The sequence below is a fragment of the Ranitomeya variabilis genome, chromosome 4 (genome assembly GCF_051348905.1).
Source record: "Ranitomeya variabilis isolate aRanVar5 chromosome 4, aRanVar5.hap1, whole genome shotgun sequence".
In the NCBI taxonomy this organism is placed as follows: domain Eukaryota; kingdom Metazoa; phylum Chordata; class Amphibia; order Anura; family Dendrobatidae; genus Ranitomeya; species Ranitomeya variabilis.
This window is the reverse complement of record NC_135235.1, coordinates 667,392,397-667,536,575: the sequence shown is the minus strand read 5'-3', so window position 1 is coordinate 667,536,575 and position 144,179 is coordinate 667,392,397. Positions and strand designations below refer to the sequence as shown.

At 42.9% G+C, this 144,179-nt stretch overlaps 3 protein-coding genes across 6 annotated transcripts; all 3 read left to right on the top strand.

Moving 5' to 3' along the window:
• The first annotated feature begins 24,165 nt into the window (after positions 1-24,165).
• LOC143766251 (uncharacterized) lies at positions 24,166-43,147 on the top strand. The gene is made up of 7 exons (XM_077253778.1): positions 24,166-24,273; positions 33,529-33,678; positions 33,808-33,987; positions 34,071-34,194; positions 34,269-34,357; positions 34,556-34,646; positions 38,462-43,147. Exons 1-7 carry the CDS (start codon positions 24,247-24,249, stop codon positions 39,982-39,984), a joined length of 2,184 nt encoding a protein of 727 aa, XP_077109893.1. The 5' UTR covers positions 24,166-24,246; the 3' UTR covers positions 39,985-43,147.
• Positions 43,148-48,893: 5,746 nt separating this feature from the next.
• On the top strand, positions 48,894-141,161 carry LOC143766253 (uncharacterized). Of its 3 annotated transcripts, XM_077253781.1 has the most exons (8): positions 87,386-87,416; positions 90,590-90,739; positions 90,869-91,048; positions 91,123-91,246; positions 91,330-91,424; positions 91,623-91,713; positions 93,404-94,654; positions 139,757-141,161. In XM_077253781.1, the coding sequence occupies exons 1-8, from the start codon at positions 87,390-87,392 to the stop codon at positions 140,770-140,772; spliced, it is 2,934 nt and encodes a 977-aa protein (XP_077109896.1). In that variant the 5' UTR covers positions 87,386-87,389; the 3' UTR covers positions 140,773-141,161. The 3 variants fall into 3 exon arrangements, with proteins under 3 accessions (XP_077109894.1, XP_077109896.1, XP_077109895.1); XM_077253779.1 differs by lacking the exons at positions 87,386-87,416; positions 139,757-141,161 and adding an exon at positions 48,894-48,963 and having other exon boundaries at positions 93,404-97,477; XM_077253780.1 differs by lacking the exons at positions 87,386-87,416; positions 90,590-90,739; positions 90,869-91,048; ... (2 more) ...; positions 91,623-91,713; positions 139,757-141,161 and adding an exon at positions 91,734-92,491 and having other exon boundaries at positions 93,404-97,476.
• Positions 48,924-57,326, top strand: LOC143766257 (gastrula zinc finger protein XlCGF66.1-like). 2 transcript variants are annotated; one of them, XM_077253785.1, is made up of 7 exons: positions 48,924-49,026; positions 49,475-49,624; positions 49,754-49,933; positions 50,016-50,139; positions 50,223-50,320; positions 50,519-50,609; positions 54,017-57,326. In XM_077253785.1, exons 2-7 carry the CDS (start codon positions 49,547-49,549, stop codon positions 54,652-54,654), a joined length of 1,209 nt encoding a protein of 402 aa, XP_077109900.1. In that variant the 5' UTR covers positions 48,924-49,026; positions 49,475-49,546; the 3' UTR covers positions 54,655-57,326. The 2 variants fall into 2 exon arrangements, with proteins under 2 accessions (XP_077109900.1, XP_077109901.1); XM_077253786.1 differs by having other exon boundaries at positions 48,953-49,033.
• Positions 141,162-144,179: the final 3,018 nt, after the last annotated feature.

Below are 144,179 nucleotides of genomic sequence, written 5' to 3'. Positions count from 1 at the left end.
CCGGTACCAATTATGGTATGGCAGAAGGACCTGCCATGACATCACGGTCATGTGACCGCGACATCATCACACCCTGGGACCGGAAGCTGCCGTCTGTACCGCGCACAGGCGACAGAACTACAAGTATGGTGAGTATGTTAGAACTACAAGGGGCCCTCGGATCGGAAGGTGAGTATGTTTATTTTTTAACCTGTGACATACGTGGCTGGGCAATCTACTACGTAGCTAGGCAATATACTATGTGGCTGGCCAATATACTATGTGGCTCTGTGCTGTATTCTACATCGCTGTGCAATATACTACATCACTGGGCAATATACTATGTGGCTGGGCAATATAGTACGTGGCTGGGCAATATACTACGTGGCTCTGTGCTGTATACTACATCGCTGTGCAATATACTACGCCACTGGGCAATATACTACGTGGCTCTGTGCTGTATACTACGTCACTGGGCAATATACTACGTCACTGGGCAATATACTACGTCACTGGGCATTATACTACATAGCTGGGCAATATACTACGTGGCTGGGCAATATACTAAGTGACTGGGCAATATACTACGTCATTGGGCAATATACTACGTCGCTGGGCAATATACTACTAGTCTGACCAATATACTACGTGGGCTGGGCAATATACTACGTGGCTGGGCTATATACTACGTGGCCGGGCTATATACTACGTGGCTGGGCAATATACTACGTTGCTGGGCAATATACTACGTGTCTGACCAATATATTACGTGGGCTGGGCAATATACTTCGTGGACATGCATATTCTAGAATACCCGATGCGTTAGAATCGGGCCACCATCTAGTCTTCTATAAGTATTTTTCTTACGACTCCAGAACATTAAAACATTAAAAGTTAATGTTCTGGAGTCATAAGAAAAACAGTTATAGAAGAATTGTATTGTCATTTTAACATAGTCCTATGAGTAACACTATAATACCATATTTTTATAAAATGCATCGTATTACAAGATGCACAGTAAATTTGGAGGAGGAAAAAAGAAAAAAAAATGTAATAAAAGGGTGGAGCGTCTTATAATCCACTTTTGGGTAGTTTACCTTGGGGGCGGTGTTATGATCCTGGTGGCAAGGATCGCAAACTGACCTGCTAAGTAACAGAAAGCCTTAGGACAAGCTCTGGGGATGTGGGAGCTACACTGACCGCAACCCTGATCCTATCAATACACACTATAGGCAGCCGTGGAGCGTTTCCTAAAATCCTAGACGCCTCGTCACAGCCTGAGAAACTAGCTACCCCTAGAGAGAAAGCAAAGCCTCACTTGCCTCAGAGAAATCACCCCAAAGTTTAGACAGCCCCCCACAAATAATAACGGTGAGTTAAGGGGAAAACACAAACGTAGAAATGAAAACAGGTTTTAAGCAAATGAGGCCCGCTAACACTAAATAGTCAGAAGATAGCAAGGGATCTGTGCGGTCAGTATAAAATGCTATCAAAAATAATCCACGCAGAGATTACAAGAACCCCCACACCGACTCACGATGTGAGGGGCGCAACTCTGCACCCCAGAACTTCCAGCAAGCGAGAAAATTACATATAAGCAATCTGGACAGAACTCATCATATACTGAGAAACATTTTCAAGGAAATAATGAGCAAACATGAACTAGCAAGACTTAGCTTCTCCAGAAGGAGACAGGTCACAAGGAAAGTCCAGAGAGATCAGAACCAGTACTGAATACAACGACAGCAGGCAAAAAGTGAAGGTGCAGGTGGAGTTAAATAGAGGCCAAACGAGGCAGCTGGATTCCAGCTACAGACCCGCAGTAAGCGCTAAAGGCCACCAGAGGGAGCCCAAGAACAGAACTCACACGGTACCACTCATGACCACAGGAGGGAGCCCGAGAACGGAATTCACAACAGTACCCCCCCCTTGAGGAGGGATCACCGAACCCTCACCAGAGCCCCCAGGCCGATCCAGACGAGCCAGATGAAAGGCACGAACCAAATCGGCTGCATGGACATCAGAGGCAACAACCCAGGAATTATCCTGACCGTAGCCCTTCCACTTAACCAAGTACTGAAGCTTCCGTCTCGAAATACGAGAATCCAAGATCTTCTCCACCACACACTCCAATTCTCCCTCGACCAACACCGGAGCAGGAGGATCAACAGAAGGAACCACAGGCACCACATACCTCCGCAATAATGACCTATGGAACACATTATGAATGGCAAACGATGCTGGGAGGTCCAAACGAAATGACACAGGGTAAAGGATTTCCAAAATCTTATAAGGACCGATGAAACGAGGCTTGAACTTAGGAGAGGAAACCTTCATATGAACGAAACGAGAAGACAGCCATACCAAATCCCCCACACGAAGTCGGGGACCCACACAGCGACGGCGGTTAGCAAAGCGCTGAGCCTTCTCCTGTGACAACGTCAAATTGTCCACTACGTGGTTCCAAATCTGTTGCAACCTATCCACCACAGAATCCACCCCAGGACAGTCCGAAGGCTCAACCTGACCTGAGGAAAAACGAGGATGAAAACCAGAATTGCAAAAAAAAGGTGAAACCAAAGTAGCAGAACTAGCCCGATTATTGAGGGCGAACTCAGCCAATGGCAAAAAGGTCACCCAATCATCCTGATCAGCCGAAACAAAACATCTCAGATAAGTTTCCAAGGTCTGATTAGTTCGTTCAGTTTGGCCATTCGTCTGAGGATGGAAGGCCGACGAAAACGACAAATCAATGCCCATCTTAGCACAAAAGGACCGCCAAAATCTGGACACAAACTGGGATCCTCTGTCAGACACAATGTTCTCCAGAATCTCATGCAAACGAACCACATTCTGAAAAAACAGCGGCACCAAATCGGAGGAGGAAGGCAGCTTAGGCAAGGGCACCAAATGGACCATTTTAGAAAAACGATCACAAACCACCCAGATGACAGACATCCTCTGAGAGACTGGAAGATCCGAAATAAAATCCATGGAAATATGCGTCCAAGGCCTCTTTGGGACAGGCAAAGGCAAAAGCAAACCACTGGCACGAGAACAGCAAGGCTTGGCCCGAGCACAAATCCCACAGGACTGCACAAAGGAACGCACATCCCGCGACAAGGACGGCCACCAAAAGGACCTAGCCACCAAATCCCTGGTACCAAAAATCCCAGGGTGACCCGCCAACACCGAAGAATGAACCTCGGAAATAACTCTATTGGTCCATCTATCCGGGACAACGGTCAGGTTTATTGGCCTGAAATTCCTGCAGCACCCGCTGCAAATCAGGGGAGATGGCAGACAAAATCACCCCCTCTCTGAGGATACCAGCTGGTTCAGAAACTCCCGGAGAGTCAGGCACAAAACTCCTAGAAAGGGCATCAGCCTTCACGTTCTTCGAACCCGGAAGGTATGAAACCACGAAATTGAAACGGGAGAAAAACAGCAACCATCGAGCCTGTCTAGGATTTAACCATTTGGCAGACTCGAGATAAGTCAAATTCTTGTGGTCCATCAAGACCACCACACGATGTTTGGCCCCCTCAAGCCAATGTCGCCACTCCTCAAATGCCCACTTCATTGCCAACAACTCCCGATTACCAACATCATAATTCCGCTCGGCAGGCGAAAACTTTCTTGAAAAGAAAGCACATAGCCTCATCATAGAGCCATCAGAGTTTTTCTGCGACAAGACAGCCCCTGCTCCTATCTCAGAGGCATCAACCTCGACCTGGAAAGGGAGAGAGACATCCGGCTGACGCAAGACAGGAGCCGAAGAAAACCGACGTTTCAGCTCCTGAAAGGCCTCCACGGCCGCAGGAGACCAATTTGTCACATCAGAACCCTTCTTGGTCAAATCCGTCAAAGGCTTAACCACACTAGAGAAATTAGTGATGACGCGACGGTAAAAATTAGCAAAGCCCAAGAACTTCTGAAGACTCTTTACTGATGTAGGTTGAGTCCAGTCATAAATAGCCTAAACCTTGACTGGATCCATCTCAATAGTGGAAGGAGAAAAAATAAAGCTCAAAAAGGAAACCTTCTGGACTCCGAAGAGACATTTAGAGCCCTTCACAAATAAGGCATTGGCACGCAGGACCTGAAATACCATCCTGACCTGCTTCACATGGGATTCCCAATCGTCAGAAAATACCAAAATATCATCCAGGTACACAATCATAAATCTAACCAGATACTCTCGGAAGATGTCGTGCATGAAGGACTGAAACACGGAAGGGGCATTAGAGAGCCCAAAAGGCATCACCAAGTACTCAAAATGGCCTTCGGGCGTATTAAATGCCGTTTTCCATTCATTGCCCTGTTTTATACGCACAAGATTATAAGCTCCTCGAAGATCTATCTTGGTGAACCAACTAGCCCCCTTAATCCGAGCAAACAGATCGGACAGCAGAGGCAAAGGGTACTGAAATTTGACCGTGATGTTATTTAGAAGGCGATAATCTATACAAGGTCTCAGAGAACCATCCTTCTTGGCCACAAAAAAGAACCCCGCACCCAAAGGGGACGAGGACGGGCGAATATGCCCCTTCTCCAGAGACTCCTTTATGTAACTCCGCATAGCGGTATGTTCTGGTACAGATAAATTGAAACGTCGTCCCTTAGGGAACTTACTACCAGGAATCAAATTTATAGCACAATCACAATCCCTATGAGGAGGTAGGGCACTGGATTTGGGCTCATCAAATACATCCTGGTAGTCCGACAGAAACTCAGGGACTTCAGAAGGAGTAGAAGCAGCAATTGACACCAAAGGAGCATCGCCATGAATTCCCTGGCAACCCCAACTTGACACAGACATTGCTTTCCAATCCAGGACTGGATTATGAGCCTGCAACCATGGCAGACCCAACACGACAACGTCATGCAAATTATGTAGCACAAGAAAGCGAATCACCTCCTGATGTGCAGGAGTCATGCACATGGTCACTTGAGTCCAGTACTGAGGTTTATTCTTGGCCAATGGTGTAGCATCAATTCCCTTTAGTGGAATAGGGAACTGCAAAGGCTCCAAGACAAAACCACAGCGCCTGGCAAATGACAAATCCATTAAATTCAGGGCAGCACCTGAATCCACAAAAGCCATAACCGAATAGGATGACACAGAGCAAATCAAAGTAACAGACAAAATGAATTTAGGCTGTACAGTACCAATGGTGACAGACTTAGTGAACCTGTTTGTGCGCTTAGAGCATGCTGAGATAACATGAGCAGAATCACCACAGTAGAAGCACAACCCATTCTGACGTCTGTGATTTTGCCGTTCAATTCTGGTCAGAATCCTGTCACATTGCATAGACTCAGGCTTCTGCTCAGGAAATATCGCCAGATGGTGCACAGGTTTGCGTTCCCGCAAACGCCGATCAATCTGAATAGCCAAAGACATTGACTCATTCAGACCCGCAGGCGTGGGGAACCCCACCATAACATCCTTAAGGGTCTCAGAAAGACCCTTTCTGAAAATCGCTGCCAGGGCACACTCATTCCATTGAGTGAGCACAGACCACTTCCTGAATTTCTGACAGTAAATCTCTGCTTCATCCTGACCCTGAGAGAGAGCCAGCAAAACCTTTTCAGCCTGGTCTACTAAATTAGGTTCCTCATAAAGCAATCCAAGCGCCAGGAAAAACGCATCCACATTTAGCAATGCAGGATCTCCTGGCGCCAGGGAGAATGCCCAATCTTGAGGGTCACCACGTAACAAAGAAATAATAATTTTAACTTGCTGAACTGGGTCACCAGAGGAACGAGGTCTCAGAGAAAGGAATAACTTGCAATTATTTTTGAAATTCAAAAACCTAGATCAATCTCCGGAGAACAACTCAGGAATCGGTATTTTAGGCTCTGACATAGGACTGTGAACAACATAATCCTGGATACTTTGTACCCTTGCAGCGAGATGATCCACACTAGAGGACAGACTCTGAATGTCCATGTCTGCAGCTGAATTCTGAACCACCAGAGATTAAGGGAGGAGAGAGGCTAGACACAGTGCAGAGGAAAAAAAAAATGAACTCAAGGCTTCTCTTATCCCTCTTTTGCAATGCATTAACACTTTACGGCCTGCTGTACTGTTATGATCCTGGTGGCAAGGATCGCAAACGGACCTGCTAAGTAACAGAAAGCCTTAGGACAAGCTCTGGGGATGTGGGAGCTATACTGACCGCAACCCTGATCCTATCAATACACACTATAGGCAGCCATGGAGCGTTACCTAAAATCCTAGACGCCTCGTCACAGCCTGAGAAACTAGCTACCCCTAGAGAGAAAGCAAAGCCTCACTTGCCTCAGAGAAATCACCCCAAAGTTTAGACAGCCCCCCACAAATAATAACGGTGAGTTAAGGGGAAAACACAAACGTAGAAATGAAAACAGGTTTTAAGCAAATGAGGCCCGCTAACACTAAATAGTCAGAAGATAGCAAGGGATCTGTGCGGTCAGTATAAAATGCTATTAAAAATAGAGAGATTACAAGAACCCCCACACCGACTCACGATGTGAGGGGCGCAACTCTGCACCCCAGAACTTCCAGCAAGCGAGAAAATTACATATAAGCAAGCTGGACAGAACTCATCATATACTGAGAAACATTTTCAAGGAAATAATGAGCAAACATGAACTAGCAAGACTTAGCTTCTCCAGAAGGAGACAGGTCACAAGGAAAGTCCAGAGAGATCAGAACCAGTACTGAATACAACGACAGCAGGCAAAAAGTGAAGGTCCAGGTGGAGTTAAATAGAGGCCAAACAAGGCAGCTGGATTCCAGCTACAGACCCGCAGTAAGCGCTAAAGGCCACCAGAGGGAGCCCAAGAACAGAACTCACACAGTACCACTCATGACCACAGGAGGGAGCCCGAGAACGGAATTCACAACAGGGCGGCAGTGGAGTGGGATACCAAGTGGCAGGGTCGCTGCTGGAGAAAGCTGGCAGAGGCAGGAGATGCTGCGGTCCCCAGGCTGGTACAAGGCTGTGTGAGGTAGCAATGGGGTGCAGTTGGACCCAGATGGCTTTGTAGACTGGCCTCTGTTCACACAGGAAGCACTGGGCAGCCCCCCACAGGGCGTTACTAATAGGCTATGATCCAGATGCTGTGCATACTCTGTGAACACTGCTGCAGATTATTTGTTGCACTGGTGTGCCAAGCGGCCAATCCCTGATTATAAATAAAGAAAAAACCTAGCACTCAACTGATGCTTATGTGCAAATTTTATTGTAGTACCCAAAAACGTTTCGGTCCCTCAGGCGGACCTTCATCAGTTACGTACTAAACTGAAGCTCGGGCATAAGAGACAATATTGTCTCAGGGCACTTGTACCTGTCAGACGCGGTGTCCACCAGACCAGCGGTGGACACCGCGTCTGACAGCAGCACATCACGCCTGATCCTCCACAGCATTCTATCCAGTACAGCATTCTGCCAAGACGCTGCAGGTACAAGTGCCCTGAGACAATATTGTCTCTTATGCCCGAGCTTCAGTTTAGTACGTAACTGATGAAGGTCCGCCTGAGGGACCGAAACATTTTTGGGTACTACAATAAAATTTGCACATAAGCATCAGTTGAGTGCTAGGTTTTTTCTTTATTTGGATTAAGGTGTGGGAGCCTACCTTAGCACCATTTGACCAGTAGTGCACACGCTATTTTCTACTAACAATCCCTGATTATAGGCTGGCTACATAAATTGGTATTATCACACCTGTGTAGTTGCCATCTTTACTTGGGCCCACTGCACCATGATATTGCATTTGATTCAAGGCCTAGACAGGTAAGCACCTTTGCCTTTTTTTGGTGTTTTTTCTGTAATAGTGGAGGTTTTTTCCTCCTTTTGTGGTTTTTGCTGGTAGGAGGAGGTGTGCGGGGGCTCCACAGACATTTTGTGATAGCCCAGAGCCCCGACACTTTTCATTCTTTTTCATTATGGTGGACTACAGCCGGACTACGTCTGTCACTGATTGTTTGTGGCCGGCCGGGAGCGACTAATCAGTGAAACCAGGGCCAGCTCCAGGTTTTTGAGGGCCCCAGGCGAAAGAGTCTCACAGCCCACGTAGCATACAGTATATCACCGCCCAGGTAGTATATAGCACAGCCACGTAGTATATAGCACAGCCACGTGGTATATTGCACAGCCACGTGGTATATTGCACAGCCACGCAGTGTATAGCACAGCCCATGCAGTATATAACACAGCTCATGCAGTATATAGCACAGCCAATATATATAGCACAGCCCACCATTATATAACACAGCCCACGTAGTATATAGCACAGCCACGTAGTATATAACACAGCTACGTAGTATATAGCACAGCCACGTAGTATATAGCACAGCCTGCGTAGTATATAGCACAGTGACGTAGTATATAACAGCCCATGCAGTATATAACAGCCCATGCAGTATATAACAGCCCATGCAGTATATAACACAGCCCACGTAGTATATAACACAGCCATGTAGTATATAGCACAGCCACATAGTATATTGCACAGCTACGTAGTATATAGCACAACCTACGTAGTATATAGCACAGCGATGTAGTATATAACACAGCCCACGCAGTATATAACACAGCCCACGCAGTATATAACACAGCCCACGTAGTATATAACACAGCCCACATAGTATATTGCACATCCACGTAGTATATAACACACCCCACGTAGTATATAGCACCTCGACCTAGTATATAACACAGCCCATGCAGTATACATCACTGCACATGCTGTATATTACACAGCCACGCAGTATATTACACAGCCCACGTAGTATATAGCACAGCGACATAGTATATAACACAGCGCATGCAGTATATAGCAGTGTGGGCACCATATCCCTGTTAAAAAAACAATTAAAATAAAAAATTGTTATATACTCACCTTCCGGCAGGCTCTGGATCGAGCCCAGGCCTTTAGCGATGCTCCTCGCGACGCTCTATTCCCTGTAATGCCTTGCGGCAATAACCCGTGATCATGTAGTGGTCTCGCAAGACCGCTACGCGATCTCGAGTCATTGCCGCAATGCATTCGTGGGACCGGAGCGTCGCGAGGAGCGGGAAACGCTGCCGCGGACGCCGGAAGGTTAGAATATAATGTTTTGGGTTTTTTTTAATTATTTTTAACATTATATGTTTTTACTATTGATGCTGCATAGGCATCATCAATAGTATAAAGTGAAGAGGTGTTTAAATCCCGCCCCAATATCGCTGATTAGTCGCGGCCGGCTGGCCATGACTAATCAGCAACCCGGGATTTCCGCGACAGACAGACAGACGGAAGTTACAGACAAACAAACGGAAGTACCCCTTAGATAATTATATATATATAGATTCTGCACTGAGCACTTATCTATAAAAGTCTGACAGGCACACTGAAACACGGATCTAGGAAGATTTGGCTTCATAAAATTAAAAAAGCAATAGAATAGCATGAGGCTTAGCATTATCTTCTGGTGTTTGTGCTAAAGTCTATTGCTAGATTGAGATTTATTTTGCATCACTGGCTTAGTTAAAAATATAATTTTTCTGCATACCTTATATTTTATATGGATATTTTTTAAATATAAAATCTCAATATAAATTTTAGTTGATATTATTTAGAAATAGTAAAGTCCAATTTATTCTTGGCAGACGCCTGTCCCAAGAGCTCAAGGGGAGGACATCGGATATCTTTGGACTGTAAAGCAGATGATCGTGGTGTCACACAAGATATATGTGAAGAACATGCCATACTTCCAAATATAGGCCTTCACAGCAAAGTTCTATCATCTGATACTTTGAAACAGATCTTATCTTTTGATTTATCACAGAATGTTAAAAAAAATAAACGTGGCAGAAAAGGTGTACTAAATCAAAGAGGTCACATAGGGGAGAAGCCATATTCATGTTCAAAATGTGGAAAATGTTTTAGAGAAAAATCATATCTTATTAGACATCAGCGGATTCACACAGGAGAAAAGCCGTTTTCATGTTCAGAATGTGGAAAATGTTTTAGAGAGAAATCTGATCTTGTTAGACATCAGCAGATTCACACAGGAGCAAAGCCGTTTTCATGTTCAGATTGCGGGGCACTTTTTACTGCTAAATCATCCCTTGTTAAACATCAGAATATTCACACCGGAGTGGACCCATTTTCATGTTTAGAATGTGGAAAATGTTTTAACCAGAAATCAAAACTTATTAAACATAAGAAAATTCACACAGGGGAGAAGCCATTTTCTTGTAAAGAATGTGGGAAATGCTTTAGCCAGAAATCAAATCTTTTTACCCATCAGAGAATCCACATAGGTACAAAACCGTTTTCATGTTCAGATTGTGGGAAATGTTTCAGAGAAAAATCATATCTTGTTAAACATCAGAGTATTCACAAGGGAGCAAAACCGTTTTCATGTTCAGAATGTGGGACATTTTTTACCGCTAAATCATCTCTTATTACACATCAAATAATTCACACCGGAGTTAAGCCATTTTCATGTTCCGAATGTGAAAAATGTTTTAACCGAAAAGAAAATCTTATTAAACATGAGAAAAGTCACAGAGGGATAAAACCATTTTATTGTGAAGAATGTGGGAAATATTTTAGACAGAAATCAAATCTTTTTATACATCAGAGAATTCACACAGGTGCAAAGCCATTTTCATGTTCAGAATGTGGGAAAAGTTTTAATCAGAAATCATGTCTTGTTTCACATCAGAGAGTTCATACAGGGGAGAAACCATATTCGTGTTCAGAATGTGAAAAATGTTTTAAGCAAAAATCGTGTCTTCTTACTCATCAGCGAATTCACACAGGGGTAAAACCATTTTCATGTTCAGAATGTGGAAAATGTTTTAAGAATAAATGGAATCTTATCACACATCAGAGAATTCACACAGGGGAGAAGCCTTTTTTGTGTTCAGAATGTGGAAAATGTTTTAATCAGAAATGGGGCCTTGTTACGCATCAGAGAATTCACACAGGAGCAAAGCTGTTTTCATGTTCAGAATAAGGAAAATATTTTAAGCAAAAAACATATGTTATTAACCTTAAGAAAAGTCACACATGGGAGAAGCCGTTATCTTGTAAAGAATGTGCAAAATGTTTTTTCAACAAATCTGTTCCTTTTAGACATCAGATAATTCACAAGCGGTAAAAACATTTGTCCAGAATGTTTGATCTGTTTTAGTCACATCTTCTGAAATCTCAAAGTACGCACAAAGTGAGTTTGCCTTTTTTAATTCTTATAAATAGTACAGTAGGGGAGTCAACAAAAGCTTTGAACATCTCCAAGCGAACTTTGGCTTGCCACAGATGGAATTCTATGAATACTTCTAATTCTGATATGTTTACACCATACAAACAAAAATGACATTTTTGACAGTGGATATGTTTATACATTTGTTGCTGTAATTGGCAGATCCAGAGGTTTGATATTGTCAATATAACACTCCTTACATCACTCATATCTAATACAATTTTCAATACAAGCGTAAAACAAATGGGGAGAGGATGTAGGCCGTATTACAAATGGTGAATGGTGCATTATCTTAGCATTGACGACTAAATTATATTTATGCGAAGTGCAGAGACTATTTTCAAAAAATGTATAGAAAATGTAAGATGTCCAACTTCCTCCGTAATGTAGCCTAACATAAAGTTTCTTTCTTGAACCTCTTGTATATTTTTTTCATCTCTATCTGCCCCTCTATGCATCCAGCTTCACATAGCTGAATAGGCTGTCCTTTTCTTAGGCTGCTTTCACATATCAGTTTTTTGCCATCAGTCGCAATCTGTCGAATTTTTTTTTTAAAAAACTGATCTATAGCAGATTGTGAAAAACTGATGCGACGGATCCGTTTTTTCACCGGATGCGACTAGCTGATCCGGCTATTGGATCCTAAAAAACAATCAGAGCATGCTTAGTTTAAAAAATGGAATCTGTCATTTGACGGATCTGGTGCCATCGGCTTCCATTCTAGCAAATGCCGAACGGGGCCGGATTTGTCGCTGTCCGTTTTTTGACAGATCCAGTGAACGATGGATGAAACGTGAGGCCATCCGTCACAATCCATCGCTAATACAAGTCTGTGAGAAAAAAATGGATCCGGCGGCATCAATCGCTGGATCCGTTTTTTTCAGAATTTGACAGATTGCGACTGATGAAAAACAACTGATGTGTGAAAGGGGCCTTGCACTGCTAAAACTACAGTGCCCTTCAGCATCCTGCTTCCCAGTGCTTCAGACACCACCCTCGTTTTCCTGACAAGCATCCTAACATCAACATTATCTCAGTGTAGAACTCCCCTTATGCTCCTCTATAGCACTCTGCTTGGCCAAGTCCCTGTATATAACGGAGTATGAGAAGAGAGGAAAAAAGAACTATAAATTTACTCAAACCAAGTCTGCGTCAAAGCTGTCAGGTTACGTCGGGGGGCTTATCTACAGCATTACAGAATGCTGTAGATAAGCCCCTGATGGCGGTGGCCGCAGCTTATATACGAAAAAGTAGGTGACCGATTCCCTTTAACAGAGCAATTTCATAGATAAAAGTGATGAGTCTACCTGTTTCAGTGAAAAGAAAAATGGATGAAAAAAAAGGGGATACAAGTAGGCTGACACCTGAAGAAAAAAAATGGTAGTTTTTCTCAAATGGTAAAACTTACATGGATGTAACTTTGACACAGTCAAATTTTTGATTCTACACTAAACTCAAGAAGGGATCCCATTCAAATGACAAGTCATTATTAAGTTACATATGAACAGATAACTATTTAATTAACAGTGACATGGTTTTTTTTAGAGGGCTTAAACCATGGTCAGGTCAGAAACCTTACCTTTTATTGGAGGTCTCTCCATTTACACTGTGTGCAGAATTATTAGGCAAGTTGTATTTTGATCACGATACTTTTTATGCATGTTGTCCTACTCCAAGCTGTTCAGGCTTGAGAGCCAACTACCAATTAAGTAAATCAGGTGATGTGCATCTCTGATATGAGGAAGGGTGTTGTCTAATGACATCAAAAGCCTATATAAGGTGTGCTTAATTATTACGCAACTTCCTTTCCTTTGGCAAAATGGGTCAGAAGAGAGATTTGACGGGCTCTGAAAAGTTCAAAATTGTGAGATGTCTTACAGAGGGATGCAGCAGTCTTGAAATTGCCAAACTATTGAAGCGTGATCACCGAACAATTAAGTGTTTCATGGCAAACAGCCAACAGGGTCGCAAGAAGCATGTTGGGTAAAAAAGGCGCAAAATAACTGCCCATGAATTGAGGAAAATCAAGCATGAGGCTGCCAAGATGCCATTTGCCACCAGTTTTGCCATATTTCAGAGCTGCAACGTTACTGGAGTAACAAAAAGCACAAGGTGTGTGATACTCAGGGACATGGCCAAGGTAAGGAAGGCTGAAAAACGACCACCTTTGAACAAGAAACATAAGATAAAACGTCAAGACTGGGCCAAGAAATATCTTAAGAAAGACTTTTCAAAGGTTTTATGGACAGATGAAATGAGAGTGACTCTTGATGGGCTAGATGTATGGGCCAGAGGCTGCATCAGTAAAGGGCAGAGATCTCCACTCCGACTCAGACGCCAGCAAGGTGGGATGGTGTACTGATATGGGCTGGTATCATCAAAGATGAACTTGTGGGACCGTTTCGGGTTGAGGATGGAGTGAAGCTCAACTTCCAGACCTACTGCCAGTTTCATGAAGACAACTTCTTCAAGCAGTGGTACAGGAAGAAGTCGGAATCGTTCAAGAAAAACATGATTTTCATGCAGGACCACAGTGTGGTGCTCACAGCAATCCGGCATTAACAACCATAAAGGTCTCAAGTAGACCTCTGGATGTCATGCTGATGTATCGCTGACCCCCAATCACGTGACGATAGTTAGCGATGCGCGCATTTTCGGCCCGATGGCCGTAAGCTCTAGTTAAATGCCGCTGTCAGCGTTTGACAGGTGCATTTAACTATTTAATAGCGGCGGGTGAATTGCGATTCCACCCGCCGATATTGCGGGCACATGTCAGCTGTTCAAAACAGATGACATGTCCCAGCTTTGATGCGAGCTCACCGCCGGAGCCCACATCAAAGCAGGGAATCTGACCTCGGACATACTATACCGTCTGAGGTCAGAAAGGGGTTAACATCTGTTTGCACCTTATGGGATACTTGAGGCTGCCAAGCCTCTATACTTACTGGGATCTTGGTTTGCCTTGGCTGCGAGAGTTCATCACTTTACGACAGGGGATGGGGTCCTGAGGCTAACACTTGTACTTACAGTTGATACACAATTGAAGAAAAATCTGAATTAAACTTACCCTTTTTTATTAGCCACTCACTTGATTCGCTTTTATATATATTTATATATATACATTGTAGGGGATCACTCTCTCTGGTAGCCACTTGGAACACGAAGCCACAGGCTTTTATATCACATCCAGAATAGTGTTTATTTCTACAGGTTGCAAAGCAAAACTGTAAACATAAAATCTGTAGACTTGTCCTTGCACTAACTAAACAAAATAGAACCTGGCTACTCAGACACATCTGAGCTACTCTCAGTTCAGTCACCCAAAACAGCTACCGTCCAAACAAACCAATGATACTTGCAGTTTGGTGCACACGGCCTGTGCAGTCTATTCTTAGAGAGATATTCTGTCTTGTCTCTCTCCAGCTCCAACACAACCCACGCTGCTCAGCTTCCCCCAGCTGACTGACGACAGTGCACACATGGCGTGGTTCTAGTGATAGCTGTCCAGGTGTACCTAATCAGGACCTGTAGTGCAAAGATTTAACTCTAGCCTACCTGGCTTTCCTACAATAATTAAAACTAAATATTTGAATTTGTACTTTAGATTTTAGTCCACTTAATTTTGAACCATATACCATATACTCGAAGGTGGGGAAACCGGGTGTATGTGTCCAAATCTGCGCTGCTGATAAAGATGGATGGCAGATGATATTCTTAAAAGCTTTGTTTCAAAACCGGGTAATAGTCAATGCATTTCGTGGTTATGCTGGACTACTTCCTCAGGACTGAACTTTACCTTACCTTACGTAAGGTTTTGTCCAGAGGAAGAGGTCCTGCATGACAGTGTTAGCTAACCTTTTATAGGTAATATGTTATCTCACAGACATCAAAGGGCCACTGCATGATCACAATATCATACAATATGGATCTTCTCTATTAAGGGCATAAGTGACCATCAAACTATTTAATATGCAAATTTCCTCCTTAGAGAGGAAAAGGACTTGAACTCTATAGCGCCACCTGTTGGAAGCAGCGATCCTACAAGTCACTGTCGACCCTTTAACGAGTCTTGCAATATGACTTAAGATAAAAGCCAAATCAGAATCTCAATTTGCAGTCACGGTGTTTCATGGTGTTGCCTCTTGTCAGTGCAAAGTATGAGAACTGATTTGCCTTGGTGAGAGGCCCTAGACTGAGGTTTAAGGGGTAACGTTCCAGCTTGTGGAGAGTGACATATCGCCCCCTGATTTCAAATGAGTATTTTTTCCATTGATTTCAAATATCTATTAAAAATAATTATTAAAAGTTATATTTTATACTTGGGAATCTTTAGTTAGGATTTATTTGCCTTTGGCAATTCGTAAACAGCCTTCATGTTTGACTCCTCTTGCGCGTCCTAGTAGTTGTCACATGATCACAATTATGTGATTTGCTTCCTTGGAGTCACGTGTTGACTAAAATAAAACAGTGAGTGAAGCACCAGAGACTCTGGTCGTCTTGTGACCACAAGCATGAAAATCACATGGTTGTGATCACGTGACAACTTCTTGAACTGGCAAGCAGAGTCGACTCCTAATACTGTATATAGTACACACTGATATGATTTGTCAGGCTGCACTGCTACATTATGAAAGTTTACTCAGGTGTACAACCCCTTTTATGAGAAGTATGATTTTGTTATTCTGTTATTCTGTGATGGTATTCATTGCGTGGAATTATTTAATCTTATATAGCCGTATTATAGTAAATATGGGTCTTGTAGTCCTGGGTTCAAATCCCACCAAGGACAATATCTGCAAAGAGTTTGTATGTTCTCCCCATGTGTGCATGGGTTTCCTCCGGGTTCTCCGGTTTCCTCCCACATTCCAAAAAAAAGAAGAAAAAAAAGAAAAAACATTGCTCAATGTTTTTCTTTTTTTCTTCACATTTTGGGTGAGGGGGAGTTTTTGTGTATGATGTCATTTCAGGGGAGGGGTTGCATTTGTATAAATTGTTAACTCATTTCTCGTTCTGGCATCGGGATCTGTGGAAGCGCTGTGTGCGCGAAACAGCTGTCATCCTGTGGTCAACATGATCTCCTTGTCCATTTTGCATATGTCCTAATAAAGTCTTATCTGTTTTATCGGGCTTGGTGAGTGCAAACCATTTTTTTCTTTTTCTCTGGATTATTAGTATTATTATTGTAGTAAATCTTTATTTCCTCCATGCAGGGTAATATTTGTAATAGATATCCCCATGTTGGGAGGGTGGGGAGCAGCGCAGGCCTGTGTACTTTTAAATGCCAGGGCATAAAGTCAGTACCAATCAGTCCCTGCAAATATACCAGTCCCAGTTACAAGGAAAATAAGTAATTAAAAAAATATAGTGTGTTAAAAACCCCCATAATACTCTTTTAAGACCTTGTATGGTGTAGTGTGTGAAATAAATTAAACAAAACTGTTCAATATATAAAAAGAATTTCTATGAAAAGAGGAATGCAATTTAAAATATTTGTTAGCAGTCCTATGTGACCATAAACAAAATAAACAATTGTGACAATATACTTCAGAAAGCTGAATTTCCAACGGCTAAGGCTAGGTTCACATTAGCGTTTGGCTGGTCTGCGTATGGCTGCGTACTTCTTCCCTTAAGCTCCGCTTACGTTCCGCCTACTTCCGCATGCGTCCTGCGCACCTATCTTTAACATTGGATACGCAGGGACACGTGTTGTATGCGGATGCGTCCGCATGCGTTGTTTTTTTATGTGCCCGTCGACCGCAGGGGAGCGCAACATGTTCCTGTCAGACTAATCTGATCAGTTTTTATGAGAAGGTAAGTTCCAGACTGGATCAATGAATTGCAGTGGACGTTGTCTATATAGACTTTTGAAAGGTGTTTGATATATTGCCATACAAAAGGTCGGTATATAAAATAAGAATAATAAAACTAGGGTAAAATACGTATAACTGGGTTAACAACTGGCTCAGTGATATGAAACAAAGGGTGGTTATTAATGGAACACACTTGGATTGGGTCACAGTTAACAGTGGGGTACCACAGGGGTCTGCATTGGGCCCTATTCTTTTTAACATATTTATTAGTAACCTCGTAGGGGCCTACAGAGTAGAATTACAATATTTGCAGATGATACAACACTTGCAGGGTAATCAACACAGAATAATTTAATATTACAGAAGGATTTATGTAAATTGGAGGCTTGGGCTGAGGAATGGCAATTCACGTTTTATGTAGATACAAGTAAGGTTATGCACTTGGGCAGAAGAAATAAAATGTATAGTAATGTACTAAATTATAAAACATTGGGTTAAACTGTCACTGGAAATTACTTGGGTGTATGGGTGAGCGGCAAACTCCACTTTAGTGATCGGTGTCAGGTAGCAGCTGCCAAAGCAAATAAAATAATTGGATGCAATAAAAGAGGCATAGATGCTCATGAGAACATAATTTTGCCTCTATACAGATCACTAGTGTGGCCACACTTAGAATACTGTAATACTGTGCACAGTTTAGGCCTCCGATGTATAAGAAGGTTATCTAAACTAGGGCAGGTGCAGAAAAGGGCAACCAAGGCTATTAAAGGAATCGGTGGACTTCAATACCAAGAAATGTTATTAAACTTAAAGTGAACCTGTCAGCAGGATTTTGCTAAATAAAGTACAGGCATTGTCATGTTGGCACTATTATACTGATTAAAATATCAGGAGTGAAGAAAATGGTAATTAGACCTACCGGTAATTGTTTCCAGGAATCCATCCTGACAGCACCATGGAGGACGTCCTTATCCACAGTGGGACAGGAAACCATGAAAGCTTAAAAGGTCCCTCCCCCTACCACCCTTCAGTGATTTTCCAAAGTAACACATCTGGATGGATGCAAGAAAATAATTTTATTCAAGCAAGAAATTGTCATACAAATGTTACATCACATTAGTATGTAGTGCTTTGCAATAGGGAGGGAACTAATAGTGCTGTCAGGATGGATTCCTGGAAACACAGTTACCGGTAGGTCTTATTACCATTTTCCAGGTCACCACCTGACAGCACCCTGGAGAATACCAAAGAATATTGGTCCTAGGGCGGGACTACTGCATGAAGCACCTTTCTGCCAAACGCTAATTGTGTCGACATCACATCTAATTTATAATGTTTGGAAAAGGTACTAAGACTGGACCAGAATGCGGCCCTGCAGATCTGTTCTGCTGAAGCCCCCCCTTTTTCTGCCCAAGAAGTGGCCATAGCCCTAGTTGAATGGGACCCCTGGGGGCTCCTCCCTTGTGCATTATAAGCTAAGGTTATTGTGGTTCTGAACCATCTAGCAATAGTGAACTTTGATGCCGCCTTCCCCCAATTTGGACCCCCGTACTGAATAAATAGGTTATTATCCTTCCTCCAGGCTGTGGTCGTTTCTAGGTACCTGAGTACTGTCTCCCTGACATCTAGATTATGGTAGGATCTTTCCTTCTGGTGTTTAGGGAGCTGGCAAAATGAAGGAAGCACCACCTCTTGATTCATATTTGAATCCGAGATGACCAGATTGTATGGGTGCCTGCATAACATGTTAAGCACTAAATTAAGGTCCCAAGGAGGGATGGTCTTTCGTATTAAGGGTCTTAGCATCTGAATAGCTTTTGAAAAATGGCCTATCCAAGGGTGTGATGATAAGGAGTCATAATATACACTGAGGGCTGCAATCTGCACCCTTAGGATACTAGTCCTAAGCCCTTTTTTTTTTAGAAGGAAGTCAAGGATCCTGGGGAAATCTGGGTGGTCAACTGTCGCCTCTCCACAGAAATTGCAGAATTTATTCCAAATTTTCCTATAAATTGCTGAAGTCACCGGCTTTCTACTTGCTTGTAGAGTAGAGATAACCTCATCTGATAGGCCCCTAGATTTTAAGACTTGGCGCTCAGGATCCACGCTGAAAGCTGGAGGGTTTCCGGGTTGGGGTGTCGAACCGGACCCTGGTGGAGAAGGTCCTTCCTTTTTGGTAACAACAGGGGATCTTCTTCTGATATCTTCCTTAGTAAGGGGAACCAGCTCCTCTTCGGCTAGAAAGGTACCACCAGTGTGACTGTGGTCCTGTCGTATATTTCACTGAGCGTCCTTGAAATCAGTGAGAGGCGTGGGAATGCATACAACAGACCCCTGCTCCATGATTGGGAAAAAGTGTCGACCCCCACCAGACCTCCCAGAGGGTTCAGGGAGTAGAAGGTTCTGACCTTTGCATTCTCTCTGACCGCAAAAAGGTCTATATCTGGTTTTCCCCAGCGTTGGCATAATCTGAACACTTCATTGTTCAATTCCCACTCTGCTGCGGTTACTTTCTTTCTGCTTAAAAAATCTGCGATCTGGTTCCTGGTACCTTCCAGATGTACCGCCGAGATTGATTGAACCGATCTCTCTGCCCATCCAAAGATCCGTCCTGCTAGTCGTTGCAATGCTGGATGTTTCGGGCCGCCCTGATGATGGAGGAAGGCTACTGTCGTTGTATTGTCTTACAGTATCTTCACGTGTTTGTTTCTCACCAGGGACTGGGAGTGGTACAGAACTTTCCAAACCACGTGCAATTCTCTGAAGTTGGATGATTCCCTGCTCTCTTCTAGACTCCAATGCCCTTGGAAGTATCTTCCTTGCACGTGTCTGCCGCATCCTTGCTGACTCGCATCTGTGGTGACTATGACACATGGGGACTTAACCCACGAGACACCTGTCTGGAGATTCCTGGGAATGGTCCACCAATATAGGAATCTTCTGACTTGAGGAGACAGCTCTATCTCTTTACCAGTGAGTTCTGCTTTCTTTCCCAGGATGCTGGCACCGCCTGTTGTAGATCTCGAGAATGAAACTGGCTCCAGCTCACACAGGGAATGCAGGATGTCATTAATCCTAGGATCTTCATCGCATCTCTGATGGAGACCCGGCTTGCTGTAAACTGACGAATCCTCTGTTTTATGCTGGCTTGCTTCTCTTCTGGTAGGAAGGACATTCTTGCCACTGAGTCTAGCATGACTCACAAAAATCTTATTCTTGGTTTGGGAACTAGATCTGATTTTCCCCAGTTTATGATCCAACCCAACTTTTGCAGTGTGGAGATCAATGATTGACAGTCGATTCTGAGTTGTTCCACAGAATCTGCTAATACTAAGAAATCGTCTAGGTAAAGGATTACAGTGATGTTCTGTCTTCTCAGGTAGGTTACTACCTCTTCCATTAGCTTCGTAAAAACTCTGGGGGCTGAAGCTAGGCCGAAGGGGAGACAGCGAAACTGATAGTGGTAGACCTTGCCTTCCCTTTCTACGGAAAACCTCAGATATTTTTGGTGGTCTGGGTGGATCGGTACATGGTAATATGCACTCTTTAGATCCATAGTGCACATAACCACATCCTTGCCCAAGAGGAGTACTGTGGATTGTATGGACTCCATCTTGAACCTCTTGTACTTTATCCATCTGTTTAGGGGTCTGAGGTTTGTTATTCTGGATTCCCCTGATGTTTTTTTTTTTATCGAGAAGAGACTCGAGTAATGACCTCTGCCTTCTTCTTGAACAGGTACTGGAACATCTGCTATTTTCAAGAGGTCCTGAATATCTAGCCACATAGCAGAGGTTAAAACAAGTCTGGGACTTGTTACGAGAAATCTTTCTGGCGGAAGATCCTCAAATTCCTTTTTTTCATTTGTGGCTTTTTCCAAGATGTCGTCTAGGACGGGCCCAAATACCTTTTCCCCTGAAAAAGAAATAGAGCAAAGCTTGTTTTTTGATTGCGTGTCCCCCGATCAGCTCTTTAGCCAGATGGCTCTTCGAGTTGCGTTGAACAGTGATTGTTTTCTGGCCGCAAAAATAACAGACTCGGCGGAAGCGTCTGCCAGGAAACCAGTTGCCAGCTTCAATAGGGGAAGGGACGTTAGGATAGATTCTCTAGGAGCTTTAGATGCCAGGTGCTCCTCTAAATCATCTACCCATAAATGCATAGAACGTGCCACAGATGTTGCTGCTATGTTAGCACATATTGCTGCTGAACTCTCCCAGGCTCTTTTCTGGAGCCCATCAGTCTTTCAGTCCTTCGGCTTCTTTAGACTAAAGGAGTCCTCAAAAGAAATAGCAGTTCTTTTGGCCACCTTTGCTATCAGGATGTCTATTTTAGGGATGTCTTCCCAGACATTTTAAGAATGTCTCCTCAGGATCAAACGGTAGTCGTAGCCTAAGTCCCTGGGAATTGCCAGTCTCTTTTCTGCCTCTTCTCATTCCTCTAGGATCATAGAACGTATATGAATGTTAACTGGAAAGACCTTTGAAGTCTGCGAACATATTCCCCTAAACATTTCATCCTGTACTGAGAGAGTTGCCGGGGGCTCCTCTATCTGCATAGTGTGTCTAACAGCACCAAGGAGCTTGTCTGTGTCCGCAGAGGAAAATAAATATCTCTTTCCCTTCGCTGGAGGATCCATGTCTGATCCTTCTTCTATATCAGACTCGGTAAAACCCTCTTCTGAAGAAAAGTCAGATTCTCTTGGTCTCTTACGGGACCCCTGGGGATCCGATTGTGCGGTCTGAGGGCATACCAGACCAGATACTGAAACCTGCACCTCCTGCCTTATAATAGACCTCATGTTTGACATAAGTGCAGCCTGTTCTTCCCCCACGACTCTCATGGTGCATGCATCACAGAGGGGTTTTTGCCAGGTATCTGGTAGCTTTGAGCTGCAAATAGGGCACTTCCTATTTTTCCCCGACTGCTTGCCATCTTTTTTAGCCGCCGCAGAGGCAGAAGATCCCTGGAATACACAAATATGCGTGCTCTATGATAACTGGGCTATGCTGGACTTCTACTGTACTCTCACACTGGGTACTCACATGCCCCTGCCTCTTAGAGCAAACCTCTGTGTTAGTATGGAAACTGCAAACTCCTGGAGTAGGAAGGACTGCTTAGAGAAGCTGATCACCCCCTGCCCGTTACCTTAATATATCCGGACTCCGTCATGCTGGCTGACCTTGCCCCCGAAAGTATTCCTCCTGGAGGAGGAAACACTGCCTCCCCGTCTGCCGCCGGCCCCGACCCGGAAGTGATGCGATGCGGCCAGAAGCTGCAGCGCTCTGTACGCTGGGATGTCTGTGTGGTGGTGATACTCTCCTGGGACCCGGTTGATGGAACCTCCCGACAACGGTATCCACAGAGGCGGCCCCGGGACCCTGAGACATCGGAGGAATGGTCGTCAGGAGCAGCGCTGCACTGAGGTAATCTGAGGGACCCTGGCATCGGGTGTCAGCCGCAGAAGTCTTGAGGTGGGAAGGGAAAGGCTGTGCCCCACGATCCTCACCATCTGCACGGAGCGGTCGGATGGGCTTTCGTCATTCCTATCCACAGTGGGACAGGAAAAACACTGAAGGGTGGTAGGGGGAGGGTCCTTTTAAGCTCTCATGTTTCCTGTACCACTGTGGATAAGAAGGACACCCTTCATAGTGCTGTCAGGTGGTGACCTGGAAATCCATTTTGTGGATTAATCAGTGTTAGACGTTTTCAGGTAAAGAGATGCCCGTGCTCCAGGCAGGACTGTAGGCAGAGTCTTATCTTCCTGCTCTAAGCCAGAGAAACCAGAAAAAGACCTGCCCACAGGCCGCGCGAAGCACAAACACGTTCCTCATTATAGAGAGATACACGGAGAGACAAAGAGAGATGCCTTGGCGGGGTCGCTGACATACTCCGTGCTGCTGTGGTCTAGGTTGCTGACATACTCTTTTCTACTATTGCATGGGTCGCTGACATACTCTATGGTGCTGTGGCAGGGTCTCTGGAGGGGGCTGTGTATGTGTGAGGTTGATGTATAAGAGAGACAGAGACAGTCTGCCTCTCTATGATGAGGAACATACACAGGCCTGACCAGAAGCATATGACAAAAAACTGACTGGCACATCCAGACTAGTGTGTATAGGTGCATACCAGGAGGAGCTACTTCCATATATAATATGCAAAAAAAAGTTTGCACTCTATCATGCTAAAGCATGTCAATGTGAAATTTGCGTAGCAATACGGCTTTTGAGTATTAGGAAAAATATGAGATGCTTAGCAAAATTTGGCCAAATAATATCTGCCATCAACCGTCATCCCGACATCAAGGTGGTCTCAAAGACTGATGGGTCCCTGCGTGTGTGAATACCTCTCTGAAGCACAATCATGTTCCTCATCATAGAGAGACTGTATCTTATACATAATCCACTCACACATACACAGCCCCCTTCAGAAACCATGCCACAGCAGCACAGAGTAGGTCAGCGACACCGCCACTGCATCTTTTTGTCTGTCTCTTTTTGTCTCTCTCTGTATCTGTCTCCCTCTCTGTCAATGTCGCCAATAAAAAAAAAGGAATATAAAAATGACAAAATGTAAACCACATGTAATGCAATCAAAAGGTAACAAATTTTAAATATCTAAACAATTAAAAACAATGTTGGAGCCATGAAAACGCATGTACGACAAAGCCCGAAAATGTGCCTGATCAGCAATGGGGGAAAGTGGCCCAGTTTTGAGCTGGTTACGTTGTATTAGGAGATTTGTTTTCCTCAGAAAAAAAGTGAAAAGTTCTGTCAATTTCCTCTGAGAAAATGTAAGATTCTCTGTCAGACTGAGGTAAGATGAACAATTCTCCATCTCCATATGACTCAGATAAATGGAGGATGTTCTTTTTCCTCCCACAGAGGATATTTGCGAGATTTTTCTGTCAGGTAAATGGCGAATGTTCAGTCAGACAATAATGGCGTCTCTCATCTTTCCTGACAGGACTGACACCTATTTTGCCTCCTCTTTTCCTCACATCTCTTCTACTCTCACTCCCGGGGGATGATGGGAGATGTAGTTCTGTCCCCGGCAGGTTTATATAAAGCAGAGAAATAACAAGTAACATCCTTTCCAGGAATCCGGTCTGCGGGTATAACATGCTCCTGATGTTATATATATATATATGCTCCTCCCCGATCACATGACTGTGACCTCATCACAGGTCCTGTGCCCACAGAGCAGACATATATGTGGCGTGCTGCTCTGCAGCTGGAGGTAAGTGCTGGAGAGTCCCTGTTATTGGACGCAGGGGACATTAACCCTTTCCGTAATGAGCAGCCTCTTCCTTCTCTGATGTATTTGTATGTGGTGCTTGACTGGTGTTGGACAAGTTGTAGTTTTTAATAGCGACTCTTTAATATATTAATTAACTATCCTTTTTTGCATTTTTTTTCAAGCAAATGAGAAATAAGCTGCAGTATTTGGCAGTGGCCACTAAACAATAGAGGGGGCGCCTGTTATCCTCTCCATATATTGCATGCATCCAGTGTCGGACTGAGGTGCCAAGGGCCCACCAGTAACATTGACTTTGGGGTGCCCACTTTTCATCTGCATACAAATATTATAATACCCTCAATCACAAATTTACTTCTATTTCTATTTCAAAATAAACTGGGTAGCTTGGTTAATGAATGATGAGATGTTGCTTTTTTTTGTACAGAGTGATTCAAGTGAATTATGCCAAGCACTGCCCATATAGTGAGATTGGGGGCCCAGGTGTGCACAGGGGCCCACTGAGGGATTCCCCTTTTACCCTGTGGGCCAGTCCGAGCCTGCATACATCAGACCACTGTGGTAGCAGATATCAGCTGATCAGTCAGACTGAAACTGAGTTCATGTTGATTGCGGAGACACGGGGGTCAGTGGGTGCTTTCGTCCGCTGGCCCGGCTGTCTCTCTCCCCGTGGACAGAACACTACTCAGACAACACTGAGTGAGGGTAAAACAGTTTGGCAATTATTTATTGAACCACCAACAGACAATAGCATACAGAACAGTCCCACCTAATACCCAAGATGGTGCAAATAACAGTCTCTCACCCTTCCGCTGACTCGCTGGGATTAGGCTACGTTCACATTTGCGGTGTGCGCCGCAGCGTCGCCGCCGCAACGCACAGCGCAAATGTGAACACATGCACAACGCAGCTTTTTGCGCCGCATGCGTCCTTTTTTTCATTGATTTTGGACGCAGCAAAAATGCAACTTGCTGCGTCCTCCGCGACCCGACGCGGGCGCCGCAGGGACGCATGCGGCGCAAAAAGCAAGTGCACCGCATGTCCATGCGCCCCCATGTTAAATATAGGGGCGCATGATGCATGCGGCGCCGCTGCGGCGCCCGCCGCTGCGGCGGGCGCCGCTAATGTGAACGTAGCCTTAGAGCTGTTTCCAGGGCCGAGTACCCCCACTAGTGGCTCACCGCTTTTGGCGGGCCCCCCACAGTGAGGAGGTAACAACAAGCTTAGGAAGCTGACAGTCCATTGATGTATGAGGCCAGGTTACTTTATTGTCCCAACCTGGATCCTCTAAACGTCTTTGAGGGTTCAGTGATGCTCAATTAGGTAGCTATGTATTTCTTCAGTTGGAGTCATGATGCCATGGCTACTGTAATGTAGACTCTCTGAATACAGGCCACAACTTCTCATTCAGTCATTCCACCACAGGCTTGGGGGAAGGTGGAAGGAGGCCATCCCTCACTGATGGAGAGTTCAAACAACATGCATAGATTGTCCTCCATATTGCAGAGCACCAATGGGTCATCAACATATTAATAAACATTCAAACATTGTGCCTTTGTTTCCCAAAGATAGTAGAACAATACTAGGACTGCAATACTAGGACAGATGAAAGAGCAAATCAGCAGCCATTCAACAAATGCAGCCAGTGAATAATAATTCAATGACAATAAGGGTCAACAGTCATTCTCACATGAACCTTCATGTCCCTGGGCCTACTGAAATAATATACGAGTAAAAGAGAAAACGAGGCTGCACTCACCAATCTTCTTATGCAGGAAATTTATTAGGAGAATCTTCACGGCATCGGGGGTGAGTACATGCAGGGGAATGTGCAAGCGGAACGACGGCCGTTTCGCATCTGTCCGGCGCTTCAACGGGTTCAATGTGAAGACAGGACGTGACGCCTTAAGAAGTGCACGAAAAGGTGTTACTCCCCGCGGCTTCACTCCTCCCCCAAATGGTACAAAATATAAAAACAATTAAAAACAAAGTTTACTATGAACACCCTAAAGCACTCGACCGAATAAAGGTACAGTGATTCATCAACAATATTCTGACTAACAATGTGTAAATACTGTATATCGCAGAAAACAAGAACAGAGATAGAAGAATGATATTTTCTTAGTTCTATTGCGTTACCCTTTGCCAAGGCTAACTAAAACCAAAAAGGGGGAAAGAGAAACATTATATCAAAAAGGGGAAAGAGAAACATTATATCAAAACCTGGGACCTAATGTTAATCTCCATTTAATAACTATGATCCAATATTATGTAGACTATATAAAACCGCAATGTCTGAACAGGTAACACGGAGGTACAACTTATATGTCTACAAAAAGATGGACATATCTACCTTGTCATTAAGACCTGCGGGGCCCATTGCCCCTGTTCTCATGATCCAAGTCGCTTCTCGTCGTAGTAGCATGTTGTGATGGTCCCCTCCGCGTCTAGGGAATTTAACCTGTTTTATCCCTGCAAAAGTCATCATATCAGGGTCACCATTGTGTACTTCTCGTATATGGCTAATTAGCCGTGGTACCCCCTTCCCTGTTTTAATGGACCTGTAGTGTTCACTGAAACGAATATAAAGGCATCTGATGGTTTTGCCAATATAAAATTTGCCGCATGGGCATAAAACAATGTAGACAACATGTTTGGTCTGACATGTAATAAGTTGTCCCACTTTATCTAAGATCGGACCACATTGTAGGGTCTTCCCCGTGATGTGATGTCTACAGTGAGTGCAGTGTCCACAACGATAATTACCTGTAGGGGTATTACATCCCAACCAGTGCCCGCGTTTATTGTCTGTGATCCGATTATGTACTAAAATGTCCCTAATTCTAGTACTTCTCCTATTGGAGATCAAAGGACCTTTTTCAACCATCTCAGATAGCTCCCTATCACTGTCCAACAGATGCCAGTTGTTTCTAATAGCGGATCTAATCTGTTGGTCCATGGGACCATATTGGAAACAAAATGTAAATCTCCTATCTTTGGGGCCTGGCTTGTTATTACCTTTATTCATTGGCCCCATCATTTTGTTACGAGTACCCTGCCACATCTGTTTGGGATACCCTCTGTATTGCAGTCTCTGTTCCAGTTCGCCTAATTGTCGGGCTAGCCCTTCTTGTGTATTATTAGCCCTCCTGGTTCTTACCATCTGTCCATACGGCAGCGCACGTTTTGTGTGGTTGGGGTGGTAGCTGTCAAAGTGCATAAGTGCATTGGTGGCTATGGTTTTCCGGTACAGTGAAGTGCGGATCTCTCCCTCTACTATATCTAAAGACACATCTAAAAAATCTAGATGTAATCCACCAAATACGGAGGTAAAAGCCATACCCATTGCATTGTCATTCAATTGGGTTACGAATTCCTCAAATTCTTGTTGAGACCCATCCCATACTACAAACATGTCATCGACATAGCGTAAATATAGCCTAATATGTTTCATGAAGCTATTCCTAGTCGAATAAAAGTAAACCTCTTCGAAATGACCCAAATATAAATTTGCGAATGTGCATGCTGCCGGAGTCCCCATCGCGGTGCCAACTATTTGGAGGTACCAGAGGTCCATGAACGTAAAGGCGTTGTGTGTAAGAATAAACTTAAGGCTGTCACAAATAAAATCAATTACTTTACTCTCTGTATTAGTAGTAGTCAGAATATGTCGAACGGATGCCACTCCCTGCTCTTGCGGTATACGAGTATATAAGTTTACCACGTCTATAGACGCTAATGTAAACGTAGGTTGCCATGTAAATTGCTGTATCTGCTGAAGGAACTCGCCGGTATCTTTAATGTATGCCGGAATGTGTACCAGCAGGGGGCGCAATAACCAGTCGACATATCTGGAGAGTGGTTCGGTAAGAGAACCCACCCCCGACACAATCGGTCGACCGGGTGGGTTAAGTACTGCCTTATGAATTTTCGGGACGTGGTACCAATGTGGCTTGATGGGGAACTCCGGCAGCAGCTTTTCCGCTTTATTTCGGGAGAGGACCTCATTTTCTACTGCATGCCTGAGTAGGGTTCTCAACTCACACTTATACCTGTTAGTGGGATCACTCGACCACGCTTTTGTTAAGCCTCACGGATGAAGCAATACAGGCTCCGGTAGACCATTTAACAACCATAACACCATTTACAGGGGGGGTAGCGTCTCGATACATGCCCCCTATATCTCCCGGTAATGCTATTGATTTATTTGAGACACAGGTCATCAGAGGCGTTGAGGCTTTGATTTATCCTATAGCACCCTCTAACCTCACACCCGAGGAATTCAGGGCTCTGAGAGATATATCAGGGTGGGAGGATACAATAGTTCGACCTGCCGATAAGGGGGGAAAAACTGTCCTAATCCCTAGAGAGAACTATATTAAGGAAGCTTTGAGACAGTTGGGGGAGGATAGCACCTACATAAGATTGTCGAGTGATCCCACTAACAGGTATAAGTGTGAGTTGAGAACCCTACTCAGGCATGCAGTAGAAAATGAGGTCCTCTCCCGAAATAAAGCGGAAAAGCTGCTGCCGGAGTTCCCCATCAAGCCACATTGGTACCACGTCCCGAAAATTCATAAGGCAGTACTTAACCCACCCGGTCAACTGATTGTGTCGGGGGTGGGTTCTCTTACCGAACCACTCTCCAGATATGTCGACTGGTTATTGCACCCCCTGCTGGTACACATTCCGGCATACATTAAAGATACCGGCGAGTTCCTTCAGCAGATACAGCAATTTACATGGCAACCTACGTTTACATTAGCGTCTATAGACGTGGTAAACTTATATACTCGTATACCGCAAGAGCAGGGAGTGGCATCCGTTCGACATATTCTGACTACTACTAATACAGAGAGTAAAGTAATTGATTTTATTTGTGACAGCCTTAAGTTTATTCTTACACACAACGCCCTTACGTTCATGGACCTCTGGTACCTCCGAATAGTTGGCACCGCGATGGGGACTCCGGCAGCATGCACATTCGCAAATTTATATTTGGGTCATTTCGAAGAGGTTTACTTTTATTCGACTAGGAATAGCTTCATGAAACATATTAGGCTATATTTACGCTATGTCGATGACATGTTTGTAGTATGGGATGGGTCTCAACAAGAATTTGAGGAATTCGTAACCCAATTGAATGACAATGCAATGGGTATGGCTTTTACCTCCGTATTTGGTGGATTACATCTAGATTTTTTAGATGTGTCTTTAGATATAGTAGAGGGAGAGATCCGCACTTCACTGTACCGGAAAACCATAGCCACCAATGCACTTATGCACTTTGACAGCTACCACCCCAACCACACAAAACGTGCGCTGCCGTATGGACAGATGGTAAGAACCAGGAGGGCTAATAATACACAAGAAGGGCTAGCCCGACAATTAGGCGAACTGGAACAGAGACTGCAATACAGAGGGTATCCCAAACAGATGTGGCAGGGTACTCGTAACAAAATGATGGGGCCAATGAATAAAGGTAATAACAAGCCAGGCCCCAAAGATAGGAGATTTACATTTTGTTTCCAATATGGTCCCATGGACCAACAGATTAGATCCGCTATTAGAAACAACTGGCATCTGTTGGACAGTGATAGGGAGCTATCTGAGATGGTTGAAAAAGGTCCTTTGATCTCCAATAGGAGAAGTACTAGAATTAGGGACATTTTAGTACATAATCGGATCACAGACAATAAACGCGGGCACTGGTTGGGATGTAATACCCCTACAGGTAATTATCGTTGTGGACACTGCACTCACTGTAGACATCACATCACGGGGAAGACCCTACAATGTGGTCCGATCTTAGATAAAGTGGGACAACTTATTACATGTCAGACCAAACATGTTGTCTACATTGTTTTATGCCCATGCGGCAAATTTTATATTGGCAAAACCATCAGATGCCTTTATATTCGTTTCAGTGAACACTACAGGTCCATTAAAACAGGGAAGGGGGTACCACGGCTAATTAGCCATATACGAGAAGTACACAATGGTGACCCTGATATGATGACTTTTGCGGGGATAGAACAGGTTAAATTCCCTAGACGCGGAGGGGACCATCACAACATGCTACTACGACGAGAAGCGACTTGGATCATGAGAACAGGGGCAATGGGCCCCGCAGGTCTTAATGACAAGGTAGATATGTCCATCTTTTTGTAGACATATAAGTTGTACCTCCGTGTTACCTGTTCAGACATTGCGGTTTTATATAGTCTACATAATATTGGATCATAGTTATTAAATGGAGATTAACATTAGGTCCCAGGTTTTGATATAATGTTTCTCTTTCCCCTTTTTGATATAATGTTTCTCTTTCCCCCTTTTTGGTTTTAGTTAGCCTTGGCAAAGGGTAACGCAATAGAACTAAGAAAATATCATTCTTCTATCTCTGTTCTTGTTTTCTGCGATATACAGTATTTACACATTGTTAGTCAGAATATTGTTGATGAATCACTGTACCTTTATTCGGTCGAGTGCTTTAGGGTGTTCATAGTAAACTTTGTTTTTAATTGTTTTTATATTTTGTACCATGTGGGGGAGGAGTGAAGCCGCGGGGAGTAACACCTTTTCGTGCACTTCTTAAGGCGTCACGTCCTGTCTTCACATTGAACCCGTTGAAGCGCCGGACAGGTGCGAAACGGCCGTCGTTCCGCTTGCACATTCCCCTGCATGTACTCACCCCCGATGCCGTGAAGATTCTCCTAATAAATTTCCTGCATAAGAAGATTGGTGAGTGCAGCCTCGTTTTCTCTTTTACTCGTATGCTACATTGGAAGTCTCTGAGGCTTTTTGCACCCGACATCTGAGGACCAGCTGTGACCAATAAGGTCTTATGTTCTGCGGTGGTGCGGGTGATTGTTTTTCTCTTTTTTCTCCTGAGCTACTGAAATAATATGTCTGGATAATTCAGATTAAATGTGATGTCGCCACATTGACCGATCTAGAGGCAGACCTCCCAACTTTTGAAGAACAGAAAGAGGGGCAAAGTCTGCGGTATGCGTGCTTACCCTTGGCCCCACAATCCACACCCATGTACCATTTCTTTATACCTTGGCAGGAGGAGCTGTCAGAGAGGCAGTGACAGTGAGGGAAATTCAACAGATGCCCGAGACTGCAGAGCGTAAACACAAATCCGAGTCTGTCCGCTGTATCTGGGAAGGTTAGGACTAGAGATTAACGGGTGGATTCACGGGACTCCGGTCCAGAATCGAGACCAGTGGTACCTGGTGGCTGAACTGGAGGCTGCGAATCTCTTTCCTTCCAGTGTCACCAACCAGCTTTTGATCACCCATCTATGAGTCCTGCTCATCCCTAGTTGACACCTGTGGATTAATTCTTTGTTCATTCACAGTGGGAACCGGCAGAAGGTTCACATCTTTCTGTAACTTCACTATATGACATCTGCATATCTCCCAACAGTTAAGGAAGGTAAAGGGATATAAAGTTTGCGTCACGCAGAGCACGCCATGGCACTTTTTAGGCCACGCCCGTAATAGTTAGCAACTACCTGCCAGTAAATTCTTAGCCCCTAATAAAAAAAAATACAAAAGTCCTGGATAACCACTTTAATTGCCCCATTTAACCAACAGCACATTATTATTATTTGTGCGATTTTGGCCTTAGAGAGTGCACTGTCAAAGTTAAGGCTATGTCCATATTGTGTTTTTGTCATACGTCAGTTGCTCCATCAGACCTGAAAAATTGGATAATAGCGCAATCCATGATAGGCTGTTGACCTTAACGAGGCAGATGGAGTCACTTTGTGTTTTGTCTGACCTCCATTTTTGGGGTGCAGAAAGATGGCTATACTTCTCATGGGGGATCCGTCGACACTCCTGACCTGACAGCTGCATAAAAATACATCACACTGTCACGCTCAGATCAGGAGAGGTGCCTGGCCAGTCCATACACTGCAATGCAATCCTCGCACAAGAAATACGTCCATCTGTCTGCACCCTTAGTAGTGTCCACCTTTCAGAGGCATGCGCAAAAGCATGGTCGATTGCACTTTTAAGTTCACCTCACAAATTTGGATACTACTAAAGCTGAGGCCAGACAGCACAAAGTGTCTAAGCCACCAAAAAAACACACAAGCCTTTTAATAATTCTAATGTTGAGGTTCACTCTGCCATCTGATAAGATATTACAGGGATCATTCAACAAGGCAAAAATCTTAATTCATAACCTGATATAACTAGTTTAACACAAAAAAGAAGTACATCTACATCTGAGCAATCTAAACATTTTAAGACGCCTCAGAGGAGGTCTCATTTACATGCAAAAATATATGTGTGGCCAGTACAAAACACTGGCGCATGACTTATTCCTTCCAAAGACCATACTGAGGACTAGGGGACACTCGTTACTGGTGGAAGAAAGGAGAATCCTGCAGCTAAATAGGAAAGAGTTCTTCACAGTTAGAGCAGTCAGACTTTGGAATGCCCGACCGCAAGAGGTAGTAATGCAGACACTTTAACAGCTTCGAAAAAAAGGGCTGGATGATTTCCTTGATACAAATAACATTACTGGTTATAGTTAAACTAGATGGTGGCCCGATTCTAATGTAAGCGTGGTTGAAATCCCGCACCAATTCATCGCCGGACTGCCTTTTGCTGATTGGTCGCGGTTGGCCGGGCACGACCTATATGATTTGTCGTGTTTCGTCCACCTTGCTGAGTCCCTGTATCTGCTTCTTCATGGCTGTGTCTACTGCAGGAACACAGGGACCTTGAGGAGCAGACGAAGGTTTATCACCACTTGTCTCCTCTGGTGCAGTCACACAGCACTCTGGCTGCTGATTTTAATTACCTCACTCACCAAGGACACAAGCTTTGGATGCAGCGCGCGCTCTGCAGGATGACTGCTCACATGTGAGGTTCATAGGTAGGAAAAGGAAACAGAGGGGATGTAGTGGTGGCTATTTCTCACTGCAGTGCGGGACAAGTAGATACCGGCCGGGGGAGAGTCTCATAATCGGGACTGTCCCGCTGTATCCTGGACGGTTGGGAGCTATGCTAGAGGTACTTCATCAGTATGTGAGTTCCGGATAATCTTTTATTATATTTCTTTATGAATATGTTACAGGTATGTTATATACTCCATACTTTTATATCTGTGCTAAAAAGCATAAAGCCATAACCCTGATCCCTACTGTGTACTCCAATATCTCCAATAGCTGTATTATCACATGGGATCTTTATGATGTTACATCTTCTTCCCATTCAGGTCTCTACAATTTCGGATCTGCTCAGTGGAAATCTTCTATCAAAGAAAATTTTTCTAATTAACCAGTCAGCTATGGAAAAGAACAGTGACAAGATGGCAGAGAGGATATTACACCTCACCTTAGAGATTCTCTTCCAACTTACTGGAAAGGTGAGAGATTCTGATGACGTCACATTACATCATTCTTATCTATGGGAATAACAGATGGACAGAACTGGAGAGGTGAGGACTCTGGAAATGTCTGTAGTGAGATTTATTAATGTATCTCTCCATAACCAGGATTACACATTAGTGAAGAAGACCTCTAGTGAGCGCTGTCAGGACCCTGTGTCTGAGGGATGGGGAAGACCCCTGAGCCCAATCATGGGGTCTCCACCTCACACCCTGAAACATGAGGATATCAATGACCAGAAGATCCTAGAACTTGCCTACAAGATGACTGAGCTGCTGACTGGAGAGGTGACACTGCTGGGAATGCTGGGACATTATACAGTAATGCTATGAAGGTATTGGGGGGATGATGGTATCATTGTATGTGTCAGGTGCCTATAAGGTGTCAGGATGTCACCGTCTATTTCTCCATGGAGGAGTGGGAGTATTTAGAAGTACACAAAGATCTGTACAAGGACGTCATGATTGAGGTTCCCCAGCCCCTCACATCACCAGGTAATAGACAGAACTAAATACATATGTGCATATGTGTAAATAATTAATTCAGTCCCTGTATGTGTTTTCTCCAGTTCTATCCAGTAAGAGGACAACACCAGAGAGATGCCCCCATCCTCTTATTCAACAGGATTGTAAGCAAGAAGAACCACAGGATCATCAGGTAGATGGAGAGAAGGTGTCATGAAATCTCCTCTGTGATGTGTAGATGTCTGTGAAGGATTTTTGCTCTGTCCTGTTTTATCCAACTGTATCATATGTTTTATACTTGCGTAATGAAAATGGAGGAGATGGCAGGATTAGAGGTGATTGTAGATACGACTTCTCCATCTGTCTGTGACTTTTGCAATATTTGATTCAGGGTGAAGATTTGACCCATATTAATACTACCGAGACATACGTGTGGGGTGATGAGTCGTGTAAAGATGAGATTCCTACATATGACTACCCAGGTGAGTAGTAACCACCAAATTATAGAGAAGTCACAGATTCATTCCATGAACATATATATATATATATATATATATATATATATATATATATATATATATATGTATATAATATATATATATATATATATATATATATATATATATAGATATATATATATATATATACATATATATATATATATATATATATATATATATATATATATATATATATATATATATACAGATGTTTCTCACAAAATTAGAATATCATCAAAAAGTTAATTTATTTCAGTTCTTAAATACAAAAAGTGAAACTAATATATTATATAAAGTCATTACAGACAGAGAGATCTCTTTCAAGTGTTTATTTTTGTTAATGTTGATGATTATGGCTTTCAGTCAATGAAAACTCAAAAGTCATTATCTCAGTAAATTAGAATACTTTATAACACCAGCTTGAAAAATAATTTTAGCATCCGAAATGTTGGCCTACTTTAATGTATGTTCAGTAAATGCACTCAATACTTGGTCAGGGCTCCTTTTGCATCAGTTACTGCATCAATGCGGCATGGCATGGATGCAATCAGCCTGTGGCACTGCTGAGGGGTTACGGAAGCCCAGGTTGCTTTGATAGCAGCCTTCAGCTAGTCTGCTTTATTTGGTCTGTTATCTCTCATCTTCATCTTGACAATATCCCATAGATTCTCTATGGGGTTAAGGTCAGGCAAGTTTGCTGGCCAATCAAGCACAGTGATACTGTTATTTTTAAACCAGGTAGTGGTACCTTTGACAGTGTGGACAGGTGCCAAGTCCTGCTGGAGAATAAAATTTCCATCTCCAAAAAGCTTGTCGGCAGAGGGAAGCATGAAGTGCTCTAAAATTTCTGGGTAGACGGCTGCGCTGACTTTGGTCTTGGTAAAATACAGTGAACCTACACCAGCAGATGACATGGCTCCCCAAACCATCACTGATTGTGGAAACTTCACACTAGACCTCAAGCAGCTTGGATTGTGTGCCTCTCCACTCTTCCTCCAGACTCTGGGACCTTGATTTCCAAATTAAATGCAAAATTTACTTTCATCTGAAAACACCTTGGACCACTGAGCAACAGTCTAGTTCTTTTCCTCCTTGGCCCAGGTTAGACCCTTCTGGCATTGTCTATTGGTAATGAGTGACTTCACACAAGGAATGCGACACTATAGCCCATGTCCTGGATATGTCTGTGTGTGGTGGCTCTTGAAGCAATGTCTCCAGCAGCAGTCCACTCCTTGTGAATCTTCCCCAAATTTTTGAATATCCTTTTCATGACAGTCCTTTCAAGGCTGCGGTTATCCCAGTTGCTTATACACTTTTTTCTACCACACTTGTTCCTTCCACTCAACTTTCCATTAATATGCTTGGATACAGCACTCTGTGAACAGCCAGCTTCTTTAGCAATGACCTTTTGTGGCTTACCCTCCTTGTGGAGTGTGTCAATGACTGTCTTCTGGACATCTGTCAAGTCAGCAGTCTTTCCATGATTGTGGAGTCTACTGAAACAGACTAAGGGGCCTTTTTAAACACTTAGGAAGCCTTTGCAGTGTTTTTTTGTTAATTATTCTAATTTACTGAGATAATGACTTTTGGGTTTTCATAATCCTCAACATTAACAGAAATAAACACTTTAAATAGATCATTCTGTTTGTATTGACTCTATATAATATGAGTTTCACCTTTTGCATTGAAGAACTGAAATAAATTTAGCTTTTTGATGATATTGTAATTTTGGGAGAAGCGCTTATGTGTGTGAATGTATATATATAATACTACTTTACTACTTGTTTATTTTACACACTTACTGTATATAGCTCAGCTCTGCCCCCATTGGGGCTCACAATCTAAATTCCCTATCAGTATGTTTTTGGGTGTGGGAGGAAACTGGAGTATCCGAGGAAACCCACGCAAACATGGAGAGAACATACAAACTTCTGTAGAGAGTAAACTCTTATGGTGCAAGGTCCTTGCTCTGTCACTTGTAAAGTAAATGCTCTTATGATTAGTGGGTTTGTAATTGCAAGCTTTCCAGGATTGAGATTCAAGCAAATTTATTTCCAGGGAATCAAATTTTGGGGGAAAATTTGTCAAATTTGAACTTCAAAAGATTCTCTCACCTCTCCTTGTCATAATAAATAGCAGCAATAAATAACCCAACTGCTCAGCCGTTATTTTTTCAAACTGATAACCAACAATTAATTAAAATCTGATAATATTTATATCCATCCAACCTCTAAAGTTGGATGACAAATTCCTCTAAAAAAAAAAAATGAAACAAAATGATAAGACAAATTTTTTTTGGGTGGGACGCAGTGGGGTTTCTTCTTTATATTGAAGAGGACAATCTCACCAGACTGCAGAAGTTTGTATAAGAAGGTTTACAGCTTATCCTTCCTTGAACATCAATTGGATTTCATCTTCATCAGCATCTGATACTAGTGCAGCAGCCACGGACAGTGCTAGCAAGAAAATGACTGTTACTGCGGTCAGGGACCCGAGTGTATCGATAAATGCAAAAGGCCTTATGTAATAAGATTATAAATCGTTGCTTTCAGTTTGGCAGTAATTTCAATCTAAATGGTCACTACTCCCTGTAGATTCTTCTGTTGATCACCAGCTCCTCCTCACTATGCTACACTCTCTTGGTTCTCCTACCTTTCTGACCCCTCCTTCTCTATATAATTTGTCAGCTCTTCTTCATCTCTTCTTTCCCTTACTGTTGGGGTTTCTCAGGGTCCAGTCTTGGCTCCCCTTCTCTTCTCTGTAAACGCTACCCTTATTGGACAAACTACCAGTAGATTTGGTTTACAGCACTATATATATATATATATATATATATATATATATATATATACTATATACTGATGATCCCCATTTATACATATCTTCTGTTATCACCCCACCTTAATACAAAATACTAGGGATTGTCCTCTGTCTCTAACATCATGCCCTCCCTCAATACTGACTCCCTCCAAAACTGAACTTTTAGTATTTCCTCCCTTTACTAACCTACCTGTACCAGATATTTTAATTGCCTTGGGTAGTTCAACCATAACTTCACAGCAGTGCAACTTTCCTTTACTTCCTGTATCTAATCGCACATTTGCTCATGGCACACCTGCATCTTATAAACATCTCCAGTATCCAACCTTTTTCACCTTTGAAACTGCAAAAACTATTCCTGTCACCCCATTCATTCTTGTCTTGAAAAGAGCAACTCTCTACTAATCGACCTCCCTCTTGCCATATGTTCTCCTCTATTATCCATCCTGAATGCCACAGCCAGGGTCCTATTTCCATCCAGCTGAAACACCTATGCCTCCACCTTGTGCCAGTCATTGCACTGGTTACCCTCAGTCAACAGAGTACAATACGTAGTGCAGCCCTTCACAGTTTATTAAATATTTGCTTCAGAAAAGGAAATCTACAGCTCAAACAGAACGTTGTAAATGAATTTTTCTACGAATAGCCAAGAGTAGATTATAAAGGAAGGACATTTCATAAAAGACTTATTCTTTTATCCAATCCGAATATTGTTCACTTTCTTTATGATTCCACACCGAGTAATGAACAACTGAAAGATGAACCTGTTGGCTTCATTAACAAAATAAAAACTGCAATAGAATAGCAGAAGCCATACTATTATCGTCGCATTTTAAGGGTCTACTGTTAAAAAACAAAAAAGAAAACTGCTGCACACATTGTATTTTGCATAGACATTTTTAGATATAAATTTTATAAAATATCAGTATAAATTTTGGTAAAGGAAAAATAATAAAAATCCATTATATTCTTTGCAGATGACTGTCCCAGGAGCTCAGAAGTACATTGGATATCTTTAGATTGTAAAGCAGATGATTGTGGTATCCCTCAAGTTACATGTGAACAGCATGACATAATTCCAAATATAGCCCATCACAGCAAAGATCTATCATCTGATCATTTTGAACAGGTCCTATCTTTTGATTCATCACGGAATGTTAAGAAAAATAAATGTCACAGAAGAAATGTTCTAAATCAAAGAGGTCACACAGGGAAGAAGACATTTTCTTGTGCAGAATGTGGAAAATGTTTTAAAGAGAAATCCTTTCTTGTCAGACATCAGCGCACTCACACAGAAGTAAAGCCGTTTTCATGTTCAGAATGTGAAAAATGTTTTAGAGAGAAATCAGATCTTGTTCGACATCAAAGAATTCACACAGGAACAAAGCCATTTTCATGTTCAGAATGTGGAAAATGTTTTAGAGAGAAATCAGATCTTGTTAGACATCAAAGAATTCACACAGGGGAGAAGCCGTTTTCATGTTCAGATTGTGGGGCACTTTTTACCGCTAAATCATCACTTCTTAAACATCAAAATATTCACACTGGAGTAAATCCATTTTTGTGTTTAGAATGTGGAAAATGTTTTAATCAGAAATCAATACTTCTTAAGCATCAGAGAATTCATACAGGGGAGAAGCCATTTTCATGTAAAGAATGTGGGAAATGTTTTAGAGAAAAATCAAATCTTTTTTCACATCACAGAATCCACTCCGGTGAAAAACCATTTACATGTTCAGAATGTGGGAAATGTTTTAGGGAGAAATCATATCTTGTTAAACATCAACAGATTCACACAGGGTCAAAGCCCTTTTCTTGCTCAGAATGTGGAACACTTTTTACGGCTAAATCATTTCTTGTAAAACATCAAATAATTCACACAGGAGTTAAGCCATTTTCATGTTCTGAATGTGGGAAGTGTTTTAACCGAAAAGAAAATCTTACTAAACATGAGAAAAGTCACAAAGGGATAAAGCCATTTTCATGTTCAGAATGTGGGAAATATTTTAGACAGAAATCAAATCTCTTTATACATCAAAGAATTCACACAGGTGCAAAGCCGTTTTCATGTTCAGAATGTGGCAAAAATTTCAATCAGAAATCGTGTCTTGTTTCGCATCAGAGAGTTCATACAGGAGAGAAGCCATATTTGTGTTCAGAATGTGGAAAATGTTTTAAGCAGAAATCGTGTCTTCTTACTCATCAGAAAACTCACACAGAGGTGAAGCCATTTTCATGTTCAGAATGTGGGAAATGTTTTAAGAAGAAATGGAATCTTATTACACATCAGAGAATTCACACAGGGGAGAAGCCGTTTTTTTGTTCAGAATGTGGGAAATGTTTTATTCAGAAATGGGGCCTTGTTACACATCAGAGAATTCACACAGGAACAAAGCAATATTCATGTGCAGAATGTGGGAAACAATATCATGGTAAATCTAGTCTTGTTAAACATCAGAGAATTCACACAGGAGCAATGTCATTTTCATATTCAAAATGAAAAATTTTTAACCATAAGAAAAGTTACACAGGGGGCTTATCTTGTGACTAATGTGGTAAATGGTTTATTGATAAATTGATTCTTTTTAGACACTGTAGAATTCATCTTTGAAGACATTGGAGAATTCACAAGCGGTGAAAACTTTTTTATGCACAGAATGTTTGACCTGCTTTGCCCACAAATCACATCTTCTGAAACCTCAAAGGAGGCATCCAGGTGTTTCAATATCATCTATATGAAGTGCCTTACATCACTCGTATCTAATACAATTTTTAATATGAGCTAAAAACAAATGGCAGAAGGACGTAGGCCCTTATAATTAAATGGGTTATCCAGGAATTTGGGTTTTTTGGCCTTGAGGTCAAGGACTTACCAGCAGGTAGTTGCTAGCTACCTGCCTGTTCTAGCCGGTAATTATCTGTTCCAGCTAAGAGTAATCAAGGACCGCTCCTGCCGATGATGCTTCTGATGACGTTACTCTGACAGAGCAGCTTCTCTTCCTTTCTGTTGACAGTGATTCACTGCCTAACTGCGGGGAGCTGGCTGTTAATCAGCATGACATCGGCACTGAAACACTTTCGACAGAGCAAATCGAAAGAGAATGAGCTACTTTATTGACTTGAGGTCAAATGAATCTGGAGAATCGCCCCCTGAGCTGTAACAGATATTTGCAGGGCCTAACAGGCAGGTAAGTAGAAACTACCTGCTGGTACGTACTTAGTCTCATAGCCAAAAAAAATCTAATTCCAGGATCACCCCTTCACCGCCAAAATTACCTGTATGTGAAGTGCAGAGAAAATCATAACTTTACATGGGAAATATAACATGCTGAGATTTCTTGAGATTTCTTCTTCATGTAGTGATTCGTTGTGATGTTAACTACCAAAAATTTTGTATAAAATTGCACATGGTATAAAAGTGCCCATTTCCAGGCATTTTTGGAAAAGAATTGTCATTATAAATAGGATATATATTATTAATTGACAAGCAGAAACTAAACCTTGCATCTGGAGTCTGTTAGAAGATGAAATGCAGTACAACCCAATTCAGGGAGATACGCTATTTCACTCCAGAAAGCATATTGCATCCCACTGGATACAGACACTACCAGTCACAGAGGCAAGAAAAAGGCTAAATAAAATATTCAGATTAGAAAAGGATATTTCTAAAATAAATTACATAAATTTGAAAAGATATCAGGTTCCAGAATAAATTCTCCTGGTATGCGATCAAATATATGTGAAAGGATGTTTGAACTGGAATAATGTCGTTCTTTAGTCATATAATGTATTTGCCCTATTACTTTCAAGGTATATATGTTGCCTTAAAATCTGGTATATCCTATGACTTCTGTGTAATAGAATTTGTCAAGGGTTGTGGGTCACGACTAAAAATTACTGACCCCTGATTGCTAATGTTCAGTGAAGCTGGACTATAAATATTCATCAAGAACATTCTGGACTCCTTTACTGTGAAGGGAGAAAGGGATGGGGGGTGTTTGCCTTTTTCTGTATGTTTATGAAAATGTTGCAAATGGGTAATAAAAATGATCTGATTAAAATAATGCAACAGTTATACTCAAAATACAGTCACATGTCATTGAGGAGAAAGCAATTTAGAACAGTAAATGTTGGTTAAAGGATTTTCCCTAAATTGCAATTTGCATATCTAAACTAAGCCCAACATAACGCTTCTTCCTTCTTATTATTATTTATTATTATGGCACCATTTATTCCATGGCGCTTTACATGTGAGGAGGGGTATACATAATAAAAACAAGTACAGTAATCTTTAACAATACAAGTCACAATGGTACAGGAGGAGAGAGGACCCTGCCCGCGAGGGCTCACAATCTACAAGGGATGGGTAAGGATACAGTAGGCGATGGTAGAGTTGGTCGTACAGTGGCTTAGTCAACCGGTGGTTACTGTAGGTATTCCCTTTTGTCTATTTTTCCATCTATCCACCCTTCTGTGCATCTAGCTTTACATAGCTAAATAGGCTGTCCAGTTCTTACACTAATAAAATTAGACTTTAGAGCAGCACCCTGCTTCTCAGTGCTTCAGACCCCTCCCTCTTCTGTGTACTGATGCAAGCTCTGCCTTATCTGAGTGTAGAATTCCCTTACGATTCTGTACCGTACTCAGCTATTTCTATTTCAGCTATTACTATTTACATTAGTATAGCTATCTGTGTACTTCTGTATCATTTGTAGCTGTTTTTAGCAGAGCTCAACTCTCCTGCCTTGTTCTGCAACAGAGCTTTTAGTAACTAATGCGGATCATCGAAATGTTTGAGTTTATTTTTTTAACTCAGAATATAAGAAAAGCTTTTATGTTCTTTTTTGTCAGTCATGGTTTACAATTTATGTCCAACATATTTCTTCATATGCAATTGTGTACATTGATTAATAAAGAAAAAGAAAAAGCCAGCTCACCGATACTTGGAAGGTGCACGGAACTCCTTCCTGATGAGACTTAACAATATGAAGCTTTGGTATAGATCAATACAGTGATCGAAACGCGTCGCTCTTTGTCCTCATGTGTGCCATAGTGTGGTCCAGGAGGAAGACGCCCTAGCAGCGTTGATACGCGTGGGGCCTTCTCACTCCCTCACGGACTGCATTTGGTATTGTGCTATTGCTCTGGCAAATCTGACCACCACTATGGAATTGGTATGCCGGCCGTTCAAACAGCCCTTGTGCTATTATTTGGGATAATTTTGTCTAGGTTGGGCGTTATATCTATGTGACATTTGGGGTCAGTATGATTCTTCATTTCTTATATGCCAGGGGGTGCTTTGTTGGGAGTGCACGTTAATTGTACATAATATAGGGTTGGCAGGACGTATAGGTGTTTTACTCTGTGGGGACAGGATACCCACCACTATATCTCCTATGTCCTACATAAAAAGCCTTTTTTGATGGGTCAGCTGGCAGCTTATTGTATTGTAGTTTTTTGATTTATATGAGAGTTTCTATATTTGGAGATTTGTACTTAACCTATTTATATCATGTATTAGCACTGCCATCATTGCACTGTTGGGTCTGTTTGGGGTGATTATGGTTGGGCTATCTAGCCTTTTTTTGGTTTTTAAATGTTTTTAAATGTGTTACCTTCTTTGCCTTGCTTGTATAAGTCATTTAAATAAAGTATAATATTCAGGTTGATCCCTTGTGTGTGCATATCCTTTTTCTTGCTTTTCCTTCCGTGGTCCAGGAGCATGTTACATTTTTAATATCATGGTATAAATTTTGTAATTTTACCACAAGGAGCTGGAACATCAAGTTTGTTTTTCCTCTTCATATTGAATAATATAGCCTTTCAAACTTAAATTCTTCTGTTTGGAATTTATTTTATTTGAATTTTTCTATTTTATTTTAGACATTATTTAGTTTTTAGATATGACTAGTGATGACCAAGTATGCTTGTTACTTGAGATTTCCGAGCATGCTCGGGTGATCTCTGAGTATTTTGGCGTGCTCGGAGATTTCGTTTGTTTCGCCGCAGCTGCTAGACAGCCTGAATACATGTGGGAATTGCCTGATAGGGAATCCCCACATGTGTTCTGGCTGTCTAGCAGCCGCAAATCATGCAGCTGTGGCAACACAAACTAAATCTCCGAGCAAGCCCAAAATACTCGGAGATAACCCGAGCAAGCTCGAAAATCTCAGTAGTGAGCACACTACAGGAATCTGTCACCGGGTTTTTGCTATCCCATTTGAAAGCATCATGATACAGGGACAGAAACAATGATTCCAGCAATGTAAGTAGGTTATACAGTTTTGATTAAAAGATATTTCATTTTCAGCAAATTTCTCAAGCAAATTGCTTGGAAAAGATTCTTAAGCTACGATAAGCTCTTGGTGAGTTTTTGCCATTGCGTATTTTCGCTGTATCAAAAATGCAGCACATTACAGTTTCAGTAAAGTGGATGGCATTTATACAAATCTCATACCCAGTGTTTTTTTCTTACTCGGTGTAGACTGACCTGCGGTCCATGTTTTAAATCTATGTACATTTCTCATTCGGGTGTGCTGAGTTTTTTATGCAGATTTTCCCCATAGACTTGCATCATGTGTGGAAAATTTGCAGGTACAAAAATGGACATGCGTTTTTACTGCATTTCCACTGCAGAATCACCTAACACACTGCTCAAAAAATACATTGTGTTGCTTAACTCAAAGTCAATCACACTTCTTTGAAATCAACCTGTTCAGTTATTGCGTCCTGTCCACTGATTGTGAATCAATTTCTTCTGCTGTTGTGTAAATGGAACAGATAGCAGGTAGAAATGATAGGCAATTAGCAAAACAACCCCTATGAATAAATTGTTCTGTAAGTGGGGACCACAGACAATCTTTCTGTTCTGATCCTTTTTTGTCTCTTGTTTTGGTCACTTTTGCATTCTGTCATTGCTCTTATCCTTGAGGTACAGTAGCAACCCACAAAAGTTGCTCAGGTAGTGCATCTCATCCAGGTTGGCACATCAATGCGAGCAGTGGCATGAAGGGTAGCTGTGTCTATCAGCGCAGTGGCCAGAGCATTGAGTAGATACCAGGAGACAGGCCAGTATACCAGGAGACGTGGAGAGGCCTGTAGAAGGGCAACAAGCCAGTAGCAGGACCGCTACCTTCTTTGTGCAAGGAGAAACAGGATGAGCAGTTCCAAAACGGCTTCCAGCAGGCCACTAACGTCTATGTGTCTGTCCAAACTGCCAGAAACAGACTCCATGAGGGTGGAATGAGGGCCGACTTCCACAAGTAGGTGTCGTACTTACAGCCCAACACTGTGCAGGGCAAATGGCATTTGCCAGAGAACACCAAGATTGGCAGGTTAGACATTGGTGTGGTGTGTGCTTCACGGATGAAAGCAGGATCACATTGAGCACGTAACAGACATGACAGAGTCTAGAGACACCACGGGAAATGTTCTGCTCCCTGCAACATCCTCTAGAATGACTGGTTTGGCAGTGGGTCAGTGCTGGTGTGGTGATGCATTTCTTTGGAGGACCGCACAGCCCTCCATGTGCTAGCCAGAGTTACCCTGACTGCCATTAGGTACTGGGATGAGATCCTCAGACCCACTGTCAGACCATATGTAGGTGTAATGGGCTCTGCGTTCTTTCTGATGCCTGATAATGCTAGGCCTCAAGTGGCTGAAGTGTGTCAGCAGTTTCTGCATGATGAAGGCATCAATGCTATGGACTAGCCTGCCCATTCCCCAGACCTGAATCAAATCGAGCACATCTGGGACATGTCTCATTCCATCCACCAACTGTGCACCACATATTGTCCAGGAGTTGACTGATGCTTTAATTCAGGTCTAGGAGGAGATTTTTCAGGCAAACATGTGCTGTCTCATCAGGAGCATGCTCAGGTGTTGTAGGGAAGTCACACAGGCACATGGAGGCCACACACACTACTGAGCATCATTTCCATGTCTTGAGTAGAGATAAGCGAACATTGTCGGCTCCCTCCTTATTCGGCAAGCTATAGTGCTTACCGAAGAAGCTGCATCGGGAACCCAGATACCTGGAGCACTCCCGATAATCAGCTCTTCTGAGCAGCAGCTGGCTCAGAACAGCTGATTATTGGGAACACTTCAAGTATCTGGGTTCCCGATGCAGCTTCCTCAGTAAGCGCTCTAACTTGCTGAATATGGAGGGAGCTGATGATGTTAGATAATCTCTATTCCATCTCTCTAGTCCATTGCGCGCTATTCCTTCTACGGCTGGGTAAGTTCTCACACAGGGCACCTCATATCACATACATGCGATACATGCACTGTTGCTTATAGCCGCTGTATCTCCTTACAGACTGCCACATCGTTTAGTGTTCTCCTCAAACATTCTCCTGTTGGTATGTACAAGTTCTGGCCCTCTCAACCTATTGTGTATCGTTCACATATTTATTGCATCACTCCCTGTTTCTTCTTTAGATGCAAGCTAACTTTATTGGTGCCCACTATATGGTTCACATCACCTCAGCTATATCTAGGTATGTGGTCCTTCATTGACCTGTTATACCCCAGTATCTACATATCTCTCTGCACATTTCCATTAAACGTACATGGCACTCCTGTCCATATGAGCTTCGTAGCCTTACAAGGTCCTGTAATATTTATTAAGCTCTATAAATTTAGCTCTATATGTTGCAGATATTCCTAGACGATTGTTTTTCAGTAATAATTATGACCTTTTTTGTCTCTGATGTATACATTTTTTTGGCTTCTATATTTTGTTCCTTATGTTTTGTTCCCTTTGGATTTATGTTTATGCACACTGTATATTGATTTTTGTCCCTGTAGCACACTGATGAAGGTCCACGCGGACCGAAACGTTTGTGACTACTGTATGTACATTAAATATTCCCCTTTGCATCACATTTCTGGAGTGTGCCAATTATAAATTATTTCACGTATTAAGGTTTGGGAACCTATAGTTGTGCACCTCCCCAGTAGGTTGTGCTGAAATATTTTCTATACTACTACTACTACTGTTAGCTAATCTCTAGTCTTGAGGTATTTCCACTGAAGTTGGATCAGTGTGTAATTTGATTTTCCACTTTGATTTTGAGCATCATTGCAAATCCAGAACTCCATGGGATGCAAATTTAGATTTACATTGATTATTTTTAGGTTTTATTGTTCTCAGTGCTTTCCACTATGTAATGAATAAAGATTTGCAACTTGGAATATTTCACACAGTGATATCTAGCATATGGGATTTTAGTGTTTCCTTTATATTTTTGATACAGGAAAGATAAATATCTTGGTACCGTGTTAGCCAGTAGATAGAAAAATATTTAGAATTGAGAGTCCTCAGTGGTTGATACCTTTTAATTGCTAACTGAAAAGATGGTAACAAATTGCAATTCGAGACTACTCAGGTCTCTTCATCAGGCACAGACTAAAGCAAATTCTGAAGAATCACATATTTAAGCACAACACAGCACAGAGCTGTCATATGGGAGAGTGATAAGTGATAAACAGTTGTGTCCATAAGTATTGGAAAGTTCCTAGACTAAGAGTGAATGTTTTGTTGCCCTCTGATTGGGGTCTGGTTCTGTTATGATGACCCCACATGGTCTGAAGTGCAAATTCCTTAATTGATGTAAAAAGACATAAATCCATGCAACACATTCATTCCTGCACTAAGTGTGTCAAAGGTCGTCATAAGTTTATACTTCCAGATTCTCCTGTCTCTCTGAGATTTGAAGCTACCGTTCAATACAAGTAATTTTAGGTCCATGGTGCTATGATCAGGCATACAAAAATGTTTGGCCACAGGTAGATCCATTGTTTTTTCTTTTATTGTATGGCGGTGAGAATTTATCCTTGTTCTCAGTTTTGCCGTCTCCCCAACATACAGACCCCCCAGTTGGACATTTAGTACAAATAATTAAGTACACCACATTAGATGTGATGCAGCTGAAGGTACCTGGGATCTTGTAGTCCAGATGTGAATTTGGGATCTTTATCTTGTCCATGGTCATTATAAATGGACAGGTTTTACATTTTTCTGGTTGCAAGGAAAGGTTCCAGCAGCTGTTGGAGAGGACAGGGAGCTCTTGACAATGATGCTTCTTAGATTTGGGGGCTGCCTAAAACACAGTAGAGGGGGGGTCTGAAAAAATGGATTGTAAGCGGGCATCTTTTTGTGGTAAAGGTTGTAATTTCCATGCAGCTCCCCTTAGCACCTCCAGATTTGGATTGTAGGTAACTACTAGAGGTACCCGGTTATTTTCTTCTTTAGCTTTGTAATGTAGCAGGTGATTCCTTGATATTCTGATGGCTCTTGTGATCTGGTTTTCAATTGTTCTTGGATGGTAGCCCTGATTCAAAAAGGTCTTTTTGAGGCGCCAAGGTGTTCATCCCTATCCATGGGGTTGGAACATATACGACTGTATCTGATGGCTTGGCTGTAGACGATAGAGTTTTTTATGTGTTTTGGATGGAAACTGTCCCATTTAAGGTATGTTGAACAGCCGATTGGCTTCTGATACAGGGATGTCTCTATTTTATTGTTCTGCAGCTTACTGATGGTGTCCAAAAAGTTAATTTCAGTGCAGGAGTAGTTGAGTGTCAAGTTGATGGTGGGAAGAAATTGATTAAACTGTTCATGGAACGTCTTTAGCTGTGGCTCAGACTCCGTCCAGATCATTAAAATGTTCTATTTTTGAGCAGTGTATTTTCTATAGCAGTAATGCAGTTCCAATTTCATATATTCAATGTTTGCCTATTATAACATTTCAGAGTGCTGCTGTATTTAATTGGTTATAATTAGTGATGAGCGAGTGTACTCGTTGCTCGCTCGGGTGATCTCCGAGTATTGTGATTGCTCGGAGATTTTGTTTTTGTTGACGTAGCCTCGTGATTTACGGCTGCTAGACAGCCTGAGTACATGTGGGGGTTGCTGGATGCTAGGGAATCCTCACATGCAATGAAGCTGTCCAACAGCCGTAAATCATGCAGCTGCGGCAAGGAAAACTAAATCTCCGAGCAGTCACAAATACTCGGAGATCACCCGAGCGTGCTCGGGAAAACCCGAGCAACGAGTATATTCGCTTATCACTAGTTATAATGAATAGTGGTCATGACTTGCACCTGTTCTCACTTGTTTTACTCTATTTGGACGTGCTGGTCAGTCGTTTTGATATTTGTAATACACTCCTTCTGACTGAGCATCTTCCCATCAGCCCAAGGCAGTTTTAATTAGAGCTGGATCCTACCTGCTCTTAAAATTGTAGGTTTTCAGCCCAGGAGAAAGATATAAGGCTAGAGTCCCAACAATTGAAATTGGTTGGTTTTCCCCAGAAAAGAAAAATGGAAAAATTCTGTCAGTCTTTCTCCCAGAAAATGCTTATGTACTCCTCCTCACCACGTGACCCCTGACTCCTCCCCTCCTGTGACCTCATCACAGGTCCTGTGCGCACAGAGCAGCCATATATGTGGAGTTGGGCTCTGCGGGTGGAGATAGGTGTTGGAGAGGGACCCTTAACACCTCCAGTACCGAGCAGTGACTTCATCCTCTGATATATTTGTATGCGGTGATTATTTTTTCCTTTACGATTTGTAGTTTTCAATAGCGACTCTTAAATGTCATTTATTAAGTAAGAAAGGCCACAAAACAATATACGGGGCTGCTGTGCTCCTCTCCATATATTGCTTACATCTGACCACTGCCGGAGCAGAAATCAGCTGAACAGTGGTGGTGCCGGAAGTCAGACATCAACCCATCTCATGATAATAACCTATCTAGGAATATGTCATCTGTGTGGGAGTCCTGAATAATTCCTTCCACATTTCATAACATTTATACATGAAAATGCTACAAGGTGATTTCATGATGTCATCTGCGGCATAATTAGTATACTATATCTGTCCTAATAAGCATAAAGACATTGCTTCCTACCACCATGTTCCCCAATATCTGTAGCAATTGTTTTATTACACTGCATTCTTTATCATGTTATATCGGCTCATCTTAGGTCCCTACAATATCGGATCCTCTCAGTGGAGATCTTCTATGTAAGAGAATTTTCCTTATTGACCCATCAAGGATGGATAGGGACAAGGTCAAGATGGCGGAGAGGATATTACACCTCACCCTAGAGATTCTCTTCCGGCTTACTGGAGAGGTGAGAGATTCTGATGACGTCAAATTACATCATTCTTATCTATGGGAATAACAGATGGACAGAACTGGAGAGGTGAGGACTCTGGAAATGTCTGTAGTGAGATTTATTAATGTGTCTCTCCATAACTAGGATTACACAGTAGTGAAGAAGACCTCTAGTGAGCGCTGTCAGGACCCTGAGTCTGAGGGATGGGGAAGACCCCTGAGTCCAATCATGAGGCCTCCACCTCACCCCCTGATACATGAGGACATCAATGACCAGAAGATCCTAGAACTCACCTACAAGATGCTTGAGCTGCTGACTGGAGAGGTGACACTGCTGGGAATGCTGGGACATTATACAGTAATGCTAAGAAGGGATCAGGGGATGATGGTATCATTGTATGTGTCAGGTTCCTATAAGGAGTCAGGATGTCACCATCTATTTCTCCATGGAGGAGTGGGAGTATTTAGAAGGACACAAAGATCTGTACGAGGACATCATGATGGAGGTTCCCCAGCCCCTTACATCACCAGGTAGTAGACAGGACTAAATACACACGGCCTATAATTATCTGTATGTAAAGAATGAATTCAGTCCCCGTATATGTTTCCTCCAGATCTATCCAGTAAGAGGACAACACCAGAGAGATGTCCCAGTCCTCTTCTTCCCGAGGACTGTAAACAAGAAGATCTCGATGTTCCTCAGGATCATCAGGTAGATGGAGAGAAGGTGTCATGAAATCTCCCCTATGATGTGTAGATGGCTGTGAAGGTTTTGTTCTCAGTCTTGTTTTATCCACCGGTATTATATGTTTTATACTTGTGTAATGAGAACGGTGAAGTTGGCAGGATTAGAGCTGATCATAGATGTGACTTCTCCATCTGTCTGTGACTTTTACAATATTTGTTTCAGGATGAAGATCTGACCCATATTAATGCTATAGAGACATATGTGAGGGGTGATGAATGGTGTAAAGAGGAGATTCCTACATATGACTACCCAGGTGAGTAGTAACCAGAAGTGCAGAAAATACATATTCTCGACAGCAGCCACCATACAGTGTACAGAGCTGTTCGGTTCCAGCCACATATACTGTGTACGTGCAGTCAGAGACGATAATATTTGATCATAAAACGTGCTGGATTTCAGACCTCCTCCAATCTGATATTGATTACCTATCCTAAGAACAAATTATCAGCTTTGTGAGGTGAGAAACTCCCTTCAAAGAGGACCTTTCACCAATTTGTTTCATGTTGAACTGGACACAATATAAAATGGCTATACAGCAGAATAAAAAAACTTTTTTTTTTTTTTTTAATATTAAATTGGAGTTCACAGAATTATTCTGTGCTGAGTTCACACACTTCTGTGCTGTGTAATATATCTGCAGTTGGTAGGACCTGTGGACTCAGGTCATCTGTCCCTGATGACATGATCACATTTTCTTCTGCACTTCTATGTTGCAGCCTGCTTACAATTGGTCAACATCATACAGGAAGCAGAAGCACACAGCCCCAGGGAAAACTGTCTAATAACTCTCACTTTCACTTAAAGTAAACTAATTAGGTGACAAATATTTGGCTGCTTTATATCTTCATAACGGAGAGGAGGGGAAAAAAAACAATGCTTTATTCCACCGGATGTGTCCAGTTCAACATTAAAAATTTGGTGAAGCGTCATCTTTAACCCCTTTCTGATGTTGGGCGTAATAGTACTCCCACATCAGACTCCTTCCCTTTGATGTGGGCTGCGGTGGTAAGCCCATGTCTTTCCCAGCACATTTCAACTCATAGCAAGTGAGGTATTCTGCTACATACAGGTGTTCTGATCATCGCCCATCGCTCCTATGTAGCAGAGCCGATCAGGCTATACCAGCGTCTAGCCTCCCATGGACACTATTGATGCATGGCAAAAGTGAAAAAAATTGTTTTTAAAAGTATAAAAAAATATATAAAAGTGCAAATCACCCCCCTTCGCCCCATTCAAAATAAAAAAAATCAAATATGCACATATTTGGTATCGTCAAGTTCAGAATCGCCTGATCAATTAAAAAAATAATAATAATTTACCTGATCGCGAAACGGCGTAACGAGAAAAAAGTAAAAACGCCACAATTACGTTTTTTTGGTCGCCGTGACATTGCATTAAAATGCAATAACGAGCGATCAAAAGATCATATCTGCACCAACTTGGAGCTCAAAAAATATACCCTCATCCAACTCGAGATCACAAAGAATGGAGATGCTACGGGTATCGGAAAATGGCGCAAATTTTTTTTTTTTTTTACAAAGTTTGGAATTTTTTTCACCACTTAGATAAAAAAGAACCTTGACATGTTAGGTGTCTATCAACACGTAAAGACCTTGGAGAATCATAATTGCAGGCCCAATTTCACTGCACTTGGCAGTACACGACATGGTAAAACCAATGGTGTCCTTCAAAAGTACAACTAGTCCCACAAAAAACAAGCCCTCACACGGCCATATTGATGGAAAATAAAAAAGTTATGGCTCTGGGAAGAAGGGGAGCAATAAATGAAAACGCAAAAACGAAAAAAGCTCCAATCATGAAGGCGTTAAGAGTCCTCCACGAGGGCCAGAACATATGTCTTACATGATTTAAACACATTACGGTTTTGCTGTGATTTTCAGCCTATTATCTGCAAAATCACTGCAGTTCTGCTATGGTGATCAGTGGTTTTGCAAGAATTTCCAGCATTTTTCATGGAATTTTGCCAAAACATTGTAAGAAAAAGTGGCACCAAGACCTTTTGAAATTTTACAGTCACATGATTGAGGTTTTGCACTCAAGCACCATAAAGTAGGAGGGAGAATGTGAAACTGGTAAGTCTGCAATGTACACTGTAGCGTGGCTAAAGGTTGGATAGTCGACGGGAGGTATGTATCACAGAGAAGGCTTGTCGCTGTGATGTAACCCGGAGTGTTTTCTGTAATGCACATAAAGCAATAAGGAATTGTTTAGTATGTTTGGGTCGGGGTTACGGGTAGCTATGAGAGATGGGAGGGTCTGGCTACCCATATACCTCACCCCTGGGTAAGGGGCATAACCATGCCTATCTATGTTTGTTTCAGGACCTGTGGTTATGTCAGAACCACATGTCTAATCATGTGACAGGTACCTGGGTGTGGTTTCAGGCTACATAATGGAGGTGTGTTTGGCACATGGGAGTCTGTGAGTGTTTGGGAGACTGTCAGTGTGGACAGATTTCCATGTGTCCAGGGTGGACACTATAGACAGGAGTCTGTGTGTGTGGAGGAGAGAGCCTCCACAGTGTGTTAAGGCTCCAGGACTGAGCCTGAAGGACTGGACATTTGCATTTTCCTTTCCTTAGCTAAAGACTATTTGTTGTCTCTGCTTACTATGTGGCTTATGGAGCAATAAACCCGGTGAACTTTTAATGAAACGTGCCTCCAGAGTGTCATCTGCCGCACCTGAGTGAGTGAGTGAATCCCTACAACACCTATAGTGTATACTGTAAACAGTGTGTGTAATGTACCCGAATAGTATATGCTGGATGTGTAATGACCGTGTGTATGCAATGAGCAGTGCATTATATTTGTATGTAGGGTGTGTAGTGTCAATGTTCATGTAGTGTATATGAAATTAAGAGCCAAATATCTGTATAGTGAAAGTAGAGTATATAGTGTGGATGTGTTTAATTTATGCAAGGTGTGTAGAGTCTGTTTGTATCTGCTGTATATATGGTTAAGTGCCTAGCATGTGTATATTGTATGTGGGTGTGTATATTATATAGTGTGCGCATGTATGGTGTGTAGTATCAGTGTGTATGCAAGGTACTGTATATATTGTATGTAGTCTATGCAGGGTGTATAGTGCATGTTAGGTGTGTAGTGTTTCTTGTGTGTATAATTTATATACAGAGTTTATTGTGTATGTAGCATATGGTTTAAGTATGATGTATAGTGACTGTGTGTATGTGGTGTATAGTGTGTGTATGTAGGGTGTGCAGTGTATGTAATGTGAAGGTGTGCGTACATATTTTATGTAACCATGCCTGATGAAAACCTAAGTAATCTCGTACGCTTGCTATTTTCCTTAACTTTTTTAGCTAACCACTAAAATGTATCAATTACGCAGGACTATTATTTTTAGAAGGTATTAAGACACAATGAAACATGAACTTATGAAGCTGATGGCTTCAACTGAGAAGTGAAAAAATTAAAGAGAGCAGTCTGGTGGCCTAAAAAATAATCATCTACTGGTCCTTACCTGAAGTCTACTGTTAGATTGGGGGGGGTGTTACCAACAATGCTATATGATTTTAAATTTCTATAGAAATGTTCATATAGAAAAATTCTAAAATAGTAGTATAATTTTTTAGGTTATTTGATATAAAAAAATATTAAAAATCAGCTTTTTTCTTGACAGATGACTATACTAGAAGATCCAATGGGCATCTAATATCTTCATATTTTACAGCAGATGATCTTGGTATCACACAAGCTACGTATGAAGAGCACACCATTATCACAGATATACCTTCAACCATTTACAGCAAAAATGTATCATCCATTCCCTTTAAACAGAGTCTATCTCCTGATTCATTACAGACTGTTAGGCAAAGTAAACGTGACAAGTGGAGTAGTAATAACACACTGGTGAAGTCAATTTCATGTCTAACATGTGGGAAATGTTTTACAGCTAAATCAAGTCTTGTTAGACATCAAATATGTCACACAGGGGAGAAACCATTTTCATGTTCAGAATGTGGGAAATGTTTTACACAAAAATCAAGTCTAGTTACACACAAGAGAACACACACAGGGGAGAAGCCATATTCATGCAATGAATGTGAGAAATGTTATACCAAGAAATCATATCTTGTTAGACATCAGAGAGTTCACAGAGGATGGACAACAAATTCATGTTCACTATGTGGCAAAAGTTATAACAGTAAATCACATCTTGTTGCTCATCAGAGAACTCACACAGGAGAGCTGCCATACTCCAGTTCAGAATGTGGGAAATGTTTTAATGAGAAATTACATCTTGTTAGACATCAGTGAACTTATACAGGGAAGAAGCCATTTTCATGTTCTGAATGTGGAAAATGTTTCACTCAGAAATCAAATCTTATTACACATCAGAGAAGTCACACCGATGAGAAGCCATATGCATATTGTGAATGTTGGAAATGTTTTCAACCGAAATTACATCACATCTTACACATCAGAGGATTCACACAGGATAAAAGCCATTTTCATGCTCAGAATGATGGAATTGTTTTACCATTAAATCTCACCTCAGCAACCATGAGAGGACGCACACAGGTGTGAACCTATTTTCATGTTTAGAATGTAGGAAATATTTTAACAGGAGTTTGGGTATTGTCAGACATCAAAAAACTCACACAGAATACAATATGTTTTACCAAGATATCAGATAGTTAGATAATTAATGAGATTGAAAAAGGACAGGTCCAACTTACTAGACTTTCTTGTGCTCCTCATCAGGCTTTGCAGGTAGCCCGGCGCGCTCCCAGATGTTTAACTTCCAAGTCCTATATAAGGCCTCCCAAGACACCCATGTGTGTGTTGAAATTAAGACTTTTTAGTATGACTTTTAGATTGTCTGTGCACAGTTCCTGTTAGTGGTCTCCACAACTTCACCTGTCTGTCTGTGGCTTCCAGGCCTTTAGTAAGACTTCGGTGTTGCTAGACTCTAACTTGCTCAGCCGCCGTCTGCAGTCTCCTGGACTTTGCCTGCCTGCCTGAGGTCTCCTGGATGTCTCCCACATACCTATCTGCTGTCTTTTGGACATCTTCCACTTGCAAGCATGCGGGTTGTTTGAATGTCTCCCGCTTGCTTGCCTCTGGTCCCCTGGACATCTCTCGCCTGCCAGCGGTTTCCAGCATTCCATCTGTCTACCTGCAGTCTCCAGTCCCTGAATTGTTCGTGCTCTGCGTGCGCCACAGAGCTGCTGCACTGATGTCAGTGCCCCATGTGCACACCTGGACATGGGGCTTAGAAGATCCACCTCACCTAGTGAGTCCAACACACAGACTGCATGAACCAGACATTGGCATCCAGAAATGCTGTGGACTTTCAGAGTAAACATTTTCAAGAGACCGCCTGGGGACTGTGTATCTCAGCTGGCTAGTCTAATGCGGTCCTTGGCATGATTCTCCCTGACCCCTGTGACTGACATGTGATTCCCTATGTGTGTACATAGGGAAATACTTGTCAATCAAATGAAGAGGGGTGGGAAGAAGCTGGTCGGGGACCGCATTGGACCAGTCACTTGTGACATTTCATCCACAGCCGGCTTTTCAAAATATGTTTATTCTGAAATGCTAAAATATTTTCAGAGTAAAGCTTGCCTGCAGTAGCAAAGCCAGTGTCTTAATTCATGCAGCTCGTGATTTGGTCTGGATGAATCTGGGGACAGGTTTCCTTTACTTGTTCTCATCTGTTTAACTTAAAGTAGAAGACTAGTGTGGGATTGCTGAACTAAGTCACGTGTGAATAAATGAGTTAAAAAAAACAGGAATTCAGACCAAGAGTTACAAACCTTTAAGCACTCAATATTTATCTGCTTTTTATTAGCCTTCACTGTAATCTATTATAATAACTTATAATAAAGACTGGAGATTTCTTTAAGTACAAAGCTTACTACATTAGTCTATATGAGCAGGAGCTTCATGGTGAATACCGTTGTGGCAGATGTGAAAAAGTTGTCCATCTGATAGCTCATATTAGAGTACAAAATGAAACTTTTAGGGTATGTACACCCAACATCTTTTTCAGGCGAATTCTGCATGAAAAAGCTCTCAGAAAGGTGATTGACAATCTTGTTAATATCAAGCAAGCAATTACTGGGGTATTTAAGGAGGGTGGATAAGTAGGTCCGGAGTAGCAGGCAAGGAGCTGGGTTAACATAATAAGGGAGAGACTACAAGGGGTTATAAGAAAGGGAAGGCCATACCTGTTTCTTTGCATCCAAGCAAAATTGTCAAATTGGGTGATGATGATGGAAGGATGTAAGACTCCGAAATAACAACCCTAGTGTATTCGTCTCACCCTAACAGCAGGGAGAACAGCTGAGATAGTTGCTTGGGTATGGTAATGGAGATAGGACTGGACAGTGGTGGTTATAAGGTACTCTATAACCAGATACAGAATTATATGGTGCCTCAAGAGAATGGTTTCCTGTCTCTTGTTGAGGTATATGTGGCAACCAATGCCAGACTAGGTGTAAGTGGAAGATCTTTTAAGACTAATTTTTTTTTTAAATCAAGCTGTGCGCGAAAGGGAAGGACCTCCAAAGCAGTGTTCTTTGGTCTTCTGCTTGTGCAATGTAGAACACATGAAAGGCATGTTCTATAAGACAACAGGGAAGAAAAATGTGCCCATAAAATTTCAAGAAATTGCATTCCTGAAAGTAGTCATCCACATTCAAAGTGTGCGAAATGGGAGAGCTTGAAGCATTGGTACTGGTGGTGGCAAACATTGATGTAGTTGGTATTGCTGAGACATGGTTGGACTCTTCACATGAATGTGCTGTAAATGTTTGTAATTTTGTCTCTTCTGAAAAGACATGGCAAAGCAAAGCTTGCACAATATCAGAGAAGACACACAGGTGAGAAGACGTATTCCTGTTCAGAATGTGAAAAATGTGGTAACCAAAAATTAAGTTTTGTTAAACACCAAAAAACTCGCACAGAATAAAAAGTTTCTTACCCAGCATGTGTTTATTGTTTTGCTTCAAAATCATAATCAGCACTCATGTACTGTATGTGGGAAAGGTTTTTCTCAAAGATGAGATTTTGTCAAACAAGCCACACAGGGAAAAAGCCATTTTCATATCCAGAAAGATGGAATTCTTTTACCTAGAAATCTCATCTTAAACATTAGAGAAATCTCACTGATAAGTAGACTTTTTCTTCTCTCTAATTTGTTTTATTGACAAAATGTACATGGAAGAAAAATAAGAACCGTTAAAGTCACATGTTGTACAGCAGTATTAAGTACTAATTGATAATTAAAGGGGTTGTCCGAAGCCTAACTGAATTTAATATTAATCTCTATTAATTATAAGAAACTAAGTACTATTCTAATATACTCCAGTTAAATATTCACTACTGTCATGGATGTGGACAGGGTTACTTCCCTGTCCTTTCGGGGTTAATTTGTATAGCCTCCTTTTGGTTTGGGGAGGGCTATATTTACCCACCTTCATCTGGAGATCCTTGTCAGTTATACATCTGTCTTGGCTGTGTGTCTAACCCCTTGGTGTGCTTGCATACTGTTTAGTCCGTTTGATTTCTTGTGTATGACTCGGCCTGTTTTCTCATTCTGTGCTTTGCCTTGTGACTCTGTGCTTATTGTCTTTCTGACTCTGACCTTCGGCTTGGTACTCTAACTTCCCTTCTGTCTGCCCCGTTTGTACTGCACCGCTATCTTCGGCTCCTCGACCTAAATGCTACGTCTCGACCACACTTGCGTCTCACCCTTCTGGCACTTCAACTACCTCCCGGCTTGACCTCGGCACGTTCAAACTACTCTCCAGCTTCGCTGGTCACCGCCGCTACTCGGTGTCTGGCCCTGCCTCCGTCCACTCCCCCGGAGGTCACGTGCTTCAGCTCCTGCGCTCCGGCAGGTAAGCTCACCGCAGCGCTCCTTACTCTCTGTCCTTCTGTAACACATGCACAGACTCCTGCTGTAAGTCTGCAGCAGGGCTCTTGATACCTACTTTTCCCTCTCATCTAATTTCCTATTTGTTTTTTTTCTTACATCTGATGATATTTCCATTGAGTCCCCTAGCATGCACTTGGGATTCTCAAATGCAACATTATCAGGGAGCCAGCACTGCTGTCGCCCTCCCTCAAAACAGATCATCATTAGGGATGACCCTTTCATGGGCTAGGCTATTCTCTGCTATACTGAACATGTGCAAGTTGTCAATTCCAGTCCATGCTCAGTATGCTGTTTCTGATTGATGGTGACGATGCACTCCTTTGCAAGCACACCCCATGAATTAGGCACATTTTATCACTGGGCATCAGGGACTGGAGTAACATTTCTGGTGTAAGTTACTCTGAATATTTTCATTAATTTATCAGCATGCTTCGCCATGCCTTATTCCAGCACAACTCTGTTCACTTTAGCAGATCCGGCTAAAACTGGCATGAAAATTCCAAAAGTCGCATTTTGTTTTGTGCAACTGTCACGACCCCGTGAAGACCTGGAGTTAGACAGTCAAATTGGGTAATGAATCGCAGGTCTTCTATAGAGATGGTGATTTGTATTCCATAGTAAATGGATTTAGTTTCTTTTGGTACTGAAGAGTTTAACAACCCGCTGTATGCTGGTCAGAAACATGCAGCTCCATTTCAGCTGCTTCTGATCTGGCCATTTCCTCTTCCTATATAAACTGGTAAGACCTTCTTGACCCTGCCAGTGAAAGATTCATCTTCCTGTACTGTGTTTAGAGCAGAGATGTTGTAGAAATGTTCTGTGGTTTTCTGCAGAACGTGTGTCTATCTCTTGGTCCCTGGTCCTGTTTAGTTTATTCCTCCCTGCCTCTATCATCCTCCCTATTGTTGGTTAGTGCTTTTGTATGCTAGACGTTTTCCCTGTTTGGTATTTTGTATCTTGCTTACACATTACATTTCTGTCCCATGCCTCATGTGGTGAGGGAGGGGACAGATCAGGGTTTAACAGAAGCAAAGTAAGATCGGAGACTTGGGCCTCTCTACCTTCAATAGTACCCCCGAGACAGGGAGAGTTAAGGTCCCAGCTCCATGGACAGTTTGAGGCCCCCTTTCCTTACCGCAGACCATCACAACGTGACAGCAACTTCATGTTGCACAAAAATTTTGCAACATTTGAAGGTATTTTACCCTAGAATTCTAGTAAATCCACCTTCATGAACAGGGCAGATAGAACTGTCATATTTGGAGAGAGCTCTACCCATCTACATTCCTTTAAGCCTGGCTGGCCAATTACCACAAGGTCAGATAGAGAATCACAAATTGCCTTTATGAAAATGATTAAGGACGTAAAGCCGAGGTAGTTTTGCAGCCTCAATATATTTATGTGCACTTAGTTTTTATTATTGTGTCCTCTGTATTTTACGTATAGGATTTACTCTGTGTGCACATATAGACACTCTAGGTGTAAGTGTGAGACAAACTATACATGGACATACTCAGGTATCAGTGTCTTTAGTCCTTTTTCTGTATATGTGAAGGTTTTCATGCACTTCCAGCCAACCTTTTACACATGGATTGGTGATCTGCATGTGTTTTATAGATGTGTAGAATATACCGCATTTGTGGATTATAAGACGCATTATAAGATGCACCCCAAATTAAGAGGAGAAAAATAGGAAAAAAAACTTTTTTAATAAAATGGTGGTGCGTCTTATAATCCATGTGTCTTATTGCTTATCGGGGTTGGGGCTGCAGTGAAGCGGAGTCTCAGAGTCGCTGCTGGAGGAGGCAAGAGTGGAGTGTTGCTGCAGGCCGCAGGCTAGGAAGAGGGGGTGTTCCGATGTGTGCCGCTGCAGGTGTTCGGCGGTGCGGGGGCTCTGCTGACATTTTGTGAAAGCCCAGAGCCCCTGCACTTACAGTACATGGTTAACTGCGGTGGACTCCGGGAAAATGGCTGCGGGGGGCAGCACATGCGCAGATGGAGATCTCGGCACCAAGATCTCGGGAGATGAGATCTCAGCATTGTCAGCAGGTTTTCTTATGTAAACTGAGAGCAGCATGATGTAGGGGCTGGGAGCATGATTCCAGCGTTGTGTCATCCACTAGGCAGTGTGTTTCAATAAAATCAATTTTATCACTAGAAGATCATCACTACATCACTAGGTGCCTCATTGTTAACTTGTTCTGTGCAACGCTGCCCCCACCACTGATTAGCTAATTTCTGTCAACATGCAGTACTCATAGAAAGGCAGCGGTGTTTCTGCCAGTGAATTTAGTGAGCAAGTAACCCAGGCAAGGGCAAATTGCTCACCTCCATATTGCAGCCAGGAAGACGTAAATAAAGTCCAGTGCCACTGGCACTTGCACCTCTGTAAGGTTCTCGGGTGCTATCGTGTTCGACCACATCACTGGGTCTGGTCTGCATTAGCTTCACATAGCCAAGAATGTGTCCACAGCACCTTCAGCTCTGCAATATATAAAATCCAAACACAATCCGACACACCCAAACCTTAACTGCAGGTTTAAATGAAAACTCTGGCCATGGGTCACTTATAAGACCTGGTCTGGAGGGAGAGATGTGTCCCACTACCATCCTACAGATCTCTCCAAAAATAAAAGCCCAAGACAGGTCTTCCGAAACTGACTTGTTCAAAAAACTTGACCCAGTCCACACTTACTTTTATTTTGCATGCTAACCACAGCAGGGTTCAGTATGCTTCTAAGCACATTCTGAGGAATACATAATGGCCCTTGCTTGATTCCCCTCACTCACATATCCCCCCGTGTTCAAACTTATGGGGTTGAACAGCTGTCATCATACAGAGTGCCCACGAAAGGACATCCGCATTCCATTGTGACTTCCCAGCTTAATGTTCCACCAAAAAACTAAAAATATGCAAGGACAGAAACCATCTGGTGACCAAAGCATTCCTCTCCTTGCCATTTTTCACCCAGACCAGGGGTGAATGGTCTATCACCAGCTGGAACTGTTGCCCAGTAAATAACGGTGTAGGGACTCCAAGGCCCACTTAGTGGCCAAGCACTCCTTCTCTATTCACTGCTCAAGTAGGTGACCGAATGTCCTATCTCAGAGGCATCCGTTTGTACGAAAAATCCATTCCTAAAGTTGGGATTGATAAGGATGGGCTGTATGCACAGCGCCAACTTCATGGACAGGAAGGAGTCCTCCACCTGAGGATTCCACTTGACCATGACCGATTTCTGTCCTGTTAAGAGATGAGTCAACAATGCCGATCTCCCAGCAAAATTAGGTATAAACCATCTATAATTGTTACCATCCACCTTTCGTGTCTCCCCTTTTTCCTCATAGATTGTAAGCTTGCGAGCAGGGCCCTAATTATTCTTGGTATCTGTTTTGATCTATGTGATTATTTTTATTCTGTAATGACTTGTATTGTCTACACAAGTCCCCTCTAAAATGTAAAGTGCTGCGAAATATGTTGGCGCTATAAAAATAATAGTTATTATTATCTATGATACTGAGGAGCGCTCTGACCTGTTTCATAGTAAGAGGCTGGGGTCAGTTTTGAATGGCTTTGATTTTGTTTATTTCGGGTTTGATAATCATAATGCCACGGCCAATCAAGTACCTCAAATACCAGGCTTCCTCAAAACCCATCAGATATTTTTTGGGGTTCGCTGTCAAGCAAATCCACTACCGCTTGCACCTGTAACAAGTAGGTATGCCAGGGGCTACTATAGATGATTATTAGTGATGAGCGAGTATACTCGTGGCTCGGGTTTTCCCGAGAACGCTCGGATGGCCTCCAAGTATTTGTTAGTGTTCGGAGATTTAGTTTTCATTGCCGCAGCTGAATGATTTACAGCTATTTGCCAGCTTGAGTAAATGTGGGGGTTGACTGGTTGCTAGGGAATCCCCACATGTATTCAAGCTGGCTAGTAGCTGTAAATCATTCAGTTGAGGTGATGAAAACGAAATCTCTGAACACTTACAAATACTCAGAGACCACCCGAGCAATGAATATACTCGCTCATCACTAATGATTATATCATCTAAGTACTCAGATGCATACTTCTGATGTATCTCAGAATGATTTTCAAAGAATCATTCTGACAAATAGGCGACGCACAAACAAACTGCAGCTAAACACAGCAATGGAGTCCAATTAACGTGCTTAAAAACATAACTCGTAATTCCTTATCATGGATGTATAACAGCAGACAAAAAGTCCCAGTGGCATTGTTGACTAAGAAAAACACAAACGAATCTGCAGTTGTCAAAAAAAGCAGATAATACATAGCAGACAAATAGAAACACAATGTCTGGTCATATGTATTCATGTTTCTGTTGCACCATACTGACAGAGGGTTATGAATTGGCACAAGTGGCATGAATCATTTAACCCTTTCTGTCAGACCAGTGGAAGTGAAGTAATGATGTGGGGAGAGTTTTCTTGGCACTTACTCTGATACCTGTGGACAGACATCTGGACACTAGACATCTAGTCACTGTCCGTTTCTGCCATCATGGCTGCTATTTACTAGTAGATGGATTGGTTTCAGGAACTTGACAGCAAGTTTTCATTGGTTCCTCAACCTTCACAGTTCACAGACTTTAATCTTGTAAAGTCTCTCTGAGTTAAAGTAGAATAGGTTGTTCTCAATAGGTCAGTGACCAAATGAGCAAATATCCCGAGAGCAATTTTAATACCACGTGAACTAGAGGCCACCATAAATTTGTGAGATTCTGGAGGCCAAATATGTTACTAAATGGGGTCTACAATAAGGTGGATATTATGTGTGTATTACCATGTTCTGTATACTTTTAATACACAGCAACTTGATTAGCATAATCAATTAGGAGCTAATGCATCTTAAGTTTCAAAACTGGAACAGAAGATGATGAAGAAATAAGCCTCATTCATATTGGATCATATCCATATGGAAAATGCACAAAATGGTATCACAAGGTCATCCACATATAAGTTGTATTTTGGCTAAAGGAAGAAATACGTTCTACAAAAAAACACTAACAGCCCAGAGAGTTTAAGAAAATCAGCACAAAATTGTATTAGCCAGCGAATGAGAAGAATCGGTGACTCCTAGTGGTTACCACTCACCTGTGTGGTCATATGTAGGAAACTCCTCTTTACACCACTCATCACCTCTCATATACAGTATGTCTCTGTAGTATTAATATAGTTCGGATTTTTACCCTGAAACAAATATTTAAGAGTCACAAACAGATGGAGAAGTCACATCTATGATCAGCTCTAATGCTGCCATCTCCACCGTTCTCATTACACAAGTATAAAACATATAATACTGGTGGATAAATCAAGACTGAACACAAGACCTTCACAGCTGTCTACACATCATAGGGGAGATCTCATGACGTCTTCTCTCCTTCTACCTGACGATCCTGAGGAACATTGGGATCTTCTTGTTCACAGTCCTGTGGAAGAAGAGGACGGGGACATCTCTCTGGTGTTGTCCTCTTACTGGATAGAACTGGAGGGAACACATACAGGGACTGAATTCATTCTTTACATACAGACAATTATAGGCTGTGTGTATTTAGTCCTGTCTATTACCTGGTGATTTGACGGAAAAGAGCTGAGGATTACGTGCTCGCTCCTGGATATGCAGCGCCCCAGAGTCCTGGTCGTTGCAGTACTATGGCTCAGCCACTAAGGGGAGCTATGGTACGTTCGATGGCACTGAAGGAGTTCATCTGACCAGGTATCACAGACACCAATACATTTCACAGTCGGGCCTCCAGGGGGAGCTAAGGGTTCTATTCATTAGGCCACTCCTCACATACTGGTAAAACTGGGGGTCAGGCAGGAAGTTAGGGAGAAAGCTGACTGGATATGAACCAGGCAACACCTTGTGGCAGAGGGTGTTGCAGGAGAGGATTCGGTAGACCTGGCTACAGGAAAGAAAGTAACGGGACCGTGCCTGCACAGAGAAGCGGCGGTGCCCTAAGGAAGGACTAGAAGAGAGATATATTGTGCTGAGTGAGAAACGAGATCGAAGCAATAGGAGAATACCAGTAGGGGTGATGCTGTGAGAAGAGGGCAACATCCTACTGAGGCGCATTACCGGTGGCCGGAACGCCGAGGGAGTATTTCAATAGACAGCTTCAAGCAATACTCTAGACAGCGGCAGGACAGTCAGTCACAGGCGGGCTGTCTCACCTTAATCACCTATGAAGTCTTGGGGGGCAACTTGAGGAGAGGGGCGTCTCTAGGGTCCCGGAAGAGCTCCGAGCCTACCCGTCAAACGGGTGCCGTTCTAACCGTAACAACAGGGAGGGACGGAGGATTAGCAGAAGATCAGTTAATCGAGTTGTTGTGAGGGAACTTAAGAAACAGACACAACAGTTGTGGGGTACTTTCCGTAAGCATAGCAGGGAAGGACTGCAACACATAGCGCTAAGAAGGAAGGCACTGATTTCCACCTGCGAAGAGAACTCTGGAAGTGCCATTGGACCGGCCGGACTTGCGTAGCCTGGTGAACCATATTCTGGACTGAGGACTCAGAGATCTCCAGTAAAGAGGTAAAGAGACTGCAACCTGGTGTCCTCGTTGTTTACCGCGACCTGCACCCCACAACTGCACCGCTACACCGTCACTCATTCTAGCGGATGTCCCCCACTGACAGACAGGGCCACGGACCGGGTCAAGCCACCGTGACAACCCCAGGACTGAGACCCAGAGGCCCGGTGCCGGGTACCCCTAGGCCCTGCGGCGGTGTGGGGGCGCTCCAAACTTGGCGTCACGAACAGGATCTACTTAAGCCTGAAGAATCAGGTCATGTGTGCCTTGGAACTGTGATTTATCGTGCTTGGACTGTGCTTTATTACAAGGACTGTGTGTTGCCACTTGCCGCCAGAAGTTCCCGCCAAAACCGCCGCCATTACAGCGCTAAGGAGAGCGCAGGAGAAGAAGAAGGGCGTGGAAGTGGGCGTGAACAAGCTGAAGAGCGCGAAAGACAATGGCCGCCCAGTCTAAATATCTCGGCCCCTTGAGGACGTGTCCGTCAGCAGCCGAGGTCCGCCTCCTGATCCTTAATGGTGGGCAGAGACAACGAAAACGAAACCGCCCACGAAGAAGAGAGCGGGAAAAGGACCAGGAAGAAGGAGCGAGCAACATGGAGGCCGCCATGGCCAGCCGCCCGGAGCCGGAGCGTGGGGTCGGAGCCGAGGACTCCCCCAGCTACCCGGAGAGGCACCGCAGCCAGACCTCCACAGTTGACGCTGACCTCCTGCAGACCGGAGCGGACGGGCTGATCCATCAACCCCGGCGGATGCAGCTGAGCACTGAGGCCGGGTGGAAGAAGACCATCATCGGGAGCCTCGCCAGACGTCTGTCGGCAGCCTCGTCTGGTCCGGAGCAAGAAAGAAGTTCCAGCGCTCCGAAGCCAGAAAGCAAGGCCCTGCCGGAAAGCGAGGTGCTGCAAGCAGAGATGACAGCGTCGCAGCACAAGGCCCCGCAGCCAGCGTTCCAGACCCCAGCGGAGACGGAGCAGACCGGCACCGGAGGAACCGCATCTGAAGCAGGTAGGAAGAGCCACCCTGCCCTGACGACCGACACCACTCCAGTGACTGCTAGTGCCACAGCTGCTGACTCCGTTCCAGTGACTGATCTTGCAGCAGCCGCTACCTCTGCTGCAGCAGATGCCCATACTCAAGCTGCGCAGACCTCCATCGCTGCGCATGATTTAATCGTACATGAAAGACGGATTAACGGCGTTTGTCCAGCACTGGGTGTAACCCTGGACCTCACTTTGCCCAGGCCAAGAAGGGTTAAGTGCCAGGTGCAGCCCTGGAAGCCGTCCAACTAAGCCTCGGAAACCTGAAACTGTAAATAGTTAACTGTTTATTTCCTTGCTATTTTGCTGCTAAAACCCGTCCTGGGTTAACTCTTAAAGGGATCCCTTTGTTTACCCGGGATCCCTATTGCTTTTTATTTTTGCTTTCACTTTCATTTTTGCTTTTTTGTTCCACAATGTTATAAGAACTGCCGTAATCATGAACAGTGCATGATACAAACTTCCTGTATATAGTTTGCACCTTCTTAAAGGCGCTTCCTACTGGTCTTACTTGGAAAGAGACTCTTTGCGAAGATACCATACCGGAGCCTTTGCTGAGTAAGGACTGGTAGCCTGAGGAGATACGCTACCTCATAAAGACTCGATCCTCTCTTAAAGGGGATGCTCCACTGTGTACTTATGAGTGACACTGTTTTAGAACAGTAATGTGATGATAATGCTTATATGTTGTTACTTGTATTGAACTAGTTGGCTGTAAGACAAAGAAATGTTGATAATGTCCTTTAGAAGAAAGAATGAGAGCTAGAAGAAAGATGCAGTAGGCCCGTAGGGGTAGACACAGTGTCCTGCAGTCGGTAGTAAGAAGAGTAAAGATGGAAGTTCGATATTTAATAATGTTGATAGAAAAGGGGGGATAGAAGGTAGACCCTGAGTCCTCCATAAGAAGTTAGTTACTGTAAGAAGAAGAGTTAATAATGTGATACCGGGGACAGAGAGTGAACCCGTAGGGGTTAGGTGGTAGGTCCTCTTAGGAGCCATATGTAGATGGCTCAGTGTTCTCAAACCCGAAAGTGTGTTATGTTCTATACCATGTATAGTAGTTGAAAAGACAGAAGGCTCGGGCTGAAAGGAGCGGTCCTGTGAGAAAGGAGAGGCAGTAGGTCTGACGCCGATAGGACAGGCGGTCCTGCAGATTAAAGAAGGAGAATGTAAAGTTAAATTTGCCTTATAATGTGATTATAAGAAGGTCTTTAATGGATGCCGAATGTACGTCCTTAAGGGCGATGTTAAATTATTGCTCTAGAATTTATACTAAGTAGAATGCCCGGTTGGGTAACAGGAGTTATTTATAGCCTGTAATTTATAATGTTTAATGTTTAACCATGTTTTGTAACGTTCAAGTGTCCTCACCTCCCATAAAGGGAAGCTCTGTTCAAGTATACTTATTGTTATTTGCACTCAACAAAAATTGTATGTCTTTTTGCTAACCTGCATTGTTGTTTTCTTCCCAGTCCCGGAGTACTGTGTTTAACCAGGGGGGAGTGCAGCGCCCCAGAGTCCTGGTCGTTGCAGTACTATGGCTCAGCCACTAAGGGGAGCTATGGTACGTTCGATGGCACTGAAGGAGTTCATCTGACCAGGTATCACAGACACCAATACATTTCACAGTCGGGCCTCCAGGGGGAGCTAAGGGTTCTATTCATTAGGCCACTCCTCACATACTGGTAAAACTGGGGGTCAGGCTGGAAGTTAGGGAGAAAGCTGACTGGATATGAACCAGGCAACACCTTGTGGCAGAGGGTGTTGCAGGAGAGGATTCGGTAGGGTCTCTGTCAGGTTTGGGACCCTGATGGAGACCTGGCTACAGGAAAGAAAGTAACGGGACCGTGCCTGCACAGAGAAGCGGCGGTGCCCTAAGGAAGGACTAGAAGAGAGATATATTGTGCTGAGTGAGAAACGAGATCGAAGCAATAGGAGAATACCAGTAGGGGTGATGCTGTGAGAAGAGGGCAACATCCTACTGAGGTGCATTACCGGTGGCCGGAACGCCGAGGGAGTATTTCAATAGACAGCTTCAAGCAATACTCTAGACAGCGGCAGGACAGTCAGTCACAGGCGGGCTGTCTCACCTTAATCACCTATGAAGTCTTGGGGGGCAACTTGTGGAGAGGGGCATCTCTAGGGTCCCGGAAGAGCTCCGAGCCTACCCGTCAAACGGGTGCCGTTCTAACCGTAACAACAGGGAGGGACGGAGGATTAGCAGAAGATCAGTTAATCGAGTTGTTGTGAGGGAACTTAAGAAACAGACACAACAGTTGTGGGGTACTTTCCGTAAGCATAGCAGGGAAGGACTGCAACACATAGCGCTAAGAAGGAAGGCACTGATTTCCACCTGCGAAGAGAACTCTGGAAGTGCCATTGGACCGGCCGGACTTGCGTAGCCTGGTGAACCATATTCTGGACTGAGGACTCAGAGATCTCCAGTAAAGAGGTAAAGAGACTGCAACCTGGTGTCCTCGTTGTTTACCGCGACCTGCACCCCACAACTGCACCGCTACACCGTCACTCATTCTAGCGGACGTCCCCCACTGACAGACAGGGCCACGGACCGGGTCTAGCCACCGTGACAACCCCAGGACTGAGACCCAGAGGCCCGGTGCCGGGTACCCCTAGGCTCTGCGGCGGTGTGGGGGCGCTCCAGATACAGTGCTGGGCTAGAGATAATGAAGAAGAGCTGAGCGTTACATGTTCGCTCTTGGGTACAGTGCTGTGCCAGAGATGATGGAAAAAAGCTGAGCATTACGTGCTTTCTCCTGGATACAGTGCTGTTCCAAAAATGACAGAGAAGAGCTAAGCATTACATGTTCGCTCCTGAATACAGTGCTGTTCTAGAGATGACGGAGAAGAACTGTGCGTTATGTGCTTACTCCTTAAAACAGTGCTGTCCCAGATATGACAGAGAAAAGCTGAGCGTCACATGCTCGCTGAGATCTCATCTGCTGAGTTCTTGGTGATGAGATCTCCATCTGCGCATGCGCCGCCCCCGGCCGACAGCCATTTTCCCGGAGTCCAGTCCACCGCATAGGAAACCATGTGACTGTGGGGGTTCTGGGCTTTTACAAGATGTTGGCAGACTCCCGCAGCACCGAACAGCTGCAGCAGCGGGCCACACCACACATCCGAACACTCCCCCATCCCAGCCTGTGGCCGAAAAGGTATATCCGCATTATAAGACACACCCCCATTCCCCCTAATGGCATCCTGTGATAATGTAATGATTTTTGCATCAGGGGACTCATGTGCTTGACGCCTATGCTTATATGCAATGTATTTGTCCCAGCGATGCTGTTGCTCTTGAAGAGTCTCATTTGCCCTTTGTTGTCTTCAACGTTGTGCCTTTGCCGATTTCCTTTCATTGCATTCATTTGTTGCTGTTGATATTTGCTTTTTAAAGGGGTTTTCCCACAAACAAATATTCAATTTAAAAAATGGCTATGTCTGACCGTATACCGAACATACCACAGCTCCTGGGCAGGGGAGGAAGCAAAAGATAATACTGACATTAAAGCACGAGATTGCAGAGGATAAATTTTGTGAGGTAAAATATTTTTTAAAAACAGTCAGTGAAGTATTTTACCACACAAAATGAATCCACTGTGATCCCCTGCTGTAATGTCAGTTTTATCTTTTCCTTCCTCCTCTGCCCAGGAGATGTGGTAGATGTGGTATGCTCCGTACACGGTCAGACACAGTCAATTTTTAAAATGAACTTTCGTTCGTGGGAAAACCCCTTTAATGTGACCGATTTCCTCTGCCTGTAGACACATCTTCCACTCATATTCCTCCACACAATACTATGTGCACCTCTGAAGAATTAAAGGGCCCGTGGCCAAAAAATGGTAAAATGACTGCGGGCTGCACCAGATAATATTGCGGGCCGTATACGGCCTGCGGGTCGGATGGTCCCCACCTCTGCTTTAATGTTTGAACTTTGTGGTCACTGCCTCTTCACTGCGTGCGGTGCTATCACAGCATTACATATGGTGGAGAATGCAGGCAGTGTCAACTGAGGCATATCCCAAAGCGTGCTGCATAGTGTTGTGCAAATCTGCTGGAAAAAATTTTTCAAGACAGCTTGCTGTGGCTCGGCGGGACCACGAAGATTGAAGGCTTCTGGCGGTAACGTGGTGGGGTCACGAAGATTTACTGTGGATCAGCGGGTCCATGAAGTCTGCGTTGCGAAGGAGCTGCAGTTGCAGCAAGAGGTTCTGCAGCAGCAGGTGCTGCAGTGGAAGCAGCAGAGAATGTGCTTATGTGCTGTGTCTGGCGTAGAACACGAAAATGTTGAGATACCTGCAATAGGGGTTGCCAAATTAGGGTCAGAGTGTAATCCCGATAGGTTCCCCCTAGAGGTATTGGCAGGAGAGACTAAAAATGTTGTTTTGGGCGGGGATGTCACAAGGTCATATGGATGCCCTGTCTCGCGCACATACGGTGTAACAAGTGTTCAACCCCACAGGTATGAACAGGGGGGATATGTGAGGCAGTCACTCATATCACAGGTAGGGGTCGCTGTGTGTTCTCCCCAGGTTGTGCATGCCGACGGATTAGGTCCATAGGTGTGCATGGCAGTCACGGATTTCCGGTTCGGGCTTTCCATGTGGCTGAAAGCCACATGTTTGTTTGTTAAAAACCCTGCAGTAAGGGGCATGGTTGTGTCAGGTGCAGCGTCAGTGTCAGTCTGGTGTGTGCGGTTGTGCAGAGCAGAGGCCTGCAGAGAGCTGGCTATGTGTGTGAAGCAGCACAGGCCAGCGGAGCCAGCAGCTATGGCAGCTGAATAGCCTGGCACCTGCAGCATATACAGCGGATATTGATCTCGGATTTGGACAGTCCTGTGCCCGGAGGTGAAGCAGAGGTGGATGTCCTGTGCCCGAAAGAGGTAAGTATGTGTAACGATTGAAAACAGGTGGATATGGTGCCCGGCTCCAATCCAGAGGATATCCTGGGCTGTGTACGGCTGTGTGAGTAGAGAGACTGTGATACAGTGATGCAGGACACCCACGGTAACTAGTTAGAGGAGGATGGCGTATGTAGTGTCTGCAACATGTGAAGCTGTGTTTGGAGACTTCAATATGGCATGATTAGGGACTGCAATCTAAAAGCCATATGATGTGTAGTGATATGAAACGGGTACTGAGACGAGATGCAACTGTGTGTATTGAACTTTGACGAGGTGTACTATAAAATGCTATGCACCTTTATGTGTGAAGTAACACATTAAAGAGACTTTTGTGTTTGAGCTTTGTGGGTCACTGCCTCTTCACTGCGTACAGTGCTACCGCAGCATTACACTACTAATAATAATCTTTACTTACATACCACAAACATATTCCACAGAGCAGTCAGCAGTTCATATAAAAGAGTCAAAAGTTACAAAGTTTACGATAATCAAAAAATGTAAGCAAAAATAATGACGACATTACTCTTCAGATCTTACAATCTACAATGAGGTGGGGGGTGACACAAATTACAGGTGTAGAAGAAGTAGAAGAGAAGAATGATAACTTTCGGCACTCAACTCAAATAAGTTAGGTACAGTTGTATTTGAAAAAGTTGCAGTTTTATTCACAGCCGACTTTTCAGGAAATTAAAGAAATTAAATCCAACGTTTCGGCAACATTGCCTTTGTCAAGGATATTTACTGTATATATTTTTCATAACAAAAAAGAAAAATAATAATATTAATATGATTAAAGTCATTTATCATTATGAAAAAATAATTCTTATGAGAGATAACATATATTTTGTCCATTCTTGACATAATTTATAATGCACTATTGCGCAACCCCTGGCAAAAATTATGGAATCACCGGCCTTGGAGGATGTTTAATCAGTTGTTTAATTTTGTAGAAAAAAAAGCAGATCACAGACATGGCACAAAACTAAAGTCATTTCAAATGGCAACTTTCTGGCTTTAAGAAACACTAAAAGAAATCAAGAACAAAAAATGTGGTAGTCAGTAATGGTTACTTTTATTAAACCAGGCATATGGAAAAATTATGGAATCACTCAATTCTGAGGAAGATTATAGAATAACCCTGTAAATTTTCATACCCAGAAATAACACCTGCATCAAATTAGATCTGCTCCTTAGTCTGCATCTAAAAAGGAGGGATCACACCTTGGAGAGCCATGTGGACTGACATGAATCATGGCTCCAACACGAGAGATGTCAAATTGAAACAAAGGAGAGGATTATCAAACTCTTAAAAGAGGGTAAATCATCAGGCAATGTTGCAAAAGATGTTGGTTGTTCACAGTCAGCTGTGTCTAAAATCTGGACCAAATACAAACAACATGGGAAGGTTGTTAAAGGCAAACATACTGGTAGACCAAGGAAGACATGAAAGTGCCAAGACCGGAAACTTAAAGCAATATGTCTCCAAAACAGGAAATGCACAGCAAAACAAATGAGGAATGAATGGGTGGAAACTGGAGTCAACGTCTGTGACCGAACTGTAAGAAACCGCCTAAAGGAAATGGGATTTACATACAGAAAAGCTAAACGAAAGCCATCATTAACACCTAAACAGAAAAAAACAAGGTTACAATGGGCTAAGGAAAAGCAATCATGGACTGTGGATGACTGGATGAAAGTCATATTCAGTGATGATTCACGAATCTGCATTGGGCAAGGTGATGATGCTGGAACTTTTGTTTGGTGCCGTTCCAATGAGATTTCTACAGGTGACTGCCTGCAGAGAACATGCAAATTTCCACAGTTATTGATGATATGGGGCTGCATGTCAGATAAAGACACTGGGGAGAGGGCTGTCATTACATCTTCAATAAATGCACAAGTTTATGTTGATATTATTTCTTATCCCATCAATTGAAAGGATGTTTGGGGATGATGAAATCATTTTTCAAGATGATAATGCATCCTGCCATAGAGCAAAAACTGTGAAAACATTCCTTGAAAAAAGACACATAAGGTCAATGTCATGGCCTGCAAATAGTCCGGATCTCAATCCAATTGAAAATCTTTGGTGGAAGTTGAAGAAAATGGTCCATGACAAGGCTCCAACCTCCAAAGCTGATCTGGCAACAGCAATCAGAGAAAGTTGGAGCCAGATTGATGAAGAGACTGTTTGACAGTCATTAAGTCCATGCCTCAGAGACTGCAAGCTGTTATAAAAGCCAGAGGTGGTGCAACAAAATACTAGTGATGTTTTAGAGTGTTTTTTTGTTTGTTTGTTTGTTTTTCATGATTCCATAATTTTTTCCCTCATAATTGAGTGAATCCATAATTTTTTCCCTATGCTTGGTTATTACTGACTACCACATTTTTTGTTCTTGATTTCTTTTAGTGTTTCTTAAAGCCAGAAAGTTGTCATTTGAAATTACTTTAGTTTTGTGCCATGTCTGTGATCTGCTTTTTTTCTACAAAATTAAACAACTGAATGAACATCCTCCAAGGCCCGTGATTCCATAATTTTTGCCAGGGGTTGTATATGTGGTTGTGAATTCTTTATTTGGTTGGATATCAATAAGAAAAAAAAGGGGATAAGCCAAAACCGTGCTGTCATAAACATTCCACATTATTAATGTGATCTAGCCCAGCATAATTAGGAGGAAAAGAAAAAGAAATGGTTCAAATTACATTAATGGATAAGGCTCTCTTTTATGGTATAGAAGTATAGAGTCCAGAGTTGTAATATGATATATGAAAGTTTTGAAAGTAGACAATAAGGATATTTAAAGGGTCCCAGGCCAAAGAAAAAACAGAAAATGTAGGAAAAAAGGATTACAGAGAGAAATCAAAACAGGAAAGATTTGAAAATGATGGAGATATAATGGAAACATTATACAAAAGGCAGGAGGGGAAAAAAGAATAGGCAGGAGAAAAACATAGGAGTACATGTGTAAGAAAAGGCTATAGTACTTTGGTGTGAGGTGAGTGCCAAGCTGGACTGCTGTGTTTAAATGCTGTATCCTGTGCTGTGTCACATACGGTTGAGTCGTGCCCAAAGTAGTCTCTTCGTCAGTGGAGAAGCCCGAAGTGAGGGGAAAGGACCGTGTGAGTGGTAGTTCAGTGTGCCACAAAAAAGGAAGAGGAGAAGATTAGGTGTGCATGCGCCGGTGACTAAAACTTGTCGGCTGTTCTGTGATTGAGCTTGCGTGGTGGGGCACAGGAGCATAGAAAAACCAAAGGGGAAAAATATATGAGGAAAGGAGGAGGGGAATACAAGGGAAAAGAATGGAAAAAATTGGGTACAGAAATAGAGAGGAGAGGACTATGACCAAATGATAGAAATAGAAGGGAAAACGAGTAGAAGGCAGGAGTGTCACTAAGTTGGAAGACTACATCTGTATAGTGATGGTAGAGGCATTATGGATTCTAAAAGAGATCAAAGGGACATTGTTAGTAGAATCATCATATTCATCAATCAAAATCATTTATGTGCTTATTTACAAGGATTGAACAACAATCTTGAGGAAATGAGGGGTAGATAAAGGCTGCATGAGGCATCTAGGTAGGAGATTGAACTGTGCCGGACAAAGACCAGATCAGGGGTGTTAAAGTCTTTGTTTGTCTCAGAGGTTGAAAGTTGTGAGAGGCCATGAGAATCAGCTAGAGATAGAAGCTGGGATGCAGTTGGGGAGGTGGAGCTGTTGAATTCTCCCAGGATAAGGGTTGTCAATCATGAGGACATGAAGTGTGGCACCAATGCGTAAAAGTGGTCAAGGAAGTGGGTGGGTGAGCCTGGGGGCTGGTATATGACTGCTACTCAGAGGGAGAGGGGATGGAAGTCCCTGATGGTGTGACCCTCCAAAGAAGAATGGCATTCAATGGGCCTGAATTTATTTTTTTAAAACAGGATTGTTGGTGGCAGCGAGGAGTGTATGGTTATCGAGGAGTTAGCAATGATCTACAGCGGTATATACACATAATCCATGCGTTGTAATCCAGAGGTGGATATGCTGTATGTTCACTATTAGTTTTCTGAGCACAAATTATTGTGAACAGCTTGCAACATCCTCGGTTGATCGTCGCACAATTGTGTAATTGTAACAGGGGCCAGTTGAGAACTCTTCGCTCCAAACATCACAGCGGGTGGTTCTGCATTATTCTCAGCCTGTGATATCTGTGATAATTGGATGGCCAGTCCACTCTGTTGGCCACAGAAATGCAGATGGTTTTCGATAGCTGATGGCCTTTGCAGTCCCCCAATACCAGTTGCCCAGTCAACATTACTTCTCTAAGAAACGTGTGCCTGTGCTACAGCAACAAGTTGCAGACATCACCCGTTCCCTGAAAAATTCTATATCTGCCAGGTGTAATAATTATAGGGGATAACTCAGGAGACTCTTTGCGTGGAACAAGACAACTACAGGACACAGTTTTATAAGTGGTAAAGTCTATATTATCACACGGTGATTCAAACAGGTGCAGAGAGAAACTCAAGTCCACAACACCTGGTGCAAATATTAAACGCAGCTTAGCAGTCTATAGGAAACTTCAGAGGAAAATGCAATCAAGCAGAAAGTCTATGAAGCACAGTTATTCTTGAGGATACTTGACACAAATAAATCCTTGTCTTAGTCCAAACACAGATAGATATGCTTATAAGGCAGTTCAAATCATATCTTAGCTCAACCAGTGAGGCCTGGCTAATAGTCTCAGGTTTTTGCAGAGCAGCAACAGCTTACATGTCCAGCAAATGCAGATGGAAGTAAACATGAGCAGCAGATGAAGGAGGATTACTGGAAACTTGTGTATGCAGCAGGATCACCCCACAGGTTCACAGGAGCAGGTATATTGCCAGGGAGTAATCAGAGGTCAGGAGCTGGATGCAAGGCAGAATACTCTAGCACAGACTGAAGGCTGGGGTGGAGTTTTATAGCAGGAAGACACAGTGCACATGAGACCAAAGATGCCATCTTGGAAAAGGGCAGTAATGCACAAAAGGTAAAAAATGTTCAGAGTCCTGACACCAGGGTGCATTTCAACACTGACACCTGAACGAGCAAGCATGGACAGGGGCGTTACATTTCGCTGACTTGGCACTTTGTGACTCTGGTGTCTGTGAGGGCAGTCAGGGAAGGAGCTGCTCCACAAGGCTTGGGGATTGCAGGGTGCTTGGAGAAGGAGAACTAAACCACTGCACACCATAAGATGGATAACTAAACTACTAGAAAACAGGGCTTGGTGAAATAAACTACTAAACACCTAAAGTTGGCTAACTGAAAAACTACTACTAGACAACAGGGGTTGGAGAATGAAACAAATACACACCAGAACACATATTAGGCACGTTGTGCGGCTCAGAAAGGGTGGGGCATTTGGATTTGGGAGTGCAGAGTTTGCTGAATATCTTTTGGGGGGTGAAAAGTTATAGCGCTTTTACAGAGCTTTTGAACTACCAGTAACGTGAAAGCCCCCGATATTTCCATTAACAAATGACAGACCTGAGTGGGGACTTGATTTTTTTGTGGAGTGAGTTGAAGCTTTTGTTGGGAACATTTTACATAACGTTTGGGATCACATTTATCCGGCGCTTTACACTGAGCACTTACATCGGGGTTACCAATCTAAATCTCCAAAAGACGCGATTCAGATAAAACCCCTGAGGGATCCATTCACTATAATGAGGCAGCAGAGTTACATTGTACTCCATCTGGCCTCTGTTAAGCTTTGTCCTTATTTTGAGAAGTGCACAAAACAGTGGCAGACCATGCTTTTCTACATGCCTAAAAAGAGAGTCATCACCGCATCACAGGTCAAATGGCATCCACAATGCCTCCATCTGCCTCATTATAGGCATCTGCTGCCCGGGGGTTCCGTCTGAATCACGTATTTCAGAGAGTTACACAGAAATCCCAGTGTAAGTGCTCAGCGCAGAGCGCAGGATAAATGTGCACTGAGCGTTACTGTGATCTTTGGGAGGCAGAATGAAAAAGTTAACAGGTGAAGTATTGGTTTTATTTTTTTACGCCGTTCCTCATATAAGTCGTATAAGTGACTAGATGACTTGCATCCCCATATTTCGATAGCTATTATTTTTCCATATTTCCGCTGACAGAGTTATGTGATGGCTTGTTTGTTGTGGGATGAGTTGATGTTTTTATTGGTACCATTTTCAGGCATATGACATTTTCTGATTGCTTTCTATTCCGAATTTTGGGAAACAGAATGGAAAAAAAACAGCAATTCAGGAATTGTTTTGTTTTTCTTATACCGTTCCAAATGTGTTAAAATTGATAAGTTTGTTTTATTCTTCAGGTCAGCACTATTACTGCAATACCACAGTTATATATTTTTTTAATGTTTTAGCGCTTTGATGTAATAAAAACTATTTTATAGAAAAAAACAATTATTTTTGCATCACTTTATTCTGAGAGCTAGAACTTTTCTTTATTTTTCTGCTGATGGAGCTGTATGATGGCTTGTTTTTTGCGGGACAAGATGACGCTTTCAGTGGTACCATGTTTATTAACATTCGTCTTTTTATTCAACTTTTTGTTCGGCGGTATGATGATGTAGCATAATTTTTTGCCTTGTTTTATATTTATTTTTATAATGATGTTCACTGAAGGGGTTAACTAGTGGGACTGTTTTGTAGGGTGGGTCGTGCAGCAATACCTAATATGTGTACTTTTATTGTTTATTTTTACTTTTACATAAATAAGCATATTTATTAGATTAATATATATTGTGTTTTAGTTCTTTGTTTTGTAAAAAGATTTTCAAATATTTTTACAGTTTTTATTTACTGTCTTACATTGTTCCAGGATGGGACATCATCCTTACACTGACAGATCACTGAGCTAATACTCTGAACTCTCCATTTCAGGGCATTAGAGCAGCGTCTGACATGCAGGTAGGAGGCATGTCAGCTCATACTCTAAGCAAGAGCTTACAGGCTCTGCTGATGGGAGCACACCGGGATCTCACTGCCTCTGTGATGCCCCATGATGTCGCTGTCACTATTGACAGCAGCATCAGAGGGGTTAAACACCAGTGATTGGTGCTAGCACAGATCGTGGGTGTTGCTGCAGGGTGTCAGGACCGGCGCATAGCAAATGTGGTACCAATATTCAAAAAGGGCTCTAAAAGCGAACCTGGAAATTATAGGCCAGTAAGTCTATCCTCTACTGTTGGTAAAATATTTGAAGGGTTTCTGAAGGATGTTATTCTGGATTATCTCAATGAGAATAACTGTTTAACTCCATATCAGCATGGGTTTATGAGAAATCGCTCCTGTCAAACCAATCTACGGTAATCAGTTTTTATGAAGAGGTAAGCTATAGGCTGGACCACGGTGAGTCATTGCACGTGGTATATCTTGATTTTTTCAAAGCCATGCCACACAAGAGGTTGGTACACAAAATGAGAATGCTGGGTCTGGAGGAAAATGTGTGTAAATGGGTAAGTAACTGGCTTAGTGATAGAAAGCAGAGGGTGGTTATAAATGGTATATTCTCTAACTGGGTCGCTGTGACCAGTGGGGTACCGCAGGGGTCGGTATTGGGACCTGTTCTCTTCAACATAGAACCAAACCTCACAATCCCCATTGGAAAATAAAATCTCTATAGGCACATTAGGCTTTATGGTATACCCGCCTGAAAATACAACTGATATTGACGGTTCATTACAGCTACTTAGCATAAATGATCCTACTCTACCACAAAACACAAATAGGGAGACTATAAAAACTTCCCAAGAAACCCCATTTAAAGGTGGAATATCGTCAAAATATGTGCCCCCAATTTCCCTAGGTAATACCATCGATCTTTTCCAAGATCTAGTAATAAAAGATGTAGAAGCCATTTTTTATCATGCACCGAGTAAAAATTAAATGAATAAAGAACTAATGGCATTAAAAGAGCTAAAAAAAATGGGATGACATAGTGATCAGAAGGGAAGATAAAGGGGGTAATCTAGTGGTCTAAGGGTACCGTCTCACATAACGATTTACCAACGATCACGACCAGCGATACGACCTGGCCGTGATCGTTGGAAAGTCGTTGTGTGGTCGCTGGGGAGCTGTCACACAGACCGCTCTCCAGAGACCAACGATGCCAAGGTCCCGGGTAACCAGGGTAAACATCGGGTTACTAAGCGCAGGGCCGCGCTTAGTAACCCGATGTTTACCGTGGTTACCAGCGTAAAAGTAAAAAAAAAAAACGTACATACTCACATTCTGGTGTCCTTCAGGTCCCTTGCCGTCTGCTTCCCGCTCTGACTGAGTGCCGCCGTAAAGTGAAAGCAGATCACAGCGGCGACGTCACCGCTGTGATCTGCTCTTACTTTCCGGCCGGCAGACAGTCAGAGCGGGAAGCAGACGGCAAGGGACCTGAAAGACACCAGAATGTGAGTATGTACGTTGTTTTTTTTTTACTTTTACGCTGGTAACCACGGTAAACATCGGGTTATTAAGCGCGGCCCTGCGCTTAGTAACCCGATGTTTACCCTGGTTGCAAGCGAACGCATCTGTCACACACAACGATCCAGCGATGACAGCGGGAGATCCAGTGACGAAAGAAAGTTCCAAACGATCTGCTACAACGTACGATTCTCAGCAGGGTCCCTGATCGCAGTAGCGTGTCAGACACTGCGAGATCGTAACTATATCGCTAGAACGTCACGAATCGTGCCGTCGTAGCGATTAAAATGCCACTGTGTGACGGTACCCTTAGACCGTGATTATTACATTGAAGCAGCCCTCATGCAATTAGGAGACTCCGTTACATATTGCCCTCTACCTAATAACCCAACTCAGAAATATAAAATAAAATTAAGAACACTATTAAGAAACTATGTTGAAAAAGGTGTACTAACGAAAAAACGTGCAGAAAGTTTACTACCAGAATTTCCACAATTTCCCCATTGGTATGGTATACCTAAGCTCCACAAATGTATGAAAAGGCCACCAAGTCGTCCAATAATATCTGGCATTAAAGGGCCACTGTCACCCCCTCCAGCCATTATAAACTAAAAGAGCCAGCTTGTGCAGCAGTAATGCTGCATTCTAACAAGGTGGCTCTTTTAGTTTTTGCTTCTGTTATTCCCTCAATAAAGCGTTTTATAATTTGCCCTAAATACCTGTCTTTGTACCTGGAGGCAGGTCTGAAGCCTCCTCTGTGAAGCTCCCAACTGCCGTCACTCATCTCTTCTGGGGCGATGGTCGCCGCCCCCTTCGCGCTGTTCTTCTTAAATCCGGCGCCTGCGCTGTGCGTGCCTGCCTGGGGCAGGCGCAGTGTTCATTGGCCATCATAGCAACTGATGCCGGGTGCCTGACTGCGCCTGTGCGGGCAGTGCGGCCACCCTGTTGCTGAATCCCCACACTGTGTTATGCATTATGCACAGTGCGGGGTTGGGATTTCTGGGCATGCGCACTGCGCTGTTCAGACACTCCCCCGGTCCCCCGCCTTCCAGGGTAGCCCGAATATACAGGTTTCCTTGCCGACATTTGGAATAGCCACAAAGAACAACGCTGAAAGGCGGGGGACCTGGGGAGCGTCAGACAAGCGCAGTGCGCATGTCCAGGAATCCCAGCCCCGCACTGTGCATAATGCATAACACAATGCGGGGCGGGGATTCAGCAACAGGGTGGCCGCACTGCCCGCACAGGCGCAGTCAGGCACCCGGCATCAGTTGCTATGACGGCCAATGAACACTGCGCCTGCTCCAGGCAGGCACGCACAGCGCAGGCGCTGGATTTAAGAAGAACAGCGCGCAGGGGGCGGTGACCATCGCCCCAGAAGAGATGAGTGACGGCAGTTGGGAGCTTCACAGAGGAGGCTTCGGACCGCCTCCAGGTACAAAGATAGGTATTTAGGGAAAATTATAAAACACTTTATTGAGGGAATAACAGAAGCAAAAACTAAAAGAGCCACCTTGTTAGACTGCAGCATTACTGCTGCACAAGGTGGCTCTTTTAGTTTATAACGGCTGGAGGGGGGTGACAGTGGCCCTTTAATTCTTTAACAAAAGTGTTATCCCAATATATAGATTGGTTATTAAAACCATTATTACCAACAATTCCATCTGATATTAGAGATTCTGGAGACCTTGTTTTAGCCTTAAAAGATATAGACTGGCAAAGTACATTTTCACTAAGGCTGGTTTCACACTTGCGTTTTTGTCTGCAGCGTTTTTTGCACAAAAAACGCATGCGTTTTTCCCCTATATTTAACATTGAAAACGCATGCGTTTTTTTGCACATGCGTTTGGTCGCGTTTTCAAACGCATGCGTTTTTTGTCTGCATGCGTTCATTTTCAAAAATGCTACCTGCAGTATTTTCTTGCGCGTTTTTTTGCCGCGAAAAAACGCATGCGTTTTTTCGCGGCAAAAAAATGCATTGCTGTCTATGTAAACGCATGCGTTTTTAAGCACATGCGTTTGTTTGCGCTAAAAACGCATGCGTTTTTATAGAAAAAAAACAGAAAACACACTGAAAAGCCACCCACCACCATCAAGGTGATAAAGGGATCCAAACCCTAACCCTAATCTACCCCTAACCTCACCCCTAACCGTTTAATGAACATTTTCTGACAGTCATATTGCCACGTATTTAAGTACCACGTATCACGTATTTCAGTGCCACGTATGCCACGTGCCACGTATTTAAGTGCCACGTGCCACATATTTAAGTGCCACGTGCCACGTATTAAAGTGCCACGTGCCACGTATTTAAGTGCCACGTATTTAAGTACCACATATTTAAGTGCCACGTGCCACGTATTTAAGTGCCATGTGCCACGTATTTAAGTGCCACGTGCCACGTATTTAAGTGCCACGTATTTAAGTACCACGTATTTCAGTTGCACGTATTTCAGTGCCACGTATTTCAGTCACGTTTAGGGTTAGGGTTAGGGGTAGGGTTAGGGTTTTCTTGTTTTTTCTTGTGTTTTCTTGTGTTTTTCTATAAAAACGCATGCGTCTAAAAAACGCATGCGTTTTACCGCGTTTACATGCGTTTTTCACACATGCGTGTTTTTTTTAAACGCATGCAGATAAAAACGCAAGTGTGAAACCAGCCTAACATCAATCGATGTAGTAAATCTTTATACTCGTATCCCGAAAGATAAAGGCTTGAAAGCTATTCAGAAAGTTCTACAAAATATGAACACAGAGATGGGGTTAACATCGTTTATTTTGGAGGGTTTAGAATTTATTTTATCTCACAATGCCTTTAAGTTCATGGATAAATGGTATGAACAAAGAGTCGGAACTGCGATGGGTACGCCCACCGCTTGTACATATGCTAATTTATTTCTAGCAATCTTCGAAGAAACATACATCAATAATACAGCTAATCCATTTCTGAAGCATATTCGCTCTTACGTTAGATTTGTAGACGATATTCTGATAATTTGGGACGGGGAAAAGACAGAATTGAATAACTTTGTGGAATATTTGAATGTAACTAATACAGAAAATATGTTATTCACATCTTGCTATGGGGCTGATAGCTTAGAATATCTAGATGTAAAAATAGAGATCGTAGAAGAAGAAATCATCACTAAGGTATACAAGAAACCAACAGCAACTAATAATTTACTGCATTTCAATAGTGCGCATCCGTTGCATACCAAGAAGGGGTTGCCTTACAGTCAGATGGTAAGATTATGTAAGATCAATAATAATAATGAAACTTTTAATGAACAAGTGAATGATTTAAAACAGCGATTTAGAAAAAGAGGCTATCCCTCACAATTATTAGAGGAAGTGGAAAATCGGATTAAGAAACATACACAGAAGAAATTCCAAAAAAGGGGGAATGCTGAGGAAGAGCGATTTTCCTTCTGTTTCAAACATAGTAATTTGGACAATATCATACACTCGTCGATTCGTAAGAACTGGCATGTTCTGCAGACAGATAAAGATCTAGCAGATACATACGCCAGGACTCCGAGATTTGCATATAAACGTGCTCAAAATCTATCAGATGTATTGGTACACAATAGGATATTGTCACCTAAAAATACTAGTTGGATAAACAGCAATACTCCAAGAGGAAACCATAAGTGCGGCAATTGTAAATTCTGCCATTTGCACATAACAAATAACCCCTTACAGCTCAGTTCAATCACATACATGGTTCGGGATTTCATTTTCTGTAAAAGTAAATTTGTAGTTTATGTTTTATTTTGTCCTTGCTTATACTTTTGTATCGGCAAAACAATAAGACCATTAGTTACCAGATTTAAAGAACATTATAAATCGATAAACGCAGGTAAAGGATGTTTGAGGCTAATACAGCATATGAAAGAGAAACATAATTCAGATCCAGAGCTCTTAAGGTTTTCTGGTTTGGAAATAGTAAAATATCCTCCGCAAGGAGGTGATCACAATAGACTATTGATGCAAAAAGAAGCCAGATGGATACTGAATGCTAACGCACAAGGTCCCGCTGGTTTAAATGACAGATTAGATATGTCGGTTTTCCTATAAACACAGCTAACGCTATAAATCGTGCCAAAAAGTTTCAAAAGGTCGCCTAAAGTTACATGTCTGTTTGTGATTTATGATTACTTGTTTTTAATGCACTTTCACGCTTGTTTTATCGATTTGTTACTATATATCTATGCATATAAGTCTAAATCCCCTGTAAAAGGAAATGACGAACAGTAATCAATCACCTGGACCCTTCGAAGCACACTTTGTGCGAAACGGCCGTCGTCCACCTTCTCTCCCAGCACCCTCCTGTATGCCTGATGTATTACATGGACACGTAACAACTTTTTCATGTCGGTCCAAATAAAAACAGCACGATTTCACAAGCAAAAAGGGTGAGTGCCGCAACTCTTTCTACTATTTGTTTATCATATTTATTAATGATCTGGTAGAAGGTTTACACAGTAAAATAACAATATTTGCAGATGACACAAAACTATGTAAAGCAGTCAATACAAGAGATGATAGTATTCTGCTACAGATGGATCTGGATAAGATGGAAACTTGGGCGGAAAGGTGGCAGATGAGGTTTAGCAATGATAAATGTAAGGTTATACACATGGGAAGAAGAAATCAATATCACCATTACACACTGAACGGGAAACCACTGGGCAAATCTGACATGGAGAAGGACTTGGGGATCCTAGTTAATGATAAACTTACCTGGAGCAGCCAGTGCCAGGCAGCAGCTGCCAAGGCAAACAGGATCATGGGGTGCATTAAAAGAGGTCTGGATACACATGATGAGAGCATTATACTGCCTCTGTACAAATCCCTGGTTAGACCGCACATGGACTACTGTGTACAGTTTTGGGCGGCAGTGCTCAGGAAGGATATAATGGAGCGAGTACAAAGTAGGGCAACAAAAGTAATAAAGGGGATGAGGGACCTACAATACCCAGAGAGATTAGCAAAATTAGGATTATTTAGTCTGGAAAAAAGACGACTGAGGGGCGATCTAATAACCATATATAAGTATATAAGGGGACAATACAAATATCTCTCCAAGGATCTGTTTATACCAAGGAAGGTGACGGTCACAAGGGGGCGCTCTCAGCGTCTGGAGGAGAGAAGGTTTTTCCACCAACATAGAAGAGGATTCTTTATTGTTAGGGCAGTGAGAATCTGGAATTCCTTGCCTGAGGAGGTGGTGATGGTGAACTTAGTCAAGGGGTTCAAGAGAGGCCTGGATGTCTTCCTGGAGCGTAACAATATTGTATCTTACAGTTATTAGGTTCTTTAGAATATAGGCTGAACTGGTTGGGCAAATGTCTTTTTTCGGCCTTGCTAACTGTGTTACTATGTCAGCTCTCACATAGAACTGACACCCGCATTTGATAGAGGTGGTACTCAGTGTGAGCCTGCATGATCATCACGCTGTATATATACGGGAATTTGTGGGAATGCATGTCAAGAATGGGTTATCTTTATATTTTGATTATACTTATATGGATGTGAGAATACAAAAATATGCTTAGTTTTTATTTCTTGAGTTCTCACAGGGATAAAATGGTTTATTCAATTTTTTGTATTTTTAGATATTTTTCTTTTTTTAAACCAACTTTATTGAACAGCAAACAAAGAGTACAAAAATGTTTCAAAAGCATCAGAAATGATCTGACAAATAGTTTTACAGTACTTTAAACATTAGACAGTCAAGAATCACATATTTATACACAACACAGCACAGAACTGTCATTATGGGAGAGTGATAAGTGATAAACAGTTGTGTCCATAAATATTGGAAAGTTCCTAGATTAGGAGTGAATGTTTTGTTGTCCTCTGATTGGGGTCTGGTTCTGTTATGATGACCCCACATGGTCTGAAGTGCAAATTCCTTCATTGATGTAAAATTGGGGTCATCATAACAGAACCAGACCCCAATCAGAGGACAACAAAACATTCACTCCTAATCTAGGAACTTTCCAATATTTATGGACACAACTGTTTATCACTTATCACTCTCCCATAATGACAGTTCTGTGCTGTGTTGTGTATAAATATGTGATTCTTCAGAATTTGTTTTAGTCTGTGCCTGATGAAGAGACCTGAGTAGTCTCGAAAGCTTGCAATTTGTTACCATCTTTTCAGTTAGCCATTAAAAGGTATCAACCACTGAGGACTCTCAATTCTAAATATTTTTCTATTCATTGCCTAAGGCCGGTTTCACACGTCAGTGGCTCCGGTACGTGAGGTGACAGTTTCCTCCCGTACCGGAGACACTGACACACGTAGACCCATAAAAATCAATGCATCTGTTCAGATGTCATTGATTTTGTGCGGACCGTGTGCGGACCGTGTCTCCGTGTGCCAAACACGGAGACATGTCAGTGTTCGTGGGAGCGCACGGATTACACGGACCCAATAGAGTCAATGGGTCCGTGTAAAACACGCACCTCACACGGACATTCTCCGTCTGGGGTCCGTGTGGCGTGCCGGAGACAGCGCTACAGTAAGCGCTGTCCCCCCCACATGGTGCTGAAGCCGCCATTCATATGTTCCCTGTAGCACCGTTTGCTACAGAGAAAATATGAATGATAGTGTTTAAACTAAAGATCCATGTGTCCGCCGCCCCCCCACCCCCTGTGCGCCCCCCCCGCTGGTCAGAAAATACTTATCCGGGTCCCCCGTCGGCTGTCGCTCCTTCCTGGTCTGGCCGCGCCTCCTACTGTATGCGGCCGATTACACTCATGAATATGTGGCTCCACCTCCAATAGGGGCGGAGCCGCCTATTCATGAGTGTAAATGAGCGGCCCCACGTGACCGCATACAGTAAGCCGCGGCCAGACCAGGAAGGAGCGACTGCCGACGGGGGATCCGGGTGAGTATTTTCTGACCAGCGGGGGGGCGCACAGGGGGTGGGGGGGCGGCGGACACATGGATCTTTATTTTAAACACTATTCTTCATATTTTCCCTGCAGCAAACGTTGCTGCAGGGATGATATGAATCGCAGCTTCAGCACCATGCAGAGTGGGTACCACACGCTCCGTGTGGTACCCACTCGCCATACGGGCGGCACACGTGTGCCGCAGGTATGGCCTCCGTGAGTTCCCAGGCACACGGACACGGATAACTCCGGTACCGATTTATTCCGGTACCGGAATTATCTGGACGTGTGGGACAGCCCTAACACGGTAGCAAGATATATATCTTTCCTATAATGTCTGGGCATTAATAAAAGAAGACCATGTAAGTAAAAAACGTTCAGTGCATTTCTCTTTATTCAATATGGACGCTATCCAGTCCATCTTGAAGAGATCGGCTTTTTAGATATTATTTAATCTGTTTAGGTACCGGAACCTGTAATCATCTGATCATAATGTGCTGCAGTCCCCAGTGTTATCGAGTGTAGTGAGTTCCACCTGTAACTGGGTGTTAGCAGGACCAAGCTGGCAGCCGTGGGGGCCATCAGCAGAGTCCGGGTGTCAGTGAGTAGAGCTGGCCAAATTGAATTCTACATGAATTTTACAAAAATCCGTATTCTCCAACACACACGGCTCTGCACACCTCGTACACACATGGCTCCACTCCGTACACCTCATACACACACGGCTCTGCACACCTCGTACACACACGGCTCCACTCCGTACACCTCGTACACACACGGCTCCGCTCCGTACACCTCATACACACACGGCTCCACTCCGTACACCTCGTACACACACGGCTCCGCTCCGTACACCCCCTACACACACGGCTCTGTACACCTCGTACACACACGGCTCCACTCCGTACACCTCATACACACGCGGCTCTGCTCCGTACACCCCGTACACACGCGGCTCCGCTCCGTACACATCGTACACACACGGCTCCGCTCCGTACACCTCGTACACACACGGCTCCGCTCCATACACCTCGTACACACACGGCTCCGCTCCATACGCCTCGCACACACACGTCTCTGCTACATCCACCCTGTAAACCCCTCCTGACCCCACACATAAACTTCCCCTCATCCAGCACCATGACAACCAGCACAGCACTCAGCAGAGTCCTGCATCCACTGAGGCCCCTGATCATCTGACCCCTGACTCCTCCCCTCCTGTGACCTCATCACAGGTCCTGAACAGCCATATATGTGGAGTGCGGCTCTGCAGGTGGAGGTAGGTGCTGGAGATTCCCCATTACTGGGCGGGGGCAGGGGGCAGTAACCCCTCCATTCCCGGAGATAGTGCCCCCAGCTCTGCCATGTGTATATGTACAGTAATAGAACGCTGGCTGTGCTCATGTATACAGGGGAGGGCTCTGGTTTGGGGACAGATGTCGCTAGGGAGATTTCTATATTTTTATAGATTTTATAATGATAGATATCTGGAGAAATGTAATTTATTTTCCTCATTTCCACTGTAATATTTACCTTGTAGAGTGACAAATGTCCTTTTCTCCACAGACTGTACATGGATGGCGTCTCCACGCCGATAACCTATAAATGGTGTCGTAACCCGCGCCATGAACGCTGTGAAATAAACTATTAACCCTTTTCCTCCGTCGCCAATTTTCATTTTTTTTTCTATTTTATTTTTCCAAAAGCCAGAACATTTTTTTTTTTTTTTTTTTTTTGCACAGACTTTGATGTACGAGGGCTCGTTTTTTTTACAGGTTGTAGTTTTGAAAGACACCGTCCATTTTCCCATATAGTGAAAGGGAAAATTGTTAAAAAAACAAACAAAAAACAATTCCAAGTGCAGTGATACGGTGAAAAAAACACATTTTGCATATTGTAGTTTTTTTGGTTTTCTTTATGGCACTGATTGTGCAGTAAAAAAAATCCCTGAAAACCTGATTCACTGGGTCAGTCCAGTTATGGAGATACCGGATGTGTAGGTTTTTTTTAAATTATTTTGGTACATTTTTAAGAAAAAAAAATGTTGGTTTCCGAGACCCATAACTTTTTATATTACCGTCTGTGGGGGTCTGTTTTCTGCATAGTAACCTGATGTTTCTACCATTTTGGAGTACATACTATGTTTTGATCTCTTCTTATTACATTTTTTTTGCATGATTGCTTCAACTGAAAAACTTAAATTCTGGTGTTTTAATTTTTTTTGCCATTACGCCATTCACCAAGGTGAGCACCCTCGGAACTCAGTGCAATCCCAAGCACCCTAGGCCAACTCTAATAACGAGCGCTTACGCTCATCGCTAATAGTGATAATTACAGTTCCGTATGATGCCCAGACACAAGCACGGGGTGTGCAGTCATCCCCCAGCTGTCATACCTATCGGCTCCTGCGATCGTGCTCCCAAACGAACGTCCAGGCTGGAGAGCTGCATTAAAATGCTGCTGTGTTGGAGGAGAAAAAAACATGACAAGCACAAGGGAAGGCTTTCAGCAGGCTCAAGGCAGGCTCACCTACCACTTGGGCCAAATCGTGCCACTTAGATGCCACTGTCAATGACTGACAGCAGCATTTAAGAGGTTATTGGCTGTCGTGCCAATCACCACTGTTAGAGGCTGATGACAGCTATTAGATTTTTTGTCTTGCTGCCTTTCTTTATATTTTGTTGCCTTTTTTTTTTTTTGCAAATGTTTTCTACATATCTATATTTTTCACATAATTTGTCCCCCATAAGGGTATGTGCACATATTGCGGATTTTGCTGCGGGTCCGCAGCAGTTTCCCATGCGTTTACAGTATAATGTAAACCTATGGGAAACGAAATCTGCAGTGCACATGCTGCGGAAAAAAACACGCGGAAACGCAGCTGTTTACATTCCGCAGCATGTCAATTCTTTGTGCGGACTCCGCTGCGGGTTTACACCAGCTCCAATAGAAAACTGCAGGTGAAAACCTGCGCCGGAATCCGCAATAGAAACTGCGATAAATCCGCAGTAAGAACCGCAGCCGTTTTGCACTGCGGATTTATCAAATCCGCTGCGGAAAATTCCGCAATGGAATCCGCAGCGTGTGCACATGGCCTAAAAGATTTCTGGGAAACCTTTTTTTTTCTCTTCTTTTTTTCCCCCACTATATCTGGGACATCCATAGGAGGCTCAGTTAGGGTATGTGTCCACGTTCAGGATTGCATCAGGATTTGGTCAGGATTTTCCATCAGTATTTGTAAGCCAAAACCAGGAGTGGGTGATAAATGCAGAAGTGGTGCATATGTTTCTATTATACTTTTCCTCTAATTGTTCCACTCCTGGTTTTGGTTACAAATACTGATGAAAAATCCTGACCAAATCCTGAACGTGGACACATACCCTTAGGTATAAACCAGGAGTGGAACAATTAGAGGAAAAGTATAATAGAAACGCATGCACCAATTCTGCATTTATCACCCACTCCTGGTTTTGGCTTACAAATACTGATGAAAAATCCTGACCAAATCCTGATGCAATCCTGAACGTGGACACATACCCTTACAGGGGAAATAAAACAATTGGCTAAGAGTCACTGGCAGAGCTTAACTGGATTTGCTAGCTAGAACCAAACAGCTCTGCTGTAGCAGGAGAGACCCAAAGATCATGGGATCATCAGGTCCTAGTTTTAAACCATAAAAGTAAATAGATTTAGTATCACTGTAATCATATTGACCAACAGAATTGAACGTTTCTCCTTGAAGAGAGTTACAAGCCGGCCTGACATGTCAGAGTGAGAAGACTTATAAGCCATGCATGCTCCATATGCAAAGTGTCTTTTCAGAGAGGAAGAAGACTAGAACTCTAGCTCTGAAGAGACAATTTGCATATTTAATTTCCCAGAGGAGTGTGCATGGCTTATAAGTCTCCTTATTCTGACATGTCAGACTTGGCTTTTTACTCTTCACAACCCCTTAGAACCCCTCACCTTAGCCAAATGAAATCTCATACTTTGCCTTTCATCAGTGCATCACCCCGAAACGCCGTGTCTCCAGATTGAGATTCTAATATAAATAAATAGATAGTGGCGCTTGTATATGTAAACTGAGCCAGCTGCAAATAGGACACAAATTAGTCTAGGAGTAAAATCTACAATGATAATTAAAATTCATATTTTTAGGGGCAAAACATTAACAATGCAGTGACATGACAAGAATCTGCATAACTAATCGTATGCTGAGTAGTTGCAATTCAAATTTATGTATGAGATTGCCAAGATGATTGTCTTTGAAATGATCACGATCAAAGCAGTAGTGGATGATGAGATATGGGGCCTGAAAGTCAAAGTTCAAAACATTGTTACCCTTTTGCTCATCACTGTATCTCTTCATGTGTTTCCTCTTTTAATCTTCAGCAATTCAATACTGACATGAGATTCTTTATGATGTTACATCGTTATCTTTGTCCAATTTAGGTGCCTATAGTATCGAATCCTCTCAGTGGAGATCTTCTATATAAAAGAATCTTCCTGATTGACCCGTCAATGATGGATAGGGACAGGGATAAGATGGCGGAGAGGATAATACACCTCACCCTAGAGATCCTCTTCCGACTTACTGGAGAGGTGAGAGATTCTGATGACATCACATTACATCATTCTTATCTATGGGAATAACAGATGGACAGAACTGGAGAGGTGAGGACTCTGGAAATGTCTATAGTGAGATTCATTAATGTGTCTCTCCATAACTAGGATTACACAGTAGTGAAGAAGACCTCTAGTGAGCGCTGTCAGGACCCTGTGTCTGAGGGATGGAGAAGACCCCTGAACCCAATCATGGGGCCTCCACCTCAACCCCTGATACATGAGGACATCAATGACCAGAAGATCCTAGAACTCACCTACAAGATGATTGAGCTGCTGACTGGAGAGGTGACACTGCTGGGACATTATACAGTAACGCTATGACGGTATCGGGGAGATGACAATAACGTTTTATATGTCAGGTTCCTATAAGGTGTCAGGATGTCACCATCTATTTCTCCATGGAGGAGTGGGAGTATTTAGAAGGACACAGAGATCTGTACAAGGACGTTATGATGGCAGTTTCCCAGCCCCTCACATCACCAGGTAATAGACAGGACTAAATACACACGGCCTATAATTACCTGTATGTAAAGAATGAATTCAGTCCCTGTATGTGTTTCCTCCAGTTCTATCCAGTAACATGAAAACACCAGAGAGATGTCCCCATCATCTTCCACAGGACTGTAATCAAGAAGATCCCAATGTTCCTCAGGCTCATCAGGTAGATGGAGAGAAGGCGTCATGAGATCTCCCCTATGATGTGTAGGCAGCTGTGAAGGTCTTGTGTTCAGTCTTGTTTTATCCACCAGTATTATATGTTTTATACTTGTGTAATGAGTACGGTGGAGATGGCAGGATTAGAGCTGATCATAGATGGGACTTCTCCATCTGTCTGTGACTTTTACAATATTTCTTTCAGGGTGAAGATCTGACCCATATTAATACTACAGGGATATATGTGAGGCGTGAGGAGTGGTGTAAACTGGAGACTCCTACAGATAACCGCCCAGGTGAGTAGTAACCACTAAATGCAGAGAAGTCCCAGATTTTCCCTTTACTTCTACAATTATACCTTCTATTTTTAAAGGTTTGTTCACAGGTTTGTTTGTGTGGATTAACCCAAAGTTTCAATAGGCATTCATTGAAATGCAGGTTTGTTTCCCGCTACCAAAAAAATACAGGAACAACATTCTGTTTCGACAGTATAGTCATATGATTGCTACAGCCAATCATTGGTCACAGCACAGCAGAGAAGCAGTGGTCACCGCTGCTGTCAGTGGTTGACTGGAGAGATGACCTGCCTGGTGGGTTGTAAGACTAAGTACAGAGAGCATCAGGGTACCAGGGGTGCTTTGGAAAAGAAATGGTGGGGGTGTGTGTAATGTAAGTATGTTTCATTATTTTACGTTATATATCATGCTTGGGAAAAAAAAGGAGTGTTCAACCACTTTAATATTCTCAAGATTTTTCCTCTAAACCATAATTTTTCAAGTCCTCAAGATAATAGTTTTCCTCTCTGTCTCTTACATCCAAATTTTTTCTTTGATTTTCAAAAGGAATCCAAGGTAACATAGGCACTTCTAGAGAGTTGATTGAGAATCAGTTGCTTAAGAAAAAAATTAGTGAACTGCAAATATGGTGGAAGCTCATCGGATTGATCTTCTTTACAGTCATATAGGGATCCATAAATCTCGGAGTTACTTTGCAACTAGGATTCATGACTGTCTTGAGAAAGGCTAGACATTAATTCTACGCATTAAATAAGGAACAGGATTGTATTTCTTATCAGTAAGTCAAATAAACTTGGAAATTGCTGTATTAAAATGTTCTTTGTATCCTACTGGAGTAGAAGAAAGTTGAGGACAAACCGCTGTCGGTACTTGCGCTGTTTAGACAACATACAAAATAATGCCGTGCATAAACTATAGAAATGGTGATGCTTTAGTGTCATTTTTGTAGGAGAACCCATAGAAATGACTTTATCCAGTTCTCGCATTGCAAAGGAACTAAACTTCGAAGAAAGTTCTCCAAAATACTATTGACTCATTTAATTTGCCTTTGAATTCAAAATGCTAGGCCAAAGTTAAATATGACTAGTAATGATGATAATGAACTAAGAACTAGTCTGTTGGGAGAATTTGTCATTCAATTTCACATTTTCATCTGCAAGGAAAAATTGTACATATCAAAGTAGCAGACCAGGATGGAACAGCAAACATTTTGGCTATCCAAGCCAAGAGCCGATGTGACTGATAGGTTTAGACAATCATCGGGTGACCAATCTCCTTCATTAGGTGTCTTTTATATAGAAGAATCCTCAGGTCAAAGTTTTCCCTTTCTTTTTCTGTTGTGGGACAGAAAAGTCTGACACAAAGAGTATTTTCACTACCAAGCAGAAAGGCTTAGAGGGATTAGGCGGAGACAGAAGACAAGGTCAGTTTTTGCTCTAGAAAAGCTTTTTTTTTCAGTTCTTTGAATTGACACTTTTCTTTGTTACTTTTCTTCGTTGGGAACCATCTAATAGAAGAAATGGGGGTAAAATTGAAAATAATAATTAGCAAATCCTGGGAAACATTGTATTACCTGTATACCATCCTGTGGACCAAGGCCCTTATATTATTATAAAACATAATAGCATTAATTATAGTAAATTATTTTTATCAAATTGAAAGATAATAAAATCAGTTTTATTTCCGGCAGATGACTTAACCAGAAGCTCAGAAGCACATCTGATGTTTTCAGAATTTAAAGCAGAAGATCATGATATCACACCATGTACATCTTGTGATGAGCATACCATTATCCCAGATGTATTTTCAGACATTTACAGCAATGAACTTTCATCCGATCCTTTTCAACAGGTCCTATCGTGTGATTCATCATGGACTTATATGCAAAATAAAACTTACAGAATAGATGCTGAACATCAAAAAGCTCATACAGAGGAGAATACATTTTCATGTTCAGAATGTGGAAAATATTTCAAGTATAAATCAGTTTTAGCTATACATCAGAGAACTCATACAGGGGAGAAGCCATTTTCATGTTCAGAATGTGGGAAATGTTATGGCATTAAATCGGGTCTTGTTAGGCATCAGAGAACTCACACTGGAGAAAAACCATTTTACTGTTCCCAATGTGGGAAATATTTTAGCCACAAATCACATCTTCTTCAGCATCAAAAAATTCATACAGAGGAGAAGCCATTTTCATGTTCAGAATGTGGGAAATGTTTTAAGTGGAAAGCCGACTTACTTACACATGTGAGAGTTCATACTGGTGAGAAGCCATATACTTGTTTGGAATGTGGGAAATGTTTTAACTATCAATCGTATCTTCTTACTCATCAGAAAATTCACACAGGGGAGAAGCCATTTTCTTGTTTAGAATGTGGGAAATGTTTTAACCGTAAATCATCTTTTCTTACACATCAAAGAATTCACACAGGGGAGAAACCATATAGTTGTTTGGAATGTGGGAAATGTTTTAACCATAAATCATATTTTCTTACCCATCAAAGAATTCACACAGGGGAGAAACCATTTTCTTGTTTAGAATGTGGAAAATGTTTTAACCGTAAATCATATCTTCTTACACATCAGAGATATCACACAGGGGAGAAGCCATTTTCATGTTCAGAATGTGGGAAATATTTTACAGAGAAAGGCCAAATGATTAGACACCAGAGAATTCATGCAGTGGAGAAGCCATTTTCATGTCCAGAATGTGGGAAATGTTTTAGCCATAATTCATATCTTCTTACACATTTGGGAACTCACACAGGAGAGAAGCCATATTCATGTACAGAATGTGGGAAACGTTTTATGGTTAAATCAACACTTCTTAGACATCAGAGAAGTCACAAAAAGGAGAGACCATTTTCATGTTCAGAATGTGGGAAGTGTTTTACCGCAAAATCAAGTCTTGTTACACATCAGAAAAGTCATACAGGTGTGAAGCCTTTTTCATGTTCAGACTGTGGGAAATATTTTACCCTCAAATCACATCTTCTTCAACATCAAAGAATTCACACAGGAGAGTAGCAGTTTACTTGGTTTGTCTAAATCATTTTATCGACAATTTGTACAAGGAAAAGAAAGTAAACGCACAAGTCTAAATCTACTAAAGACATAGAAACCAACAATGAATGATCGAATCTTCTAAACCTTTTCTGAAACCATTGACCAGCTACTGAGGTAGACTATTCTATAGGTTTATAGTTATCATAGTATTGAAGACTTGTCTCCTCTGGAGATTTAAGTGTTTCCTTCTCCAAATGGAGGGAATGCTCCCTTGTCTTTTCAATGGGTTTTAAAATGGATCAACTTCTTGCTATTTTTTTGCATGGGCCACCCTTAGATGTCTTCTCACGACTTATTAAATGTAAATATATTTATTTTCTCATAATTAAGATCCTCCATGGCACTTATCAGTTTTATGATTCTTCTTTGTACTTTTTGTAACTCTAGGGCATCCTTTCTATGAACTGATGCCCAGAACTGAATTGAATATTCTAGATGTAATTGCACTAATGGTTTTTAATGTGGCAATATTATGTCTCTGTCCCGTGAGTCCATGCCTCGTTTAATACATGACAATATCCTGCTGGCCTTGGAAGTATCTGTTTGACATTGCATGCTGTTATTTAGACTGATCCACCAGTACACCCCGAATCTTGTCTTCATGTGACTCTCCTAGTTTTACTGTCCCCTATATAAGTTGAATACTTGTAAACCCAGCAGTCAACCTTGAGGTATAACAACTATAGCAGAGGCCCACTCAGAGTAACAATTATTTATCATAAGAATCTGGATTTGGTCTTTTAAGCATGTTTTCTTTCCAATTACAAATTATATTTTCTGAACCTAGTAACCTGCATTTACTCATTTGTCACCTACGAGAGACAATGTCAAACATTTTCCTGCAATGGATGTTAATCTTACTGGTCTATAATTACCATGGGAAAACGCCCTTTTTGGAAAAGTTATATGTTTAATATTTACAATGTTACATACCTGAAATTTGATTTCTATTTTCTTTTTAAAAATTGGTAATCCAGTAGCCTTTTACCAGTTCTTAGACATTTTACTGGTCAGTAGAGAGTCTCCAAAAAATTTATGAACAGGGGCACAGTAATAACTGAGTCGCATTCTTTAAAACTCTTTTGGATCGAACCCCTCTGGTCTGGGGCTCTTGTTTACCTTGATTTTATTTAGTTTAGCTTGGACCACATTTAGACTCAGCCAATTTAGTATAGTAGTTGATGTATTCAGAGCAATAACTTTGCCTACATCAGACACTCTTGTAAGCAAAAAGAAAACTTAAACTTTGGATCCTAGATTTTCAAAGAAATTTAAAAGATATTTTAAATTACTGTAGGGCTATCTTCACACAAAGATTCTTTAGGAATTTCTATAGTGGGTATTCTCTATAACCCTAAAAAAAACACTTGAGGTGGTATTCTCTAATAGAGTTGAGCGAATGATCGGAATCGGTCACCAAATCTGAATTTGCCATATTGGTAACCTCTTTGTGCTGAATTTATGTTTGATAATTGGTTCCGAACACGTTTGTTCATTTCTACTCCCATTGACTGTAATAAAGTTCTGTTCTGTTTGGCGAATATCACAAAAACTATTCACTGCCGACTGTAATCGGAACCAAATTTTGAAAAAATTTGCTCTAACAATCCAAAAAAGGATAACCGAGAGGGTTGAACTCTCCATTTCCTGATGCTTAAATTGTAGAAAATGTTGGTTGTATCCATGGCGAGGAGTGATCAGATACAAGACATGGTAAATACTCTAGTGCAGAGGTAATAATATATCTCAGGAGATCAAAATGCATAGTCAAAACTGGTGAGGGTACTTCTATGGGGAGAGTGGTAAAAAGATCACATCTTTACTAAAAAGAAAAATGTTATATTTGTTAAAGATGCATGCACTGCTCAATGAGAAGGCTAGAATGGGGTTTTCCCACATTCAAAAAATAAAGTCCATTGTTTCCTATGTGTAAAGTTTAAATGTCCAAATGCATGTAATGCTTTTCACTAGTTACCCCACAAAGTTCATTGTTGTTGGGTGTTTTTACCTACTTACTACTGGTTATGTCCACCATTAGGTTTGAAGATGTTGGTTGGGCAAGTGCAGTGAGAGCCAAAATGCTTTTATAACAGGTGTATTGTTGGTCCTTTGTCACTGTATGGCGTGAGCATGGGCAATGCTATTTATACACTGCCTTGCTCAGCAGGTCCTTAGAAGGGTATTACTCTGGTCTTCTAACATGTGAGGAAGGAATAACGGTGATCCACTACCACCACGCTGGGATTCACCATCTATATTGTTTCTATAGCACATTGAAGAACCAGTGCCAGGGGAAAACAGTAAAATGAGGAGCACTTCAGAGTGCAGGCTCATGGGTATACCCTTTTAATAAACTACTATTAAAAATGGTTGATTTTTGGAAGTTCTTACTTGGTATATGATGTGTATGGAGCTGTTTATCTACGATGTGTACGGAGCTGAGCTATTCTTGTACTGATTATATGGAGAGGAGCTATGCATATATGATGTGTAAGGTAAATGAAATGCAAAAGCGCAATAGGGTCTTAACCAAGTAACCCAAAGGAAAGAAAGAGGTAGTTGCCATCAACTTATAGGATTGTGTGTGACACAATCACTAATAAAACTGTAGTCCACATGTTACAGCTTCCATACAGTATCAGAAAAAAATGCCAGGGTAATGGAAACATTCTGTGTGGTTGTCCTAAAGAAGAAGTCGGTGTGACTCTGAAACGCGTTAACAATAAACCAGCATTTTATACCCGATCGTGGATGTAATTTTTCCAGTAAGCGCAGAATACTTCCATTACCCTCAGAGTATTTTTTTTTGTGTAAGGAGTAGAGCTCTGCATGTACAGAGTGGAGTTGTGTGTGTATAATGTGAACACAGTTGAGCTGAATGTGAACGATGTGAATGGAATGGAGCTGTGCATGTACGAACCGAGTGGAGCTGTGTTTGTATGGAAAAGACTTGTATATGTACGAAGCGGAGCAGTGCATATGATATGTACAGAGTGGAGCTGTGCATGTATTATGTGTTCGGTTCGGAGCTACGTACTATTATCACGTTGTTATATATGATGTATTGAAAGCTATATATTATCTGGTTGTGATTCTATCCAGTAAACTAAAGCCCCAATTCATAAAAACGATTATGCCAGAACTCTGGCATAAATCATTTGAAGAAGTCACTGATTTTTTGTTCAAAACAAGTGTTACGCAACAATGTTGTGACTTTTGGCATTGTCATGCTAGTTTTGACTAGTTTCACCAAAATGAGCAAAGTTCGGGTAGGCGCAACGCCAAAGCTTGTCTTAATTCATGATGACCTGTTGTGATGTTCCTCACTACAGAAATTTTATTCCTGTCCCCGACCGGAATAATATTGGTGTAGAGGCTTTTATCAGACGCTCCTGATTTATTAAGAGGCTTCTTAATGAATCAGGTGCATGTGACTTCAACACGCCCTTTCAAGACAGGCATCAATCTTGATGACTCAGGGCCATCACGAGTGAGATGTATATCATTTTATCAAAGAAAAACTGTCTTTGTAGTTTTCATTTTGTATTCCTCCTTGAAAAATGAAAGTGCGGTGATTGGTTGCTCTGGCAAACAAAGATATTTTTGTGTTTTTTTCTTTTATCCAGTTTTCAGAAGTCTACCTCATTGTGTATCAGAACTTCTACCTCTATTGACCTCTTGTTTCTTTCTCTAACTCTTTCCAAATCCACTTACATCCTGGTTTAAAGATAAAATCCAAAACTCAGAATTCTGGATAGCTAAAAGAAGACCTTGCTTCTTTATGTTCTATACTGTCCTGCTGACCCTGAAAAGCAACCTGATCTTACAAAGTACAAATGGGTCTAAATAAATGAAGAATTTTTTTCCAAATCAAATGAGGGTTTCAGTTACAAGCCATGGCCATATGTGTATAAACATGGCACAATGTTGGACATGGGGAACAAAGGCTGGTTGATGTGGTCTGGTAATACAGGGCTACTATAACAAATTACTGCAATAGTTAATGTTGATGAACATGAGAATTGGACAAAAGAAGGGTCTCCCGCTCAAATAAATTGTTTCCTTTTTCATCATCCATGGGAACATCTAGAGGCATGTTGAGTTTGCTACATACATACCCCTGTATCTGCCCCCAAAAAGGGGATAATTTGGGGATTTTTTATTTTAAAATACTTGATAGTATTATGTGTTATTAACCCATTCTCAAGGCGTGATCCAGGTGTATGAAGTGGACTCCAGCTGTGCCTGCATAATGCCACTAACTGTTACTTCTAGTATCTGATAGCAGAAATCTTTTACACACGTCGGCTGCTATTAATGAGGTTATCGATGGTTGTCTGAGGAATATTCTGCCACATTGAGTGCACTTGGGTACATACAGTAGTGTTCAAAATAATAGCAGTGAATAGTAATATTCAGCGGAGGAGGCATAGGCTTTCCTTGTCTCCACTGACCATGAGAGAGAGGATCCACCTTCCTTTATTTTTCCGACTCCGATTCTTCCTCTAGTGATACTGAACCACCACGCAGATGTCCCAGAAACAGAAACTAAACCAGCACCCACCGTTGCTGACCTCACCTCCTGAAAATTTTGAGCCACTGATTCCTGATTTTGTGGCGCAATCAGGAATCCAATTTCACACCACAAGCTTCAATTGACTTTTTCAAAGGCTTTTTCTCTGAAAATATTGTAAATCTCATGGAGTTGCAAGCAAATTTGTACACATCAATTTTTATCCTAAAACCTGACTTCATCATTTGCCAACTGGACCCATGTAGATGCCATAGAAATAATGAAGTTTTGGGGCCTGTTTCTCCACGTGGGGATAGTGAAGAAGCCAGTAAAGCAGCAATATTCCTCATGACTATGGCACTGACATGCTTTGAAGCCATCCACAAATTCTTGCATTACAGTGATAATGTACAATGTCCTCCCCAAGATGAGCACTTCAGCAACAGGTTTGCTGGAGGTGTATAACCCCCAAATGGACATCGCGTGGATGAATCCCTAATTCATGTCAAGGGGAGGTTCAAATTCCGGCAATATCTGCCCGTAAGAGAGCCAGGTACGGAATTAGCCTGTACAATCTATGTGAGAGTACTTCAGGGTACACAGACAAGTTTAGAGTTGACAGTATGAAGGGAAGGACACCTGGATTCAATCCCAAGAATGCCACTCTGTCCTGTGAGTGAGTGAGTGGGAAAATTGTGTGTTATTTGGTGCACCCACTACTATATCAAGGCTATAACCTCTACGTAGATAACTTTTATATCAGCATCCCATTATTCAAGTCCCTCTCTGCGCTAGCAACTGCAGCCTCCAGTACTGTCTGCAGAAATCAGAGAGGCCTCCCTAAGATGTTATTTGGGCAGCTGCTTAGGGTGCGAGCAAAGCTCAATTTATTAACAACATGCTGGTGGTCAAAGACAAGAGGCATGTCCTTTTCTTAACCACCATGCATGGTGATGGCAGTACCCACAGCATTGTACGAGGTACCTCTGCACAGGCTTGTAAACCACACTGTACTGAGTGTGAGACAGTGTGAGACAGTGACCGGTGTTACATGTAGGGGTTGCAGTGTGTTCCCCCCAGGAGGCGTATTGAGGCCATGAGATGTGCATGGCAGTCACATGCATAGTTGTCCAAGGCAGATTTATGGAAAACCTACTCTGGGCTTTTGTTTTGTGAAACAGACTACAGATGGTAGTGGTGCAGTCCGTTTCATTACTGGCTCAGGTTTTTCATATGGCCCACGGCCACAGATTCCAGTTAAAAGCCCTGCAGTAAAGAGTTTGGGTGTGTCAGGGCCAGTGTCAGTGTTAGTTTGGTCTGGCAAGTGTGCAGAGCAGAAGGCTCTGCAGAGCTCCACCTGTATAAGGCAACACAGGCAAGTGGAGCTGAAAGTCCTGGCACCCACAGCGTACATGGTGTTGCAATCACCCACGGCAGTCTCAGAGGTAAACTGTCCTGTTCCCGGCTGTGATCTGGAGGTGCACTCAAGTCTTGATTCAAAATGTGAGAAATTCTTTTAATTCAAGTGCACAGGCACCACCAAATAATTTTTACAGAGAAAACAAGTGATTGCGGACAATACGGTTGACGTTTCGACCTGCTACGGTCTTTTTCAAAATCTCACTTAAGTAAGCAGAGTAGTTTAGGAAGAAGAAAAATAGGGAGAGAGTCCCCAAGGACAGCTCTAAGTAGACTTCAGGAGTAAGGTGTCCGTCTCATTGGTGGTGCAGTGTACCACCAATGAGACGGACACCTTACTCCTGAAGTCTACTTAGAGCTGTCCTTGGGGACTCTCTCCCTATTTTTCTTCTTCCTAAACTACTCTGCTTACTTAAGTGAGATTTTGAAAAAGACCGTAGCAGGTCGAAACGTCAACCGTATTGTCCGCAATCACTTGTTTTCTCTGTAAAAATTATTTGGTGGTGCCTGTGCACTTGAATTAAAAGAATTTCTCACATTTTGAATCAAGACTTGAGTGCGGCTACTTTTTGTATATTTGAAGTCGGATGTTTAGCCAGCACCTTCATTGAACTTTACAGTGTGCCCATTATATTCTCTTCGTGATCTGGAGGTGGACTGTCTTGTGCCCTGTGGTAAACCGGGGGAGGATTGGCATGTTTATTGACTGCATTCCGGATGATATCATGGGCTGTGTTATGCTGTGACTGAGTTGAGCATTAAAGAGACTTTTGTTTTGAATTTTGCTGGGTCACTGCCTCATCACTGCTCAGTGTGGATACCGCTGCACTACATGGGGTACAACAAGAACATGGGAGTTCATCTCTGATCAAGTCCTCCAACCGTACAGTGCCATGAGCAAAGCCAGGGTGTGGTAAGAGAAGCTGGCCATGCACATCATATAAATGGCAGTGTACAACACCTTTGTGCTATCTCAATGTGTAGACCTGCCCGGGACTTTCCTTCAGTTCCAGGAAGTAGTGATCAAGGCCCTAATATTTGTCAGTCAGGAAGGACCAGGCCCCATTACTTCCAGAGCTGTTGTACCAGGGCAACATTTCCCCGGTGAGGCCCCTCAAACTGCAAAGAGAGTAAGGATGCAAAAAAGTATGTTACAGACGGGACACAAAAGGACATCATTTGTCAGTGTGACACCTGTCCTGACAAGCCTGGTCTTTGTATGAAAGACTGTTTCAGAGTCTACTACTCATCCATGGACTAATACGATAAATTAATTTCTGACTTACACAACTCACATATGCCAACCTGACATACACCACACAAATCATATGCCACCCTGATGCACTCTACAATACTCAAGTATGCCAACCTGACATACACTAAATAACTCACATATGCCACCACATTAAAATAGTCACATAGTAGGAAAACATTAGATCAGTTCCAGTAATTGGGTAATTACTGGGGGACTTTCCACTGTTTAGGCACATCAGAGGCTCTCCAAACGCTACATGGTGCCCACAGACCATTCCATCAAAGTCTGCATTTCAAAACGTCACTCCTTCCCTTCTGAGCTCTGCCGTACACCTAAACAGAGGTTTCCCTCTACAAATGAGGTATCGGCATACGCAGGAGAAATCTGGCTGAGGTGGGGAAGCGGCAGAGCAGCCGGTCACAGGCGGCAGGAGCCGGCTGCTGCGGCTAACTCCTGTGCCCGTTGCTAAAGAGAAATGAACATTCACTCCATTCCACGCCCATGGGCATGGAAAGGAGTAAGTATTCATTTTTCTTTAATAGTGAGCACAGTGTTATCCGCAGCAGCTGGCTTCTTGCAGCTGCCCAGCGTTCTAGTGTGCTGGCTACATAAAACAATGAATATTCACTGCATTCCATGCCCATGGCTGGATGAAAGATGCAAGAGTCTGTCTGTATCCCAGAAACTCAGCTCTCATGCTCACACACTGATTACAAGCAAACAGGTCACAAGTGAGGATGCTACCTTTAGTAGCCATTCAAACCCATTTGTGTCAACTTCTGTGAATGCTATTGTAAGGAGGAAGACCGGGCAGTGGGTGCCTGCATCATGCCGGGTCCGGAACTGCTGAGGCTGCATCCCATTTTGCCCGGGGGAATGCATAGGGGATCGGACAAGCCCCATAATCTGAGGAGAGGGGGTGTGGCTAAGCCGGGCAGTGAGGAGAAAGTGCGCAAAGGAACAGTTAGTTTCCTGCCATAAGGGAGAGTGCAGCGCGCAATGCACCCAGAGCAGCAGTGCCGATAAATGCCACGACAAGGCTTACTGGCACATTCCAGCAGGACAGTGACGGTGTAGAGCACAGTGTGCCCGGATAAACGTAGGGCAGCACTTGTACGGAGAAGTGTGGGCCAGCTACAGGACACTCAGGTGCGGTTCCCTTTGCTGGCAAGCACGCATCAGCCCATGCTTGGAACAGGGACTCCTGCAGCTTGCTTCACTTTGGCTGCACAGGCTTATGGACTAGGGGCTCAGCGGGCAGAACCGGAGACCTCCCGTTGCTGCCAGCAGTTGGATAGTTAATTGTATACCCCATCTGAGGACCCTACACTTGCCATTGCCGGTACTACCACCCCCATCGGACTGTATACGAATGAGGACAAGCTGAAATCATGAAAAGTGCTGTTTAAACCTCAGACTGTCGCATTAATCCATGTTCTTTCCTTATTTCCTGTTTATCAACTCCCTGCTAGGAGATTATTTGCAGCCTTACTGTTAAACAATATTGTTATACCACATTGCTCTGCAATCCTTGCGTACTGCATATCCGCACCTGCTTACACTATCAGGCCAAAATCACCAGGGTATGTGAACTTTTGATCAGGGTCATTTGGATGTTTTGGGTTGTCATTATGATTTTAAAAGAGAAAACACAGTAGTTTGACAATAAATGGCTTCACCCAACCACTAACCACGAGTGGAGAAAAAGCTTTGGTGTTATCATTCATATGCTCTGAAATAAGGTCAAGAAAGCTAAAATTCTGCCGGGGTATGTAAACTTTTGATCACAACTGTATATTTATTAATAGTATGCTGCACTTGTGGTTTGCCTGTCACTTTGTTATCACCTGTTATATTTGATATGTAGTTAGTGGTTGCTCTGTGATTGGATTACCCTCCTTATATACAGTTTGGACAAAAAATCTTTAGTCAGCACCAATTGTGCAAGTTCTCCCACTTAAAAAGATGAGAGAGGCCTGTAATTGACATCATAGGTGGACCACAACTATGAGAGTCAAAATGAGAAAACAAATCCAGAAAATCACCTTGTCTGATTTGGCAAGATTTATTTAGCAAATTATTGTGAAAAATAAGTATTTGGTCTCCTATAGAGTTGAGCGACTTTCATTTTTTTAAGATCGAGTCGGGTTTTGTGAAACCCGATTTTGTCCAGAGTCGAGTCGAGTGCAGTCGGCCGATTATCGCTAAAAGTCGGGGATCGACCGAAACACGAAACCCAATGCAAGTCAATGGGGAAGCATAGTCGGCAGTGAGTGGAGGCCAGGAAAACACCTACAGTGCCCATTTTAATGCCAAAAACATCCATTCTTGTTTCTGAAGCTTGTCAATCTTAATTAACTTTATAATAATAGTTGGGCATAGGGAATTGGGGGTCATTTGGCAAAAGTTGTGGGGGGAGTAGGGCTGGCTCAAGTTTTTCGTGGGCCCAGGAAATGCGGACTACGTCACGGCGGTGTTGCAGGGAAAGGTAAGTATTTCAACGTTGAAAGTGCTGTGATCCTGAGCAAGCAGGGGGGCCCACTCATTCGCATTGGCACTGGCACAGGGCCCCTCAAAGTACAGCGGTGTGTTTGCATGGCGGGGGCGCCTCCCACCAGCAGCGACACTTTTGTGTACTCTGAGGGGCCCTGTGCCAGTGACGTCGCCAACGAGTATGCCCCCCACCTGATGAAGGAACCTGCACTTTCATCTGCACCTTCCTCTCTGTCCCTGTGTAAGGTGGTATAACATGCGGGAAGGGGAACCTTACTTTCAGCAGGGTCAGATTCTGGCTGTGTAGAGTATAAGGGGAATGTAGTGGTCTAGGTCAATGTACCAGCAGACTCATCTAGCAGTGGCTGGGCAATGGGCAGGATGAGGAGGAAACAGATATAGGGCCAAAGAATAAAGTAGGCTAAATGCAGTTCAAAATTGGTAACAGGACTAAACAGGCGGCATTGCTTTGTTCAGTGGAGTAGCAAACCCAAGAGCAGCAGACACTGTTTCAAGGGCCTAACCACACTAGTAGGCCAAATGCAGTTTAATATCTGATAGTATAGGGCGAAAGCCAGAATGTGGAAGCTCAGCTTTGTTCAGTTGAGGACAACACCAGGCAGGGGCAGACATTCACCTTTAGTAGGCCGGAACAGCCAATTGCATTTTTAAAAATGGTAATTTGGAACTGAAGGTTGAAGCTCAGCTTTATTCAGTTGAGGACAACACCAGGCAGGGGCAGACAGACACCTTTAGTAGGCCGGAACAGCCAATTGCATTTTTAAAAATGGTAATTTGGAACTGAAGGTTGAAGCTCAGCTTTATTCAGTTGAGGACAACACCAGGCAGGGGCAGACAGACACCTTTAGTAGGCCGGAACAGCCAATTGCATTTTTAAAAATGGTAATTTGGAACAGAAGGTAGAAGCTCAGCTTTATTCAGTTGAGGACAACACCAGGCAGGGGCAGACATTCACCTTTAGTAGGCCGGAACAGCCAATGGCATTTTTAAAAATGGTAATTTGGAACAGAAGGTAGAAGCTCAGCTTTATTCAGTTGAGGACAACACCAGGCAGGGGCAGACATTCACCTTTAGTAGGCCGGAACAGCCAATTGCATTTTTAAAAATGGTAATTTGGAACTGAAGGTTGAAGCTCAGCTTTATTCAGTTGAGGACAACACCAGGCAGGGGCAGACAGACACCTTTAGTAGGCCGGAACAGCCAATGGCATTTTTAAAAATGGTAATTTGGAACAGAAGGTAGAAGCTCAGCTTTATTCAGTTGAGGACAACACCAGGCAGGGGCAGACCCCTTTAGTAGGCCGGAACAGCCAATTGCATTTTTAAAAATGGTAATTTGGAACTGAAGGTTGAAGCTCAGCTTTATTCAGTTGAGGACAACACCAGGCAGGGGCAGACAGACACCTTTAGTAGGCCGGAACAGCCAATTGCATTTTTAAAAATGGTAATTTGGAACTGAAGGTTGAAGCTCAGCTTTATTCAGTTGAGGACAACACCAGGCAGGGGCAGACAGACACCTTTAGTAGGCCGGAACAGCCAATGGCATTTTTAAAAATGGTAATTTGGAACAGAAGGTTGAAGCTCAGCTTTGTTCAGTTGAGGACAACACCAGGCAGGGGCAGACAGACACCTTTAGTAGGCCGGAACAGCCAATTTTTTTTAAAAAACAGCAGTTAGTAAGAGGCAGAAGGTAGAAGCTCAGCTTTATTCAGTTGAGGACAACACCAGGCAGGGGCAGACCCCTTTAGTAGGCCAGAACAGCCAATTGCATTTTTAAAAATGGTAATTTGGAACTGAAGGTTGAAGCTCAGCTTTATTCAGTTGAGGACAACACCAGGCAGGGGCAGACAGACACCTTTAGTAGGCCGGAACAGCCAATTGCATTTTTAAAAATGGTAATTTGGAACTGAAGGTTGAAGCACAGCTTTATTCAGTTGCAGCTTCTTGGCAATAATATAAAGAAGACGAGACAGGACAACACTCGTTGGATGCCATATCTGTGTTTTCACTGGAAAAAAACCTGTCATTTAACTACTTGTAGGAGAAAGTTTTTGTAGCTGGAGGCCACTTTTTGTATTGTACCAGTTTTTGGTTGTATGTTTGGAACTGAAGGTTGAAGCTCAGCTTTATTCAGTTGAGGACAACACCAGGCAGGGGCAGACAGACACCTTTAGTAGGCCGGAACAGCCAATTGCATTTTTAAAAATGGTAATTTGGAACTGAAGGTTGAAGCTCAGCTTTATTCAGTTGAGGACAACACCAGGCAGGGGCAGACAGACACCTTTAGTAGGCCGGAACAGCCAATGGCATTTTTAAAAATGGTAATTTGGAACTGAAGGTTGAAGCTCAGCTTTATTCAGTTGAGGACAACACCAGGCAGGGGCAGACAGACACCTTTAGTAGGCCGGAACAGCCAATGGCATTTTTAAAAATGGTAATTTGGAACTGAAGGTTGAAGCTCAGCTTTATTCAGTTGAGGACAACACCAGGCAGGGGCAGACAGACACCTTTAGTAGGCCGGAACAGCCAATGGCATTTTTAAAAATGGTAATTTGGAACAGAAGGTAGAAGCTCAGCTTTATTCAGTTGAGGACAACACCAGGCAGGGGCAGACCCCTTTAGTAGGCCGGAACAGCCAATTGCATTTTAAAAAATGGTAATTTGGAACTGAAGGTTGAAGCTCAGCTTTATTCAGTTGAGGACAACACCAGGCAGGGGCAGACAGACACCTTTAGTAGGCCGGAACAGCCAATTGCATTTTTAAAAATGGTAATTTGGAACTGAAGGTTGAAGCTCAGCTTTATTCAGTTGAGGACAACACCAGGCAGGGGCAGACAGACACCTTTAGTAGGCCGGAACAGCCAATTTTTTTAAAAAAACAGCAGTTAGTAAGAGGCAGAAGGTAGAAGCTCAGCTTTTTTCAGTTGAGGACAACACCAGGCAGGGGCAGACCCCTTTAGTAGGCCGGAACAGCCAATTGCATTTTTAAAAATGGTAATTTGGAACTGAAGGTAGAAGCTCAGCTTTATTCAGTTGAGGACAACACCAGGCAGGGGCAGACAGACACCTTTAGTAGGCCGGAACAGCCAATTGCATTTTTAAAAATGGTAATTTGGAACTGAAGGTTGAAGCACAGCTTTATTCAGTTGCAGCTTCTTGGCAATAATATAAAGAAGACGAGACAGGACAACACTCGTTGGATGCCATATCTGTGTTTTCACTGGAAAAAAAACTGTCATTTAACTACTTGTAGGAGAAAGTTTTTGTAGCTGGAGGCCACTTTTTGTATTGTACCAGTTTTTGGTTGTATGTTTGGAACTGAAGGTTGAAGCTCAGCTTTATTCAGTTGAGGACAACACCAGGCAGGGGCAGACAGACACCTTTAGTAGGCCGGAACAGCCAATTGCATTTTTAAAAATGGTAATTTGGAACTGAAGGTTGAAGCTCAGCTTTATTCAGTTGAGGACAACACCAGGCAGGGGCAGACAGACACCTTTAGTAGGCCGGAACAGCCAATGGCATTTTTAAAAATGGTAATTTGGAACAGAAGGTTGAAGCACAGCTTTGTTCAGTTGAGGACAACACCAGGCAGGGGCAGACAGACACCTTTAGTAGGCCGGAACAGCCAATTGCATTTTTAAAAATGGTAATTTGGAACTGAAGGTTGAAGCTCAGCTTTATTCAGTTGAGGACAACACCAGGCAGGGGCAGACAGACACCTTTAGTAGGCCGGAACAGCCAATGGCATTTTTAAAAATGGTAATTTGGAACTGAAGGTTGAAGCTCAGCTTTATTCAGTTGAGGACAACACCAGGCAGGGGCAGACAGACACCTTTAGTAGGCCGGAACAGCCAATTGCATTTTTAAAAATGGTAATTTGGAACTGAAGGTTGAAGCTCAGCTTTATTCAGTTGAGGACAACACCAGGCAGGGGCAGACAGACACCTTTAGTAGGCCGGAACAGCCAATTTTTTTTTAAAAACAGCAGTTAGTAAGAGGCAGAAGGTAGAAGCTCAGCTTTATTCAGTTGAGGACAACACCAGGCAGGGGCAGACAGACACCTTTAGTAGGCCGGAACAGCCAATGGCATTTTTAAAAATGGTAATTTGGAACAGAAGGTAGAAGCTCAGCTTTATTCAGTTGAGGACAACACCAGGCAGGGGCAGACATTCACCTTTAGTAGGCCGGAACAGCCAATTGCATTTTTAAAAATGGTAATTTGGAACTGAAGGTTGAAGCTCAGCTTTATTCAGTTGAGGACAACACCAGGCAGGGGCAGACAGACACCTTTAGTAGGCCGGAACAGCCAATGGCATTTTTAAAAATGGTAATTTGGAACAGAAGGTAGAAGCTCAGCTTTATTCAGTTGAGGACAACACCAGGCAGGGGCAGACATTCACCTTTAGTAGGCCGGAACAGCCAATTGCATTTTTAAAAATGGTAATTTGGAACTGAAGGTTGAAGCTCAGCTTTATTCAGTTGAGGACAACACCAGGCAGGGGCAGACAGACACCTTTAGTAGGCCGGAACAGCCAATGGCATTTTTAAAAATGGTAATTTGGAACAGAAGGTAGAAGCTCAGCTTTATTCAGTTGAGGACAACACCAGGCAGGGGCAGACATTCACCTTTAGTAGGCCGGAACAGCCAATTGCATTTTTAAAAATGGTAATTTGGAACTGAAGGTTGAAGCTCAGCTTTATTCAGTTGAGGACAACACCAGGCAGGGGCAGACAGACACCTTTAGTAGGCCGGAACAGCCAATGGCATTTTTAAAAATGGTAATTTGGAACAGAAGGTTGAAGCACAGCTTTGTTCAGTTGAGGACAACACCAGGCAGGGGCAGACATTCACCTTTAGTAGGCCGGAACAGCCAATTGCATTTTTAAAAATGGTAATTTGGAACTGAAGGTTGAAGCTCAGCTTTATTCAGTTGAGGACAACACCAGGCAGGGGCAGACACCTTTAGTAGGCCGGAACAGCCAATTTTATTAAAAAAAAAGCAGTTAATAAGAGGCAGAAGGTAGAAGCTCAGCTTTATTCAGTTGAGGACAACACCAGGCAGGGGCAGACACCTTTAGTAGGCCGGAACAGCCAATTTCATTTTTAAAATTCGTAATTTGGAACAGAAGGTTGAAGCACAGCTTTATTCAGTTGCAGCTTCTTGGCAATAATATAAAGAAGACGCGACAGGACAACACTCGGTGGATGCCATATCTGTGTTTTCAATGGAAAAAACCTTTCAGTTAACTACTTGCAGGAGAAAGTTTTTGTAGCTGGTGGCCAATTTTTGTACTGTACCAGTTTTTTGTTGTATGTGTTTTTGTTTTTAATGTTAAAATGTCTGCATTTGATATCTCTCCAGTATTTTCTTTTTTATAAGCAAAATACTGCAGTTTTACATCGGTTACATGGATACACGGGCAGGCAGCTTGGTGGTCAGTGGAGGAGTATTTAAAGTAGGGACCGCAGACAGGCTATCAAAGGCCTAAAATAACAAACAATAGGCTCATGGCAGTTTTAAATCGGTTACATGGATACACGGGCAGGCAGCTTGGTGGTCAGTGGAGGAGTATTTAAAGTAGGGACCGCAGACAGGCTATCAAAGGCCTAAAATAACAAACAATAGGCTCATGGCTGTTTTACATCGGTTACATGGATACACGGGCAGGCAGCTTGGTGGTCAGTGGAGGAGTATTTAAAGTAGGGACCGCAGACAGGCTATCAAAGGCCTAAAATAACAAACAATAGGCTCATGGCAGTTTTACATCGGTTACATGGATACACGGGCAGGCAGCTTGGTGGTCAGTGGAGGAGTATTTAAAGTAGGGACCGCAGACAGGCTATCAAAGGCCTAAAATAACAAACAATAGGCTCATGGCTGTTTTACATCGGTTACATGGATACACGGGCAGGCAGCTTGGTGGTCAGTGGAGGAGTATTTAAAGTAGGGACCGCAGACAGGCTATCAAAGGCCTAAAATAACAAACAATAGGCTCATGGCAGTTTTACATCGGTTACATGGATACACAGGCAGCTTGGTGGTCAGTGGAGGAGTATTTAAAGTAGGGACCGCAGACAGGCTATCAAAGGCCTAAAATAACAAACAATAGGCTCATGGCAGTTTTACATCGGTTACATGGATACACAGGCAGCTTGGTGGTCAGTGGAGGAGTATTTAAAGTAGGGACCGCAGACAGGCTATCAAAGGCCTAAAATAACAAACAATAGGCTCATGGCTGTTTTACATCGGTTACATGGATACACGGGCAGGCAGCTTGGTGGTCAGTGGAGGAGTATTTAAAGTAGGGACCGCAGACAGGCTATCAAAGGCCTAAAATAACAAACAATAGGCTCATGGCTGTTTTACATCGGTTACATGGATACACGGGCAGGCAGCTTGGTGGTCAGTGGAGGAGTATTTAAAGTAGGGACCGCAGACAGGCTATCAAAGGCCTAAAATAACAAACATTAGGCTTATGGCAGTTTTACATCGGTTACATGGATACACGGGCAGGCAGCTTGGTGGTCAGTGGAGGAGTATTTAAAGTAGGGACCGCAGACAGGCTATCAAAGGCCTAAAATAACAAACAATAGGCTCATGGCTGTTTTACATCGGTTACATGGATACACGGGCAGGCAGCTTGGTGGTCAGTGGAGGAGTATTTAAAGTAGGGACCGCAGACAGGCTATCAAAGGCCTAAAATAACAAACAATAGGCTCATGGCAGCTTTACATCGGTTACATGGATACACAGGCAGCTTGGTGGTCAGTGGAGGAGTATTTAAAGTAGGGACCGCAGACAGGCTATCAAAGGCCTAAAATAACAAACAATAGGCTCATGGCAGTTTTAAATCGGTTACATGGATACACGGGCAGGCAGCTTGGTGGTCAGTGGAGGAGTATTTAAAGTAGGGACCGCAGACAGGCTATCAAAGGCCTAAAATAACAAACAATAGGCTCATGGCTGTTTTACATCGGTTACATGGATACACGGGCAGGCAGCTTGGTGGTCAGTGGAGGAGTATTGCAAGGAGTGTCTGTCCCAGTACTCCCAAAATATAAATAGATGTTAATGTCTCGCAAAACAACCAAAAAAAAAAAAAAGGTGGCATACTTAGGTACAGGGGTGGGCTCATCTGCTGAGTTTCTGACATAGTAATTTGGCAGTAACTATTTAATGGTGCCAATATAGGACACAGACACAGACTACTTTAAGTTGCATCATAGATGTCTACAAATTTGTATTGTCAGTGCCAGACATTGAATGATGTCAGCGAATAGACTAAAGATTGGTGGAGCTGTGCGACATAATTTTGCACGTGGTAGAGCACAGTTTGAGCTGGGGGAGGGGGGAACTCTCTTGAGGCCGGCGGGACCGCCCCAGGGCCCCTCATGTTACAACGGTGTGTCTGACGTTGGGTGCGCACCACCACCGCCAGAGACACTACATTGTACTATGAGGGACCCAGTAGCAATGCCGTCAACCAAAAGCGAGCACACCCACCTCTTCAGACAAACAGCAGTCTCACGGGTGCTTGCGCCAAGTCGCGATACCACGGCCCCGTGTGGGGAGTTTGGCCATTTAGGGAGGTGTAAACATGTCGTATGCTGTACAATCAGCTGCAGCAAATTAGACATTAGAAAAGTAATTCACAGGCAAGAGCTTTTCATAGGAAAGCTAGGTGTCGGCCGGGCAAGGTGGGGCAAAAGATTTCGAAATCCAGTTGTGGTTCATTTTAATGAATGTTAGATCGTCAACATTTTGGGTAGCCAGACGAGTCCTTTTTTCGGTTAATATTGAACCTGCAGCACTGAATACTCTTTCTGATAGGACACTTGCTGCCGGGCAAGCAAGCTCCTGCAATGCATATTCTGCCAATTCTGGCCAGGTGTCTAATTTTGATGCCCAGTAATCAAATGGGAATGACGGTTGAGGGAGAACATCGATAAGGGATGAAAAATAGTTAGTAACCATACTGGACAAATGTTGTCTCCTGTCACTTTCAATTGATGCAGCAGTACCTGTCCTGTCTGCGGTCATAGCAAAATCACTCCACAACCTGGTCAGAAAACCCCTCTGTCCAACGCCACTTCTGATGTGTGCACCCCTAACACTCCTAGTCTGTTGCCCCCTTGAGCTCGTGTGAGAACGATCACGTGCGCTGTGTGCTGGGAATGCCTGAAGCAAACAGTCAACAAGAGTTGATTGTTTGGTTGCTAATATTAGTTCCAAGTTCTCATGTGGCATAATATTTTGCAATTTGCCTTTATAGCGTGGATCAAGGAGGCAGGCCAACCAGTAATCGTCATCGTTCATCATTTTCGTTATGCGTGTGTCCCTTTTTAGGATACGTAAGGCATAATCCGCCATGTGGGCCAAAGTTCCAGTTGTCAAATCTCCGGTTGTGATTGGGTGAGGGGCAGTTGCAGGCAAATCTACGTCACTTGTGTCCCTCAAAAAACCAGAACCCGGCCTTGACACGCAACCAATTTCCAGTGCCCCCGGGAAAGGTTCGGCATTAAAAATATACTCATCCCCATGATCCTCCTCGTCCTCCACCTCCTCTTCGCCCGCTACCTCGTCCTGTACACTGCCCTGACCAGACAATGGCTGACTGTCATCAAGGCTTTCCTCTTCCTCTGGTGCAGACGCCTGCTCCTTTATGTGCGTCAAACTTTGCATCAGCAGACGCATTAGGGGGATGCTCATGCTTATTACGGCGTTGTCTGCACTAACCAGCCGTGTGCATTCCTCAAAACACTGAAGGACTTGACACATGTCTTGTATCTTCGACCACTGCACACCTGACAACTCCATGTCTGCCATCCTACTGCCTGCCCGTGTATGTGTATCCTCCCACAAAAACATAACAGCTCGCCTCTGTTGGCACAGTCTCTGAAGCATGTGCAGTGTTGAGTTCCACCTTGTTGCAACGTCTATGATTAGGCGATGCTGGGGAAGGTTCAAAGACCGCTGATAGGTCTGCATACGGCTGGCGTGTACAGGCGAACGTCGGATATGTGAGCAAAGTCCACGCACTTTGAGGAGCAGGTCGGAGAACCCAGGATAAGTTTTCAATAAGCACTGCACCACCAGGTTTAAGGTGTGAGCCAGGCAAGGAATGTGTTTCAGTTGGGAAAGGGAGATGGCAGCCATGAAATTCCTTCCGTTATCACTAACTACCTTGCCTGCCTCAAGATCTACTGTGCCCAGCCACGACTGCGTTTCTTGTTGCAAGAACTCGGACAGAACTTCCGCGATGTGTCTGTTGTCGCCCAAACACTTCATAGCCAATACAGCCTGCTGACGCTTGCCAGTAGCTGGCCCATAATGGGACAACTGGTGTGCAACAGTGTCATCTGCCGATGGAGTGGTTGGCCGACTGCGGTCTGTGGAAGAGCTGTAGCTTCTGCAGGAGGACGAGGAGGAGGAGGGGGTGCGAACGCCTACAGCCAACTGTTTCCTAGACCGTGGGCTAGGCACAACTGTCCCGAAATTGATGTCCCCTGTGGACCCTGCATCCACCACATTCACCCAGTGTGCCGTGATGGACACATAACGTCCCTGGCCATGCCTACTGGTCCATGCATCTGTAGTCAGGTGCACCTTTGTACTCACAGATTGCCTGAGTGCATGGACGATGCGCTGTTTAACATGCTGGTGCAGGGCTGGGATGGCTTTTCTGGAAAAAAAGTGCCGACTGGGTAGCTCGTATCGTGGTTCAGCGTACTCCATCAGGACTTTGAAAGCTTCGCTTTCAACTAACCGGTATGGCATCATCTCTAACGAGATTAGTCTAGCTATGTGGGCGTTAAAACCCTGTGTACGCGGATGCGAGGATAAGTACTTCCTTTTTCTAACCAGAGTCTCATGTAGTGTGAGCTGAACTGGAGAGATGGAGATCGTGGAACTTGCGGGTGTGCTGGTGGACATGGCAGACTGAGAGACGGTTGGAGACGGTATTGTTTCCGCCGGTGCCCTAGATGCAATATTTCCGCCTACAAAACTGGTGATTCCCTGACCCTGACTGCTTTTGGCTGGCAAAGAAACCTGCACAGATACTGCCGGTGGTGCGGAAAATGGTGGCCTTACAGTGACGGAAGGATGTTGCGTTGATGACTAGCTTCATTGGCCGAGGGTGCTACAACCTTAAGGGACGTTTGGTAGTTAGTCCAGGCTTGAAAATGCATGGTGGTTAAGTGTCTATGCATGCAACTAGTATTGAGACTTTTCAGATTCTGACCTCTGCTTAAGCTAGTAGAACATTTTTGACAGATGACTTTGCGCTGATCAATTGGATGTTGTTTAAAAAAATGCCAGACTGCACTCTTCCTAGCATCGGATCCCTTTTCAGGGATTGCAGACTGAGCTTTAACCGGATGGCAACGCTGTGCTCCAACAGGTTTTGGCTTTGACACGCGTTTTGGGCCAGATAGGGGCCCGGCAGATGGAACCTGTTGCGATGTTGATGCCTGCTGCGGCCCCTCCTCCACCTCCGCTTCTGAACTACTGCTGCCTGCACCCTGTTCCCCCAATGGCTGCCAATCGGGGTCAACAACCGGGTCATCTATTACCTCCTCTTCGAGCTCGTGTGCAACTTCGTCTGTGTCACTGTGTCGGTCTGTGGTATAGCGTTCGTGGCGGGGCAACATAGTCTCATCAGGGTCTGATTGTGGATCTGTACCCTGAGAGGGCAATGTGGTGGTCTGAGTCAAAGGAGCAGCATAGTACTCTGGCTGTGGCTGTGCATCAGTGCACTCCATGTCAGAATCTACTTGTAATGGGCATGGCCTGTTAAGTGTTTCACTTTCTAAGCCAGGGACGGTATGTGTAAAGAGCTCCATGGAGTGACCCGTTGTGTCGCCTGCTGCATCCTTCTCTCTTGTTGTAGTTTTTGCTGAGGAGGACAAGGAAGCGACTTGTCCCTGACCGTGAACATCCACAAGCGACGCGCTGCTTTTACATTTACCAGTTTCAGAAGAGGAGGCAAAAGAGCTAGAGGCTGAGTCTGCAATGTAAGCCAAAACTTGCTGTTGCTGCTCCGGCTTTAAAAGCGTTTTTCCTACTCCCAGAAAAGAGAGCGTTCGAGGCCTTGTGTAGCCAGACGACGAAACTGGCTCCACAGCTCCAGACTTAGGTGGAATATTTTTATCCCCACGACCACCTGATGCTCCACTACCACTACCATCATTACCAGCTGACAATGAACGCCCACGGCCACGACCTCTTGCACCAGACTTCCTCATTGTTTTAAAAAATTAACCAAAGTAACTTTATTTGTTGCTGTCAAACAACTTACACGGTGAGCTATAACTTCAGTATGATTTCTATATCCCTTAACAGGTTGGTGAGACCACAAGGAAAATCAGGCACAATGTTACACACTCTGTTTTCTGTGGCACAAAATCACAGAGATGACACACACGCAGGACTGTCACTCAAGCACTAATGTCAATATTATTCTCCCACCTAATTTTTTTTTTTTTTCTCAGGGAGACTTTAGAAACCAAATAAGATAAAATGTTTTTTTCAGGGACAATTTAGAAACCAAATACTAATAAAAAAAATAAATAAAAAAATAGCCTTTCTATGGCCCACAATTAGAGAGAGAGAGGTGGCACACCCAGGAGTCAAGACTGGCACACAAGCTGAAAGGGCAATATTACTCTCCCACTGTTTTTTTATGTATTTTTTTTTTTCAGGGAGACTTTAGAAACCAAATAATATTAAACAAAGCAAAAAAATAAATAGGCTTTCTATGGCCCACAATTAGAGAGAGAGAGGTGGCACACCCAGGAGTCAAGACTGGCACACAAGCTGAAAGGGCAATATTACTCTCCCACTGTTTTTTTATGTACTTTTTTTTTTTTCAGGGAGACTTTAGAAACCAAATAATATTAAACAAAGCAAAAAAATAAATAGGCTTTCTATGGCCCACAATTAGAGAGAGAGAGGTGGCACACCCAGGAGTCAAGACTGGCACACAAGCTGAAAGGGCAATATTACTCTCCCACTGTTTTTTTATGTATTTTTTTTTTTTCAGGGAGACTTTAGAAACCAAATAATATTAAAAAAAGCAAAAAAATAAATAGGCTTTCTATGGCCCACAATTAGAGAGAGAGAGGTGGCACACCCAGGAGTCAAGACTGGCACACAAGCTGAAAGGGCAATATTACTCTCCCACTGTTTTTTTATGTATTTTTTTTTTTTCAGGGAGACTTTAGAAACCAAATAATATTAAAAAAAGCAAAAAAATAAATAGGCTTTCTATGGCCCACAATTAGAGAGAGAGAGGTGGCACACCCAGGAGTCAAGACTGGCACACAAGCTGAAAGAGCAATATTACTCTCCCACTGTTTTTTTATGTATTTTTTTTTTTTTCAGGGAGACTTTAGAAACCAAATAATATTAAAAAAAGCAAAAAAATAAATAGGCTTTCTATGGCCCACAATTAGAGAGAGAGAGGTGGCACACCCAGGAGTCAAGACTGGCACACAAGCTGAAAGGGCAATATTACTCTCCCACTGTTTTTTTATGTATTTTTTTTTTTTTCAGGGAGACTTTAGAAACCAAATAATATTAAAAAAAGCAAAAAAATAAATAGGCTTTCTATGGCCCACAATTAGAGAGAGAGAGGTGGCACACCCAGGAGTCAAGACTGGCACACAAGCTGAAAGGGCAATATTACTCTCCCACTGTTTTTTTATGTATTTTTTTTTTTTTCAGGGAGACTTTAGAAACCAAATAATATTAAAAAAAGCAAAAAAATAAATAGGCTTTCTATGGCCCACAATTAGAGAGAGAGAGGTGGCACACCCAGGAGTCAAGACTGGCACACAAGCTGAAAGGGCAATATTACTCTCCCACTGTTTTTTTATGTATTTTTTTTTTTCAGGGAGACTTTAGAAACCAAATAATATTAAACAAAGCAAAAAAATAAATAGGCTTTCTATGGCCCACAATTAGAGAGAGAGAGGTGGCACATCCAGGAGTCAAGACTGGCACACAAGCTGAAAGGGCAATATTACTCTCCCACTGTTTTTTTATGTATTTTTTTTTTTCAGGGAGACTTTAGAAACCAAATAATATTAAACAAAGCAAAAAAATAAATAGGCTTTCTATGGCCCACAATTAGAGAGAGAGAGGTGGCACACCCAGGAGTCAAGACTGGCACACAAGCTGAAAGGGCAATATTACTCTCCCACTGTTTTTTTATGTATTTTTTTTTTTTTCAGGGAGACTTTAGAAACCAAATAATATTAAAAAAAGCAAAAAAATAAATAGGCTTTCTATGGCCCACAATTAGAGAGAGAGAGGTGGCACACCCAGGAGTCAAGACTGGCACACAAGCTGAAAGGGCAATATTACTCTCCCACTGTTTTTTTATGTTTTTTTTTTTTTTTCACGGAGACTTTAGAAACCCAATAATATAAAAAAAATAAAAAAAATAAATAGGCTTTGTATGGCCCACTGAATGAGAGATGGCACACACAGGAGTGGCACACAAGCCCTGACTGAGGCCAATATTTTTCTCCCACTGATTGATGTAGTGTTTTTTTGTTAAGGTAGATTTTCGAACCCAAATCAAGGAAAAAAATAAATAGGCTTTCTATGGCCCACTGAGTGAGAGATGGCACACACAGGAGTGGCACACAAGCCCTGACTGAGGCCAATATTTTTCTCCCACTGATTGATGTAGTGTTTTTTTGTTAAGGTAGATTTTAGAACACAAATCAAGGAAAAAAATAAATAGGCTTTCTATGGCCCACTCAGTGAGAGATGGCACACACAGGGATGGCACTGTAGCAGAAATGCCAATCTTAATCTTCCACAAAAAAAAAACAAAAAACAGGGACTGTCCTACAATTACTATCTCCCTGCAGTAATGTAAGCCAGGTATGGCAGGCAGCAATAGGAGTGGACTGATGCACAAATTAAATAAAAAGTGTGGACAAACAAAAAAGATAGCTGTGCAGAAAGGAAGGAACAAGAGGATATGTGCTTTGAAAAAAGCAGTTGGTTTGCACAGTGGCGTACACACAGCAATACAGCTATCACGGAGCCTTCTAGGGCAGCCCAATGAGCTACAGCGCTGAGGGAAAAAAAAAAATGTAGCTTCCAGTGTCCCTGCACACCGAAGGTGGTGTTGGACAGTGGAAATCGCTACAGCACAAGCGGTTTGGTGGTTAGTGGACCCTGCCTAACGCTATCCCTGCTTCTGACGAAGCGGCAGCAACCTCTCCCTAAGCTCAGATCAGCAGCAGTAAGATGGCGGTCGGCGGGAACGCCCCTTTATAGCCCCTGTGACGCCGCAGACAGCAAGCCAATCACTGCAATGCCCTTCTCTAAGATGGTGGGGACCAGGACCTATGTCATCACGCTGCCCACACTCTGCGTTCACCTTCATTGGCTGAGAAATGGCGCTTTTCGCGTCATTGAAACGCGACTTTGGCGCGAAAGTCGCGTACCGCATGGCCGACAAGCACAGGGGTCGGATCGGGTTTCATGAGACGCCGACTTAGCCAAAAGTCGGCGACTTTTGAAAATGAACGACCCGTTTCGCTCAACCCTAGTCTCCTAAAAGCATGCAAGATTTCTGGCACTCACAGACCTGTAACTTCTGTAAGAGGCTCCCCTGTCCTCCACTCATTACCTGTAGTAAAGGCACCTGTTTGAACTTGTTATCAGAATAAAATACACCTGTCCACAACCTCAAAGAGTCACACTCCAAACTCCACTATGGTGAAGACCAAAGAGCTGTCTAAGGACATCAGAAACAAAATTGTAGCCCTGCACCAGGCTGGGAAGACTGAATCTGCTTTAGGCAAGCAGCTCGGTGTGATGAAATCAACTGTTGGAGCAATAATAAGATAAAGGAACACATACAAGACCACTGATAATCTCCCTCGATCTGGGGCTCCAAGCAAGATCTCACCCCATAGGGTCAAAATGATCACAAGAACAGTGAGCAAAAATCCCAGAACCACACAAGAGGACTTTGTGAATGACCTGCATAAAGCTGGGACCACTGTAACAAAGACTTCCATCAGTAACACACTATGCCTCTTGGCACTCAAATCCTGCAGTGCCAGACGTGTCCCCCTGCTTAAGCCAATACATGTCCGGGCCCATCTGAAGTTTGCTAGAGAGCATTTGGATTATCCAGAAGAGTACTGGGAGAATGTTATATGGTCTGATGAAACCAAAGTAGAACTGTTTGGTAGAAACAAAACTCGTCGTGTTTGGAGGAGACAATGCTGAGTTGCATCCAAAGAACATCATACCTTCTGTGAAGCATGGGGGTGGCAACATCATGCTTTGGGGCTATTTCTCTGAAAAAAGACAAGGACAACTAATCCGTGTACATGAAAGAATGAATGGGGCCATGTATTGTGAGATTTTGAGTGCAAACCTCCTTCCTTTGGTACTGCACTACAATCTAGGATTGACCCGGTTTGTTTGACTATTCTGCTGCCACCTGTGGTAGCCTCACTGCTGCACTGCAGGTCAGCTCTGTTTAGGGGCAGACCTGCTTCCTCTCTACTGCTATCTAGTAAAGCCTGCATTGCAGCAGCGTGACATTATGGCTCCATAAGAAGCATTTCAAGATCCTTAAGTGGCCTAGCCACTCTCCAGACCTGAACCCAATAGAAAATCTTTGGATGGTGCTGAAATTCAATGTTACCCAGCAACTGCCAAAAAGACCAGAAACCAGACAGATCTGGAGAAAATCTTTTTAGAGGAGTGGGCCAAAATCCCTGCTGCATTCTGTGTAAACTTGGTCAAGAACTACGGGAAACATCTGACCTTTGTAATTGCAAACAAAATGTTTCTGTATCAAATATTAAGTTCTGCTTTTCTATTGTATCAAATACTTATTTCACACAATAAAAAGCAAATTAATTATGTAAAAATCATAATGTGATTTTCTGGATTTTTTTTTAAAGATTCTGTCTCACAGTTGAAGTGTACCTACGATAAAAATTACAGACCTCTCCATTGTTAGTAGGTGGGAAAACTTGCAAAATCAGCAGTGTATCAAATACTTATTTTCCCATGTGTGTGTGTGTGTGTCTATAGATATACACTCACTGGCCACTTTATTAGGTACACCTGTCCAACTTCTTGTTAACACTTAATTTCTAATCAGCCAATCACATGGCGGCAACTCAGTGCATTTAGGCATGTAGACATGGTCAAGACAATCTCCTGCAGTTCAAACCGAGCATCAGTATGGGGAAGAAAGGTGATTTGAGTGCCTTTGAACGTGGCATGGTTGTTGGTGCCAGAAGGGCTGGTCTGAGTATTTCAGAAACTGCTGATCTACTGGGATTTTCACGCACAACCATCTCTAGGGTTTACAGAGAATGGTCCGAAAAAGAAAAAAAATCCAGTGAGCGGCAGTTCTGTGGGCGGAAATGCCTTGTTGATGCCAGAGGTCAGAGGAGAATGGGCAGACTGGTTCGAGCTGATAGAAAGGCAACAGTGACTCAAATCGCCACCCGTTACAACCAAGGTAGGCCTAAGAGCATCTCTGAACGCACAGTGCGTCGAACTTTGAGGCAGATGGGCTACAGCAGCAGAAGACCACACCGGGTACCACTCCTTTCAGCTAAGAACAGGAAACTGAGGCTACAATTTGCACAAGCTCATCGAAATTGGACAGTAGAAGATTGGAAAAACGTTGCTTGGTCTGATGAGTCTCGATTTCTGCTGCGACATTCGGATGGTAGGGTCAGAATTTGGCGTAAACAACATGAAAGCATGGATCCATCCTGCCTTGTATGGAGCATCTTTGGGATGTGCAGCCGACAAATCTGCGGCAACTGTGTGATGCCATCATGTCAATATGGACCAAAATCTCTGAGGAATGCTTCCAGCACCTTGTTGAATCTATGCCACGAAGAATTGAGGCAGTTCTGAAGGCAAAAGGGGGTCCAACCCGTTACTAGCATGGTGTACCTAATAAAGTGGCCGGTGAGTGTATACATTACTGCTGAGAAAAATAAAGAGAACACTTCAATAACACAATGTAACTCCAAGTGAATCACACTTCTGTGAAATCAACCTGTCCAGTTATAAAGTAACACTGATTGTAATCAATTTCTCCTGCTGTTGTGCAAATGGGACAGACAAGTAGACACAATAGGCAATTAGCAAGACAACCCCTATAAAGGAGTGGTTCTGCAGTTGGTGACCACATACCATTTCTCTGTTCTCATCCTTTTTGGCTGTTGTTTTGGTCACTTTTGCATTTTGTCAATGCTCTCACCCCTAGAGGTACAGCACAGTAGCACAAGGCAGTGTCTACAACCCACAGAAATTGCTTAGGCAGTGCAGCTCATCTAGAATGGCACATCAATGCAAACTATGGCAAGAAGGGCAGCTGTGTCTGTCAGCAGTGTCTAGAGCATGGAGCTGATACCAGGGGCCAGGCAAGTACACCAGGAGACGTGGAACGGTCCGTAGGAGGGCAGCAACCCAGCAGCAGGACCGCTTCCTACTCCTTTGTGTAAGTAGGAGCAGTGCCACAGCCCTGCAAAATAACCTCCAGCAGGCGACTAACATTCATGTGTCTGCTCAAACTGTCAGAAACAGACTCCATGAGGGCCCGACGTCCACAAGTGGGTGTTGTGTAGGGCGATTGGCATTTGCCAGAGAGCACCAAGAATTGCAGGATTTACAGTGGTGCTCTGCGCTCTTCATGAATGAGAGAAGGTTAACACTGAGCACATGTGAAAGTCTGGTGACGCCGTGGAGAATGTTCTGTTGCCTGCAACACCCTCCAGTATGACTGGTTTGGCAGTGTGTCGGTACTGGTGTGAGAAGCATTTCTTTGAAGGGCTGCACAGCCCTCCATATGCTAGCCAGAGAAACCCTGACTGCCGTTAGGTACCTGGATGAGATCCTCAGAACAATTGTGTGACCATATGCATGTACATTGGGCCCTGGGTTCATTCTGATGCATGACAATGCTAGGCCTCATATAGCTAAAGTGTGTTAGCAGTTCGTACATGATGAAGGCATTGATGCTATGGACTGGCCTGCCCATTGCCCAGACCTGAATCCAACCAAGCACATCTGGGACATCATGTCTCATCATGTTCCAGCCACCAACACCACGTTGCACCACGGACTGTTTAGATTACTTAATCCAGATCTGAGAGGAGATCCTCATGAAAACATTTGCCGCCTCATCAGGAGAATGCCAAGGCATTTTAGAGAGGTCATACAGGCACGTGGAGGCACACACACTACTGAGCTTCATTTTCTTGTCTTGAGGCATTTCCACTGAAGTTGGACCAGCCTGTAATTTGATTTACCTCTTTGATTTTGAGTATCATTCCAAATCCAGACCCCCATGGGATAATATTGATTATTTTTATAGTAACATAGTAACATAGTTATTAAGGTTGAAGGAAGACTTTAAGTCCATCTAGTTCAACCCATAGCCTAACCTAAAATGCCCTAACATGTTGATCCAGAGGAAGGCAAAAAAAAACCCATGTGGCAAAAAATAACCTCCACATTGGGGGAAAACATTCCTTTCTGACTGCACATATGGCAATAAGACTAGTTCCCTGGATCAACGCCCTATCAAGGAATCTAGTATATGTGACCTGTAACATTATACTTTTCAAGAAAGGTATCCAGTCCCCTCTTTAATTTTAGTAATGAATCACTCATTACAACATCATACGACAGAGAGTTCCATAGTCTCACTGCTCTTACAGTAAAGAACCCGCGTCTGTTATTATGCTTAAACCTTCTTTCCTCCAGACGTAGAGGATGCCCCCTTGTCCCTGTCTCAGGTCTATGATTAAAAAGATCATCAGAAAGGTCTTTGTACTGTCCCCTCATATATTTACACATTAAAATAAGATCACCCCTTAGCCTTCGTTTTTCCAAACTAAACAGCCCCAAGTGTAATAATCTATCTTGGTATTGGAGACCCCCCAGTCCTCTAATAACCTTGGTCGCTCTTCTCTGCACCCGCTCTAGTTCAGCTATGTCTTTCTTATACACCGGAGACCAGAACTGTGCACAGTATTCTAAGTGTGGTCGCACTAGTGACTTGTATAGAGGTAAAATTATGTTCTCCTCATGAGCATCTATGCCTCTTTTAATACATCCCATTATTTTATTTGCCTTTGTAGCAGCTGCCTGACACTGGCCACTAAATGTGAGTTTGTCATCCACCCATACACCCAGGTCTTTTTCATTGACGGTTTTGCCCAGAGTTTTAGAATTAAGCACATAGTTATACATCTTATTACTTCTACCCAAGTGCATGACCTTACATTTATCTCCATTAAAGCTCATTTGCCATTTATCAGCCCAAGCTTCTAGTTTACATAAATCATCCTGTAATATAAAATTGTCCTCCTCTATTGATTACCCTGCAGAGTTTAGTGTCATCTGCAAATATTGAAATTCTGCTCTGAATGCCCCCTACAAGGTCATTAATAAATATGTTAAAAAGAAGAGGGCCCAATACTGACCCCTGTGGTACCCCACTGCTAATCACGACCCAGTCCGAGTGTGCTCCATTAATAACCACCCTTTGTTTCCTATCCCTGAGCCAGCTCTCAACCCACTTACACATATTTTCCCCTATCCCCATTACTCTCATTTTATGTAACAACCTTTTGTGTGGCACCGTATCAAAAGCTTTTGAAAAGTCCAAATACACTACGTCCACTGGGTTCCCTTGGTCCAGTCTGGGACTTATCTCTTCATAGAAATTGATCAGATTAGTCTAACAGGGACGGTCCCTAGTAAACCCATGTTGGTATTGGGTCATGAGGTTATTCCTCTTCAGATACTCCAGTATAGCATCCCTTAGAATGCCATCCAGGATTTTACCCACAGTAGAGGTTAAGCTTACTGGCCTATAATTACCGAGTTCAGTTTTTGTCACCTTTTTGAATATTGGCACCACATTTGCTATACGCCAGTCCTGTGGTACAGACCCTGTTATTATGGACTCATTAAAGATTAAAAATAATGGTCTATCAATGACTATACTTAGTTCCTGCAGTACTCGGGGGTGTATCCCATCCGGGCCCGGAGATTTGTCAATTTTAGTGATTTTTAGACGCCGCCGTACTTCCTGCTGGGTTAAGCAGGTGACATTTAATGGGGAATTTTTGTTATCACTGATCATATTGTCTGCCATGGGATTTTCTTGTGTAAATACTGATGAAAAAAAGTCATTTAGCATATTGGCTTTTTCCTCATCCAGCATTTCACCCAGACTATTTTTAAAGGGAACCTATCACCTGAATTTGAGAATGAACTTCAATCCAATATTGCGGCCAGCATGCAGCCAGCGGGTACAGAAAGGGTGAATCAAACACCCGAAAACCCCGCCCATATGACCCAAAACCGGTCCCGCCAAATTCAGGTGACAGGTTCCCTTTAAGGGGGCCAGCACTATCATTTTTTAGTTTCTTGCTATTTACGTAGTTATAGAATATTTTGGGATTATTTTTACTCTCTCTGGCAATGAGTCTCTCTGTCTCAATCTTTGGTGCCTTGATTTGCTTTTTACAGAATGTATTTAATTTTTTGTATTTATTTAATGCCTCATCACTACCTACTTCCTTTAATTCTCTAAATGCTTTCTTTTTGTCACTTATTGCGCCCCTTACAGCTCTATTTAGCCATATTGGTTTCCTCCTATTTCTAGTATGTTTATTCCCATACGGTATATACTGTGCACAGGTCCTATCCAGGATGCTAATAAACGTCTCCCATTTTCTTTGTGTATTTTTATGTCTCAGGATATCGTCCCAGTTAATTGCACCAAGATCCTCTCTCATCCTTTGGAAATTTGCCCTCCTGAAGTTTAGTGTCCTTGTCACCCCTCTACTACACATCTTATTAAAGGATACATGAAAACTTATTATTTTGTGATCACTATTCCCCAAGTTACCCCCAACCCTTATATTTGCTATGCGGTCTGGCCTGTTGGTTAATATTAGGTCTAGCAGTGCCCCCCTCCTTGTTGGGTCCTGAACCAATTGTGAAAGGTAATTGTCTCTCATAGTTGTCAGACACCGATTACCTTTACTGGAACTGCAGGTTTCTGATCCCCAATCTATTTCAGGGTAGTTGAAGTCCCCCATAATAATGACTTCTCCTTGAGTTGCAGCTTCATCTATTTGCTTTACGAGGATATTCTCCATTGCTTCCATTATTTTTGGAGATTTATAACAAACCCCTATCAGTAATTTATTATTTTTTCCCCCTCCCCTTATCTCCACCCACAGGGACTCTACATTTTCATTAAATTCACCTATATTATCACGCCGGATGGGTTTTAAGGACGATTTTACATACAGACACACCCCACCCCCTCGTTTATCTGTACGGTCATTTCTGAACAGGCTATAGCCCTGCAAGTTAACAGCCCAGTCATGGCTCTCATCCAGCCATGTTTCAGATATCCCCACCATGTCATAATTATGCTCCAACAACATTAATTCTAATTCGTCCATTTTGCATTTTGTTGGCGAGGCTTCTGGCATTAGTATGTATATGTATATAGTATATATATTTTTATTCTTCTCAACACATTCCACTATGTAATGAATAAAGATTTGCAACTGGAATATTTCATTCAGTGATATTTAGGATGTGGGAATTTTGTGTTCCCCTACCTCGTCGCTGATCTCCAGGAAATCTTTACCCTCCACAGTTTCTACATTAGGGGTAAGAATTGACTTATCTTAACCCCTTCATGACCTTGGGATTTTCAATTTTTCCGTGTTCGTTTTTCGCTCCCCTCCTTCCCAGAGCCATAACTTTTTTATTTTTCCATCAATATGGCCATGTGAAAGCTTATTTTTTGCAAAACAAGTTGTACTTTTGAACGACATCATTGGTTTTAGCATGTCGTGTACTAGAAAATGGGAAAAAAATTCCAGGTGCGGTGAAATTGCAAAAAAGTGCAGTCCCACACTTGGTTTTTTTTTGCTTTTTTGCTAGGTTCACTAAATGCTAAAACTGACATGCTATTATGATTCTCCAGGTCATTATGAGTTCATGGACACCTAACATGACTAGGTTATTTTTTATCTAAGTGGTGAAAAAAAAATCCAAACTTTGCTAAAAAAAAAAATAAAAAAAAAAAATTGCGCCATTTTCCGATACCCTTAGGGTATGTGTCCACGTTCAGGATTGCATCAGGATTTGGTCAGGATTTTCCATCAGTATTTGTAAGCCAAAACCAGGAGTGGGTGATAAATGCAGAAGTGGTGCATATGTTTCTATTATACTTTTCCTCTATTTGTTCCACTCCTGGTTTTGGCTTACAAATACTGATGGAAAATCCTGACCAAATCCTGATGCAATCCTGAACGTGGACACATACCCTTAGCGTCTGCATTTTTCGTGATCTGGGGTCGGGTGAAGGCTTATTTTTTGCGTGCTGAGCTGGCGTTTTTAATGATACCATTTCGGTGCAGATACGTTCTTTTGATCACCCGTTATTGCATTTCAATGCAATGTCGTGGCGACCAAAAAAACGTAGTTCTGACGTTTCAATTTTTTTTCTCGCTACGCTGTTTAGCGATCAGGTTAACGCTTTTTTTTATTGATAGAGCGGGCGATTCTGAACGCGGCGATACCAAATATGTGTAGGTTTGTTGTTTTTTTTTATAGATTTATTTTAAACTTTCATATTTTTTTTTTAATTTTTTTCACATTTTTTTTAACTTTTTTTTTTCATTTTGCCATGCTTCAATAGCCTCCATAGGAGGCTAGAAGCTGGCACAACGCGATCGGCTCTGCTACATAGCAGCGATCATCAGATTGCTGCTATGCAGCAGAAATGCAGGTGTGCTATGAGCGCCGACCACAGGGTGGCGCTCACAGCTACCGGGGATCAGTAACCATAGAGGCCTCAAGGACCTCTATGATTACTCTGCAGAAGCATCGCTGACCCCCGATCATGTGACGGGGGTCAGCGATGCGCTCATTTCCAGCGTCCGGAAGCGCCGGTTAAATGCCGCCGTCTGCGTTTGACAGCGGCATTTAACTGGATAATAGCGGCGGGTGAATCGCGATTTCACCCGCTGCTATTGCGGGCACGTCAGCTGTACAAAACAGCTGACATGTCCCGGCTTTGATGCGGGCTCACCGCCGGAGCCCTGCATCAAAGAGGGGGATCTGACCTTGGACGTACTATCCCGTCCGAGGTCAGAAAGGGGTTAAATCACACGGACTATTCTTGGCATATATGCTATATTTTAGCTTTTGACAAATATCTGTAAACCTCACTTCTGCTTCTATTATTGGTCCAATGTACCCGCAGTGACATATATTGAGGTTGGCTTTTCCTGCGGGCTATCTTATATTTCTTTTTAACTTCACAGGCTGTTTTCAGCGCGAATCTATATGTACTTACAAAGATTAAAAACATATAAAATACATGTAACAAGACCAGTGTACCAACACCCCCAAATGCCAGGCTAAATAGGCCATAGAATGAAATTGATGAAATAATCAAATGGTTAGTAGTTCATACACTTGTGAAATGCTCAATAATAGCCTATCTACACCATAGTTGATAAATCAAATACATTCAACAAGAACATGTGCTAATGGCAACCCAAAAAACATCCAAATAATGATGTGACCAGAAGAGTATGTATGGAAAATATAATACACATTAGTTGGTGTATAAAGCCATGGCTGTTATCCACAGTGTGCCACTAAAGAACCTCTACCCTCCTCATTAGGAATCACATGATACTTAACTCCTAAGTCTTCGGTGTATTGTCCTTGGTAATCTGGGGATAAATACCCCCAATATGAAACACCATAGATAAGGAGGAGGAAAGAGGAGAGCCCAAAAATGGGATATATAGCAACACTGGGAGAAAGATGAATATACAACCTGATAGGTGGTCACTCGTGGTGGAGTGTAAAGGTCAGCAAAAAGGCTACGATAACCTATGGGATGTAAGTGGGTAAAGCCACATGACTAGTTCAAGAAAGGCTAAAAAATAAAGCCATATACGCATTGAATCCTAGTGGAGGATGAAAGGGGGTGAGGGGAAGGCCCCACATGTATCACCGCAGCTTTGTCAGGGGAAGTAGCTATGAGGTGGGCACATCAGGTTTAAATATGCATATTGATAATGACGAGAGACCATACCGGTGTGAAGTTATGGCGCCGGCTAATGAAGTTCATGTTTTCAATGACACCATTTTGGTGCAGATACAATCTTTTGATCGCCCGTTATTGCATTTTAATGCAATGTCGCGGCAACCATAAAAAGTAATTCTGGTGTTTTGATTTTTTTTCTTGCTACGCTGTTTAGCGATCAGGTTAATCCTTTTTTTATTGATTGATCGGGCGATTCTAAACCCGGTTATACCACATATTTGTATATTGATTTTTTTTGTTTGTTTTCTTTTGAATGGGGCGAAAAGGGGGTGATTTGAACTTTTATAATTTTTTTATATTTTTAAAAACACATTTTTTTTTTAACTTTTGGCATGCTTCAGTGGTCTCCATGGGAGGCTAGAAGCTGCCACAACCCAATAGGCTCTGCTACATACAGTAATACCGCAAAGAAAATGGTGTACTAGTCCAAAAATAATGCAGATACAAACTTTTATTAGGATACAGATACAACAGGTCAGGAGGGTTGGGGACGTCGGTGCTCATCACCCAGCATTCATCATTACATGGTATGTTATTTGTTGTATGCTCTGAATGTCTTGCTGTCATCTTCCTATTTCCACTGGTCAGTAATACTATATATAGGAGTGTTAGGCATTCTAGATTGAGCATTGAATTATGTCTGGCTTTGACTGCTGGAGTGTGGGTACTGTTCGGTTCCCCTACTATGCAACTACAGCTGTGTTGCTGATTTTAGCTATTTACTGTCACTTTTGACCTTCTGTATCTGTATCCTAATAAAAGTTTGTATTTGCATTATTTTTGGACTAGTACACCTTTTTCTTTGTGGCATTATAGTAGTTTTGGTGTGTCCTGCACATCCTATAATTTTGGCTTCTACCTAATATGGTGCTATGATGTTTCATCTGCTTAGAAGCCATGTATGTTTTCCATGTTTCTATCTGCTACATACAGGCGATGATCATATCACCTGTATGTAGTACAATTGCTGCCTTGCTATGAGCGCCGACCACCAGGTGGCCCTCATAGCAATCCGGCAGTGACAACCATAGAGGTCCCCAGGAGACCTCTGGTTCTCATGCCAACCTATCAGTTACCCGTTATAGCGTAACAGGTCACCGATGGGCAAATTTCCGGCATTTAACGGTGTTAATAGCTGCTGGTGGGTCCTGATTCCACCCGTGGCTATTTCAGGCACATGTCAGCTGTTCAGAACAGCCCACATCAAAGGGAGGGAGTCTGACATCGGCTCTTTCATTAGCTAGAAATCTGTACTCTAATTCCAAGGCAACATTCTACTGCACACAGGGCTCCGCTCAGTATGTGTCATACACACATAGTTCTGCTAGGTACTCTCTGTATACAACAGCACACGTGCTGCCTCTCGGTACACCTCATACACTCGCGGCTCTGCTCCATACACCTCGTACACACACGGCTCCGTACACCTCGTATACACACGGCTCCGCTCCGTACACCTCGTACACACACGGCTCCGCTCCGTACACCTCGTACACACACGGCTCTGCTCCGTACACCTCATACACTCGCGGCTCTGCTCCATACACCTCGTACACACACGGCTCCGTACACCTCGTATACACGCGGCTCCGCTCCGTACACCTCATACACTCGCGGCTCTGCTCCATACACCTCGTACACATGCGGCTCCGTACACCTCGTATACACGCGGCTCTGCTCCATACACCTCGTACACATGCGGCTCCGTACACCTCGTACACACGCGGCTCTGCTCCGTACACCTCGTATACACGCGGCTCCACTCCGTACACCTCGTACACTCGCGGCTCTGCTCCATACACCTCGTACACACGCGGCTCCGTACACCTCGTATACACGCGGCTCCGCTCCGTACACCTCGTATACACGCGGCTCCGCTCCGTACACCTCGTATACTCGCGGCTCTGCTCCATATACCTCGTACACACGCGGCTCCGTACACGTCGTATACACGCGGCTCCGCTCCATACACCTCGTACACACGCGGCTCCGCTCCATACACCTCGTACACACGCGGCTCCGCTCCGTACACCTCGTACACACGCGGCTCCGCTCCGTACACCTCGTACACACGCGGCTCCGCTCCGTACACCTCGTACACACGCGGCTCCGCTCCGTACACCTCGTACACACGCGGCTCCGCTCCGTACACCTCGTACACACGCGGCTCCGCTCCGTACACCTCGTACACACGCGGCTCCGCTCCGTACACCTCGTACACACGCGGCTCCGCTCCGTACACCTCGTATACACGCGGCTCCGCTCCGTACACCTCGTACACACGCGGCTCCGCTCCGTACACCTCGTACACACCTGGCTCTGCTCCGTACACCTCGTACACACACGCGGCTCTGCTCCGTACACACACGGCTCCGCTCCATACACCCTGTACACACACGGCTCCGCTCCGTACACCTTGTACACACACAGCTCTGCTACATCCACCCTGTAAACCCCTCCTGACCCCCTCACATAAACTTCCCCTCATCCAGCACCATGACAACCAGCACAGCAGAGTCCTGCATACAATGAGGCCCCTGATCATGTGACCCCTGACTCCTCCCCTCCTGTGACCTCATCACAGGTCCTGTGCGCACAGAACAGCCATATATGTGGAGTGCGGCTCTGCAGGTGGAGGTAGGTGCTGGAGAGCCCCCTGTGAGGGATATTAATATTAACCCCTTCTATACTAAGGAATGCCATTGTTTTTGCAGAACGAGCTGAACTTTCCGGTAGTCATATTCTGGGGTACCTATCGCTTGTTATTATAAGGGTCGTCATTCATTTATTTTTACCTCACATGCTCCATTATGTACAAGGACAATATTGTTCCCCTGAGCTGATGTGAGGGATCTCCTGCCTAACCTTAAGACCACGTTCACACGTTGCAGAATTGCAGTGGAAATTTCCGCAGCAATTCTGCATCCCTGCCGCGGGTATATCACATGCAGAATTGCATGCATTTTTCCGCTAAAAACTAGCGTTTTGCAAGCGTAATTAGCTGATTGACAGGTTGGTCACACTTGTCAAACATAGTGTTTGACAAGTGTGACCAACTTTTTACTATTGATGCTGCCTATGCAGCATCAATAGTAAAAAGATATAATGTTAAAAATAATTAAAAAAAATAAAAAATTGTGATATTCTCACCTTCCGGCGTCCCCCACAGCCCTCCCGCTCCTCGCGATGCTCTCGGCAGCTCCCGTTCCCAGTAATGCCTCGCAGCAATGAACCCAGATGATGTAGTGGTCTCGCTTTGATGCCAAAGGAGGAGAGGATCTGTAGTAGGAGGCAATGGTCAACTGTGTCGAAAGCAGAGGGCAGGTCTAGAAGGAGTACAGAGTATTGTCCAGTAGCTTTGGCTGTAAGTAGGTCATTAGTGATTTTGGTCAGGGCTGTCTCAGTTGAGTGATTGAGGCGGAAACCAGATTGTAGATTGTCAAAGAGCAAGTTAGATGAGAGGTGGGAGGAAAGTTTAGCATGGACGTGCTGCTCCAGGAGTTTGGAAGTGAATGGAAGCAGCGAAATTGGGCGATAGCTGGACATAGCTGTTGCCTCTAGGGTTGTTTTTTTTAAGGATAGGCGTGATTGTGGCATGTTTGAAAGCAGAAGGGAAGGTACCAGAAGTTAGTGATAGGTTGAAGAGGTGGGTTAGGGATGGGATAAGTGTGGTGGTGAGGTTGGGGAGGAGGTGGGATGGGGTCGAGCGCACAGGTGGTGAGGTGCGATTTGGAGAGGAGACAATTAAGCCCCCCTTCAATAATGTTGGATATTGAGGTTATGGGGTTTGGGCATTGGTTATACATGTTATATACATATATATCTTATTATTCACCTGTCCCAGCTCCAGGGCCGAGCTTTGCTTCCTGCTCCTGCCTCTGCCTCCCTTTGCTGTAGTCCACAGTGGGTTTTTCAAGTAACTCAGTGAACTCCTTTGACAACATCACCTTTTAACCCCTTCACATCATATACTGGCTCCCTCATTCGTACGTGCACGCCAAGCCTGCATCCGTCCTGACCGATGATGGCTGAATCAGTCAGCCATCATGTGCCTCTAACAGACACAGGACGATCGGAACTCCGCCCGCTGTTAACCTGTTAAATCCCACTGTCAATCTCTGACTGAGACATTTAATACGCACTGGCAGAAGGGCACATCAATCCACCCACGATGTGATCAGGAGACACCGATGGGTTGCTATGACAGCCAGGGATGTGTAGATGACCCCCATGCCTGTTATTACGATACTTCTGTAAAAGCCAGCCTGTACCCGACATTATTTTTGCTATACATAACAAGCAATCAGACGATCGCAGCTTCAAGCTCCCCTAAGGGGACTATTAAATAACGTAAAAAAAATGTTTTTAAAAATATGAAAATAAAAAAATTCAAATACCTCCTTTAAAATAAAACAATTAAAAAATATACATACTTGGTATAGCTGCATTTGTGAAAGTCTGATCTATCAAAATATAAAATATATTAAATTGGTAAATGACGTAATGAGAAAAAACTGAAATGCCAGAATTAAGTTTTTTTTGGCCACTGCAAAATTGCCTTAAAATGCAATTAGAGATGATCAAAACATTGTATGTACCCGAAAATGCTATCGGTAAACAGCAGCTCAGAGCACAAAAAGATAAGCCATCTCCCAGCCCCAGATCCCAAAACATGGAAACGTTACTGGTCTCAGAAAATGACGACACAAGAAAAGATTTATTGTTACGAATTTCCAAATTTTTTTAACCACTTAAATAAAAAAAACTATGCATGTTTAGTATCAGTGTACTCATACTGACCTGGTAAACCATACTGCCAGGTCAGTTTTACCACATAGTGCACATGGTAGCTAAAACTTCCAAAAAACATTTGTGGCATTGCACTTTTTTGCAATTTCAACTTACTTGGAATTTTTTCCCCCCACTTTCCAGTGCATAGTAACATAGGTTGAAAAATTACCTAGATCCATCAAGTTCAATCTTTCTTCACCAATTCATTTCACCACTAAATTATCTATAACCCACAATATTATGTCTAGTGAGGAAATCATCCAGCCCTTTTTTGAAAGTTGGTTTTTTGTCTGCCATTACTACCTCTTGTGGTCGGGCATTCAACAGTCTGACTGCTCTAACTGTAAAGAACCCTTTCCTGTTTAGCTGTCGGAATCTCCTTTCTTCCACCAGTAATGAGTACCCCCTAGTCCTCAGTACAGTCCTTGGAAGGAACAAGTCATGTGCCAGTGTTTTGTATTGGCCACACATATACAGTACCTTGCGAAAGTATTCGGCTCTCTGGAACTTTTCAACCTTTTCCCACATATCGTGCTTCAATCATAAAGATACCAAACCTAAATTTTTGGTGATGAATCAACAAGTGGAACACAATTGTGAATTTGAACAAAATGTATTGGTTATTTTAAATTTTGAAAAGTGGGGCGTGCAATATTATTTGGCTCTTTTACTATCAGTGCAGCAAACTCACTCCAGAAGTTCATTGTGGATCTTTGAATGATCCAATGTTGTCCTACATGCCTAATGATGATAAATATAATCCACCTGTGTGTAATGAAGTCTCCGTATAAATGCACCTGCTCTGTGATGGTCTTTTGCAAGGCACTGTATTTATGAGAATTCCTCACATCATGTTCTCATACACTTTATGCACTTAATCGCACTCTGTGTCTGTACTGTTACATTCTTAGGCAGTGAACCGGTTCATGCAGCTTTACATGAACACCCGAGCCTTACACTATGGCTGGTCCAAACAACGAAAGCAATTGTTACCATCCACCTCTCGTGTCTCCCTTTTTCCTCTTAGTTTGTGAGCTTGCCGAGCAGCAGGGCCCATTCCTCCTGGTATCTATTTTGAACTGTGATTTTTGTTATGTTGTAATGTCTGTACAAATCCCCCTCTATAATTTGTAAAGTGCTGCGGAATATGTTGGAGCTATATAAATTAAATTATTATTATTTATTATTATTAGAACTCCTCTGAGGCATCTTTTTATCTAAGCTAAACAAGCCCAACTTTTCCAACCTCTCATCATGTGAGAGGCCTTCCATCCCTTGTAAGGCCACAAGCACACATTCAGTATTTGGTCAGTATTTTACACCAGTATTTGTAAGCCAAAACCAGGAGTGGGTGACAAATACAAAAGTGGTGACGTATTTCTATCATACTTTTCCTCTGATTGTTCCACTCCTTGTTTTGGCTTATATATACTGAGGTAAAAAACTGACAAAATACTGATTGTGTGAACGTGGCATAATACTCTAGTTGCCTGCTCTTAAACTGACTGTAATTTCTGATCCCATATTCTACATGTGGCCTCACCAGTGATTTATAAAGGGGTAATAATACGTTGGGATTGCAGGATTTTATCTCTCTTTTTATACACTGCTCGAAAAAATAAAGAGAACACTTAAACAGCAGAATATAACTCCAAGTAAATGAAACTTCTGTGAAATCAAACTGTCCACTTAGGAAGCAATCAATCAATTTCACATGCTGTTGTGCAAATGGAATAGACAAGAGATGGAAATTATTGGCAGTTATCAACACACCCTCAATAAAGGAGTGGTTCTGCAGGTGGGGACCACAGACCACATCTCAGTACCAATGCTTTCTGGCTGATGTTTTGGTCACTTTTGAATGTTGGTTGTGCTTTCACACTCGTGGTAGCATGAGACAGACTCTTCAACCCACACAAGTGGCTCAGGTAGTGCAGCTCATCCAGGATGGCACAACAATGCGATCTGTGGCAAGAAGGTTTGCTGTGTCTGTCAGCGTAGTGTCCAGAGGCTGGAGGCGCTACCAGGAATATGTTAGCACTATATAAAAAATAAAGATTATTATTATAAATTTTAGCCTACCACATGTTATACCCTCTTTATAAACACCCGAATGGCAGGCATCTGCCCCACAAAAGAGATAATTTTTGGCCCACTTTTACATTTTAAAAAACATAAAAAGTTTGTCAGTGCAGAGTATTATTAAACAGTGCGGTGGTTTTCATGAGTTAGGCTGGGTTCACATTACGTTACACCCGTCCGTTAGACTGACTACGTTACACCGCGGCATAACGTGGTGTAAAGCCTCTTTCACATTTCCGTTTTTTGCCATCCGTCGCAATCCATCCTTTTGGTTAAAAAATGGATCCTGCAAATGTGCCCACATGATCCGTTTTTTTTTGCCATACACTTTTATTGACGACAGATTGCGACGGGCACACGTCGCATCCGGCGTGCAACGGATGCGTCGTGATTTTGCGGCCCGTCGTGACAAAAAAACGTTCTATGGAATGTTTTTTCATCCTTTGAATCCGCCATTTCCGACCGCGCATGTGCGGCCGGAACTCCGCCCCCTCCTCCCTGGAATTCATAATGGGCAGCGGATGCGTCTGAAAACTGCATCTGCTGCCCACGTTGTGCACAATTTGCACAACGTCCGTCGGGCTTTTCGACTGTCCCGTACCGACAGAAATGTGAAAGAGGCTTTACGCAGTCCGTTAACGCCACCATTGAATCCAGTGTCGGACGCATCGCTATGTGCCGTCATTGAGTGACGGACCCTGGGACGCGGGCTGCAGCGTTTCCGGGTCCGTCACTGCTAGCGCAGATAGACCTAGCAGATGCTCTATCTGCGCTAGCGATATGACACATCGGCACTTGCGTTAACAGCAGCCCGTTAACGCATGTGTTGAACGGGCTGCTGTTAACGCAATGCGAACCTGGCCTTACCAATCATTTACCCATAGCTATATATGTTGTGGTCACTTTACTAAGGCTGTATTTGATTTGAAAACATTGGAAGTGATTGGACACAGTCCTACGAGGCATTAGATTGCTATGCTGATCTTTTCAGGGCAACTGGAGGCTTTGCAGGACTTGTGATTTCTTCACAATTGATTTTTTGAAAAAGCCTCTAGGAGGCTGGCAAATTAAAATTTCGAAATATTCATTCATCTGTATTTACTTATTTCTGTCTGTGCCAATAGTTATACAGCCATAGCTGTCTATTACCAGTAATTGTATCATTACCAGGGATTTTTTTTCATTCCAAAATCTAATCATCTTCCCATTTAGGTACCTGCAAAATCAGAACCTCTGAGTGGAGATCTTCTAGATTAGATAACTGTCCTGATTTACCCGCCAAGGATGGATAGGGACAGGGAGAAGATGGCGGATAGGATATTACACCTCACCCTGGAGATCCTCTTCCGGCTTACTGGAGAGGTGAGAGATTCTGATGACATCACATTAAATCATTCTTATCTATGGGAATAACAGATGGACAGAACTGGAGAGGTGAGGACTTTGGAAATGTCTGTAGTGAGATTAATGTGTTTCTCCATAACCAGGATTACACAGTAGTGAAAAAGACCTCTAGTGATCGCTGTCAGGACCCTGTGTCTGAGGGATGGGGAAGACCCCTGAGCCCAATCACGGGGCCTCCATCTCACCCTCTGATAAATGAGGACATCAATGACCAGAAGATCCTAGAACTCACCTACAAGATGATTGAGCTGCTGACTGGAGAGGTGACACTGCTGGGGATGCTGGGACATTATACAGTAACACTATGAAGGGATCAGGGTGATGACAGTATCATTGTATGTGTCAGGTTCCTATAAGGTGTCAGGATGTCACCGTCTATTTCTCTATCGAGGAGTGGGAGTATTTAGAAGGACACAAATATCTGTACAAGGATGTCATGATGGAGGTTCCCCAGACCCTCACATCAACAGGTAATAGACAGGACTAAATACACGCAGCCTAAAATACATATTTGTATGTAAAGAATGAATTCAGTCCCTGTATGTGTTTCCTCCAGATCTATCCAGTAAAAGGACAAGACCAGAAAGATGTCCCCGTCCTCTTCTTCCAGAGGACTGTAAACAAGAATATCCCAATGTTTCTCAGGATCATCAGGTAGATGGAGAGAAGGTGTCATGAGATCTCCCCAATGATGTGTAGACGGCAGTGAAGGTCTTGTGCTCAGTATTCTTTTATCACCAGTATTATATGTTTTATACTTGTGTATTGAGAACGGTGGAGATGGCAGGATTAGAGCTGACCATAGATGTGACTTCTTCATCTGTCTGTGACTTTTACTATTTAATATTTGTCTCAGGATGAAGATCCAACACATATTAATACTACAGAGACATATGTAAGGGGTGATGAGTGGTGCAAAGAGGAGATTCCTACAGATTACTCTCCAGGTGAGTAGTTACCACTAGATGCAGAGAAGTCAAAGATTCTTTGCGATAGTGGCTGCATTTTACGTTTATTTTTTATACTTATTCACACAGTTTATTACATGGAATTTACTGAAAGATTTGATGTGTAAATGCAAGGGTTGCACATGTTGAAATGTCTTAGGCTCCTTTCACACATCCAGTTTTCGTCGTCAGGATTAACCCGGCGGTGTGACGGATCCAGCTGGATCCGTTGAAAATAGTAAAAAACCTGATGCGACGGATCAGGTTTTCTGTCGGATCCGAGTAGCTGTTCTGGCCGATTGGAACAGGTATGGAGAGAGAGAGAGAGAAGAATGGAAAATTCTAAAAATCGGGCATGCTCAGTGTCGAAACCGGAATCCGTAGCTGGATTCCTGCATTTGACGGATCCGGCGCCATAGGCTTTCATTATAGGAAAAGCCGGAAGGGGCCGGACCAGGTGCTGTCCGGTTTTTCGCCGGACAAAAAAAAGTTCCTCTGTCCATTTCTTCTGGCCTCCGGACCGGTGGATGAAACGTAAGGCCATCTGGTGCTAATACAAGTCTATGGGAAAAAAACGGATCCGGCGGCATCATTCGCCGACCCTGTTTTTTTCAAAATATGCCAGATAAACGGATGTGTGAAAGGAGCCTTACCGACTGCCTAGACTTAACAAAAATAGAACAAATGCAAGCCAATAAAATTGCCAACTATTTATTAGTAATATATTAAAACACACAATATAATTTGTAAACAGAAAAAGTAGAGAACCACAGGTAATGAGAAAATGACAGAAACCACGCATAGTGGAAACCTTGCTGTACCAATCCAAAAAGCGAAGCCAAAAGGGTACATCTCTGGAACTTGGATAATAAATGTAAACTCAAGGTAGTAGTATAAGTGATTATAATATTGATATATAGAGTAAGCTACCCATATGATAATACACGTCAATAGAAGACTATATGGTAGCAAAAGTAGTATAATATACCCACACAGCACCAGAAGTGCAAACAACAAGGGAGATGGTGAAGTTCTGCCACAGCCGACATGCGTTTCACAGAAACTGCTTCCTCCAGGGGTGATGTGGTATAAAGATGCAGTGTAGTTAAATGAGAATTGTCCAATAGAAAATAGTAATTACTTATTAGACACATGTGTAGATTGTCAACACCTATGGCATGTTCAGGAAATGCGCACTTAGACTCCAAACATGACAATACCCACCACGTAAGCTACACACTAACCACAATGGAAGGGGCGGATTAATGTGTTGAAAGCTTGTGTAAAGGAAGTACATATGTGACAAAGGGTGGGCGACACAGACCAATAGAAAATTAGCATAAGTGTGTCGCAGATGTGACGTGCCTTCCTAGAGTTGTCAATTCCATCTTCTGTTTCCAACAGAGGTACATACATATTGGATACATCTGGCAGTATATGCCTTATTAGTTAGTATATTAGTATATGTAAGAAATGTTCCAGTTTTACAGCATTATAGAGAAATATATGTTTAGAACTCTATAGAAATATTTACACAGAAATGTTACAGTATTTATATTATATATTTTATTAGAATTAATACTAGTTATTCAAGTAAATGAAAAATGAGTTTTATTCCTGACAGATAACTGTACCAGAAGCTCCGAAGCACATCTGATGTTTACAGGTTTTAAAGCAGATGATCATGATATCACACCAGATACTACTTATGAAGAGCACGCCATTATCCCAGATGTATTTTTAGCCATTCACAGCAAAGATCTATCTTCTGATCCTTTTCAACAGATCCTATCTGTAGAGTCACCGCAGACTGATAAGCAAAAGAAAACTAACAGAAGGGATGCTGAACATCAAAATGCTTATACAGGGAAGAAAGCATTTTCATGTACAGAATGTGGGAAAACATTCAAGTATAAATCAATTTTAGCTATACATCAAAGAACTCACACAGGGGAGAAGCCATTTTCATGTTCCGAATGTGGGAAATGTTTTAGCATTAAATCAGATCTTGTTAGACATCATAAAACTCACACTGGGGAGAAACCATTTTCATGTCCAGAATGTGGAAAATATTTTACCTACAAATCACACCTTCTTCAGCATCAAATAATTCATACAGAAGATAAGCCATTTTTATGTTCAGAATGTGGAAAAGGTTTTAAGTGGAAAGCAGATTTACTTAAACATGTGAGAATTCATACTGGGGAGAAGCCATATTCTTGTTTAGAGTGTGGGAAATGTTTCAACCATAAATCATATTTTCTTACACATCAAAGAATTCACACAGGGGAGAAGCCATTTTCATGTTCAGAATGTGGGAAATGTTTTAACCGTAAATCATATTTTCTTACACATCAAATGATTCACACAGGGGAGAAACCATTTTCTTGTATAGAATGTGGGAAATGTTTTAATCGTAAATCGTATCTTCTTACACATAAAAGAATTCACACAGGAGAGAAACCATTTTCATGTTCAGAATGCGGAAAATATTTTACAGAGAAATGCCATCTTGTTAGACACCTAAGAATTCACACTGGGGAGAAGCCATTTTCTTGTACAGAATGTGGCGAATGTTTTAACCATAATTCATATCTTCTTACACATCAAAGAACTCACACAGGAGAGAAACCATTCAAATGTTCAGAATGTGGGAAATGTTTTATGGTTAAATCAACATTTGTTAGACATCAGATAAGTCACAAAAGGGAAAAACCTTTTTCGTGTTCAGAATGTGGGAAATGTTTTACAGCTAAATCAAGTCTTGTTACTCATCAGAAAAGCCATTCAGGTGTGAATCCACTCTCATGTTCCAAATGTGGTAAGTATTTTACCCAGAAATCTCATCTTATTCAACATCAAATAATTCATACAAGAGAGTAGCAATTTTATTTTTTTAAACCATTTATTAATTGGGAAATTGCAAAACAAACAAACTCCAGCATCTACAAGAGAAAGAAATATTAAGCTTCTGCACTAAATGATAATAAGGAAATGGAGATGAATGAGTTTCCTAAAATTCAGAGTTTGAGTATAACTGAATGAAGGAAAGGTGTATAGGTAAAATCATAATTCATAAACCAATTTGCCCTTAAACCAAAAATGTTCACTCTGAAACTTGTCATTTTAGAATTTTGATATATTTACAGAGCCTTGAAAAAATAATAATTCCCTGTGAAGTCTTTCACATTTCATTACACCCACAAACTTACTGTATTAATAGTAAAAAAAATTTGAAGCAAAAAATGTAGTCATGGTGCTCTGTTATGGGGGGGGGGGTCTGCTGCTGACACTTTTATAGGCATAACAGCCCCCAATTCTGTACTAATGCCCCCCATCCTAGTATATATGATACCCATTCTGATATACAGCTCTGGCAAAAATTAAGAGACCAATGCAAAATTTCAGTTTATTTTGAGTAAAATGTAAATTGTTCTTTTAATCTATAAACTTCGGACCAGATGTCTCAGAATTTCCAAGCAATAAATTTGGTATTTTTTTACTGACAAAGAAAAATTATCAAAATAATAAAAAACAGTGCTTTAAGACCTCAAATAATGCAAAGAAAAAGTTCATAGTCATTTAGAAACAACAATACTAATGTTTTAACTCGAAGAGTTCAGAAATCAATATTTTGGAGAATAACCTTGAGCTTTCAAGCATCTTGGTATGCTTTCCACCAGTCTTTCACACTGCTTCTGGGTCAAAAATGTAATCAGTTCTTTGTTTGATGGCTTGTGACTATCCATCATCCTCTTGATTACATTCCAGAGGTTTTCAATGGGGTTCAGGTCTGGAGATCGGGTTGCCCATGACAGTGTTTTGAAGTAGTGGTCTCTTAATTTTTGCCAGAGCAGTATATAGCCCCACATCCTGATATACAATGGGGGAAATAAGTAATTGATCCCTTGCTGATTTTGTCTGACTGCTGTGCTTGTCAACATGGGTTTTGCCACCAAGTATTAAGTCTTGTTTGCCAGAGGGATCAAATACTTATTTCTCACTGCAAAATGCAAATTTATGTAATATATACAATGTGATTTTCTGGATTTTATTTTTGATATTCTATCTCCCAATGTTAAAATTAACCTACCCTTAAAATTATAGACTGTCTTTGTCAGTGGACAAACTTGCAAAATCAGCAAGTGATCAAATACTTATTTCACCCACTGTATATGTCCCCATCCAAGTATATATGATCCCCCATCCTGGTATATATGTCCCCATAAAGGTGTACATGGCTCCCATCCTGGTATATGTGGCCCCCCATCCTTGTATATGTGGCCCCCCATCCTGGTATACATGGCCAGCCATCCTGGTATATCTGGCCCCCTATCTTGGAATACATGGCCCCCATCACGCTGCACATTTAAAAAAATAAACAATTCTACTCACCTTCCCTCTGCTCCTTCGCAGCACAGCGTCCTGTTCAGATGCCGGCAGCTGACTTCAGCATGTACGCCGCGCACGATGTTACTGCCATGTGCCCCCCACACGCCGACTTCAGCTCCCAAAATATTTACTGCTCCCCAATCCCTGGACCATGGGAGTGAGGAGCAGTGAATATTCTTTTTCTTTTAAGGGAATCTGTCACCCCAAAATTGGCCTATAAACTGAGGCCACCAGCATCAGGGGCTTATCTACAGCATTCTGTAACACTGTAGATAAGACCCCGATGTATCCTGAAAGAAAATAAAAACAGGTTATATTATACTCAACCAGGGGCGGTCCCGCTGCGGTCCGGTCCGATGGGTGTCGCGGTCCGGGTCCAGCGCCTCCCATCTTCATACGATGACATCCTCTTCTTGTCTTCCTGCCGCAGCTTCTGCGCAGGTGTACTTTGTCTGCCCGCCGGGCCTCTCTGATCTTTCCCAGGGCCTGCGCACTGCAGTACTTTGCTCTGCCCTCACAAGGGCAAATCAGTACGCCTGTGCACGAGCTGCGGCAGGAAGCAAAAAGAGGACATCATCGTATGAAGATGGGAAGCACTGGACCCGGACAGCGACGCCCATCGGACCGGACCTCAGCGGGACGGCCCCTGGGTGAGTATAATATAACCTGTTTTTCTTACCTTACAGGATATATCGGGGGCTTATCTACAGCATTACAGAATGCTGTAGATAAGCCCCTGATGCCGGTGGCCTTAGTTTATAGGCCAATTTTGGGGTGACAGATTCCCTTTAGTAGTGGACACAGGAAGCCAGTCACTTTGGCTAACAAGTGCGCCAACTATTAAAGAGAATGAATATTCACTGCTCTTCACTCTAATAGTCCAGCTCTCCTCTCAGTGCTGGCTCCAGTGCATAGAGGTGGGAGGGATTATAGGCATGGGGAGAAGAAAAACATTTTCCTTTTTAGCATTCACATGTGATCTCCCAGCCGCCAAATCACCACTCTGTCATCTAGTTATCTAGTTAAGCTCTGATTTACATGACTCCTTGATTTTTTGGTTTAATGATAGTGCAGATGAAGCAGGGAGCAGAGATGATGTAATGTTTTCATTCCGGCAGCTGCGTTCCATACACCGGAAACCCTGCACAGATGACAGGAGTCCGGCTAAACCTATGCGTGTCATCACTATGCAATGCGTTCCATGCATTGGAAGTGAGGGGAGGAAACCGGATATGACGCGCTGAAGGTCCGGAGACGTGGGAACTTTTAACCCCTTAGTGACAGAGCCAATTTGGTACTTAATGACCGAGCCAATTTTTACAATTCTGACCACTGTCACTTTAAGAGGTTTTAACTCTGGAACGCTTTATCGGATCTTGCTGATTCTGAGTTTGTTTTTTCGTGACATATTGTACTTCAAGTTAGTGGTAACATTTCTTCGATATTACTTGTGATTATTTATGAAAAAAACGGAAATATGGTAAATTTTTAAAATTTTGCAATTTTCAAACTTTGTATTTTTATGCCCTTAAATCAGAGAGATATGTCACGAAAAATAGTTAATAAATAACATTTCCCACATGTCTACTTTACATCAGCACAATTTTGGAAACAAAATTTTTTTTTGTTAGGGAGTTATAAGGGTTAAAAGTTAACCAGCAATTTCTCATTTTTACAACACCATGGTTTTTTTAGGGACCACATCACCTTTGAAGTCATTTTGAGGGGTCTATATGATAGAAAATAACCAAGTGTGACACCATTCTAAAAACTGCACCCCTCAAGCTGCTCAAAACCACATTTAAGAAGTTTATTAACCCTTTACGTACTTCCACAGGAACTGAAACAATGTGGAAGAAAAAAATGAACATTTAACTTTTTTTTGCAAACATTTTACT

Coding starts and splice junctions, on each gene's coding strand:
- LOC143766257 (XM_077253785.1), top strand. CDS start 49,547: ATGGATAGGGACAAGGTCAAGATGGCGGAGAGGATATTACACCTCACC. Junction 50,321..50,518: donor ATGTTCCTCAGGATCATCAG/GTAGATGGAGAG, acceptor TATTTGTTTCAG/GATGAAGATCTGACCCATAT. Junction 50,610..54,016: donor TCCTACATATGACTACCCAG/GTGAGTAGTAAC, acceptor TTTTCTTGACAG/ATGACTATACTAGAAGATCC.
- LOC143766251 (XM_077253778.1), top strand. CDS start 24,247: ATGTGGCGTGCTGCTCTGCAGCTGGAG. Junction 33,988..34,070: donor CTGAGCTGCTGACTGGAGAG/GTGACACTGCTG, acceptor TGTATGTGTCAG/GTGCCTATAAGGTGTCAGGA. Junction 34,195..34,268: donor CCAGCCCCTCACATCACCAG/GTAATAGACAGA, acceptor TGTTTTCTCCAG/TTCTATCCAGTAAGAGGACA.
- LOC143766253 (XM_077253781.1), top strand. CDS start 87,390: ATGTGGAGTGCGGCTCTGCAGGTGGAG. Junction 87,417..90,589: donor GTGCGGCTCTGCAGGTGGAG/GTAGGTGCTGGA, acceptor TGTCCAATTTAG/GTGCCTATAGTATCGAATCC. Junction 94,655..139,756: donor ACATCAGAAAAGTCATACAG/GTGTGAAGCCTT, acceptor ATGCTTATACAG/GGAAGAAAGCATTTTCATGT.